This window comes from Trachemys scripta, chromosome 12, assembly GCF_013100865.1.
Source record: "Trachemys scripta elegans isolate TJP31775 chromosome 12, CAS_Tse_1.0, whole genome shotgun sequence".
Classification (NCBI taxonomy): Eukaryota; Metazoa; Chordata; order Testudines; family Emydidae; genus Trachemys; species Trachemys scripta.
This window is the reverse complement of record NC_048309.1, coordinates 14,911,039-15,055,217: the sequence shown is the minus strand read 5'-3', so window position 1 is coordinate 15,055,217 and position 144,179 is coordinate 14,911,039. Positions and strand designations below refer to the sequence as shown.

At 41.4% G+C, this 144,179-nt stretch overlaps 2 protein-coding genes and 1 long non-coding RNA gene across 4 annotated transcripts in view; 1 reads left to right on the top strand and 2 right to left on the bottom strand.

Annotated features, from left to right (window-relative positions):
• Window positions 1–7,714, bottom strand: part of NFATC2 (nuclear factor of activated T cells 2) — a 121,279-nt gene extending 113,565 nt beyond the window's left edge. Inside the window, exon 1 of the mRNA XM_034787608.1 lies at window positions 7,206–7,714. Within this exon, the coding sequence (XP_034643499.1) occupies window positions 7,206–7,344 (139 nt within the window). The 5' untranslated portion in view covers window positions 7,345–7,714. The remainder of the gene's footprint in view (window positions 1–7,205) is intronic.
• A 10,641-nt stretch (window positions 7,715–18,355) lies between these two features.
• Window positions 18,356–25,426, top strand: LOC117885940. 2 transcript variants are annotated; one of them, XR_004647873.1, is made up of 3 exons: window positions 18,356–18,543; window positions 20,543–20,705; window positions 24,968–25,426. It is a non-coding gene; the product is annotated as an uncharacterized LOC117885940 (long non-coding RNA). The 2 variants fall into 2 exon arrangements; XR_004647872.1 differs by lacking the exon at window positions 24,968–25,426 and adding an exon at window positions 21,361–21,470.
• Window positions 25,427–41,061: 15,635 nt separating this feature from the next.
• Window positions 41,062–131,550, bottom strand: ATP9A (ATPase phospholipid transporting 9A (putative)). Its single transcript, XM_034786648.1, has 28 exons — window positions 131,397–131,550; window positions 115,900–116,044; window positions 115,185–115,298; window positions 109,224–109,332; window positions 100,921–100,979; window positions 99,783–99,834; window positions 98,743–98,837; window positions 96,588–96,668; window positions 94,908–94,983; window positions 89,944–90,020; window positions 87,628–87,788; window positions 86,920–87,062; window positions 84,781–84,893; window positions 80,371–80,583; window positions 71,518–71,679; window positions 64,736–64,828; window positions 63,724–63,807; window positions 62,730–62,900; window positions 59,616–59,714; window positions 58,080–58,169; window positions 57,815–57,959; window positions 55,953–56,017; window positions 54,456–54,611; window positions 52,935–52,999; window positions 51,843–51,951; window positions 50,047–50,104; window positions 47,867–48,070; window positions 41,062–46,576 (listed from the first exon to the last, which is right to left on the bottom strand). The coding sequence occupies exons 1-28, from the start codon at window positions 131,462–131,464 to the stop codon at window positions 46,440–46,442; spliced, it is 3,144 nt and encodes a 1,047-aa protein (XP_034642539.1). The 5' UTR covers window positions 131,465–131,550; the 3' UTR covers window positions 41,062–46,439.
• Window positions 131,551–144,179: the final 12,629 nt, after the last annotated feature.

Sequence of the window (144,179 nt, the reverse complement as noted above, 5' to 3'; positions counted from 1 at the left end):
GGAATTTTCAAAGATGCTTCTGCTAACAGACCTCACCCCTTCACATGTTTTTAAACTGAGCTGCAGAGATCTAATAAAGACTAATTTTAATTCACACATGAATAAATGTTGAAGAAATATTAATACAATAAAATTATTGTGGTGAGCATCATTCTAAGATCACTTTGCTTATTATTAAAATACTTCAACAGTCACTTTCACCCTTATCAGCCACTTTTACTACAGGGTCAAGCAGGGGAATTCACATTCCTGCTATTATTTACAGCAACAAGCAACAACATGAACCTAGATTCATATAGCACTTTTCATCCTCAGACATTCCAAAGATCTTTACAGACTGTATATACTGAGATCGCGCACCCACCGCGAAAACATACTACACAAAATGAAAATTAAAACCATCTGTAATTTAACCTGCATAAGTTATCGATATAGCAGGCAGCATCACTGGAATCTGATCAAGGCACTAAGCAGAACATCTCTGAACGTCACCTTGAAAAAAAAATGCCCGAAGATCTTCACTGACCAAAAAAAAAAATGGTTAAGGCCTCAGTATTACCTCTCATGCAAAAGAGATCACCTCCAGCAGCACAGTGAACTCCCTAGAACCACCCTGGTTTATTGGCTCAATTCTGCCTCAGAGGGAAGGCTGCCACTCACTGAATCAACATAACTTCCTGCAGTACCTAGGTTTTTCTTGGAGTTCTCCCATCCAAATCCCAACTCTGCTGAGCTTAGGAGATGCAATGAAATCACTGTCTGAGGTGGTATGGCTATAACCCATGTGTTTGTGACATCACAGTCTGTCGCCATAGAAATGATTGTGATGTTACAAATACAGCATTGTGACTTTGCTGCAGGAAGAAAGAGGAGAAGGTTGGTGTGAAGCAGCAATTCCTGCTTTAAATCTAAACCACTCTTTCATTTAGGAGTTTTGCCTTTAACTTCAGTGGAAGCAGGATGGGGCCCTTAATTAGCAGACACATAGTTGTCAATAGTCCCTGTCTGGCTAGCGCTGTTGCTGGGTTTTGGACTCTGTTCCAGGAAGGAATAAGCCCAGCCAACATCCCAGCTCCCCTGCTTGAGCACCACAGGAGTTTGTTTTTGTAAACAATGTCAGCCTCCTGCCTTTGAGAGGGGAAGTAAGGAAGTTTCTCCACATGCAGGGCAGGCCACTTGAGTGCTCTGCCTGGCTGCTTTCCCTTTGCATTCACAGGCCCCAGCAAAAGCACTGAGAGTGCCTGGGGGAGGATTCAGCCAGATGGCCCCAGACAGTGGCTGCACTACCCTGGCCCCCTCTCCTCCAGGGGATGACAGAACCATGGCAAATGCATAGCTGGGTCAGCAAGTCCAGGGGGCGGAGGGCAGAAATTCTCCCTGGGGCTGACCATCCACTTGTTTACAGCTTCACTATAGGGGCTTGTGCAGTGGAGAGAGGGGTGTAATTAGTTGTACTGTGGGGACAAAGATGCATCAATAGTGCTGGGTGGACAAGAAAAATAAACTGAAATGGAGCAGGGGGGACAAATGGCAGGAGCTCAGGTTGGAGAAAAACGGGAGCACCTTGAAATGAGAGAAAGAGGCAGGGAGAAGCCTCATAGTCCTGCTCCCCCATTGAAGATGTTAGGGGGAATGGCCCTACTGCTTTCCTCCTGAAAGCAGCAAAGGGGGTCAGAGTCTCCTTCCTTGCAAGCAGATAATGACAGGTCCAATGAGCCTGTTGGGAAAGGTTTGGGGGGATTTTTTGGGTGGTAGAGTTTTGAGTCTCCTTGTGGGGCCCTCCCTAGGTTCAGATAGGCATCCACATTTCTGTCTGTCTAGCCAAACCCCACAGCTTTAAGGCTTTGTCTGTTTCACCCACGTATGGCATCCTAAAACCTCGACTGTAAGCTGTCTGCGTAAGGGCTGTCTTCTCTGGTGCTTGGCTCTACAGTGCCTGTCACAATGGAGTCCTGATTGGAGTTCCTAAGTGCTACCATAATACAAATAATAAGATATAGATATATTCAACATACTTCCAAATGCATCAGAAAGCTCATACAACCCCCTGGTGGTTGGAGACTTCTTGCCCCCTACACACACACCCTAGCTTACATGAAGAAGAATTGTCAGTCGAGTTTATTTTTAAGAACACAAAAAGTTAAGCCACACAGAAGTAAGGTAAGTAGATTTAAGTTTAAGGACCAAACTCTGTATTCCAAAATTCTCCTGACTTTGACGGGCAGTTGAAGTGCATAAGGAAGGAAAGCTGCCTCAGGCGCCTATATATTCAAGATTTCCCCAGCATGAAAGTTTCTCCTATTTTGTATTACTTGTAACTTCAAAGCTGCTTAGACTGCCAAATGTGATCTGGCCAATTAGTATGAATGTAGAGAGAGTAATAGATCATCAACACAACAGCATAACCATGCTGGATTTGTGTAAAATCATCTAAGAAAAGCTAAAGATAGCACCATCCAGGATGCAAGAATCAAGAGAATTCAAAGTAATGGGCCTGATTTGGATCTCACACCAGTTTTTCAACAGTGCAACTCCCTTGATTTTAATGGAGTTATTTCTTATTTGAACCAGGGTGAAAGGAGAATCCAGCCCATAGAACGTTAAATTACATAAACTACCTAATTGAAAGGGCACAGTAAAGATATTTTTCACGTATTTGAAAAAGCCCTTTCTTCTGTTATTTCACTAACTACTTGGAAGTATAGAGTGAAAGTTGGTTTCATAAGTGAAATATGCTTCTCTCTAATGTGCACGTTGGATTCTTTATTGCAGGGCTGCTGATAAACACTGGGCTGTGCATATTGGTTTGTTTATTGTAGGGCTATTTACCAGGACTGGGGTGCTGATATTTTTTCTTTTAATAAAAGCAATATAAAAGACTTTATTTTGTGGCAGGGGAAGTGCGGGGGGCGGGGGGATGAGGGGGAGAGGGAGATGAGGAAATTACATGGAGATTGAAAACAAAAGAAGCCAGGTCCCAAATCTGACTTATCAACATTGGCAGTGTCCTTTTAAATCTGTGTAAAAGATTACAACTACATTGGGTTAAAGATGCTAGCAAAAGGTTGTGCCCAGAGACAACTGCTGCCTTCAGATACGCACACCACCTTTCATTGTTGTTAGTGGCACTTGCTTGTATCTTAGGGCAAAATTAGTCCTCTATCATTTTATAGAGACATTTTTATGGGTCTCAAATGACTCTACAAAGAATGGTGCCCCATTCTGAATCCTCAGTATTAATGGATCTTAACTAGTCACCAACAGATTGTGTGATAGCAATCAGAGAACACATCTCATTCCAGAACACAGAAACATAGGAATTGCCATCCTGGATCAGATCAGTGGTCTATCTATTCCAGCATTTTATATCCCACAGTGGCCAGTACTCTGAAACATCTATTAAGATGTATGAAACCGTACAGAATGGTTGGTGTAACCTGCTCATACAAAAAGTTCTTTTCTGACTCCCAACCATCAGAGGCTTATGAGAATTTGTAGCCTCTCAGCCAAAAATGGAGAATGGTGATCTTCAACTGGAAGAAATTCAGCAGATGGGTTTCCAAGAAGACATTCTCTGAGCAACAGGAAAGGATGTCTCTCTCAGGTTTTAAAATTAGATAAAATCGGGACAGCAGCACTAAGAAGTTTTCAAAGCACTGGTCAGGTGCATCTTCAAGAGAATAAAAAAATATTGCACACACCTTTGGTTACCATGGGAAAACTTAATGTTCATCCCTACAGTACAACACACCCTCTTTTCAGAATTCCAGAAGTCTGTTTATCTAAGCAAACCTCTCAGTTCAGTCAGTTACTAGCTGGCATTTCTAGTTTTAATACCCTCAGAAGAAGATAACTAATGAAAACCTTGAGATCAAAGTTAAAAGTGAAAGGCAAAGTGGAAAGTGGCACCTTTTTACTACACTCCTGCCTATGTAAATGCTTGGCTTAGAGATGAAAATCCAATATTAATAATATTGACTGTTGGATTTTTATTTACCCTTTTTTTCTCGCTGTTGTTTTTATAGCAGCCCATGTTCCTGTTGTCTCAGGCACACATAAGCACTGGAGACGGCCAGCTGCTTTCAGTAAGGATATTGCTGTCTTTTCCATGGCAACAGATTGTAATATAGATACTAGTTTTAAGACATAAGCTTAAAAGGACACTGTCAAGTTACAGTATTTTTTTTCCATTTGTCTAAAACAAATTTCCCCCAGGCTCCAATCCTGGAGCCTGAAATTGATATGTGTTTCCTTGCCAAAAAATTGTTATAGGGTTGGCCAGGAGAGGTGGGCTGAGCAACCTAGTCCATAAGGCAAAACCAGAGTCTCATAGCAAAATGTCTCTGAATGTATGAACTGGATTCAAAACCTAGAATCCAAAGACACTCCTATGGCTTTGGTTGTGTTTTGAATCTAAAACTGAAAAGGACCTGTTTACCTTGTTCCTGCTGAGATGTGGCCAAAATCTCTCAAAACCAACCATCAACTACAACCAGCTTGACATATGGATTAAAGTTTTTTCTTTAACTTTTAAATTTTCTGTTTTCTGTTGTAAACATTAGTACATTGAAGGTTACTGATGTACACAAATTGCTTACAGATTCTGAATAGTGTCTTTTCAAAGTCAGGGAATGTTGTCCAGATTACAATGCTTAGTATTTTGTTGTGCTCTTTCTTATGCTAATTATTTCCATCTTGGGATCAAACAAAATTAATAGTAATTATGGTTTCTAGCCATTCAAATATGGAGAAAGCAGGCTTTAGAAGGAAGTTACATCTCTCAACAAGTGTACACTGCTCACCATTCGTGTGGTTGAGAAGCTGAACCTTTCTGCACCCTCCTACACACTACGATATCCTGTGGAGTTTCCTACTATAGACTAGCACTAGCCTCTACACTAAAGAGATGAATGAAAAACGAATCTGAAGACTTCACTGAAATATGTTTTTCATTAAAATAATTGCCCTTAACAGTCACTGGTTTACTTTAGCAACTTTGAAATTGTATTAAACCTAAGAGATAATGTGGATTTACGATAAACTTTAGATTATATTAACCATCCTGCTTCTATTACATTGCTTGTGCCTAGGAATGTAGCAATAAAAAGAATCTACTGTGCTAATGGTGCCATACATGATACCTACTTTATCTCCTTCTGCCACACTGCCCCCTATGTACTGAACAATCTTCCAACTCCAGTGTGGCAAGCCATTACATTCTCTTCATTCAAATCCTTCCTAGAAAATTGACTTCTTTTGCAGTGTCCACAAAAAGTGATTCCGTCTCAAAAACTAAATCCTAGTTATTCCCTTCTCTGTGTCCTATCAACTGTTGCTATATAGTTTAGACTGGAAATTTTAGGGGACAGGAACGCTGTGTATTTTATATCACTTAGCTAACAAATAGTAAGAAATCAAGCATGGTTAATTTTGTTAGGCCTGGACAACTTAACACAGTGGCTCGCAACCTTTCCAAACTACTGTACCCCTTTCAGGAGTCTGATTTGTCCTGCATACCCCCAAGTTTCCCCTCACTTAAAAACTACTTGCTTACAAAATCAGACATAAAAAGACAAAAGTGTCACAGCACACTATGACTGAAAATTTGCTGACTTTCTCATTGCTACCATATCATTATAAAACAAATCAATGGAAATATAAATATTATACTATACACTGAAATGTAAGTACATAGAGCAGTATAAACAAGTCATTGTTTGTATGAAATTTTACTTTGTACTGACTTCGCTAGTGCTTTTTATGTAGCCTGTTGTAAAACTAGGCAAATATCTAGATGAATTGATGTACCCCCTGAAAGACCTTTGTGCACCCCTAGGGGTATGTGTTGAGAACCACTGGCTTAACATGTAACTTTGGGTGGTGGGGAATGGGAAGGCATATATTCACATATCAACCTTTACAGTAATTCAGTCTTATGTGAGCTTAGCAGGATAACCCCCCCCCCCCCTTTTTCTGGAAGGACTCAAATTGTAAAGTTTGGAACTAGAAAATTCCTCAAAATTCAGGAATAATCTTGGGTTTTGGTTCAGGCCCATCCAATTTTTTTCTCCTCAAAATTTTAAATCCATATAGTCCTTTAACCCAATCATTTATTATGTCAGGTAGCACACAGGACTCCCATTTTAAATTCAACTTTCAAAATATCCTCTGCCAAGATGATGCTAGTCCCAGGGAGTAAAGTAAGGCATCCTCAACTACTGTCAATTCCATTGCACAAATGTGCACTATTGACACTGATGTGCAAAGTATTTTAGAAAGGGCAGGAGAGTGCCTCCAGTCATTCAAGTCACTAGATGTAGCCAATGTACCTTGCCTTAGCGATTGGTTGCTACCGTTTTATAAAGAATCTGAACACTAGAATAATTTTAAAGCAACCGCACATTTCACCTAAAACTAAGTTGTAAAATAATCATTTCGCTCACTATTAGTCACTCCAATAAAGTATTAAATTAGGCCTCACTCCCGCAAAGATTTATGCACACGTTTAACATTACAACTGTGAACAACTCATGCAAGTGAAGTTCAGCAGGTGGGTAAGTCTTTGCAGGATGGGAGCCACAGTGAGGAAGTGTGACGGTTTAAAAACAACAAATTCAAATGATCTGACATAGTTTAAATCATGTTTCACTCTCTTCTGCATTACCCAGTTTTTTTAAACCAAAATGTAAACGTTATGCAACTTTGAGCAAGAGGCAAACACAAGGCAGTATATTACATGTGTTCACTGGTTGTGTTTTACCACTGTGATTAAATTCATCTGCCTGCTCTCTGGTCATTCATCCCATTACAACCAAAGCAAATAGTTCTAAGGGATATACTCTTGCTACTGCACGATGAATAGCAGGTGAAGTTTTCTTTCTCTTCCTTTCCTTTTGCTAATACAAAGAAGCTCAAAATAGATTGTCCACAAGGGATATTGTAACCTCACCAGACACTGTAGCATTTCCCTACCGCCCTCTTAGGGTTAACTGGAGAAAACAACTTGATCTCTCCCGAGAGCGCAGCCAACCCCTCCCCAGAAATACTGTTACTTCTGCCCAAGTTCTAGAAGGACCAGGCAGCAACTCATCCTGGCACAAAGCCCTACATATTCCAGACACTCTCGGTACTTTGAAGCCATTATTTCACATATCCAGGGGCACGGGGTTTTAAGCTGTTTTTTTTTATGGATAGTCGCCACAAACCTTCTGTACACTTCAAGTAATCATAATCATAATCGAATAATATCGAGAAGTCGAATTCCTCTTGAGGGCTGACGTTTTGATTTGGGTCATGGTCCCCGTGCTGTGAGTCAAACTCCGGATCCTTGTGGGTGGAACTCATCTGTGTCGCCTGGCCAAGTCCTGCTTTATTAAGAGGGAGAGGAGATGGGAGCAAAAACGGACACCTCCCTGGCTGAAAAGCTGTCAATTTCACGCCCACCAAAAGACAAGAACCTTCGAAGTATAAGAGGAACCGGGAGTTTAAAAAGAAAAAGAAAAAAATCTCCCGAGCTCCTGTTATCACCCCTCAGCTCAGTCAGCTGCACTTTTAAAGCAAGGTCCGCTCTGGTCTGTATAAATAATCCGGAATGGGATGGTGAGGTGAGGCGTCCCCAGCTGTCTGTGTGATGGGTGAGTGATCCCAGGCTGAGATTCCCCGCTCCTAGCCCCGTCACACAGCAGCTCAGTGACAAGAGTGTGAAATTAACTAGATGAACAGTGGCAACTTCCTGTTCTCAGCAGCCACCTGCAGCTAGGAGGCGGGTCCTGCCTGAGGGAGGAGCCCCCTCCTTGCAACGAGCAGAAGGGGGACGGGGGGAACTGCCCTGTAATTCGCAGGACGATCAATCCGGGGGATGGGGAGGATGAGGGGGCACAGAGAGGGAACTCGGTCAGGAGCAAGAGATGAGAGAACCCTGGGCACCGGGGAGCTGGAGAGAGGGGAGGCCGCATCTGAAAGCAGTGCGGGCTACATATTTTGGGGAGTGCAGAGAGGAGCTTATATGTATGTGCATGCGAGCTGGGGTGGGGGGGAGGATGCATGTGTTGCGGAGAGAGCCTTTAGCTGCGATGGTGGGTTTTTAGTTCAGAGTGGGAGCCTTTGATAAGGAATTTTGCATGTGACTGGATGGGGAGCGTGTAGGAGGGAGAGATGATGTGGCCGGGGGTGTGTGTGTGTGAAGCAAGCGGGCGTGTGCATGGGCAAAAGTGGTTTGGGGAAGGGCTGTAGGAGAGCATGTGAGAGAGGCTGGAAGGAGATGAATCCCTCCAGAGAGACTGGGGATGGGGACTCCACAGACGGAAGAAAGGAGGAACAGAGGAGGGAAATGGAGAAGGCCGGGGGGAGATACATCGGAAAAGAAGAGAAGGAAGGAAAGGGACCGAGTATTTGCACAGTACAGCAAACTAGACTTTACAAATATGGTGGAAGAGATAAGGAGAGACGTAGCAGAAGGGGGAAAATAGAGAGGAGGAAATGAAAAGTGAAAGTGAAAAGAACAAACACAAGGGATACAAAATAATGTTTTTAAAGGGCTTTATACTTAATACAGAGCTTAAATGGCAAACAGTAGGTGGTTATTTTTAAAGGGGTGGATAGTACAGACTGTAGGGGTATGGCCAGATATTTGCTGAAAGCAGCAAACTGCCTAGGGCAGCCTTGTTCAGCCAGCCACTTTCCCCTGGCTATCATTTTTTTCTATGCTGAATAAAATTCTTCCTCTTGGATCCTCCCTCCCCACTCCTGGGATTGTTCATGTGGTTGCACTTGTTTTATGTGCTCTGGAGGGTCTGTTGCATCCCAGCCATCCTTTGCTCTGCCCCCAGCCACTGCTTCATGCAGTTCTTACTCCTTCAATCATCTGTGGATTTTCACTAAACCCAGTGTACGACAGTGGACAGGTTTTGGATTGGACGTATCCAGCAAACAAGGACTGGCCTCTCTGGACTAGGATGCCTTTAGGAAAGAGAAATTTTGTGTCCATCTTCAGAAGGCCTCTATTCTGCTCATCCCTTGCTCATGGGGGAAAAAAATCTTACAACGCCAACCATCCAGCTCCCTTTATGCACTTCCCACTGACCACACTACCAGTGCAACCAGCCTCCAGACGCCCTTAATCAGCTTCTCCACCAATCAGCTCCATATTTGCCTCAATTCACAGGACATCCTTCCTGAGCTAGTCCACAAAGCTGCTACCCCCTCCTGCATCAAAACTCACCTCTGTCGTGATGCCTGGGACATGGCTGTCATTGGGGGTTCTGTATACCTGTACTATATGTTTTATTTCTTAAGCATATGTTGTATTACCTAGGTATCTACAGGACTCTCATTACTATAGTGTTTGAGCAACTCACAGTCCTTTACTGTGTCCAGTGAGGTAGGGGAAAGTGCTGTTATTCCCACTATACAGATGAAGAAGGAGGCACAAAGAGGCCTTTGTCCTCTTCAGCATGTCACTTAGGCACAGGTTTTTAAAGATATTTAGGAGTTGCTGCGCTCAGAGTTGCAGTCTCACTGATTTAGGCACCTAACCCTCATTTTTCAAAAGGGATTTAGGCACTTGGGAGCCTGTATCCCACTGTCCTTAAAGATCTGGGCCTAACTGACTTACAGACGGTTACACAAGAAATCCGTGTGAATTGGTCTCCCAAGTCCTAGATTAGTGCCTTAACCACTGGACCATCCTTCTGCTCACTATTATCATAATGTAGCCAACACTTGCTGGCACTTTACTTGTTTGTTGCTCTCCCTTCCTCTCATTTTCATGTCTCTTAGTTCTGAAAGACAAGATGGGTGACAATATCTTTGGCCAAGTTCTCTTGTTTTATCATTTTTGCTCTTTGGGGCAGATAATGTGCCTTCGTCTGTGTTTGGAAAGCATCTCATATATTGCTGCCTCCACCAGATACAAATAATAACAGTTTGAAAGCTGATATTGAATATATTACATTTATATATAGCATCTTCATCCACCATTGGAGTGAAGCTACTAATGGGATGGAACGTTGGAGGGGTGTAGCGCTCAATACTTCCTGACATGAAATGAAGACGATAATAAATGCAATAACACTCCTCTTGTAGTTTCAGGTAGGCAAAGAGAATTACCCTCACTGGAATACGACTTGAATAACATGCTAACACTTCCACTATCACAGAAAGTGTCATGAAATATTTAAAGCTAGATTTTCAAAAAGGCAGGTGCTATTGTGTACCTAGTTTGCATGTGCTATTACTGTAGTTCAGGGGTGGCCAACCTGTGCCTGAGAAGGAGCCAGAATTTTCAAATGTACATTGCCAAAGAGCCACAGTAATACATCAGGAGCCCCCCATCAGTTCCCCCTGCTCCTAGCGCCTCCCGCCCACTGGCAGCCCTGCCGATCATCGCAACCCTCTCCCTCCCCACACCTCCCGATCAGCTGTCTCGTGGCGTGCAGGAGGCTCTAGGGGGAAAGTGGGAGGAGTGAGGGCATGGCAGGCTGAGGGTAGGGGGCAGGAAGGGGTGGAGTGGGGGCAGGGCCTGTGGCAGAGCCAAGGGTTGAGCAGTGAGCACCCCCCAGCATATTAGAAAGTTGGTGGCTGTAGCTTCAGCCCCGGAGTCAGTGCCTATACAAGGAGCCGCATATTAACTTCTGAAGAGCCCCATGTGCCTCCGGAGCCACAGGTTGGCCACCCCTGCTGTAGTTGTACACACAACTGTGATATTTACAAAAGCAGATGGTTAGGAATGCCATGAAGTCTAGTGGTATTTTCTCCACAAGTACACACTGCATGATACAATTTAAACAGATGGAGAAGAATCATAGTCTAGTCCTTAATTGACTGAACATTATGCTGACATTGATACTATACGTTAACCCAACAGAGATTAAGCGGGCAATCCCACACTTAATTCATGCAAAATGTACATAGTAACACAATAGCTTCCTTGGAGTGAGCAACTTGAGCTTTCTTCTGCACTTATTGCCAAAACAGCCAGGAAAGACAATTGACTGGGTTTCCACTTTGTCAGCACGTATGTGCATGTATGTAAGGAAAACAGAGGGTACGTCTTGACTTACCGGAGGGTCCGGCGGCAGGCAATCGATGTTCTGGGATCAATTTATCGCGTCTGGTTAAGACGCAATAAATCGATCCCAGATCGATCCCGGAAGTGCTCGCCGTCGACGCCGGTACTCCAGCTCGCCGAGAGGAGTACGCCGCATCGACGGGGGAGCCTTCCTGCCGCGTCTGGACCGCAGTAAGTTCGGACTAAGGTACTTCGAATTCAGCTACATTATTAACGTAGCTGAATTTGCATACCTTAGTCCGAAGTGGGGGCTTTGTGGGGACCAGGCCTCTAGAGAGAGGCTCACAGGCCACTTATTTGCCTCCTTTCATGCAATATGATGTGTCCTCCTTGCCTGTCTCTTATGTTGCTGCTGGGGCCCCTGAGTCACCTTGAAAAAGATCCAGTGCTGCTTCTGTAGTCAAGCTTGAGACAATTCTTTAAATCTCTACAGACCCTCTCTCTCTCTCTTGGTCTCTGGGTGTGGTTTCATATAATCTATGTTACTACGGAAGTCAGGGCCCTGCTGCTGCTGCTGAGAATAGGTGCTACAGTTTGAGGGTCTATCCTGTTTCTGAGGTTAGTGGTCTTGGCTAGTGGGATTAGAAAAAGAGGCCACCTCAGAAAGCATTGCTGCCAATGGGTTTGGGTTCTGAAGGCATCCTGAAGCACTTATATCTGCTATCGCTGCCATCTCAAAAGATAACTGCTGCTGCTGCCTTGGAAAGCCTGAGCTAGTCTGAAAAGTTTCCATTTGAAGAAATTTAAAAAAAATGTATGCAATGGCTGTCAAGTGTGCGTTTGAGGAAGCACCAGCCTTCCATCATTGGGACCATTATTTAAATGTAGTTAGAACCTCAAACTGTAATACTTGTGGTCTTAGGTTAGTACTCCAGGGTACCCAAGAAACAGATGTCAATGGTGGTGGTTGACACCACCATCATTATTAGCCCTTCTGTCCCCCCAAAAGGAAAGAGCATGGATTGAACCACCACAAACAGTGAATTTTACTAATTCTAAATCCCCACCCCTTTCTAGCTGGCCTGTGAATACATTAAAGATTTAAGTGTCAAACTTAGCCTTAATGTTTGTGAGAACAAATCATTTGTTGAGAAATAGAAAACGAAGCTTTTTTTCTTCCAAGGAAACCATGTTGTTTTAAACCTTGGCCACGGACGTTCCATTTAAACATAAACGAAGACACCTGGGTGGGGTCTAGAGGGAGTAATGAGACAAAATCTAACCTGCTGGCCACCTTGGGCTGTAGACAGGGCTCCACACACCATCCAGGTCCCCCATCCATTGAGATGAAGAACTGGTATACTGTACTGGCAACAAGAGGTAAGAAGCAGAGCCCAATGGCTGTGGAGGAGAAGTCACCTGTCTCCAAGGCTGGAAGACTTATAGCTGCCACATCCAAGAGGCAGCGTAGGAAGCTGGTGGTCAGGGATTCCCTGCTGAGGGGGACGGAGGTACCTGACAGGATGTCCCAGGAGATGTATTGCCTGTCTGGCACCTGCATCTGATGGCATGCTGTTCCAGGAAGGGGGGCTAGTGGGAAGGGATGGGGTCTACTTGGCCAAGAAGGGGAAGAGCATCTTCATGCACCAATTTTCCAACCTAGTGAAGAGGGCTTTAAACTAGGTTCAAAGTGGGTAGGTGATGAAAGCCCACAGGTAAGCATTAAAAAATGTGACCATAACAGAGGGCTAGATATTGGGGGGTGGAGGAGGGGTGGGACATGGAAAATTACAGTAGGGTCTTAGAAGCAACAAGAGGAAAATCAGTGGGGGAATCTGCTCAATATTCTAGATGTCTATACACAAATGCGTGAGTATGGGGAAGAAAGAGGAAGAACTGGAGTTATTAATACATAAGCTAAATCATGGCTTAACTGGCACCACAATCTCTTGGTGGGATAAATCTCATAACTGGAGTATTGGAGTAGAGGGGTACATCTTATTCATGAAGGGCAGGCAGGGAAAAAAGGGAGGCAGTGTTGCATTATACATCAAGAATATATACATTTGTTCTGAGGCAGGGCCTGGTGAAATTCATTCTAGGCTACTTAAAGACCTAGCTGCAGCAATCTTAGAATGGTTAGCAATTATCTTAGAGGACTCATGGAGGAATGGTGAGTTCCCAGAGGACAGGAGAAGGGCAACCATAATACCTATCTTTAAAAAAGGGGAACAAAGAGGACCCAGCCTAACCTCAATACCTGGAAAGATACCCAACAAATTATTAAACAACCAATTTGTAAGCACCTAGAAGATAATAGGGTTATAAGGAATAGACAGCATGGATTTGTCAAGAACAAACCATACCAAGTCAAACTAATTTCCTTCTTTGACACGGTCATTGACCTAGTGGGTAGGAGGAAGCAGTATATGTGATATATCTTGATTTTAGTAAGGTCAGTTGGACTGTGTCAAAAATGTTGTCATAAGCAAACTAGGAAGATGTGGTCTAAATTAAATTACTATAAAGTGGGTGCACAACTGGTTGAAAGACCATACTAAAAAAGTAGTCAATGGTCAAACTGGGATGGTTTGTTATCTGTATCTAGTGGGCTCTGCAGGGGTCAGTCCTGGTTCCAGGACTATTCAATATTTTCATTAATGACCTGGATAAAGGATTGGAGAGTATGCTGATAAAATTTTCAGGGGACACCAAGATTAGAGGGGTTGCAAGCATTTTGGAAGACAGGATTAGAACTCAAGACAGCCTTGACAAATTAGAGAATTGGTTTGAAATCAATAAGAAGAAACCAATAAAGACAAAGTTGCAAATACTATCCTTAGGAAGGAAAAATCAAATGTACAACTACAAAACGGGGAATATCTGCCTAGATAGTTGCACTGCTGAAAAGGATCTGTGGGCTATAGTGGATTACAAATTGAATAAGAGTCAACAATGTGATGCAGTTGCAAAAAAAGCTAATATCATGTTGGGGTATATTAACAGGAGTATCACATGTAAGACATGGGAGGTAAGTGTCCCGCTCTACTTCGCACTGTTGAGGCCTCAGCTGGAGTATGGTGTCCAAGTCTGGGCATCACACTTTAGGAAAGATGTGGACAAATTGGAAAGAGTCCAGAGGAGAGAGACAAAAATGATAAAAGGTAATGGAATGCTGTCTCTGTATGCAAAGCATGAATTGCACGCCCCAGGACTGGCTGTGCCCAGTGGATGATTCCATCCGGCCCCTGAACGCACATGGAGGATGCCATTTTGTATCCTTCACACGGCATGACCTCACACACATCATACATGCGAGGTCACACCACATGGAGGATGCCATTTTGCATGCAAGAATAGAATTGCATGTCTGACTAAAAATACAACAGCACGCCATTGATAAAAGGTTTATAAAACCTGACCTGTGAGGAAAGATTAAAAAACTGGGTATGTTTAGTCTTGAGAAAAGAAGACTGAGTGGGGACCTTATAACAGTGTTCAAATATGTTAAGGGCTGTTATAAAGAGGACGGTGGTCAATTGTTCTCCACATCCACTGAAGGTAGAACATAAAGTAATGGGCTTAATCTGCAGCAAGGGAGATTTAAGTTAGATATTAGGAAAACTTTCTAACTATAAGAGTAAAGTTCAGGAACAGGATTCCAAGGGAGATTGTGGAATCCCCGTCATTGGAGGTTTTTAAGAACAGGTTGGACAAACACCTGTCAGGGATGGTCTAAGAGTTTTACTTGGTCCTGCCTTAGCACAGGGGGTTGGACCTGATGACCTCTCAAGGGCCCTTCCAGTCCTTCATTTCTAAGATGCTATGAGAAAGTGCTGGATAAATGCCTGGATTAGCTCTGATCAGAGGTGTCCAAACGTTGTCCACCTGGAGACTATACCTCTACCTCGATATAACGCTGTCCTCAGGAGCCAAAAAATCTTACCGCGTCATAGATGAAACCGCGTTATATCGAACTTGCTTTGATCCACCGGAGTGTGGACCCCCCACCCAGAGCACTGCTTTACCGCGTTATATCCGAATTCGTGTTATATTGGGGTAGAGGTATATATTGGCAACTTGCCAGGAACCTGACAGCTATGCCTAACATGTGTTAGATTCCAGCTGCTCACAGAGATGCAGCACACAGAGTGACTATAGATCTCACAGGACAAAGTTGGAGTATCACCTTCTGGGACTAGTAGTCTTCACAGGCTGCAATTCCATATTAAAGAAAACAGTGGACGCATTCTGTAACTATGCAGGCTGCATTCTACCCAGCAATGCATTGTTTTTTTGCTAGAAATGGTCCCAATCCACAAAATAGGGATCTGAGCTCTTGCCCAAATATCAGGAATGTTTGGATCCACCAGCCTACCTCAGATCATGATAGAAATAATTGCTAGCTGCGAAATTCAGATCAGATTATAGCTTTGGCTTCTGAGCACCTCCAAAGGCTGAGGGATTTTGATTCAGACCCATTTCTAACTTTCACCAACGGTAGTCTCAAGCCATCAGAGGAAATAAAATGTCAGAAATAGTTTGTTTCTGCTATTGTGGCTCCATATCTTACAAAATACTGCCTACAGTCTGTTGTTAATAATTATCAGTGTAGACATATGCAGGATAAAACTACCATATTTGAGTAGCCTGTGGAATCTTCAGCTGAATATACATACTCCAAGACAGCATCTAGCAGCCCCTGAATAACTTTAAACCAGCCTCTTCTTCTAATACAATGTGACAAATACTTCCCCATATTCATTTTCTACCTAGAGCGGCAGTGATTTATGAAGGCAAAGACCAAACTGTAGAACACAATGTCCAAAATGGATTAGTTTGCTGTGGTGGATCTCAACCTTTTCCATACCAAGACCACCTCATCAATATGAGGATCTTCCACTAACTTAGTTGGGACTCAATCTCATTTACCAACATTGGAAGAGCAGGTTGATCATGATCCCTGACACCTAGTCATGATCCCTCTGGGGTTCATAACTCTCAGACTGAGAACCCATGACTTAGAGTTGCCTCATATTTTTTGTGAAAGACATTTTCATGAGCCGGAGAGGTGCATCAAAATCTTAAAGCAGGATCTGTCCTTTCAGCATTAATAGAAATTGCAGCCATTTATGCCTATAGAAACCTCTACACGGAGGAAATACTGGAAATACACTGTGATGCATACTGCCATTTTGGGGAACTGGTGAATTTTCCACATAGCTCAATCAGTGCTTGACTTTGGAAGGGCTTTACTCTAATAAACTTGAAACAGTATTTGGTACTCAACTACCTGTGTACAACAGGACCAGGAGTCCAGAAATAAAGGGAAGAAACAGCAGTAAAAACAGATTTTCTAATGTCATACAAACTGATATTAAAATGATAATGAAAATATTTTTCAATTTGAAATCCTTATGCAGATATAAGTTTATTATTCACTGTGGCATCATGTTCAATTTTCACCTCCTATCTGGGCTTGGAAGGATTAGGGTTTTTTTAAACCAATAAACGTCAGCAAACATCAATTTCACCATACACACAAACTGACAAAAATATTCCCATTGATAATAATCAAAATGTTCCGGTACGCAAAATAAGAAAAATGCTACTTGAGAACTTATAAGAGTTTGATTTAAGAATGTTTACTTTGTATATTTTGACATGTGATGTTGACAAATTGTATTTTAACAGTTATAAAGCTTTAACTTTCTGAATCTCAGCATCTACTATCTGTGATGCTAGACCAGGTGCCAGCTTGTGCCAACATCCCCATGTCTCAACAGAACACTGACAAATACACACCTGGCATCAGTTTGGCTCATCTCTGTGTTAGTATTGTTAAAATAGGTATTACAATTATAAGAATGTGTTTAGGGTTTAGACATTAGACTTTATTGACTGCTTGTGAGTTGCTGCCTACATTAATCTCACTCATAACATCTGTATCTCATACTATAAGGTAATATTTGAGCAGTTGTACTGGGAGTCTCTCTGACTGTGTAAATCACCAGACACGAGAGAGATATTAACTAGTGTGAAGTGCTGATCTCCAATAGGAGGTGTTACTCCCTTCCCAAAAAGAAAGGTCCATTGATACCAGATGGACAATTGTGGAACGTTGCAACTGGAATTTTCCTATGTGCCATCGATAAATGGACACAATAATTTTGGTGTTATTCTGCTTCCGCCCCATGAAGATGAGTCATGCAAGGGACTTGTCCCATCAGATGAGCTTTGCAACTGAAAGCTTGTGGGATGAAGAGAATAAAACCCCCTAACAAGGAGGAATTGATTATCTCTATACTGCTTGGACTCTGGGGAGCAAGGTGTGCCTAGGCATAAGCAAGAGATCCCCAGCTGCTCAGCCTGGATTAGCTCTCGAGGACATATAGTGATTGCTGATTATAGAAGCTTCTATTATCTTTTGAAACTTAAGATTGTAACACGTTTGTGTATCTATGTTTACCTGTTTCAACCTTGTAAATAACTCTCATTTCCTTTTCTTAGTTAATAAATTATTTGAGAGCTTATTATAGGATCGGCTACAAGTGTTGTCTTTGGAATGAGATCTAAAGTGCAATTGATACGTGGTAAGTGACTGGTCCTTTGGGACTGGGAGTAACCTGAATATTGCTGTGATTCTTGGTGTAAGGGACGAGCTATCACAAAGGCATGCTTACCTGGATGGTGACATAACTCAGAGTACCCAAGGGGACTGTCTATGACCCCGTGTTCAGATTGTTATAGTGCTTGAGGAGTTTACACTTGACAATTGGTTGGTGAAATCTAAGTATAGACCTCACAACCAATTTTGGGTTTGTGCCCTTGTTCCTAACAGTCTGTCCTGAGGTTGGTTCTCATGCTCTTGAGTCACTGCAGGCAGCATTATGTGGTCATTAAATAATTATTGTCTGTGTGACACTATACCTCACGGGAGCACCCCATAACCTCCATGGTTATGGGGTGCTCCCCTTAATCATTTGTATATAATTGTGATATTTCATATAAAGCATGCCATGTGGGGTATCGTTGGAAAGGTTATGATCCACTGAAACCCACTATTGCATCTAAATATGTATTTCATTAATGCATATGAAGTTATGAGAATTTTGTTGTATGATTGTCACTAAAATATGCTGTGGGTTTGGGAAGTGCCCAGATACTAACTCCCCAAAGACAATAACCAGGGGGATAACCAATGCCTGGGCGGGTGTTAAACAACCATCAACAGCCATTGTCCAGCAAGGAAGTTACAATTCAATGACTCACTTCCACAAGGCTATACCAGGGGAATCACTCAACCTTGCCTGGTGACTCAGCAATGCCCACCAGACTTGCCTAGACTTGTATTCTCCAGCACATGGACTAAGAGTATAAAACAGAAAACAGTGGCCAGATGCTTGGCCTCTTCTCCTTTGCCCACCTAGGCTGCAAGCAACAAGGACACTGAGAAGACTGATGATTTCAACAGAGGAGACTGGCCTGGGTTTAAGAGACAAACCTGTAGATTAAGGACTGTAAGATCCAATGGGGTGAGAACATTGCTTAATCTAAATCTGGCTAGTGTGATAAGAGTTAAGGTTGAGATTGCGTGCTTATATTTTCTTTTCTTTTGGTAACCATTCTGACTTTTTGCTTATCACTTACTATCTATCTTTTGTAATCAATAAACTCATTTTACTATTTATCTTTACCAGTGAGTTTGCCTGAAGTGCTTAGTAAATCTCTCAGGTTCACAAAGACTGGTATCAGACATGCCAAACCCGTGGAAAAAATGCAGAAATTGGACTTGGTTTTGGCTTAATTGGCTTGTGAGTTGCTTGTTAGCTAGTTTTTTCTTGTAGCTTGTTGCTTCTTTTTTTTTTTTTTTTTTTTTGATCAGCTTCCGGCAAGCAGGGGCAAATGGGGGAGAGAATCAGGGGTGCACAGCAGGCCCCCACAGTCCCAGACTGCACACTGGAGGGATCTAGTCACATAGAGTGTTGGGGTTCTTAGGGACTGGACTGTTTGGCCTTATTTTGAAATAGGATTAGCTTGATTTTTGGCTTATTGTGAAAGTCGGGGTGCTTATTTACCGCATGAAAGTTGGCAATTGTGGCTAGTGTATGTCCACTTTCCATTGATGAAACTTGTATTGCTCAAGAAGGGGTCTTAAACAGTGCAAGATGGTATATTCCTGAGGTACAAGGCTGGGGGCTGGGGGGGATATGGCTGGTGCCTTTCTCTGTGTGATTCATGGGTGGCTCTGGGAGCATTCATGCAATCTAGCTGGGCATGGGGTTCCACATGCTGTTGCGCTGAGTGATAACAGCGCCTGGAGGGGTTTGCTGCTTGTCACTAGCAGCAAAGCATTGTGAGAGACAGCCCAGGCTGGAGAGTTAAGGGGGCACAGCGGTCCCAGAGTCCCAGGTTGCACCCCAGGGATCCCGTCCCACTCTGACCCCCCCCCAGTGTTTGACCTGCACCATAATTTCCCCAAACCATGAAAATTTAAATTGATAAAAATAAAAAGCTTAAAAGTAAACACTGATATTAACCATCAAAATTATTTAAAAAATAAAAATTGAATTCTGCCAGGCCTACTCAGTGTTATGCCAGAACTCTACACACTATCATGGGTTGTATGAAAGCATGTGTCTTCACAGAAAACCTTTTTCTTTAAAACAAACAAACAAACAAACAAAATTAAAGGTAGAGAAGGACCATATAAAAGATACGGCACTTACATATCAAAGTTAAAAATGGAGGAAATACTATTAATCTTAAAACAAAAACAAAAACAAAACAAAACTGGTAGTTCCAGTGGTGTCTGTGGCATGCATAAGGAGCCTAAAAGTTACAAGTGGATTTTATCCAAGCTCTTAAAAGTGAGCTCATTGGGTCCTGACTCCAAATGACTAGTTTGGGGTTTGTTTGTTTTTCAGTAAAGTAAAGAAAAGGGGGAAAGAATGTTATTCCTAGTATGTTCTTTTAAAACAAGCACAAGCATTCATTTTTGGGGTCAGCTTGAGTCAGATATTACCCCCCAATTTCAGGCTCAAAGTGGTTTGGCAAGAAAAGTCAATGGAAAAATTGCTCGTAACGTCTGTGTTCCCATTAAATTCTACAGTCTGCTCTGCAAACCAATGGAATGTACATATAGTAAAAACAAAAAACAAAAAAAAACCAATAGTGAAAAAGAAGCTCTAAGACATTATTATCCCTGGCCTATCCCAAGAGTGAAGCTTATAAAAAGAACCTTCTGGTTATGGCAGCTTCACGTCCACATCTGTGAATGGGATTTCTTTGCTATTGGAAAGACTTTGAAAATGAATGACTATTTGAGGACTTTCAGCTCCAGGTCAGTCTTCTGGCAGCCCTTCTCCTCAGGGCATAACCACAGAAAGAAGGGTGAATCCCATTTCAAACTACCAACCAGTGCTTTGTAAGGATGGTTTTTTGGGAAGTTTGGAATGATCACTGGCTTGAATTCAGCCCAGTGACTGAAAGTCCTTAACATTTTATGGTTGTTTGGCCCTGTCTGTGAAATAGGCTTGGTAATCTCTGACCAACCCCTACTGCATTGATGGCTGCTCATGAAAAACCACTACCATGATTGGCATCCTTGTTACCATTCACAACACCAGCCAAGCACGGATCAAAAGAGCAAGGATGCTGAAGTATCTTCTCACCATAGAGCTAGTTCAAGAATGAGGTAAAACTTTCATTGCCCATGCTGTACCTGCTCTGTGAACAAACAGGGGGCTGCACCCAGACCTAGCTTTTACAAACTCTTATTTTGTGGCATTATGGTAACATGATAGAAAGACTTATACACCACAAATTCCTTATACTTTGCACCATGTTATTACTAACAAATTTATTTGGGCATAAGTTTTCGTGGGCTAAAACCCACTTCATCAGATGCATCTGATAAAGTGGGTTTTAGCCCATGAACGCTTATGCCCAAATAAATGCATTAGTCTCTAAGGTGCCACAAGGACTGTTGTTTTTGCTGATACAGGCTAACACAGCTACCCCTCTGAAACATGTTAGTACTGTGACTTAGTGCTGCTCCTCTCCCTTTGGTCTACTACTCTATGGAGTTGATGGAGAGCAGAATTATGACATCAGGGATGAATCAACCAAACTGCAGCCTCCCCTCTTCTCTCCTCCCACCTACTCCTGCCCCAGTACTGGGAGTGGCTTCAGTGAGAGTTTTGTCTGCATGACGAGTGCAGGGGTTGGCCCCAAGATTTATCCCTCTTTGAGCAGCTGAGGGTAAGAAGTGTAAATACACTATATTGCTGCTTTGTTTACTGAGTTTCCCATGTTTAATCTGAAAACCCCAAGTTTTTATTTCCCCTCAGTGGGTTGCTGGTTTTCCATGGACAACATCCAGCTCAAAGCTGAGGGGAAGAGAGAAGAGAATTTCCTCTGGGATTTTTGACAGCCTTGAGAAATTACAAGAGATGCATACAAATACAAGGCAAGTTGCTAGCGGCCATCCAAGTGCTTCATATGGCTGTTAGATACGTGGACACAGGAGCTGATTTCCCAAAGCAGGTGGCAATGTGACTGGCCAACAGACAAAGGAGCAAGAAGAAACCTTCCATTTGCCCCTGTTATTTTATATTTACAGCATATTAGCATGTTGGGGGTGAAAAGGCTAGGAAAGCAAATGGAGAAAAGGAGAGGGGGAAGATACATTTGGGGGTGAAGTAAGGGTAATAGAACTGCATAGGAGAAGGGGAAGGGCCCTGTAGGTACTTATGGCTGGAGAAAGTGTGGGTTATGGGTACAGTCAGAAAGGGGGCGGTGAGGGCTTGCTCCAAAGCCCAGTGAAGTCAATAGGAGTCTTTGCACTGACTCCAATGAATTTTGGCTCAGAGCCCTAGGGTGTATGTGTTAACGAGTGTGTTTTAGCAGGTGTCTGCTGGGCCATCACATCTGCTGAAGGAAAACAAAACAAAAAGCAGGCACCACCAATAAGCCTCCAAAGAAAGCCCTTTGATGCCGTGCCCCCAGCTGGCACCGCTTCTGCTGGCGTTCCCATACCAGTCCTTCGAGTTGGCCGTGCTTCCTGCTCTCAGGCTGGGAACAGATGAAAGCATAATCGTGATCATGTAAAAAAAATACATTGGCATCAGAGCACCTAAGCGGCACCATGTTTGCCTTTGAGAAGGGGGACCAGAGCTGTTTGCTGGCCTCCATCCGGCATCCGAAGAAGTGGGATCTAGACCAGGAACGCTTATGCTCAAATAAATTTGTTAGTCTCTAAGGTGCCACAAGTGCTCCTGTTCTTTTTGCGGATACAGACTAACACGGCTGCTACTCTGAAACATGTCATCTAGCAGGTCTACTTCTCCCGCTTCAACCCCCCCAACTCCCTCCCCGCCTTTGAAAGGCAGCGGGGGAGGGGCTCGCCCTCTGCTGTGACTTCAGAGCCGCGCTCCCAGCTCAGGCTCCCCGGCCCTGCACCTCGCCGCCGCACGCGCTGAGCAAGCCTCGCTCCCCGGCCGCTGGGGCAGGTACCCCCCTCGCCCCGCCGGGGCAGGTACACCCCTCGCCCCGCCGCCAGCGCCTCTCCGGGAGGAGGAGCGAGGCGGCTCCGAAGGACTGATCCGCACCGTCCCAGAAGGGCGGGACTTGCGCGTGGATCTAGTCAATGGCAAAGAGACCCTCCCCCTTCCCCCTCCCAGCTCGTTTCGTCACCAGCACCCAGGGCCATCTAAACCGAGCCGCTAACTCCGCGCTCGAGCCCGATTCCTGCCCCCCCATGGGCGCAGGTTTCAGCGGTGGGCGCCCACGCTCGGCTTTCCTCCGGAGACTCGCCCCCGGCCCGTGTGCGCTGGCGGCTGCTTTGCAAAGCCGAGCGCAGAAAGGAGTCACCCCAATACAACCGTGTCCGCTGTTCGGCCTCTGCCCAGCGCCCGAGATTTTGCAGCAAGCGGGCCACGGCTTGAGAGGGGGTTGGAGGCACTGCCACAGCAGGGAACTGGGTGGATGTCGTGGCGTTCAGACTAGATAAACCACCTGGCGCTAGTTTCTATTGAGCAGCTAGTTCCTTGGCCCGCACGAATGCGGTTATCGCGACAAGTCACGATCGGGCCCAGAGTCTCTGGGAAACGAACATGCTTCATTTCCAGATCTGGGCCCTTCCTGGTGCGAGGCAGCAGATAACTTTCCTAGACCGAGCCCTTCACAGAGGGTCTGCGCCTCTCCGCTGGTTGTCTGCCAACACTTTGCAGCTTCAGCGGCTACCGCTCCGCATGCAAGGGTTGCTAGTCTAATCCGGATTACATTACTCACACCGATACCACACCCACCTTCGCTCTCCCATACACACGTACACAGGAGAATCACCATGGAGACTAGCCCTTGTAACAGCCTCTGCCCGAGCTTTGTATTGAATCAGGTGGCTAGTACTTGCAAAAAAGAAGGGATAATCTTTTCTAGAGAGCTCGGTGTCTTCTAAACAGCTGCTAAAGCCACGCCAGCGTCTGTGCCTATCGACCCGTCCCCGCCCCCTCTCCTATAGCCCGCACGGATAATGACAGCCTAGCCCTGCGGTTCCCCTTGGGACGCGGATTCAACCCTTCTGCCGTCTACACAGCCACGGCCAGGCGGTCACACGCCTCCGAGCCCCAGCGGAGCTTGGCACGTTCAAAACCTCCGGGCTATTTTGTGAAGCGAGGAAATAATCTCAGCTGGGGCGCAGTGAAATTGCAATTTTTTCTCCCACAGCCACCGGCCACGCCGAGCGCAAACCCCACCTTCAGCCCAGATTTACGACACCAAGCAGACTCCTCCCCCACGCGGCTCACTTAACCCTTCCTGCGCTCCCCCGGGGGACCCTCCACCGCGCCGCTTTCCCCTGCTCCGAGGTGGGCTTGTGGTTTTTAAAGCCTCCCTGCGGGAGCACGCGCCGCTCCTTAACAAAAAGGTCCCGGGGACCGGGCAGCTCAGAGGCGATCGCGACTCCCAATCGCCTAGAGTCTGCTCCTGCACCAACGGAGCCAAGTGCGTTCAGTCAGCTTTAAGGTACATTCTAGGTTGGGCATACACGATACTTAAACCAAATGATAACACGGTGCGCATCACCCTGGAAACCGAGAGGAGGAATATAGAAAAATGAAGGGTGGAGGAAATCCAAACGAAGGATAACCTGTCCGCTTGGTCATTGGCTATTAAAGCAACATCAAACATGAGCCAGCCCAAGTACTATTTTGTTTCTTTCCAAAATTGCACGTAACCCATGGAACCCCCAGCCTGTCAAAGGTAAAGTAAGGGTTAATCACGCAAGGGGTTAGTAAGCAAGACTCCTGATGATGAAAGTCCCTCTGGCTGAGTTTGAAAGGAGATTTGTTCAGACAAATTTTGATCGCCCGTCCGGAGCGCTTGAAACCAAGCCTGAAAGTTTCTGTACCTTCCCCAGGCGAGGTTCTAGCAGTGGAAAACTTCCTACCTAGAGATCCTTTAGTTGTGCTTCTTGAAGCAGAAACACACAAACACTGAACATTGCAGCTAGCCCTTAGGAAAGATCTACAAAGAAATATTTGAAGGAATATAGAGAGCGCGCGCGAGAAAGCATAGAATTGGGAGGACTCTACCTTGATCCATAGACCTCATGATGTGGTGGTAATGTACCAGCCTGCAGGCAGCTTCTCTCTGCATTAGGATTTTTTTTTTAATTACTCAGTGGCAGTGGGGAAAAAAATCTTCTTTAACCATATTCAACCCAGGCTGCCCGAAGAGAGGCACTCCCCGTTGCTCGCCTCCCCTTGGTGGCTTTGGGGGTGCAAAGAGGGATCCGAACCGGGCTGAGTGTGTTCCTGAAGTGAAGTCAGTTCTCTGCTCTGAGATGTGGGTTACTAGAGAGGGAAAGGCCACTTCCTTCCCTGCTCCGAGTGTTTATAGTCTTTGAATGCTGTAAAATAACGGGATTCCCTCACTGTTTCCTCCTGTTTATCCCAGTGCCATGGAAACCCCTGGATCGCCTCCATCTCCCAAACTGAGGGCTTTCCTGCAAACTTCACACTCAGGAATCCATGACGTCTCCCAGCTCCGGGCCAAGGCAGCTCTGTGGCTTTTCTCAGTCTGCAGCACAAGCACTTAATTGTTGAGCCGAAAGTTACCGAGCGCGAGAGAAATATGGATGATGTTACACATCCCAGTGTGTGTGTTTTTAACCCAAACTTGCAGGCACTGCAAAAGCTTTCAAAGCAACGGGGCTTCTGTGCAGCTTTCTCTCGTCCCAGCAGAGAAGCTCAAGCTGCTGTTTTTTTACCTTTGCATAAAAACATTCAGAAAACTCAAATCCCCGTCGCTGATTTAAAGTCTTTGAAATTTGCCAGCGCCCTAATAATATCCATCTTGTTATTGGCACCGGCTTTAGCTCCTCATTGGCACTGACTCGATCCTTCAGTCAATAAATATGGCTAGTGTCATTTCACAAATCTCTCTCTGTCTCTATTTTTAGATCTGTGTGTGTGTGTGTTTGTGTGTGTGTGGGTGGGTGGGCGGGGGAGGGGGGAGCAGGCCCATGGCTTTCCATTGATACACGTGGATCTTAGCAAGAATGAAATAGCCAAGGAAGCTTCTGAAACCAAGACAACCCCTGTGTGTTTACACGGACTATGTATAAACAGGAAAATAAAGTCAAAGAAAACAGGAAAATAAAGCCCAAGATGTCATGACCTTGGTGGTGGCTTACAATGTATAGTTTTCACTGTTTTGTTAACAGCCTTCCCTTGGTTCTTTAATGGGAATTAGAGCCTACACTCAGATGGCAATTTTTTTCCATAAGAGATCAAGAGTTCAGAAATCAAAAGTGCTTAATTTGCACGTTGCTCTCCCGGTGTTTGTCTCTAATCCAATCAAGCAGTGAAATTTACATTAAATACAAGTTGCTGCCGAGGTCAGATAGAATCGTGGGTAGCAATAGAGAGTGAGTCACTTTCTTTGCAGATGGACTTGGACTTCACTAGCCTGGAGGGCTGGCTGGCATCGGCGGGACATTTCCATTTTTCACTCTTTCAGTCCCACATGGACTCGAAGGAGGTGTCACAATCAAACTTTCTGCTGCTCTGGTTTGTTGTCTTGCAGGCTAGCAACTGCCGGCAGGCCAGGGAAACAAGCGCACCTCACTTTCCTAGCCTTTGTCATTTTTGGACCCGCTCAGGCGGAAATACATTGTACCTTCCTCAGCCCCATTAGTGTCTGTTATGTAACCGTGCGACTTCCACTGAACTCTCAAAGCACTTCGCAGTGAGCATGAGAGTCTGGTCCACCATCGGGGAATCCATCTTAACTTCATTCAATTAAGGTGCACCAACTTTTTAGATTCAGAAGGTTAGTACTGGATGTTCTACAGCTGCTTGAGAATTAAGGCTGTGCCCCCACACCGAAGACCTGGGGACTTCCCATTGATTCCTTTAATTCTCCACACATTCATTTCGCTTTTTCCGCTTGTCATTTGCTCAGTTTCAAGTCACTTACTCAGTGCCCTGAATGCAACTATGAACCGAGCCACTGACACGGTCACTGTTTTAATAAAGGACTGAAAGAGGAGAGGGGAAACACTGTTCTCAGGGAAGCCAGGAAGAAATAAAACGCCATCCCGGCAACAAACGGCATTTGTTGTGGGTCCCTTGTCCCACACCAACTCAATAATTCTAGACAGAATGAAGTAAAACTATTTTTTGAGCACAAATCCTTTTCAAAAATGGTAGTATCGACTTCATCATTTGGGCAGGGCCTATGCGACCATCGAAGTACCCCTAGTAACAAATACTTGACTCAGAATCACATATACTTCCCTATTGACCCCATTTGCCCTAAAATAATTTTCTGCTTCTTTTGATGGATTTGTTTTTAATTGTGTTTTTCTTAGACTGCTTAACACGAAGCTTCAAGACAATCTCTTGTTTTCCAAGTGAGGTCAGTGCTTGATCCACTTACCACATTCATTGCCCCTTGAATTAAATGCTGGTGTGTTGGCCCTTTTTGTTTGTGTGCGTTGATTTTTATTTCTTTGTATGCGAGCTGATAATAACTGTGCTCTGTCTTCCAAGAAGGGCAATGCGATTACCTTAAACCCAGACCCCAACTCTCTTCATAGCACTTTGGGCTGGATCCCACCATTACTAACAATGAGACATCTCAACAGAGAGGAGGTGAGTGTCTATCATTAGTATTGAGGTGAGGGTAAGAGGCTGATGAAAGTGACCAGCTGGAGGAGGGGGTGAAAAGGGGATCAGAGGGGAGCAGTGGAGTACATGTGACCAGAGAGAGAGGAACAGCTGGGGTGTATGAGGGCAGGCCTGCCAGAGGGTATCCCAGAGTGAATGGAGAATGGGCTGCTGCCCCGGTGGAAAGCTTCACCTCATCCTTGACCACACACTGCATAATAATCTGGGGAGCAGTCACAGCTCAGTGGTTATGGCACATAGGTTGGCTTCCCCAGGCTGGACAGTCTAAAAATACAAATGTCTTTCTTTTAATAGCTCAGTTTGATGGGCTCCAGCTTGTTCACAAGACGGAGTTTTCCTAAAATATCTCCTTGTACCAGTTTTTTCCAACTTAAAAATGCTGAATCCTGCTACCAAAATTAAACTCAGTGAAAAAAAAAAAAAAGGCAGAAGAGTGGGCCTGGCGGGCGGTCTCTGTAATGCTAGCATTCCCCACACCAGCATCTGACACAACTGTAAGATTTCCAAGGCTTTTGGAGAGTTCAGCGAGAGAATTGTGTCCTCCATTGGCTCCAACTCCACAGCTGAGTTAAACTTTCCTGATGGAACCTTTTCTCCATCTGGCTTCTGCTACTAGAGATTTGTGAGTGACTGTGGAGAAGGGGAGGATAGTTCAGATGTTATATAACTGTACAAACTCGAAGTGGGGGTAGAGACTTTCCCTAGAAACGAGAGATTTTTATATTTATAGTTACTTTCAACTTCCTTTTCAAAGGAAGGCCAAATACCTCCCTCTTTCCTTTGCTTTCTAATTTTGGGATCACTAAGGGATTCTATTTTTGTAGGAAAGGAGACAATAACTATTTATTCCTCTTCATTAGAATATTCCCTCTTCTTTTGAGCAGCACCTTCAAGACCAAATTCTTTCCCCTCCACTTCTCCCATCTTAACATGGTTCATCCCCAGAGATCTGCAAACCTAGGACAGAATTTTGAAAAGTGACTCGTGATTGTAGAGGACACCTTAGAGTGGCCTGATTTGCAGAGTGCTTTAAAGACAAGACCCTTGAAGCATCTGAATTTGGGCTTCCCTAAACTGAAGCACTCAATCACCAATGTTTGTGAAAACCTTGGCTGCAGCTGCTCAGTTGTGCCTGTGTTACTACATTATTTATCACTAATTATCCTGAGCAGAATTTGTTCCTTAATTTCAATTGGGATTAATATTTTCAGCCAATTAAATGTAACTAGAAGGCACTCTTGGGAGAGCAGGGCAACTCTCCTCTCATAACTGCATTGAAATCAATCTTAGCTATTAAGGGATAAACTGCTGTGTAAAATCACCCTGCCTTACAAGTAATAGCCCATATTATAATCAACACAACATCATACATCTTCCCTACAAGTTGTATCTTGAAACTCCTGTTGGAAAGTTAAGCAGAGAAGGAGAACAATGAAAAAGTTACAGCATAGGCAAGGGAGAAAGAAGCTTTCAGGTAAAGTCTGAAATAAGCCAGAAAAGAGGCAGAAGGGTCCAAGAAGGGTATTTTAGAGATCAGCAACTGCAGAGGAGATGGCTCTCACAGCAACAGTCTCATCTCATCTCTGCCACCACACCAGTTAGAGCAGAGCATGTTTCAGACACAGTGAAACAACATGTGAAGTAGAATGACAGGCACTCAGATATCAGGGAATAAGGACCTACATAAAACAGAAGAGACTAATAATTTCAATGTGCAGTGATATACAGCTTGCAACTGTGGTTACAGGGCAAAATTTAGCCCTCTGAGCAGCAACTAAGGAAGCTGTCAATGCAGTGGATGGATGATTGTGGAGCAGGTACCCAAGGGGACTCTGCGTCCTACAGAGCTTGGCTTAACACAAGTTCTGTACAGCTCAGCACATAGAAAGACTGTGGGAAGGATGGGTTTGACCATTAGGACTGTATTTAAGTAGATCCAGTGCCATAAATGTTGCACTTGTTGTCCAAGTGAGTCTTAGCCCGAGTGACTCCAGAGACTGGAATAACAGCTACAAAGAGGCTGTGGGGCTGCCTTGCTCCATGCCTGGGGAGTGGGTGAAGATTCCAGCCCACAAGCCTGACATTGGTTCCCCACACAAAGTCCATTCCCTTGAGCTATGTGCCAGGAGTACATGAGCATGTGTAGATGTACCCCTAGAGTGTGAAATGTATGTCCCTGTAAGAGGGTTCCACTGTACATGTTATTCTGCATGATCTATTTATGTTTTGGTCTTATTCTCTAGAGGCTTTGTGTGTATAGATCATTGTTGTTTGCAGTTATTTTCTGGGTAAGGAATTTTCTTTTCTGTTTTCTATAGGTTCTTATACCACACTCATCCACCTAGGGTCTGAGGGCCTTCCAGTAGTGCGTTCCGCAATGTGACAAATACCTGTCAGCTGCTGTTTGTTCTCTCGTCCTCCCCCTGGCAGAGAAGCCTGTAGCGGAGTGTCTGTTCTGGTAAGGTTGTAGAGGTTTTTTATTTGTTTTAAATATACATGTTACTGTGTGTTTGTGCTAGAGAAGGCAAAGTGAAAGGAACCTGCCTGGCTCTTGCAATGAGGACAGGGAGATTTGTGACTAAGGCTTGTTATACCCGGTCCTGTTCTTCCCCCTCTTTCCCCCCACCAATGAATGTGCTAAGTAAACAGGGTTGAATTTACAAAACTGCTCAATGGGAAAGCCTCCACAGTAGAAACCAGCGAGATCTGCATCATTACATTTGCAATACAAACAAAAGGCCATTTTTTTCTCATGCTCTCCAAGACATCATGGCTTCCTGAGGATGTGTTCTCAAGCCACTGCGGCAACTGCTCTGGGTTTATCATAATAGTCTTCATGGAGACATCTCTGTTTTCCATTTGTAAAAGTATTTCAGGCTCACAGTAACAATAGGTATTTCTGACAAAAGATCATAATCCTTCCAAAGTAAATAATCCTCACTGAACCTGCCATCACATGTAATGCAGCACAGATAGTAAATTGAAATTGGTTAAGGCATTTCTAAAGTACCTAGTAGTGTCTAAGCACTGATTTGTACATGAAGGCCAGGTTTACCCTAGGAGCACTTTACTGGTATAGGAATACTGATATACCATACTGGCAAGGCACTCTTCATATGAAAGCAGCTATACTGGCAAAGCTGATTTGTACCTGTATAGTAAAACCACCCGCCATGAGTGAAACAAGCTATTGTATATCAGTACAAGAGTAGTTTTGCCAGTATAGCTGCTTTCACACTAGGAACTTCTGCTGTCACAGCTATGTCAGAACAGCCTCATGACTGTGCATACAATCTGCACACACAGTTACCTTTATTGTTGAATGTCTTCTCATTTGTGCATGCAATTACCAGATTTGCACGTGCAGCTGCAGTAACAGCTCATGAAAATTAGGCATATAATTGTATCTCAATTTTTTTGAAAATCTGCCCCCATATTTAGAAGCAAAAGCCAAAATAAACAGGTTGCAAAAACTGCAACCCACAACAGTTAAGGCTACTGGATGTCAAAAAGTGCAAATGCACTTCATTAATTAGATCAATGGCTAACAGTGTTTGTGTGAGAGAATCAGATGTTTCAGCGGCACCCACAAGTACCTGAATCGTTTTAATATGAGGGACAGACACAGAGCACGTATTTTGGCAGCCATCCCTCCCACTGTACTGAATGCTTGTTACTGTTGATTACACCAGAATATCTATCACCAAAATCACAATCTAGAACTACATCAACATTTTACGGATCAGTTGTGAAAGATACCACATTGACCCTGAAATAGAGGCTTTTGAAACAAGGAAATTCTTCCTTTCAGTGTAATTTATACTAGATTATTCCACAATCTCCCATGGGAAGTCATGGGAGCCTCTATTTAACTGAGACATTCAAAACTAAACTGGACCAACCACTAGAAATAATGGTGTAGGGAACAATCCTTCACAAACAGAAGGACAAACCAGATTACTCAACAAAACCTGAGAAATTAGAGATGGAAAAGTCCAGCGAAAGTGCTACACAGGATAACAATTGAGAAAAAGGAATTGTCACTTTCACAAGACCTACAAGAGTATATGTGGCACAGCACTGGAGTGAATATAAGCATTTGGAGGAGACCTTTTGCTTGTAAGAGAATGAGCCTATCATACTGAGGGAAATCATTACGAGGAAAGCATAGTTTTTGAAAGGTACAAGTGGAAGATGAATTTAGTGAATACAATTAAAACACAATAGACTAAAAAGTATAATCTACTTGACTGATCATAACTGATTAGGAGGGAACTGATAGAGGGATATGGTATAATATGATCAACTGGGATGTGAACATAATAAAATGACAATAGGAGAAATTAATTTTATTCACTATCATTAGTCAGGAATTAATAAGTACTGTACTATAGCATCACAATGTATATACTTGAAGTTCATGGGAGTTTTGCCTGAGGAAGCACTGAGGATTTCAGTATTGAATCCATATAAAAGCTAGTTGAAATCTGACACTTGTTTTGTACAGTACGATTCAGTAAACTTGCTAAAAGGAGGATGTTTACACTGAATGATTTATGGTTTTTATCTAAACATCAAACATTGTTTTCAGGGGACACTTAAACCCTTCAGATTGGCCGTGTGTTACAAACTAATAGCAATGATTCTTTTTAGTGGCTCTTAGTTTGCAGACATGCATGCAGTATAAAATTGAACTCTAAACTTTTTAATAGCTAAACTAATTAAAAAATAAGAGCTAAGAACAAAGCCATGAATTAAGATGCTTGCTTCTTGCCAAAGGTATTTTATCTTGAAGATTATAAAACGTTGGTCTAAACTAGTGGTTTTTCAACCTTTTTTCATTTGTGGATTCCTACAAATTTTTGAATGCAGGTATGGACTCCTTTAGAAATCTTACACATAGTCTGTGGACCCCTCTGCGGACCACAGGTTGAAAACCACTGGTCTAAACTATGGTTCAGAGAACCAAGACAGCCAAATCAAGCAATTGCCCTGTTGGAATAATTTGGCTGGACATTAATCAGATTCACAGAGGCAGAGAAAACAAACAAAAACTATGTTTTACTACTAAACTAACTAAATGTATCTTAGTGCTTAAATCATTTTAACGGCAGTCACAGGGTCAGATTTTGAGATCGTAGGTGTACAACTGTGCAACGTACATACACAATTGCATTAAAGTCAGCTTCTTGGCCCCACTCTGCTCCCTCACATCCCCAGCTAGGCATTCCCTGGATTCCCTAGTAGAATAGAGCTGGCTCATACACCTCTTTCCCTGCAGTCCCTAGCATAGGGGACGGGGAGCAACTGGGAGTGGCTGGAGACCTATGTGCTTTGGCTATCTCCAGCTGATGTATAGCTCCTAGATAACCACAACCAGCTGGCTCAGTTTAGAGCAGCCCCTGACCTGCTCTAATCTGCACCGAGGGTGGGGGCTGAGCAGAGAATCAGGGAGCCATAACGGGTTTCTTGAGAACCGCTCTTGCCCTGCTGCATTCAGTGGACATTGGATGGAGAAGGAAATCTGTCCCATATTTGTGATTGCAATTACTGGGATAGTTAGTCACATTTGCACATGCAGTTACCCAATCTGCAGATTAAAACACAGTAGTTATACACACATTAGTTGTACATTGTGCATGCATGGTTATAAATCTAAAATAGTGGGTGATCTCCCCGATAAATCTTTATTTATTAATTCAGTGGAAATGTAAAGAGTTGTATAATGGAGTGATTTGAAGGGACCCAACTGATTGGAGGTGATCGTGAATTGTTTTACTAGCTTTTGTTTTATGAGATATGGGTTCAAATTCTACGTAGTGTACAAATGGAAATTAATGGGATGATTTTATCGTTGTGTTCGCACACCTTTCCCAAAACTACCACACAGTTAGACCTACTTGCTCGGCATCACCTCAAGAAAGGCTGAGAACTAGGTCTAGCAAGGTTGGGGCCAATCACAATTGATGGGTGTTGGCAGAATGGTTGTAAGGAGTGCTTGAAAAGGGCAAATGCTTCACAGAAAGCTAGTCTAGGCAAGACAGAAACATAACAATACATGGCATCCTTTTATTTAGAAAATAAGGTGACAAAAAGATGGCTTGAAGTGGTACTGTAAGACTATCGAGTTCTAAAGACATTGACATTCACTATAATGATAGCACTTCATTTTGCTGCAATTTCAACTGGAGGCTGTCCTTTACTTCCTGTCCTAAACTGTGCACTCCTAAAGGTTCTGTTCTACCCCAGCTCTGAAGTGATTCTTGCATGTAAGGTCAGATTCGATCCTATGACAGGAGTGATGTTTATAAATGGATGGCATGGCTACAACAACACTGCCTATAAGTGACTGATATCAGTTTCAATTACAGCAGGGTTGAATTTTGTTCATTATTAATAATTACAATGAATGAAGCAATTAAACACCTGTACTGTAGGTGTATGGGGATGGTGGGGGGGGGTGGAACAAGGATGCAATTATTAGATGCATCTTATGACAATTAAACTAAACCATGATGATGATGAAAGATATTTAGTTATTAATCAGTGTTTCAAAAGATGATGCTATCCCTTTAAAATCACAGCACTGGATGAGGGAACCTGATCTTAATGTCTAAACACAATTTACAGTTCATTACTGCAGTTCATTACTGGCCACACCCTGGAGCTAATATAGAATGTCACACATTTAATGAACTCCATACTTGAAATACATGGTCTGTAAAATCTGACTTACACTGTTGTTAAAATACTTGGTGTTTGAAAGAAAATGTTTAAAGGTATGTATTTACAGCGTTTTTAAAAAAAAAAACCCTCAAAACTAGTCATTAATTTACCCAAAAGCGTATAAAATGTTCCCTAAAGCATTATTTCTAGTGCAGTATTTCTTTCAGCACCTCAAATTTAGTTGCTATGTTTTTTTGAGAGCAAATGTGTTCAGTTACATAAGGATGGAGAAACCCTTCACAATGTAATTGTGGATACTTCAAACAGTAATTTAACTTGACAAGTCAGTTCATGATGAAGTCCAGGTTCTATAATTAGTACTTACCTGCCATCATAATAAAAACTCTGTATTAAGTTAGTTCTTGTCTGGGCCATACAAGAGGTACCTTGCACTTCTATTTTATTCAGGAGTGTCAGATTTTTATTGGATGTTAACACCTGATATTTCCTTCAGGCTCTGGTTTTATTGAACACTTTGTTGGATTATGTTCTTTGAAGCTGGAATAGCAACAGGAGCTGCCCCGAAAGAGAGAAGAGTGGGAATGGTTATAAATCACATCACTGCATGGTATCCTAATGGTGAAATAACAAAAAGAAACATAGCCTGCTAAAGGCAAGATCTGTCATTCAAACATGAAATACAAGATGTTTCTCTCGATTGAAGGCTATTTATGGTGAATGCTAGACCTGTAAAAATTAGTTTCTCACTTCAATGGCAAAGTCTTTTGGGACTCATGTTTGGCTTGAACAAATAAGGGCCAGATCCTCAGCTGGTATAAACCAGTGTGGTTCCTATGCCAATTTACACCAGCTGGGGATCTGGCCCTAGAAGTCTACATAATACATTTCTCACTATGATACTTATGGGAGGGTACTTTTCTAAAGATTAATGGCGTAAATGACAACTTCATGTGACAATAGTGTGTCCTGGAGGCTGGGCAAATATGTATCCCCTACAACTTACAGGGAAGTTAGACTTTAACACAATTAAAAAATGAAACCAAATTAGTACACGCACCAAACAGGAGGTTTGAGATTGCCTTGAAGAACTCAGCAGCTCTTTTGTCTATAGCTTGAGTAAGTTGCCTGGAATGTTTTGGCACTCGTTTTTGAAATGTAAACTCTCATTGATTGGGAGCTAGCTGAAAGGCAGCAATGTGGCTCAGTAAACAAAAAACCCACCAAAAAACCAGATGCTTAGGCTTGTATCTTGAGAAGGCAAGCAGATGAAGGGCTGGTAATGTGTATCTCAGTTTGAATAAGAACGGCCATACTGAGTAAGACCAAAGGTCCATCTAGCCCAGTATCCTGTCCTCTGACAGTGGCCAATGCCAGGTGCCCCAGAGGGAATGAACAGAACAGGTCATCATCAAGTGATCCATCCCCTGTCGCCCATTCCCAGCTTCTGGCAGATAGAGGCTAGGGATACCATCTCTGCCCATCCTGGCCAATAGCCATTGATGGACCTGTCCTCCATGAACTTATCTACTTCTTTTTTGAAGCCTCTTCAACTTATAGCTCAGCTGTAATGGTGGAGAAACGAAGCTACTGTGCATCAGCAAAAACTGCTTTGACACTGGTCAATGAGAGCTGAGGATGATTGCATAAGTATTTGATAACTGAACCCATCTTCTCATTCAGGCTTTACCTGACCTTGGAGACAACCACATTACAAATGAAGGGAGGGACCAATGTTTGCAGCTAACGTTTTTGGAAAAAGATCTACTGGTTTCCAAAGTATTAACTCTCAGGGAGCTATTCAGCTCAAATGTTCAGCTCCCTCCCCTTGCCATTTGGCTTCACCGTAATTTGCTCTGGCTGGAACTAAAGCAAAATGGCATTTAAAGTTGTATTAATAACTTCAAGATGTATCTGCTCCAGTCACATTTTTTAAATGCAATTAAAGAGCAGATCCTGGTGTAAATGCATGTATGTGTGCAGGCAATAGCTATGTAAGAACCAATGGAAATCAAACAGAGCCATTGAGAAAATGGACACCACAACCACTGCACAATGGGATTTAGGAGAGTTTATCCCTGCCAATGCTAGGCTTTTGCTCCAATTTTACCAGGGTTCTTACCACCAGCACAGCTCCTGCAGTCGGAGCTCTAGTGTAGACAGTCACTGGCATTTTAACTATAAGAACGGCCATAATGGATCAGACCAAAGGTCCATCTAGCCCAGTATCCTGTCTTCCAACAGTGGCCAATGCCAGGTGCCCCAGAGGGAATGAACAGAACAGGTAATCATCAAGTGATCCATCCTCTGTTGCCCATTCCCAGCTTCTGGCAAACAGAGGCTAGGGACACCATCTCTGCCCATCCTGGCCAATAGCCATTGATGGACCTGTCCTCCATGAACTTATCTACTTCTTTTATGAAGCCTCTTCAGTTTATAGCCCAGCTCTAATGGTGGAGAAACGAAGCCATTATGCATCAGTGAAAATTGCTGACACAAACTTATCTAGTTCTTTTTTGAACCCTATTATGTAAAACCAACATGTAAGCTAGACCAGCTCTGAGGAAGGTTAGGTAACACAGTGGTAAAGGATCATGGGCCAGTCTACGCTAGGGTTTCCAACCTTGCTCCTACCCAAGGAACTGTACCCATGGTAAATGCTGGGAAATCTTAAGGAAAAAAAAGTCTAGTATAGGTGCAGTTTTGATAAGCTTCTCGGGTTCAACTTTCAGGTAGAATTTAAGGAGGGAGAAATAATTTTCCAAGTTGGAATTTGACTGGGACATCAAAGTTATCTTTGTGACCCCCAAGTGGTAATGGCCAAGAGATTAATCTCTAGCAGCACAGTGCCCACTTGTACCATGCTGGGGCACTGGTTCAGAAAGCTCCCTATTAAATCAATCACTTTCTGTATCATCTTAGAAGTCTCTGACCCAAGAAAGTCTTCACTTTAGCAACCTAACAAGATCAAAGCCGAAGGCATACTCATAGTTCCCTGTTAGGGTTTCAGCTGCACTTCAGAGCCCTGATCTGCCCTAAATATAGCTGATCCCCATTCAAAGCCTTCTACACTGTCAAGAATTCCAAAGATGGCCCTGCTTGCAATGAGATACAAGAATGCAGTCATAGCAACAGAAGATGCAGAATACAGCAATTCATTAGAAACCAAATGTGTCAGAAAGAAGGTGTTGTTTGACAAAAAATAATGGCGACCCTTATAAATGTGCCTTTTATTCAGAAACTTAACTTCAGATTTACAAATGATGCAAAGGAATTCTGTGGCTGTGAACAATGTGCTTTGATTTCATGGTAGACTCAGCAATGGATGACATTTGTTTTCAGAAAGGTTACCTCACTAATTTTGAGATAGGTGATACACTTCACAAATGCCAACACAGGGCACCAACAACTTTCTGTTAAAAATCTTAAAAATGAATGACAGTTTGTATCAACATAATGTTGGTGTTACTTACCCAGGTCTCTTACTACCGTTCATAACATTTTTCCACACACAATTTTTGTAAAGTGACAGATGTTTGTCAATGTTACCAGATACAACAGGCCTTAAGTATTTCTTGTGCTAGAATTCAGGCTCTTACATAGTTACATTTTATATGCAGAGAAGTGTAGTGCCAACAGTGTAGTTAGAATATTTTTTTTGGAGTAGATGAATTGCATCATGAAATTGTGAGTATAGAACACACCTTGTGTGTGTAGGGTGTGTGTGTGCAATCTAATTATTTCAACATTTCTGAAATAATTGAACAGAATGTGGTAGTGTAATCAGCTCACCTTTGTTCATGCTCTAATTTATATTGTGGGCAATTATACTTTTCCCCTTGGTAAACAAGTTTCTGGATATAGTTAAGCAACTCAGAGTGCATTTAAAATAAAATCTGTTTCACATAAAGGGACAAATGAGAATGACTATTACCCCCATCTTTAATGCACTAAATTCTTTTGCACAGATTGTTCTTGTTACTACTTCTTTATTTGAAACGATCTGAGCAGCACACAATATTCCTTCCTACGTGCATGACTGCAACAAGCCAAGTTAAGGAAACGTAAAAAGTGGGAACACTGTTGTTTTAATGGTGCCATATTTTTAAATCACTTTTTCTGTAATGTGTTTGCCCAATATAGATCTACCAATGGATGGGTCTAAGTGGCAGGGTGGGAGAAAAAAGAAAAGCACAGCCTTATACAGGCCAGATCCTATCAACTGCTGAATGCCTCCATCTCCAGTCACAGTCAATCTCAGGACTCTGGAGGATTCACCATGTCATCTAGAGACAGCAACTGAACTCAAGAGATGTAAAAACAACGAGGAGTCCTTGTGGCACTTTAGAGACTAACACATTTATTTAGGCATAAGCTTTCGTGGGATATAACCCACTTCAGCAGATGCATGTATCCCATGAAAGCTTATGCCCAAAGAAATGTGTTAGTCTCTAAGGTGCCACAAGGACACCTCGTTGTTTTTACTGATACAGACTAACAGGGCTACCCCTCTGAAACCTGTCAAGAGACGTAGCATCAGAGCACACAAAAATCAAAGGGCCAATTATGTGCAAGGTTATATAGCCGATTGGCTCATGGACTACATGAGAAGCATCAAATGGTGTACCTTTGATTGAATTTTACCACTCAAGTCAGTGGGCACAGGACTGGGATTTAGTGTTACCGAGCAGCATCAGTGCTCTCAGTAGTTTTTACTCATATTCTGTTGCCATAGGTAAGTGTATTTGTGATAAAGCTAGTGCTGTTATCTGCTTCTCACTTTGTTCTGACACTCACGGCTTCAGCATTGAGTTGCAAAATATTTAGTGAAAAGTTACTTTTGAGCTGCAATGGTTCTCTAAATCTGAAATGGGAAAAGAGCCAAGATTTTTGGTTTGGGGCTTATGGAAACGCTGCGGGGACAACGAAGACAATTTTGGAGGCCTGAGATCACACCTAGAATCTAAGGGTAGATGTGAGTATTCTATGATCTCAACACCTTTCCCACTGTATTGACTTTGTTGATGGGGGCGGGGGGGAGAAGGATGCTCCAGTGGTTAAAGCACTGGCCTGGGACTCGGGTGACCCTGGGGTTCCATTCCCTGCTCTGGCACAGACTTCTCTGCAAATCAGTTTCTCTGGGACTCAGTTCTCTAGCTGTAAAATGGGAATAAGAGCACTTCCCTACCTCTCAGGGCTGCAGTTAGGATGAATACTTTAAGAGCACATTGTGAGATAGATATTCTAGTAAGGGGGCCACACAAGTACTTAATTTAGAAAGAAAGTAAAAGCCAGAATCCATAATCACAGTTAGCTCCTTCCCCAATTTTTTTTTTTAAGGAAAGAGAAACCAGTACATATTTTTAGGCAACACGAAGTGGCAGGAGCCTCATAAGACCCAGAATTACCAGCCAACAGCAAACCCATTTTTTATTTTTCTACAGAAGAGACTATAGTGTAGAATACAACCACAGCTGGGGGGGATGGGGCTGGCATTCTTTGGTGAAGCTTAGTCTGAAAACTTATCCCAGGATGCGTGATCTTCCAAAAATCTGCCAACCCCTGCAGTGTTCAAACTTCTTGTATGACCACAGCCTCATAAAGAATGAAATTAAACCCCCATGGAAATCTTTGACATTTGTAGTATTATGCAATGTTTGGGTGAAAAAAAAATTGCAGAAATTCTCATTCCCTTCCCAGAGTGAGTTTAGCAAAACTATTTCTAGCTTTTTTTAATTACAGACTTCTCCACTAATTTATGGCCAGCTTTAAAATGAGAAATTGGTAACAGTTGGGAGTGAAATCTGTTACTGTAACTTCTAGAGCCTATAGCTTTCATTTGATGTGTGCAAACATCACAAAATTCGTTTATTCAACATTTGCTTTAACTTTATGTATCACTGAAAATTTTTAATTATGAAACAGGTTATGACTTTGGACCCTGAGTCTCACTGAACCTAATAGAAAACCATAGTTTTTTTCTGCATACTTTTTTAAAGCTGTCCTTTAGAGAATTTTATCCCCACTACAGAATTATTTTAGAATGGCTCAAAAATTAGATTTTTATTGTGTTCTTCAGTGTATTTTTAATAAGTCTATATAACATTTCCAAAGAAGCCTATTGATTTCATTCTTATTTCATTCTATCAGAGTCTTCCACAGGAAGAATCTAAATGTAGCTTCAATTTTGTTTTTGTTCCCAAAAATTTTCCATATAAAAAACAGGCAATTTTTTTTTCAATTTGAAAGATACTGTGATGCTTTTGGAGTTGCCGTTTAGCAGCTAAATAATCAAACATTCAAGATAGGAGAACTTCCGAAGAAGAGTCATCCTTAAGTAACATTATTCAATCATCTATTTTCCAAAACAAGGGCCTCATTCTCTTCATTTACACTGGTGAATATCAGGATTAACACCACGGACTTCCATGGAATTACATTAGTTTAAAATGAGAGCAGAATTAGACCGAGCATTTTTCTAAATGAGTTAGGGTTTATGACATTGAATTTCCAATTAGACTGAATGTAGAAAGACTTGGGACAGTTGGGTACTCTGGGACTAACTGGTTCTAGAAAACACAGAACTGAGGTAGGCTATTTCAATACTTAAGTTCCACCTAGTGGACAAAATTGCAAGGGTCTTTGTTTGTGACAATCTATAGCAGTTTGCTTGCAGTTACACCAATACAAAGAGTGGGAGAAAAATACCACAAAGAAGATACATTTATAATGAGTAACTATCCTGATGAATAGCTTTCTTAACACCAATCCATGCTCTTCATACAGCTATTTAGCATTATTCTTCTGGAAGATTTAAATTAGGATAAGATCACAAGTGGCTAAATTCTTTACATTGCTGTTTCCAGCAAATCATAACCTTAAAGGAGTGGAGGGTGGCAAAAACCACATGCTTCCAATGAGAATATTTTTCTAGTTTATGAGTTGAAATAACCAACTAGAAAACTTATTGTATATAATAAAGATATGATGAAACAATTGCACACAAATTAGTAAAAATATATTTTACCTCAGTTTCATATTTCCCCTGCATCCAAATTACAAAGGCTGTAATACATCTAAACCTATATACTGTACCCCCAGTATAAACACCATGGACTGATCAGGACTAGATCAACTCAAGCCCACCATGCAAACTGTATATACATAAAAGCATGAAGTTGCATAAAATTTATTTTTTCACCTGTTTTTACATCATTCCCTTTAAATTCTTACATGTCGGCAACATATAATTCCACAGAACAATAAATAATTTGCATTCATTTTTCTCTTGAATCAAAGGTATTTACATCTTTTTTAACTAAATGACAGGTACAAAACATCGGCATCTCAATAAATATCATTTTGACACCAGAATCCATTTCCCCATATAATTGAAAAGGTTTTTAAAGGCATAGAAGCACATGAGTTTTATTAGGCAACAATAATGGGCCATCTTGGCAAAGGTGAAGAACCCAGGATTTCATGCAGGTTAAAGGCTTGAATTCTTAATAAGAGTTAAGGATCTGCTCCATCAACACTGAAGTCAACGGAAAGACTTCAGTGAGCACTGGTTGGGCCCTAGATGTACAGCTGGGTGGGCAAGTAGAACTCCCTCTGAAATTCTGAGTGGGCAAATAGCTCATGATGGTGATTTGTGCAGTTAGCTTGTTTGCACACATGGCTGAGACAAGTGCATGTGAGAATTAGGTGTGTATTTTGCACCCAACTCTGCAGCAGCCATTACAAAAACAAAGACACCACCAAACGTTAGGTCTTGAATTTTAAAGAAGCCAAAGGGGTTCAGGCACCTTACTCTTTTAGGTGCCTTTGAAAACCCCAGCCTAACCTCCTAAAACAGCAATAATTTCCCACTGGAGACACAAACAGGTTTAAATGAGTTTGCAATGAGATTTTGTGGTTATATTAGTTCAGCAGACTATAGAAAAGTAGAGGGTTTAGTGCTGCTCCTTCTGGCTCTGCAGCAGCTGTAGCACTTAAACATAGTGTTCCCACAGCTGTGATGACACTAATGATGTCGCTGCTTACAGCTAATACAATTTTGGTGAGATAAGATACTATATAGGTTCAAGCTGTTGTTGTTGAACAAACAGCATGTTAAATTTCAGCTCCATTCTAAACAAAGGAAAATAGATCGCTGTTAAGAGAAATAGGACAAGATTTTGGGGGGGGGGGAGGGAGGGGAAGAAGTATGGGATATATGTGTATGTGCATATATAAGTAATGAAATGCAAGAAACAAAATCTACCTCCTATTTTAAAAAAAAGCATGACAGCACACCTTTAGTTAGTTACATCAGTGATTCAAAAATGAACTGCTTATGAAATATAGGCTTTTGTGGTACAACTGGAAAGGGAAATAGAGCACTGATCAGAGATCTTTCTAAAGTAAGCATGGGAAGCAAGAGCAAATGATGAAGCACATACTGCTGTCTCCTATAATATTACTCGTAGAATAGCTCCATAACATGGAAGTTACATAAACTGCTACAATTCACAAATATGAAGAAGTTGCTAAACAAAACATACATATTTGCTTAAAAAAAAAAAAAAAAAAGGTCAGTTATTCCAAATAAGCACAAAATTCAAGTATAATAGAGGAAAAGATGTACTGTAACCTAAACTTCCAGTATGGCATCAATTTACTATGTGCTGTAAATACAAACATCTGAATGAAAATTTGCTTTTAAAAACTTTTTTTTTAAACATATGGGGAAATAGTTTACAGACAAAGTGCTAAACTTAAAAAAATAGAACAATCATACCTCCCCCGTCCCTAGTGTTTGTAAGTGGCAGTTTTACTTTTTTTGTTATTGCTTTTTAAAAAAAATAAAATTTATACCCAGAGAGAAATACTTCCTAGATTTACAACCTTGTGCAAGAAACTAGCTGTAAAGGAACAAGGCTACACCCCTCTCACATAATGCTAAAGATGATAATCCCACCATTGGTAATATGAGTTCCTTATTAAGGTTATGAAGCCATTAAATATTACTGAAATTGCAATTCACTCCCATTCTTGGTATAAGTTATGATTTTGCCAATATGGTCAATTTAGTGTAAACTGCATTGACTCCAGGAGACAGTGAATTCTAACTTATACTTTCCAACTATTTACATACAGTAGCATGGCACTGTTATTCTTACTGGACATTTAACTACTAATACACAGCTATTAGGGGCAGGAGTCGTTACAAAGATATCTACTGTCATGTATTTTCAAAAGGACAAGGGACTTAACTTGTCAGTCACAACAAGTTGCCAGAACCATTCTTGATTATTACATTTAAATCACTAAATCAAAATTTTGATCTGGGAAGCCAGCAACAAATGCATGACTCACCCTATCCTGTAACTGTAGCAAATCGCTAGGAGGACATGAAGGATCTTTTTGGCGAACAGATGTAATTTACAAAAAGCTGACAACCCAATTCTTCTACAACAAAGGTTTTCAGACACGGCTTTTCTTCTCTGAAGCAAATCATAGAAAAATACGGAATTGAGCCTCCCCTGATAAAAACCTGTATTTAAAAAAGAAGAGTGGAAATATTTTGCTGGAAAAAGTTTGTGAGGGGATGTGGGAAAGTGAATTTTTAAAAAATACCATAAACATGAATACAACAGCTAGCTAATTTTTCTTTCTTGTTGGGTTGTTTATAGAGGATGCCATTGAGTATTCTGCTTTTATGGGGTACCAGAGAAAAGACAAATCAAAGCCATGTAGCACAAAAGAAAAGCCACTGTTTTATCTTAACAAGCGCTTGCTCTTCTTATTCCTCTAAAAGAGCTAATAGACCTTGAAACATAAGACTCTAAATCAAGTATGCAGAAAGGAGACCATTGTATCCAGCAGTGCTGGAGGCTACATTTCCCATCTTGCACTGCAGTCTAAAACATTTATTCATCCACTATCAAAATGGTCATACATAGAACTACTGAATGGTAAGGACCTGGTATTTCCCGCGATGGCACGAGAAGGAACCAAGGAGCAAGGAGGAGGGCTCTAGAACACACAGTAGGGGTGAAAAGAGCCAACAGTGCAGGCTCCCTTTTCCCCCAGGCTCATGGCAGCCCCTTCAGGTCAATTCAGTGTGGTGACAGCACTGTCAATTCAGAGAATGTGAAGGTAGAGAGCATGGCATGCTCTCTTCTGAGCCCAGTAGGTTTCCCATCAGGAAATCCAGTATGAACTTCATGCTCTTTGAGCCCTATTGGAGGAATAGGGCCATTGGCAACATGGCTCCAAAGAGGAATAAGCTGTCAGGAAGAGGGGGAGATCCAGGAAGGTTTCCACTTATGTAGATAACCCAGAATCTACAGGGTGGAAATTAATATACTTCAACTGATCCTTTGTTCTGCAGAAAGGAAAAGCAGCAGGTTTTAACTCACCCACTCTGGGAACATCCTAGATACTGCTTCAATTCATGCTCCTGGTTTCTCCAGGGGGTTGTTCTTTGAGAAACAATGATAGGTCATAAGGGCTTTTGCAGAGCATGTGCACGCATCTCCTCCTGCTTCTCAGCCATTTATGTGATGAAATGAACAACAGACACCCACGCCTTTCAAGATTGCTAAAGTGTTTGGAACTTGCATTACTTGTTGGACCCACATGTATCCAGGATAGCCATGTCATGCAGCATGTTCTTCAAAGAGATTAGATTTCCTAGTGCAAGTGAGACAACTAAGTAATGCTAGGGTTTTCTGGAGCTCATAATCCAAAACACAGAAGTGCAAATCACTGCCCACTACAGATCTCATTTTAAACACTGCTCCAATTCTGCATTTAAGTTTGTAAGCCAGAAAATGTTATTTATCATTTGAATGCTTGCGAAAGTCCCAGATGTGCAGCAATGGAAACAAAAGTTGGCAACCCATCGAAGAGATACACTATGGCAGAGAGGGCTTGCCCTGCTGCTCCCCACCTAAGCACAATTTAAAAACTCCGCAAGGGGAGTTCAGGGTATTTGGATCAGTCATTGCTTGCCTCCCTGCTGACCCTGCCAATAAGGGTGCTTAGTTCCAGTTATGATGGTGGTTTTTATTATGTGGATTCTGCTTCACTAGAGCTGGATGGACAGAGACCACACAACTCATTTATCACAGACTAAACAGTTATTAGATAGATGTGACTGTCACTAAAACTATGCCACATGTGACCCAGTGATGGAAGCCTCTATTAGCTCATTGCCATACTCCTAAGCTTTCCAGTCATATATTTCTGTCCCCATCCGCAAGGAATGCTTTATAAATTATGTGGGTCAATGCTTTTTTTAATTAACAAAAACATACAAACAAACAGAAAACCAAACACACCCCCTCTGGGAATTTTGCTGTTTAAAATAAATGGAAATCTTATCTGTGCTTCACATTAAATAAACTACCATCTTGTGCATGGGCTCAGTTTCTGACTGCTCTCAAACGTACATCTATTGAGGCAAGTTCCAGTTTTAAACAATGCAAATTCCATAGTTATCTCAAACTGCCTCTCTTTGTAGACTGTGTCATGAATGGCGCGTGTAGATGACTGCCTAGGCTTATTTGCAGCTCATCTTCATTAATTCATCCTAACAGGAAACAGATTTTATGTAACTGTGAAGAGTAGCGGCCCTGTGACCTTTCCTTTCAGTCTCCAAGGATTCAAGACACGGCTGCCACATTGTCTGCAGAATAGGATGAGTCTCTTATGCTGTCAACACGTTCAAAAGCTGATCAGCTGCAAGTTTCCTTCCAAAAGGCTTTGCTTGAATTTAGGTAATTTGCTCCTATAACATAACTATATAGTGTAGTTATTTGTATATCATCAGCTCCTTTTAACAAGAAGCACAAAAGTGAAACAAAATGCAATTTTCCCTTTTTTGGATGATATTTCTCAATGTGCACTAAGTGCTGGAAATCATCAAAACACACTAGATTTTCTACGTTCAGATCTTTCATTTTGACTGAAAGAAAAACTCAGCCAGTCAGGTTTTCCTTATGTATAGATCTGTTTTAACACTGGAATCCTACAATCAAAACAGCATGACACCACCCAGTAGTCAGCTGTTGGTAGTAATACAGTACATTACCTATTTTAAGGGACTCCCCAACACACACAAAAACTCTCTCTACCCGAATTGAAAAGATAAATAATAATATAAAAATATAACACAATGCAAGGAACATCACAGACACTTAAACTAAAAAACAAAACAAAACATCTGTCACGTATAAACTTCAAGGTCATTTAGCAGCTTTCAGGTACTCTGATCTCACATGAGAAACCAATTATCATTGCAGTTACATGCATTTGACCCCAATTAAGTAAAACCAAGTGACAAAGACTGAACAAACTATCAAGTGCCCTACACCTCCCCAAAAGACTCTATTTACTGTTAGGTTTCAGTTTACTGCAGTTCTTAGTCTTTTTCATTAAAGCAGCACATAATATTGATTACTGCATAATCCTATCGGACATAGTTCTTACAATGACAAATACATGATTTCTGTCTCTCCGTGGTGTGCAAAATTAGTCTCTGCTCTGTAGACCGAGCAGCTCTATGACGTGAGCTTCGAGTAGCTTGGGGGAGAGAATCTTCGCCTCAGGTACTTCAGGACGTAGAGAGGAAGGCAGCTCACCAGAGTGATGACGGTGACCTTCCACAAGAACGACAAGGTTGCAATGAAGTAAACATCTGCAAGGAAAGAGCACAGAAGCAATGGAGATGGGCTGTAGACTGAAGTTAGAATTGCACTGCATGGGGAGGATCAAAGGTCAAAGTGAAAGCTTCAGGGGGAAAAAAATGCAGCCCAGTAAAGCTTCGGAACAGCCTCCTCCTCTCACACACACAAAACAGCATTTTTGCTCCCTATTTTTTTTTTTTAAACCAATGCAATTTCTGTTCCCCAACCACCTCTTGCTCTCTTCCTTTCTCATTCATGAAGGATATAGCTTTCTCCCTAACACACTGCTCATCTCATTTCAATAAGGCGTTTTGTCTAGACAGACAATTATGGACATAAACCCGATATGAAATATTGAAATCCTTCACCCCCCTGGCAAAATGAACTACATTAGCTTCCTTTAAAGGGTCTCTAGATGGATTTTAGCTCTGGGAGGTTTTTTTTCTTTAACTCGCTAGTAGTGCTGAATATGAATTATCTCTGTTCATTCAGATACCATGCAGCACCTCTTTTTACATTGTATAATCACAGAAGCACTATGGATATATTTGAAGTGCATTCAAAGATGAGCCACAATACTCTTGTGTAAGAGACAGCCTTATTGCACATGGAGGCTTTGAACCGAGGAAATGAGAGGGCTGTTTTATTCTGCAGCAGGATATCATCCTAGGAGTCTGCAAGGCTTTCTGGGGGAAGTAGTGACATCTTGTGGTCCTTGATAGTACACTGAAACACGTTGCAGGGATCTGATATTTAACGGCCTGACTGCCCAGGGAAATGTGGAATTCATTATCTGTTTTCTTCTAGCATGTGAGATGCGTCTTCCATTTAGACAAATGAAAATATAAAACAAAAGTCCAGATGAAATAAAGAAATTGAGACAAGTTTTAGTGAGTCCACTACTACATCCAGCTAACGGACACGGTCTTTCACTCCAGCAACAGAGGGTGATGCTTTTACATTCCGAGGTCTCAGGTTCAATCCCCATAGATGACCCAATCAAGTGGTGTCTTGTGTGGGGATCTGAACTGCTGGGAAACCCTGAAGGCCAGGATGAGACTCCTGGGCCAATGTGTAACATATTGGCCAAGTGTGTCTTTGTCCCTCTCTAGTGGCTGGACTGTGTAATGGGATCTGAGAGTCTGCTACTGCCTTCAAGCTAATGGATCTGGTCCCTGGGATAACTTACAATAGGTTAGTTCATCGGCAGTTGTGAGCCTAATTTATGCCCTTACCCTCTTGTTAAGCATGTAAACATGTGACTGGAAAGACCTGAAGAAATAGAAGATATTTAACCTTACCAATAAACTCATGTAAGAAGACCAGAGAGGCTATGTAGCAGGAGAGGCTGAGCAACTCTGCCACTATCATGAGCCAGTGCCATGTCTGGATTGTTAATGCCACCATCAGTAACTCAGTAAGAATCAGGGATGTGAAGGAAATGGCCACAATGTGGACAAATTCCGACTCAAACAGCAGAAGAGCTCCATACATGATGATACTACCTGTGAGGGAAAAAGAAGGAGAGAGGCTGGATATGTTACTGCTAAACATCAATCTAAGTTCTAAACATCAGTCTCAGTCCTGAAAGTGCAGAAACATAAGGTCACCTCTTAAGACAGTTTGCAATGGCTTTTGATAATGCATGTTGGACAGTAAATCAGTGATTTATGACCTGGCATTAAGAAGATAAAAGAACTTCTGTGCAATGAGTAAGAGACACTACACAGGTGGTCAATGTTTCATAGGGGCATGTCAGATTTACAGATGTGGAAATATGAAGTATATTATTTTAGCTACTGTCATAGATCACTTGAAGATTATGGCGATCTACTTGTCCTTCCAGAAAAAGAAGCACAGTCACTACTCAAAAGAGAAGACAAATATCAAACACTTGTAACGTCTCCTGTGCTGCCCTGAAGTCCGGATGGAAGCACAAGGTGTAGGGATGCTGAGTGCATATAATTAGGTTTTCTGTGCCCTCCTTGGGCCAAGTCCTCCACCCTAAACAAGCACAAATTAAAGTGGCATTAAGGAAGCATTATTTTGGGCCCCTATTCCAGCTGGGCTGGAAAGCTCACACAACTCCCTGCCCAGCCACCTGCACAAATAATGCATGTCAGCAGCATGAGTAATTGGCACCAACATCCATCACATGCTAGTTTCTGAGGGGAAACCCTATAAGGGACTAGAGCCTGAGCCACAAAGTTCAGATCCAGCTCTGAACTCTCCACCGTTGGGCCTGTTCAGTTTGGGTCAGGCCCACCACTGCTAGCAACTAGTTTAATTGTTTAGCCTGCTGCTTTCTAGTCATTTAGCACAGTAGATATGAAGTCACTTTAACCAAATACTGTAACAGGATAGTGGCCTCATCTGAGAAAGAACTTTTCCCCAATGCATCATCCTCTGGCTTTGACTTTCCACCACTTGTGAACTTTCTATAAATGTCTTGGCTTTGCCATAGTATTTATATAGCAACTGGAGTCCATTAGTCCTGCCATAGCATTCTACTGCATTAGACTCATCCCCTGAAATCTAACAGAGGTTTTCTATTGCTGGCCCCACTCCCCATTTAAGGATGGCAATGTCATTTAAAACTGCTGATTTGGGCACATTTCTTTCCGCTTCTGTCGATAAAGGAGTTTGGGAAAATATCATTTTGTCACAGGATCGTATGGCCATTTTAACTATACAACCTCAACACTAGATGTACATGTGTTGCATGCTTCCTTAGCTAATAGCAACAGAAATCACTTGTGCTTGAGGTTCTCTCTTTCTTTTTTAAACCAACAGGCTGACTTTCTAGGAGCTAAACCAATGGGTGCATCCACACTTGAAACAAACACAGGGTAACCAAAGTAGTTTTGTTAATAGCTTCTAGCAACTTGAAGATAAAAGCCCATATAAAGTGCAAGTTATTTGATCTCAAGAACTAGAAGTTCCTTCAGGTCCTTCACCAGAAAGGGTCATTTCCTTGGCTGGGAATAAGCCAATCATCTCAGCTAGGTAGTAACCAGAACTGGAACTATTATGACTAATAGATAAGAATGTGTTTATATGGTGGTTTCCCTTCATAGATTTAAAAACAAAGGCAAGTGTCATTAACTTAATTTTACAGGTGGGATACCTGAAGTGGGGTAAGGTGAAGAGACTTGCCAATGTCAAAAAGCAGATCAGTGGCCACAGTGGAAATAGACCCCAAATCTCCTGACTCACATGCTGTCTCCTATCATGACCCAGTACTTCAAAATGTTGGTAAGCCACTTGCTACAAATGTTTAGTTTTAAGTGATTTTTTTAAAAAAAATTTGCATTAGTAAGATGGTTGCGGTCATTGTTTTGATGCAAGGAATGGCTATATTCACCCTATCCTAAAGGATCGTTATTCCAGCAATACTCTACTTTTGATAATACAGCAGGACAGCTATATAATTCCTGACAGGTACGGGAACACTATGAGAAAAAAAGGTGCAGTTTCTTACCTTGATAGATACTTATCAAAACCCATATTAAAAATGTTTTATATGACAACGGTCGCCCCTATAAAGAAAAAGAAAGACAGCAAATATGACTTTTGAAAACTAATTTATAGATTATCAAGCAACTCTGACATAAATCTAAAATAGGTGGTTTAGAGGTGACCTGCAAAGGGAAGAAAATTGATGTCCTTTTTGTGCTTCCTCATGGTGCATAATAGGCATTTGACTATACTGTCACAATTATTTTGGTATAAACAGTGCTTCATATCAGTATAGCTATTCCTGTACGGGAATGAGAATAAACTATGTTTTGGTATAGGGTTACCAGTATAACTGCATCCACACTAGGGGAATTCTGGGTATAAGTAAAAATGTAAAAAAAATAAAAATCACTCTTCTAACTGACAAAGCAGTACAAAACACTGTGTGAAGACCAGGCCTAAGGATGGTTGGAGAATTGGTGGTTTATGACCTCAGAGACCACATGAGAGTGAAACCAGATGGAGATGGGAGGCGACTTATTCAGACTGTTGGAAAACACTCACTTTGCTTCTGTTGGACTCTGTTTAATGGAAATTCTTGGGGGAAAGGATGTCTTTGTTGAAGAATCAGCTCACCCTTCCCTTCAATTAAGGATGTTCCTAGTTCACATACACAAATCATTCAAAGAGTTCTCCAGAAAAATAGAAGAGTGGCAAGACTTGGCATTCCTCACATTTCTAAGGTAAAAATCAAATCAAGTGGACTTTTCTTTGTTTAAAAAAAAAAAAAAAAAAAAAAAAGAGAACTCTTTCAGGCCTCCTGTACATATCATAAAGCAGCAAAAACAGCACAAAACCAATCCTTTGTTCTCTTTTCAGGTCACCTGTAAGGCAAGTCTCCATGCAAGAAACCATCTGAACTACTGTTTTTGAATAGCAGTAGAGCGAGTCCAGAATTTTCCAGCAGAACAGATTTCAATTGGAAAATTTGACAAAAATCAACCCATTTAACGGGAACACATCAATTTCAATAACATTTTCAACAGAAGGGGGGGGAGGGATAGCTCAGTGGTTTGAGCATTGGCCTGCTAAACCCAGGGTTCTGAGTTCAATTCTTGAGGGGGCCATTTAGGGATCTGGGGCAAAAATCTATCTGGGGATTGGTCCTGCTTTGAGCAGGGGGTTGGACTAGATGACCTCCTGAGGTCCCTTCCAACCCTGATATTCTATGATTCTATGAAAGGAGGGGATGGTGGGTTTTCCTCCTAAAGTTCCTGTCGTTCTGTACCCACAGCACGATGCTGGGTCCCTGTCACTTTCCCCCCTTCCCACAGCTTCAGCACGGTTGTGGGTCAATGCCTGCTCCATCCCATCTTCATGTCATCAGGGACCAACACCAGTGGATGTGAGAAGCCACGATGAGAACTGGGGGGACACAGAGACTGAGGACAAGTGGAGGTGTCATGTTCCAAAATCAGAATATTCCTTTTTTGTGGGAAATTCTGAGGTCTGAGATTTTATTCCGATTTGAAAGGAAACAAAATTTCAAACATTCAGAATTTCCCACTGGATGGAAATTCTATTTTCTGGCCTGTTCTAATAAGCAGCTAACTATTAACACACACAACGAGCTGTGAGAAAATAAAAATAAGTTAAAATTGTAAATAGAATTTTGCCTCGACAACTGTACTTTTAGAGTCATACAATAAAGTACCATGTCTATTGTGTTTGGTTTGTCTCTCTGAAAGCCAGTTCCAAATCAAGCCAAAGATTATATATGGAGCAGATGGAAGAGAAACAGAATAAGATCTACTGGACCTTAAGAAGATCTTTGTAGAGCTCTGGATACAACATAGCAACCTCAGATTTGACATCCTTGTCTAAGACCAGAGAGAAGACTGGAAACATTGTATAGATTGTGGAATACCTGAGCAGAACAAGACAGGAGACATCAATAGAGCACACATTGTTTAAGCCATAAAAACGAATACACAAGTCTTCAAAAAGGAAATACATGCTGCTCCCTGCATCTCAATAATAGTCACATAATAAACTCACAAATGGAACACAATACTGTATGTACAGCAAAAAAATTGCAACATTTACTACTTTAAATTTATGAATAGAACCATTCCTAAACGGAAGCTGCAGGTATTGTAACCAATGTTACACATTTTCCTTTTAGAGATGGAACAATTTCAGTGCTGGATTTGACTAAGTAATTCAGTTCAGAGGGTTGGGGTGGTTTTTTGTTGTTGTTTTTGTTGGTTTTTTTTTTTAAACACGTATCTGAGAGCATGAGCAAATGAATATTATGCAAGCACAATGACATGGGCATAGCAACGTAGGTAGTACGGGTGAGATTTGGGGCTGTGCCTCTCAAAGCCCAGAGGGAGGAGGAGGATTAAGGTGACTTTAAGCCACCTTTATGCTCAGAGGGGGATAAAAGGGTCCCCCAGCAGGCTATGTCTGTGACAGAGCCTGTGCCTAGCTTCCTATGGGCAGTACTGCGGCCCAGAATCTCCACAGCACTATGTGCTGCAGCCTCACCCTTGCCACACCCCTGTGTCACAGCTCACAAAGACATCACTAGAAGACAGCCTGCTCCTCAGTTCCTGAACCAGGGGAATTCTTCTTTGGCCAGATCCAGGGCTTTTAGAGCCCCTTTACACTACCCGGACTTTTACCACAGCATACAGGGGCTGGAACAGGGAGGAGATTCTCTCTCCAATTTCTGAAGTGGCATTTGCAGTAGGCATCAATACAGAGCATTACTGAGTACTTACCAGTACACATACTAAGGAGACTTGCATACCTCTGATAAACTTTCACATGTATCACTTTTCAGACAGGAATCTATTCACTTTGCACAGGGTTTTGACATTTTTTTCTGAACAGTTTTGCTCTTACCCAATAATGAGGAAACCCTGGTAGAGAGGAACTGATGCAAAGTAAAACACCGATGAGAAGACAGCCTAGCAAAGAAAAGAAAAGGACTGTCAGGCTTCAAAAGCTGCAGTGTAAGTTATATTTGATAAATCCTACTTTATCCAAACTGAAAAGTATTTGCAGTAGACTCAAAATTCTTGAGACGAAGACAGGAGACTGTAATATCCGTTCCTTTGACTCCTGCACAAAACTGGGATGAAGGAGAATGTTTAACAGCAAACTGTGGAGAACTCAACCCCTTTGGTAAACTTCTCTTTACATAATCCCACAAAAAGAGAGGTTGGAGTGTTTCATCGAAAGCCTGCTGTTTTCATCCAGATGTTCTAAAGGATGGGTGTTTAGATATGTGGAGTTAACCCTCTGGAGTTAGAAGGAACATTTTCACAATGTAAAACGTATTAGCACTTAGTGATGGAGACAAAGAATAGAGGCAAACTCCAGCATGGACTTTTGATCTCAGAATGGAGATGGTACCTGCATTCTCAAAACCAGGAATGATCCCATATTTTACTGAAAAAGGTTTGTTTAAAAGAGATGTATTTGTCAGCAATATTATGGCTTGAAAGAAAAACTTCCAAACAGTAACTTCTGCCAATATATGTCCAAGCACTCATAGCTGAAGACAGAATTCTGCTCATGAACTCATACATTTCTTTAAATTCTCTCAGTCTAACACAACCTATTGTTTTTAATCAACTGACAAATACGCATCAACCTTGCTTGCTTAATACTGAAGTTGTGCAAACATGACGAAAAATACCTGAAATTCTGTGAACAGAAAACACATTTTGTCATTGAGGACTCAATTCTTTTTCCCACTAAAGTCAATGGAAGTCAAGCCCTTTTGGCTCAGTCTAGCAAGATGCTGAGCACTTAATGTGGGTAATACATGCCTTAACTCCTAATGAAGTCAGCACCTCCCTAAACTGCTCAGCACCCTACAGGACTGAACTTTTAGTAGGCCCTGATTCAGCAAGGTACCTAACTTTAGGCACATGTGATGTTCCATCAAGTTCAATGGGGCTCCTCATGTGCTTGAAGTTATACACTCTTAAGTAACTTGCTGAAGAGAGGCTTTAGGAGCCATTTCATACTGAAGAAATACAATATTTTATAACATTTCCATGGAATGGCTGTTGTCACATTCACATATATGTGAAATCTCAAAGCTCACATGTTTTTGATGCAAACTGTTTTGTGCCCAAAAGAAATTTAAAATAATATTTTTTGTGGGGAAAATTGCTGACTGTTCAAAAATGGAAACATCTTTACATGGAGGCGAGCCTCTTCTCATGCAAAAAAGTTACCTTCTTTTCAAGATCAAACCCACTAAAGTTCCAAAGAAAGCCAGGGGCTGTGCCAGATGTGAAATGAAAAGCTTGAGGTTTGAACTTTTCACATTCCTCCCCCCCAGTTTCACTCACACTCACAAACACACACACACTAAAAGAAAAGATGGAACATTCCATTCACTCCATTTACCTGCATCGTGCTGATACACAAGCTTCTGTGGATCACAAACTGGCTGAGAGCTGCAGATCTTTTGTAGCTGTTCCTTCCATGCACCATCAGTAACCGGCCCAGATGTTTAAACTGAGTGATAGAGAAATCTGCTGCAAGGGATGCTTGTTTTCCTTCCTATGTAGGTCAATAAATCAAAGGCCATGAGGTCACAAGATTACATAAGATTAAGAAACATCATTCATGTTAATACATGCCTAAACAGTATTGACAGTAAAAATACCAACTTTGTCCCCCTTCCATATATATATATTTATTTTAACAGCACTGGATGAGGAAAAAACATTATCTTAGCATCTCTATTTCCTGCCTCAGCCCACAGCTGCCTCCCCCATTCCCTCTACCTCCTGCCCCCAACACTCAAGCAACAATGAAAAGACTATTCAAGGACAATACCTATTTGGTTTCATGGTTCAAACCTAGAAGGAAGGTGTGTGAATTAGGGTTCACAGCATGCATGTTAGCATGGCACTAACATCACATACGTTACCAGGTGCTATATTGGGAACATACCCACTGTCAGTACCACAAGTACTCGAATGAAAATGTCTGGATGAGAAGTGTACTGCAGCGGCTATGAGAGATAATAGGATACCGCCGTTTACTGGGTCAGCAAATGAGTTATAACACAACCTTTTAGTCTCACAAGGTTGCTTTCAAACCGCTTTGATTTTATTTTTTGGCCCATTTCATGCACAGTCTTTATGCTGTTTGCAAATGCATTCCTCTCCTTCCAAGATATGTAGGAGTTCTGTACAATAAGTGGTGGGACTCCTGATCCAATGTCACCATTTTCCAAATTAACACAAAACAGTTCTAATGAATATATTATAGGACCAGCTACAACTCAGGTGTTTTGAGCATCTATGTATAGCGATGAAGCAAGCATGAAGTAGCCTGGTCTGACTATGTAGAATCTTCTAGTACGGGGTAGGCAACCTATGGCACGCATGCCAAAGGCGGCACGCAAGCTGATTTTCAGTGGCACTCACACTGCCTGGGTCCTGGCCACCGGTCCGGGGGGCTCTGCATTTTAAGTTAACTTTAAATGAAGCTTCTTTAAGGTTTTTAAAATGTTTTTTACTTTACATACAACAATAGTTTAGTTATATATCACAGACTTATAGAAAGAGACCTTCTAAAAATGTCTGGCATGCAAAAACCTTAAATTAGAGTGAATAAATGAAGACTCGGCACACCACTTCTGAAAGGTTGCCAACCCCTGCTCTAGTAAATATCAGCATGAGTTTTGCTAAATGATTGCCCAGTTTACCAAACTATTTTTCATCCTAGCCTAAAAAGGGCCAGCATTTTTGGCCCGATATCTTTTCTTCTCAAGACAACTGCTCTTTCTATGACATGAATCAATAAGGATTCAATAAAAGGGGCACTTGGAAACCAGCCTTTGCATTTATATGACAAGTTATATCAAATATGACGTGTGCTTCATAATCTCACCTTTCCTTCAACCCCAACACCGCAGTCAGCCTCCTGAATCATGCTGACATCATTCCCTCCATCACCTGCATGTTAGAGCACAGAGAAAGGGAAGGGAATACAGTAAGAGAGTCACTTATTATAGCTACTGAATGTAGCTGAATTAATAAATTCATAAACTTTAAAGTCAGAAAGGACGTTAGCCCATGGGGAATTAGAATAAAATCATTAGGGCTGACACGTTCAAAGCAAGCTAGGAGGAGTGGATGCCCTAAATTTTAAATAGGAATTGGTGTTCAAATGTCTTGCACAATTTTTCATTGATTTTGTAGGATCTTGAGGCTAGAATGGACCCACTAGATCATTTAATCTGACCTCCTGTATAACACAGGCCATGAAATTTCATCCAGAATATTGAAGAAAAGTTAGCAGCTTGGCTCAGAATTAGAGCTTCAGAATGAGTGTTGTTCCAGCCGTGTTCGTCCCAGGATATGAGAGAGAGAAAGGTCACTGAAGTAATATCTACCAGAAAAAGATATTACCTCACATACCTTGTCTCTCTAGCTTCAAAATGAACAATTTTTTCAGATGAAATGTGAACTCTTCTTTTTGCAAAACCCAACCTCAATATTTGTGAAGTTTTTCTGCCCTGCCCCGCACCAAATGAATATGCCCAGTTTCAGTTTATAGGTTATTCCACAAAACACTTCCATTTTATTTGTTATTTCTTGTTACCACTGATGTCACGAGGTGTCACAAAATATTTCCACTTCCACCATGAAATGAAAGAAGACTGCTTAGTTTGAAAACGGAAGAGTTGCCATACCAGGTCACACTAGTCTTACATAATAATAAAGGAAATTTCTTCCTAACTTCAGCAGTTAGTGGCTCGTTTATGCCCTAAAGCATATGGGTTTATATTCTCTATATGACTGTACTTCAGCACAGCACTTTAAGTATATGCTTAGTTTTAAGCACACGAGCAGACCAACTGACTTCATAATACTTATGTACTTAAAGTGCTCGGTTTAATGGGAGGGCCTAAGTTTTTTTAATTCATATCTAATGTAACTGGACAGTCTCATCCATATTAACCTCTGATCCTTTCCTGATCCTGTTTAGTTCTTGGCCCCAATAATATATTGTGTTAATGAGCTCCACAAGTTAAATTATGCATTGTGTAAACAAATTATTTCAGATTTGGATAATATTTATATTTCTGAACATTTGCACATACAGACTTACATTTGCACGAATGTTCACAAACAAAACGGAAAATGGGTTTGTGAATACAGTGATTTAAAATCTGTTATTTATTTTGCTGAATAGGTCACAAAAAACTTTCACTATTTGCTTTGTTCTGTTTATACGACCAGCAGTCTATGTAGTGCCTAAGAGAAATCCCAACGAGTAACAATTTTGTATTATTTTAAAAGCAAAAAAAAACAAAAAAATCCTACTTTAACTCATTTGAATATCTGCGTATCTGTTCCACTCATTATTTTTCAGCCATGTTTCTTAAGTGAAAAATTTTATATGTTTGACTTTAATTTCTAGTACATATAAAAAAAAGCAGAATTAAATAACAATAAAAATAATCTTTCAGGCTTCTTTATGCAATAAAGAGCAAGAGGACAAAGGCCCTTGTGTTTTCTTTGCTGAGCACTTAAATCGGGAAAAGAAAATAGTGTACCGTATATTCCGAAAAAAAATGAATACTAAAAATGATCCATTAACTTTTAACTAAAGGAAAGAAGACTTGTATGTTTTTCCCTCCTGTTTGAGAAGAGTTGAATCCGTTTCTCTTCAATGTGCCAAAAATTAATTAAAAGAAAAATGAATATAAAAATGACACTGAGATGGATAGCTGATGCGTTCCTTACCTACAGCGCAGGTCAGTTTGCCAGTTCTTTCCTGGAGCAAGCGCACAATCTGGGCCTTCTGTGTGGGGGCACATCGGCAGCATATCACGGCTGGACACTGGCAAGCTAACTCCATAAACTCGTACTCATAATATTTCAGACACACCTGTTTTACAGGAGAGGGAAGTTTCAAAGATGATTATACTGCATATATTTCCCTAAACCAAATCACACACATAATACCCTTGGGACTCCTATACAGCGGTCATAAGAATTCGAAGTTTACCTCTAGCGAGTCACCAGAAATCACAAGCGCACAGTCATGTTTCCGACGGAACGCATTCAGCTCCAAATGAGCTTCTCCACGGTTAGTCACCTGGAAATGAGCACAGCAGCCGAGAAAGTATGTGATTGGCGAGAACAAAATAAATTAATACAATCCTGAACACATACTCCCGGACACTGGCAAATCAATCAGGTTATCAGAAATACTTCTGACTAAAAACAGAACCAAAAAACAGGGTGAAATTAAGGTCCACATTCAGGGCCGGCTTTAGCAAGTGCGGGGCCCCATTCGTACTCACCCAGCGGCACTCCGGGTCTTCAGCAGCACTTCAGCAGCGGGTGCTTCACTCGCTCCAGGTCTTCGGTGGCACTCAAGGACCCGTCGCCGAAATGCCACTGAAGACCCGGAGCGCCGCCGGGTGAGTAAAAATTAAAAAGGCGCCCAGCGCAGGGCCCTCTTAGGTGCCAGCATGGGACCCGATTCGGGGGAATCGGGCGAATTGGCCTAAAGCCAGCCATGTCCACATTTTCAAGTTTCATTTGTGTGTGTAAATTGGGGTTTACATCCCCATCCCATTGCCCTCTTTGTGTGTGCAAACCTCAACTCTCATGCCCTTGTCAGGGAGTGGGGTTTGAATATGCACAAGAATTTTGAAGACTTGGGCCCAAAACTGTATTTGAAAGAACAGAAATTCACCAATCATCTTATGAAATATGCATCATATCATTTTTGCTGAGCCTTTGGAAAACAAACCCTAGGTTTCTTATTAGTGTCTGCAGAAATTAGCAGCATAGTTACACAAGGGCCTTTGCTCACAGGGGCTGAAATAAATGGTCCAAGATGTGTGCTGGTTTTAGGGTTACATGATTGCTGCAGTGGTCATGTGGTGAGGCAACAGTCTGGGGACTGACTAAGGGATGCCATTAACTCTAGGTATTTTTGGAACCATGAGGAGAAATTACATAGTTATTACACTGTCCTCCTGGAACCTCAAAAAGTGTACATCTCAAGTATCATCAGTGACCTGCCCAATTTCACTATTATCTCTGCTCACGGGATTGAAGTTATCTATTGACATAGTGCCCACTCAAGACCCTCCATGATGCCAAACCACCATAGCAGTGTGGCAGAACAGCCTTGTGGGGAAGGGAGGAAGACACTTTACTTTTGTATGCTGCAGGGGTGGGCTCCATGCTAGCTCCAAACAGATCAGCAGAGGGTCAATCCAGCACTACTGAAGTCAATGGGAGCTTTGCCACTGACTTCAGTAGGTGCAGGATCAGACTCAAGGGGAGAACTGGGGTAGGTCTGTATTCTGCTTACGGTAAATCACTGGCCAGGAACCACCCTCGTAGGGGGTGCACAGCAGTAGCCATTATTTCAGGCCCCAGGCTGGAGGAAGCACCATGGAAGTAATGCACTATAGCCTGCTTGCAGATTGGGGTATGCTATCCCTTCTGATCCCCAACTTAGTTTCTTGAACAAGTCCAGAGAAGGGTGAATTTCACCCACAAGGAATAAGTGTACTTTACTCACCAATCTGAATATATGAATGTCCTGGGTTCTGGTTACCAAATGAGCATTCTTCGCTGTACAAGTAGCTGTTTCTAGCTTATCCCCTGTCAGCATCCACACCTGAAATTAAAAATATTTTTATATCCCCAAATTAACACAAAACCTAACAAACACTATGTTTGCAGGGAACTTCTAGGAACTCTGGGCCTTTATGCATGCATGTAAATAGACTATATTTACAATAGAAAACGTGTGGTGTTCAACAAATTCCTTTATAACAGAATCCCATTTAAAAAGGGCAGGGAATTTCCCTACTCACAGAGGAATTAAGGGGTTTGAAAAATGCTGCAGCATCCAGTGGGTTATGAAATCTGCACATTTTTCCACCTGCCATTTCAAGACTTCACTGATAAAACACAAAACATAAATGGAAGAGGCAGACCCTTTGAATGTATCCCCATCCTCCGCAATTTTATCTTTAGCCCCAGCTGCAAATAGATCCTGCATGGCCCTGCCTGAAATATAGATGATGCAACTGCAGTTAGCTCACCACCCGCATGTATGGAACAAACTAAACATAAGAATGGCCATACAGGGTCATTCCTATGGCCCATCTACCCCACTATCCTGTCTTCCAACAGTGGCCAGTGCCAGCTGCTTCAGAGGGAATGAACAGAATAGGGCAATTTATTCAGTGATTCATCCTCTGCTGTCCAGTCCCAGATTCTGGCAGGCAGAGGTTTAGGGACACCACCCCCACCCCTCAGCAGGAGGTTGCGTCCCTGACTCTCTTGACTAATAGCCATTGATAGACCTATCCTCCATGAACTTATCCAGTTCTTTTTTGAACCCATCACAACATCCACTGGCAATGGGTTTCATAGGCTGACCATGAGTTGTGTGAAGAAGTGCTTCCTTACATTTGTTTGCAACTTGCTGCCTATTAATTTCATTGTGTGACCCATGGTTCTTGTGTAGTGTGAAGGAGTAAATAACACTTCCCTGTCTCTACACCATGACTTTATATGCCTCTATCATTTCCCCCCCCTTAGTTATCTCTTTTCTAGGTTTAACAGAACCAGTCTTTTTAATCTCTCCTTGTATGGAAGCTGTTCCATTGCCCTAATTAAATGAAAATGAAGACAGCGTATATGAAAACAATTCAGTCATTAAACAAGGACACTAGAAAGCAGTGTGACCAGCAGTTCTGACAATATAACAATATTTGTTATAATCTGGAAGCGAATTTCTTCAACTGTATAAATATTTGGGGTTTTGGCTATTCTTTACCTGGTGCTTTTAATTCCCTCCAGGCCTTCCCCTGTTGGAGCAGATCAAATAAGGATCCACTTGTTTGTTTCACTCACTAAAAGGAGTTTAATAAGCTAAAACCCAGGTAGGACACTTATTGTAATTAACAAGATAGTATAATAAAGAAATAAAGAAAACAGATAGCAGTCTTGATTCTCTACTGACATGCAGAATCCCATAGAACATGAGCCGCAGAACATCTACTGTAAATTGCAACACTATGTATGCGTTACTAACAGGGCTATCCATTCAGCATCAAGGCAGTGACTTTAGCCAAGTTAAAAACAAAAACAAACATTTTTGGACCAAACCATCAAGATTTAACTAATAAAAATCAAAATATTGCTATGGAAACTACGGGAACTATATTCTGTTTGTTTGACCTACTCACTGACGTGCAAAGTTACGTTAATATTAGTTTTAGCTTTGATGCAATCTCTGTTTATTGAGAACCTCTTCAACCCCCTCCCCCCACTCCCCCCCAAAATAAAAACACTTTGAGAGTTCAGGTAAACTGGGTACTGTACCTGAAACAGCCTGGTTTGATTCTGCAATACAACGCGAGGTTTTGTCTATTTTCTGTTTGAAATAGGCAACCAGAATGGTAACCTTTTATCCAACTCTTCACCCCCAACTCTGAGTGCTAGTTCCAGACCCTCCCTTATTTTGTAAACCTAGAACCTGACTGACAAGATTTTGGGGAAAGGCAGAGTCAAACCGTAATCATTCCTGGCTTTGACCATCTATGTATGGCTAATTCTGTAGGTGCAGAACTTATGGAAATATATAAAGCCAGAAGGCATAAAAAAAAAAAAATCCTTGTGCACTATTGTTTTTGGTTCAGACTCCCTCTGGTGGCTATATATCACGGCATAAACATTCATATGCGTGTGCTTCAACCTCAGTGCTCAAAAACTTGCACATTATAATATGGGGGCCAGAAGAGAAAGGAAATCAAGCCGAGCTAACTTTAACTGTGTGTTTCATGCAGCCACTTACAAGACTAGCTTGGCTGACTCTTTATACTTATCTTACATAGATACCATTCTGTCTGCATATTTGGTTTCTTCGTATATTAAAAAGTTTTGGGCGAGGGTGACACATTTTAAGGTGCTCAGCTAGTACTCAACACTTACAGTGCTTTATATAGTCAAAGCGTGTACAAAAATATTAGCTATTAGATGATAACATGATATAATCATTGAATCAGAGCACATGGGGTCATCATTTGCATGTCCTGTTGCACTTCCATTAACCAACAGAGCAGAGCAACATTAGATAATAAGGTTGTTTCTGGACTGAACAATATATATATATATATTGGGGGGAGGGATAGCTCAGTGGTTGAGAGTTCAATCCTTGAGGGGGCCATTTAAGGATCTGGGGCAAAATCAGTACTTGGTCCTGCTAGTGAAGGCAGGGGGCTGGACTCGATGACCTTTCAAGGTCCCTTCCAGTTCTAAGAGATGGGATATCTCCATTAATTATTATTATTTATTTATTATTATAATAATAAAATAATAATAATAATAATAATAATTATATACAAAGAGAGAGAGAATAGAGTTTCTTTGTTGCTAGTGTCTTATTCTACAGCCAGTGGAAAAAGAATTTTACACCAACAAGATTTCGCTTATCGCTGCTGCTCACCTATTGCAATAGTCACACTCAATGGAGATCAGAATTTTATGGGGGTTTATTATCAGACAGACTCATTCACTCCAAATGTTACATTCCAGAGACTCTCCCGCCAACTCTCTGGCCATTATCATCAATTGCACTGTCAGACTGAGGTTCTGCATTCCATTTCTAGGTTAGCCAAACCTTAATGCCAGCATTTCTCAGGGTCTCCAGAGTGGGTCTGACATCCATCTGCAGCTGATCCTCCACTCCAGTCAGACACAGCAGCTCCATCTCCATTTCCAGGCTCTCAATCACAGTGGCTACCTTCAGTGAGCGATCATGCACACTTAGCTTCGCCTGAACATAGCGTGCCTGAGAATAGCACAAGACAAAAACCCAGTCACTATAATTCAAACTAAGAGTGTTTGTGTGTCTGTGGAATACAGGATTAAACATGACACAACTCAGGCCTCTCAAGGCCATAGGCTAAGTCCACCTCAAGGGTGTCCTCTGTAATGACTGGTTAACGTTAACCCTACAGTGCAAAGACAAATGAGACTAAACAAGTCTTTCCTAGGAGATCCTATAATTCTGTACACTTATTATGCAAATCTGCCAGTTAGATGCACAGTTACCTGATCTGTGCTCACATATAATTCTTCTGTATACACAAAATTTGCAAGTGCTATTTCAGAGACGGATCTTGAAATTTGGCTCATCTAGACCAGATTGCGGTAAATAGACAAATCAATCTGCCAGAGTTCCATACACAAGCAACTGAAGCCCCCATTTCCCTGAAAGTACACAGGATTCCTTTGACTCTCTCTTGTTTTGCAAATATCAGGATACAAAATTGAAGATTCAAAATGTCAACGCAAGCTTTTTCAGTAAATTTAAACATGGCTAAGCAGCACTGACTGTTGGCAGAAGTAAAATGGTAACAACAGAAGTCTACGGGGCAGGATTCCTGGGCTGCAACTCCTGTGGAATCAATCTCTAGAATGGGAACTTGTGGAAATGGCAGAAGCAATGGCTAGGGAGTAGCACTGCTTACACACCACTCCGTAGACACCTCCAGCTGATTGAAAGAGCAGCATGATGGTGATTATGACATAAAGAGTGGAGAGATGAAAGCAGATGCTATAATCAGAACTCTGTGGGCATCACTTACATGATTATAAAAATACAAACTTACTTCAAAGTCTTGATACTGCTCCTCAGTCAGGGACTTCTTCGCTACAACAAGAACCCTCAGGCCTTCCCTAGCCATGTTACCACACTGGAAAGAAGTGTCATATTGTAAACGATCACCTACATCGCAACTTAACTGATTCAGAGATTGTAACAGTAGATATGATGCTAACAAAATAATTGTTCCAGTCAAACAACCCAGCTGAATACATAGCATCAGATAAACAGCATGATAAATTAACCAGGGAAGAGGAGAGCTCAAAATCTATTTGTAGGCTGTACCACTGATCGGGAACGATGCTCCTCTCACAGCAGTGTCAAACTGGCATAAGTAACTCCACTGGCTTCAGTTCCTCCACTGATCTCAGTTCCTTTGAATATATACCAAAGTAAGAAGGGATGCAAGCCCATGGTTTCAATAAGCACTGTATCTTTTGTTCACAAACTATTTAAAGAAATACTACAATATTCCTATGTAGTCAGATAGAAAAGGAACCACTTATATCTGCTATTGTGGAGACTGTTCACCATTGCCAGCAATACGATGGAATGCGTTTAAGCAGGGAGGTTCAGAAAGACTTAAAATCAAAATGCAATTCTTGGTTTTCCAGTAGTTTAAAATAAAGCCAAGTGCAGAATCAGGCTCAGTTACCCAAGATAAATCTTGTGAGAAAGAGGAATTACCAGACAAAGAACAAGAAACCTGGACCAGTGACTACCCTAAGCTTGGACAACGTCCATTTTGTTTACCAGAGTTATCCTGGACTAAATGGACTGAATTCGCCACCTGGCTTCCTTTTAAAATTGACTAATACTGTGTCTGTATCTCTGGCTACAAGTTAAACCAACCAAAATGCCAAACCAAACAATCTTTTTCCTGCATACATTTTAACAGCTACCTCAGCCTGCTCCACCAAAGTAATGTCGGAGGCTTAGTCATGTGTTGCCATGGAACAAGCAGCACCTGCCTGAAGAAGTAAATATTCTACATCTAAGAAAGTGAGACTACTTTGTACCTCTTCCTCTAGCCAGTCATTGTACTGCACGATGCCAGCCATGACAACGTCGGCTCCCTTCATGTAGAAAGTGATTTCTCCCGTTGACTCATCCTGAGAGAGAAAGAAAATGGTGAAAGATTATGGGTTCAATTATCTACTGCAGGCAGCAAGATACTTCATGCAAGGATTATCAACTTCTTGGTCAATAACAGGTGATACTGGCTGGGTTGTATTCACACTATTCTATATGGAAAATAGTCATCCCTTTCCTAACTCTAATCATTAATGGTCTAGCGTAACCATGACACTGGTGCATTTTGTTTTCATCCTTGAAATCAACTTTGATGTTTACACTTAACAGGGGGAAATTAAGTAACAAATAAATTATTTTACTCTATTAAATTCCAATCTTAACGGCTCCCTGTATTATAATTATGCTGCATATATAAGTACAATTAAAACTCAGGCCTGCCACAGAGGGATTAGGCTACAGGCTTCCTCACCTGATGTGACTAATTTGTAGATTGTAAACAATGCATATTTACACTGTTACAAATTCATAATCCTTTCTGAGCAGGCAAATGTCCAAGGAGGTCACAGTTATTAGTATGGTGGGCTAATGGAAACACTGGCAAACTCTGCAAAGGAGGTCAAACAATGTGCAAGGAGAACTTGCATCGTAAACCAAGATAGCATCTGCGGATGGAGGGGGGAAAAAATATGTACAGAACAAAAAGATGAAGCTTTGGAGAGAAACACCAGTGAATGAAGAAAACCAAAATACTTTCCAAAGAAGACAGGGAATAGGAAAAAAATGCAATGTTTGCAATGTACTCACTCCAATTTACATTAGATGATGCAAAATTACCTTGTCTTCTAACAACTACAGAAGCCAGTTAAATGGTGATATGGCTGACACTATATAAAAATAAAAAACCCTGCCTCAAGGATGCACTAGGAGACCCAGAGGAAATGGGGAACTAGGGGTTTTGTTTTGTTTTTTAATCTTTCCCCCTCCCCATTTCTCATCTGACAATTCACTAGGGCAGAAAAGACATTTTACTGATGGGGTTAGTGAGGATGGGCCTCGCGGAATAGGGACTGGACTGAGAAATGGGCGAGGGCCTGGCATGCTGGTGTTGGGGAGGGTGCTTTCCACACACAGGGCGCAGCATGGAAGAAAAAGAATTAAAATGGGAGTGGAAGGAGGAAATAGATTCCTTTGCTGAGGAAACTTCCTGGGAGCTGTGGACACTCAGTATCTCTTATTACCAAGACACTTTTTTATTCAGGTCCCTACACTGGGAGTAAGGTGCTTAGCTTTAGCTGCTTGTGTTTGAACACTGTTGCTCAAGTATTTTTGAGACCTTTACCAGGAACACGTGGTGGTTCTTACAGGTGCATTACAAACTATTTCTGATTGATGGTGTTGACTGCCTGTGTGTCAATATGCACAGTTCGTACAACTCAGAGTTCAAGTTTTACAGGTCACAAGAAAACCCAGAACATGCTTAGTTTTAAAAAATTAAGCTTTCTGGCATTAGCAAAAGATTTATGTATTAAATTATTTGATTAAAGAAAAAGTGTTTAACGACATCTCTGTAGGAAACTGAATAAAGACTCCACTTCCTGTGCTATAGAATTGGCTTAAGATAGTTTATAAATTTTGTCCAATATAAATATTGTATCAACTATCTCCTTGCATTAGTCATTTCCTCTTGCAGAGTTCAACAGGAGGTTAGCACGTTCTCATATTATGGTAAGATCACACTATAAATCTACAGAGAGATTTGCCAGTTGTATTGTTTTAGAGCTACATCTTTTTCCATCGTGGTCTGATTCTGGCCATGGTTCAAAGGCCTCTTTCAGTTCCAGATATGACAATAGTGCTATCTTTGTTGCAAAACAAACATCATCATTCCACATGTGTGTGGGGGGGAAAAAAAACGCAGAGTGGAAAATTTTGTGATCAACAAACAAATATCTTTTTAATGCAATCCTTTTCTTAACGAAGATAAGCAAGTAAACAATGCTGTAAAGAGGGTGGCTGCTTTGTTATAACAAGACTTCTTAGAACTGGAATAATAAACCACCAGACAATGACAGTTGATCATGTGTAACAAGCAAATATTGCCAAACTGTCTTAAATGAGGCAACATCTGCTACTTGTGAACATACGTTGCCACCTTAGTCCTCATCTGCTAAAGAAGTTTAAAAGTTATCATAGTAATAATACAAAGAGACCCTTTACAAGAGACAGCAGGCAGGACCACAAGGGGAAGCAGGCATCTCTGAGAAGAAGTTCAACCACACATTTTTTTGGCTCTGTGTAAGAATCCTCGGATGAAATTCTATGGCCTGTATTATACAGGAGGTCAGACTAGATGGTCATACTGGTCCCTTCTGGTGCTAAAATCTGTGTGCGTCTATAAGAACAAGTAGGAAAGGACGAAATTAGCTGTATATCTTATTCAGATATTTTTCTGAAGTCTTACAGAAGTTTACAGCTTCAAGGAAGAGATTTTAGAATTGTTTTTCCAACTGTGAATTTATTTTATATACTTAGCTTCTCAATAAGCTATTCCCCCACCCAAGACTCTTACCAACAGTTAAGACACTATTTTTAGAATTAATATTGATGAAATAACTGGTTCAACTGCACCCAATATATTTGGTGGCTTGTAGGTAAAAAATAATATTTGGTGCCTGCCCTGGTATAAATATATAAAATTTTACTTGACAACTAGTAATTGTTGAGCAAAAAAAGTTTTCATAAAAAGGAACGAAAACTTTGTTTGAAGACAGGAGTTCAGAGCATGCAGAAACACAATATGTGATGATGCCCATCTAGTTAGCACCCACTAATTAAAATCTGCTTCAGTTCAAAACAGAAGACAGAGCTCATTTGGTTGTTCAGTCACACAACATTGAAGGAACAGGGTTCACAAGCCCATCGAACAGGGGCCAAGGCTTCCATCCTGACACCACAACAGCATAATATACGTAGACACTCAAGATTTGAGGCCTGACGATGTTCCCAAATGCAGTGAACGAGAATTTGGCCATGGTCTTCAGAGGGATCATACCTAATATGCACTGTATATTAGAAATATTTTTAATTAGAGAGGGAGAGTTGTGGCTTATAGTTACCTTAAAAACTAGGATGGAATTCAGAATCCTGGCCTGGGAGGTCCAATGCCACTCTAAGTGATAGTCAGATTGTCAGAGAGGAAGGAAAAAAAGGAAGCTCACTAAAGCTCTCCTTTTCAGTGAAGATTAAAAAAAAGTTCAGAATGTTTCAGGGATACCCATCTCTTTGCGGGGATGGTAAGTGAAAACCTTGATGAAATTCAGGTCGGTGACTGTTAACCACTTGCTGTTACTGCAATGGAACAAAACTAGTAAAAAATTGGGGAGAGGGAGGAGATTTTGTTGAACATTTTCCACAAGTTTTGTCAAATTTCTTTGTTTCTATCTAGGTCTCATATAGACCATTTGGATGGTGCCAACCCACCTGTTTAGAAATAATCCAGCTGATGAAAAGGAACACAGCACTCGCTATGTTTCTATGAGCATTTGGTGACTGCATTGTCCCAACTAGGTCTAATATCAGACACTTGTTGGAACAAAGTTATGAACTGTATCCTCGAGGATATCCAGTTGTTTTCTAGATTCCTGTATTTATCATGTACTTCTGATTACCTCACTTGCACTCTGACCAGTAGTCCATTCCCCTTAGGACTTATTCTATTGTTCCAAAACATGGAGCAATTCCAAATACAGGGTTTTGTTTTTTTAAAGCTAGCCTGCCAATAAAATTCTCTTGTTTCCCCTCACTCCTAGCCCCCAAAAGGTGCCAGGGCCCAGGCCCCAGAATGGGAAGCACTGAGTCCTGAACCAATGGCAGATTCAAGGTCTGAAATGCCACCAATGAGATGGGACGTGATATTAATATATTGATGGTGCTGTATAAATCTTTTATCAACACTGCCTAGCTCCTTACTCACAGTTTAGCTTATTGACACTGTCATATGTTCACATTATATCTTAATCTGTATGTCAACAAAAATTAGGGAATCAGATGCATGCTAAGCTTCTCCAATGAATTACTTAGCTTTTTGTTGTATACCATCCCCACCATTGTTCAACTTCACATTATCTGTTTAGACTGTAATTTCTTCTTGCCCCTGCATGTCTGCAAAAGCATCTCACTCTTGTGGTGCTATAAAAAACTATAAAGCATGAGACAATGGAATAAACTTAATTAATGTGACTGTATAGCAGAATCTCATATGCAAGACGCTAACCTAAAATACTCACCTACAAATACAAGTAAGATTTGTCTTACCATTCTAACCTGTAATACTAGAGAGGTACAAGGCCCTTCCTAGGCCATGCCTTTGCTGCTAAAAAGATACACTTTTAATTACAGCATAACTAAGTTCACACAAACTATCTTAGGGTAAAAACACAGTGAAGACAATGCATGTTAGTTTTACCACAATGTAAACTAGATGAGGTCAGCACTATACTACCGCTTGGGGCATGGGTTTGGGTTTTTTTTTTTTTAAACCTCCAGACAGCTCAGATGTACCCAGCGGTAAAAAAAACAAAAAACAAATACACCTAACATGCATGAGCTATCTGGAGGTAAAACTGAAGAGCATTGTCCTCAGTGTGTTTTTAACCTCAAGATAGTTCATGTGCGTTAGTAAAAAATACATCTTTTTAGCAGGGCAGACACCTCAGTCACTATTCATTTAAAGAGTGGGGAGGTCCACTAGGCTGAACATAGTCGTGAGAACCAAAATTATTTGAATTCTAGCCCCAGCTGTAAAACTACTCTTGCTGAAACCTTGGGGAAGTCCCTTCAACTCTGCATCAGCTTTCTCATCTGTGGAATGGGGAGGGATAGTTTTCCTTTCAAGGCTATTGAGGATTAACTGTGGGGCCCATCTTGGTTGGTCTTCAGGCACTACCAAACCAAAAATAAATAAATAAATAATGCTGCACTTTGATAAGAGAGCTAAGAATGTTTTGAAAAGGTTTAAATATGGGTTCACCAGTTTGTGAGTAGGTAACAAGCATCAAGAAAAATATTAACAGTTAACAGACTAAGAGGGGAAAGAAACAGAAAAAAACTGCATAATCACACTAACCCAGGAACCTATCCTTGCAACAAAGCCCGTTGCCAACTCTGTCCACGTATCTATTCAGGGGACACCATCATAGGACCTAATCACATCAGCCACACTATCAGAGGCTCGTTCACCTGCACATCTACCAGTGTGATATATGCCAACATGTGCCAGCAATGCCCCTCTGCCATGTACATTGGCCAAACCGGACAGTCTCTACGCAAAAGAATAAATGGACACAAATCAGATGTCAAGAATTATAACACTCAAAAAACCAGTCGGAGAACACTTCAACCTCCCTGGTCACTCAATTACAGACCTAAAAGTCGCAATTATTCAACAACAAAAACTTTAAAAACAGACTCCAACCAGAAACTGCAGAACTGGAATTAATTTGCAAACTGGACACCATTAAATTAGGGTGGAATAAAGACTGGGAGTGGATGAGTCATTACACAAAGTAAAAACTATTTCCCCATGCTAATTTCCCCCCTACTGTTACTCACACCTTCTTGTCAACTGTTTGAAATGGGCCATCCTGATTATCACTATAAAAGGTTTTTTTCTCCTGCTGATAATAGCCCACCTTAATCAATTAGTCTCATTAGAGTTGGTATGGCAACCCCCATTTTTTCATGTTCTGTGTGTATATCTATCTATATCTATATTTTCCTACTGTATTTTCCATTGCATGCATCTGATGAAGTGGGCTTTAGCCCATGAAAGCTTATGCTCAAATAAATGTTAGTCTCTAAGGTGCCACAAGTACTCCTCGTTCTTTTTGCATATTTTCCACTGTTTCTAACACTAGCTCCTTTTTAGTTGAATCAGGTTTTTGAAAATCTGGGTCTCCACTGTATTAGTGCATAGGACCAAAATAAAGAATTAGTGTGCAAATGCATATGTAACTGCACATCTAATTAGCATATGCAGTTACGGTCATTGAAGACATAAGAGAATTGCATGCACAAATGCACCTGGTTACCCTAATTCCTCTGGGAAACCCCATGCACCAAGTACTTCAAGGAAACCTCTGTTCCAGAAAAAATGCTTATCATAATAGCCAGCAGGGCACAGAACAAAGAAAGGAAATCACACAGTAATTTGTTAATTATTGCCCCATTTCTTGGTTTATTTTACAGTTTAATATACATTGTATAAACAATATAATCCCAGCATGATTATTTGACAGTTTACTTCTTAGTGAGGAGCAAACTAGAAAGTACCTTCTTAAAGTATATATTTGACTTTCAGTAGCACCTCTACTATATTGTAGTTGATCTGTTATGAGTCATTAGATTTAGCTGTAGTTGAGGGGTAAATCTGCATCTATTTACTGGTGATTCCTGAATTGGGGTTTGTGCTTTTTTGCTGTTACTCTGAACAGTGGCTACAATTATTTTCCTACTGTCTATGGGCTAAGGACTGTCACAGGCCTTTGGAGTTTGTGTTGAAAGAAAATACACTTTACTTATCAGTTCTGGGGGATGGAAGGACAGTACTTCAACGTATAAAAATATTTCAGTTTCTAGTATCTGAGATAATGTAACATTCTCCCACGAAGAACAATGTTGCTGATATCAAACAGACTGTACTTGCTTATTCAGTCAGTGTTTTGCAAGAGTTACATGAAGATGAAAAGAAACATGAAAAGCAACTTACCCTAACGATGATTCCCATACGTTTACTTTCATAAGTAAATGGAAAGATCTGGAGGATGGTGAAGTTTAGTATCTGACCACCAGGTGTCCTCAGCTGCATGGAGGATTGATCTCTGCCAACCAGTGTTAAGCCTACACTTTCAGTCCACTGTACCAGGGCCACCTAAATACAAGAAAGGTCACAGGTCAGATAGACTGCTGAGCTTTGTGGTTCAGAGGTCATGTAAATGAACACCAGAGGGGAAGGGACAGTGGGTTAACTGAAGAAAAAGTTACTCAGTCATTAACGTCACTGTAAAATGGATCAGTTTTTCTACCTTGGCCATGTAATGTGAACAAATGGCCCTTTAGTGTTATTTCCTGCGGCCATTCCTGCCCATTGACAATATTAATTACTCAGTCCCTGGAAGGACTTACTAATGTCCAATAACACATGATATGCACTACACTCTGTTCTGAGCCAGCCAGATGATGTTTAAAAAAAAAAAAAAAGTTGGCGGTGGAAACACACAGTACATGACTGCCCCCATTCAAATGTGGGTTTAAAGACAAGCAGAGGATATTAAAGCAATGAAGGTCTAAGTTGTCAATATGCCAATAACCCAAAGTGATGAAACAGGACGTGATCCTGCACCACTGGGGTTAGCGGGAGCAGAATTGAGCCCATAATGAAGGCCACTGAAATCTGGAAAGTAAAAGGAAGTCAATGAAACAGATCCAGTCAGTGAGTTTATGTGGCTTTATTGTGCACTGGGCATTCGGCTACAACGTCAAGGGACGTGACTACTGTTGTAAACAAAGCTGAGCAGAGGAGAGTTCTAAAGATCTGAGGACAAAAGAGAGTTTCTGCCTCTTGCAGCGTGATATTCTCTTGAGACAACTGCACTGAGTCAGCACAGCTTAGGTTATTTAAATCTGATCAGGATAAGTTTCAAATGGAAACATTGCACACACTAGGAACTGCCCTTCCCTCCCCATCCCCAGTGAAAACACCTCCAGCTCCCCAAGACAAATTTTGGGCTAAATCTGCATCCAACTCTAAAACTCAGTCCCACCTCTGACTAAAGTTGCCAACCCTCCAGGATGGGCCTGGAGTCCCCTGGAATTGGCATTGATCTCCTGGGGACTATTGAAAGCAATCCGGGAGATTTTAACAGGATATTTTAACAAAATCACATTACATCATGTTGGGGGTGGGGGGAAATCTCAGTCATAGAAATAGCTTCAGTCAGAGTTGGCAACCCTACCTCTGATGCAAATATCAGGCCAAGTTCTCTGCTTGTGTAACTCCGTTTACTACAAGATAGTTACATCAACAGAGAATTTGACTAATTCATTTTAATGCTTGCAATCTGGGCACTTATATTCACTGCACATCCCAGGTTCTTTCAGCAAGGAAAGATTTAGACTCAACAGTGCAAATAAATCTCTGAGAAGAAAGCTTGCTGTATCCAGTCACTCTAAACTAGCTTCTAAGTAAATAAAAACAAAACCCAAGTGTCAGTGGATTCTCATCTATTTTTATAGACATCCATTAAGAGTGGCATGTCTAAAGAAATGCACATAAAAAGCCTTTACCTGTCTTGTCTTATAGCCATTATCTTGTTGAGAAGCTGAGTGGAATTAAGATCACTTTTGTGGAGACTTATTTACTAATAATCTTTTCCCTTCATTAGAGAAATCACTTCGATAACCATAATTATTCCTGACATTTCATCTCTTTCGGCACAAGTCTATTTAGTGAATGCAAGCGCTAGGACAAAGTATTCCATTCACTACTAAAGGAGTTATGTCTTCCAAAGAAGTTCATGAAAAAATACCTACCACACATCAAATACTTAAGCCATGGAGCTAGCCTCTCAACTGGAAGTAACTTATTTAACACGCACTGGAAGCTGTGTGCACACATTAAGAGGAAGAGACACCACCCTCATTTAAACCTAGTGTTCCTAACATGCTAAAGCACATAGGGCCTCATCCAAAGATTCAACTGACTCCAATAGGCCATTAGGACCTCAATCTAATGAGGTATTTCAAGTCCAGAACTATTGGTGTGACTCTCCGTGGCAGGTTCTCCCTCAATCTAAAGCTTTTTGACTATTTTTAGGATTTGGACAGCCTGGCTCTAGGTCTCTCATACAGACTCCATGTTGCTAAAAGCCTCTTTAGAATCTGTGTAGTAGCTTACTCATTTTCATCATGTGATTACAATGTACTGAAGAAAGAAAAAACAACAACAAAAACTTACTGCAAACCTTCATTTATCCTAAAACCCAGGCCTGCAGACTTGAGGGAAATAACATGCTTAAAATACTGCTTCTTGTGTTCGACATTTCATATACTACTGTTTACGGGATTCAAATTAAAGGAACTGCTCCCCCTCAGGACTGAAATAATTGAAACCTTGGAGGGCTAATTCAGAGTTTATTCATACAGAATATTTGCATTAAGACACCTTCCAGTTTTTGCTCTAACTCACTTCTTTACTCTGTGTCACCATCATTTTCTATTTTTCAGACAAAAAGCATGGTCCAACTAAATGCACAGAACCCAATACTGGTTCAGATTTAAATCACGGACACTGCAGCTGAAATGAGAGCTTATTCAAAGGGTCACCTTAATTCCGGCTGAGCAGTACCCTGCATAGATATTTCAGTAGGGACTGCTCACAGACTACGGTTCTACACACAGCATGAGGATGTATGGCAGAATTAGGCCATACATCATTAGTTAGATTGGGGTTTTTTACTGAATGGAATTCTTTCAGTGGATTTGGAACCACAATGTGGTATTTGGAGAGGAAAATTATTTAACTGTTAAAAAAAAAATCTCAGCATCCCCCCAGCTTTTTAATTAATGAAATTAATCCTGCTAGGTTTGCTTCTACTAAATTATATGGTTTTCTTTTGGTGGGGGAAAAGGGAAGCAGGAAAGTCTCCCAAGACTAAGAACTGGTTTGCCCGAAAACTTCTGTACAACAATGAAAATATTTTATGGGGAGATTTTCAAAAGATAGGTATCCAATTGCCATTGAATGGAAACTGAGGCCCAGATTCTCAAAAGGAATTTAGGTGCCTAACTCTTAGTGAAGTCAATGGGAGTTAGGAGCCTAAATACTTTTGAAGATCTAGGCCTGGGTTTCATGCTTCTCTGTTCCCCATCTAGTCTTGAAAACATCCTTAAAGTATTAAGGAAGCTAGTTAGAGGCTCTTCTATTGTCCTCATTCTTAACAGTTCTCTGGATCAGAACTTGATCTCAGGCTTCTATTGCTCTGGTTAATACAGAAATATATAAATGTTCAATTTATGTTATTTATTAAAAGTTTCTAACCTCCATTCCCTGACCTGATGTCTCTCTATTCGACCTCCACAGGGCGATGTTACACTAGTATCACACTCTGAAATCTCACAGACCAAAAAGAACACTTCATGCTTATTTGTCCACATGTTTGAAATCCGCAGTTGTCTGAAGGCACAAACCTTCTTGTTCCCTTCACAGCCCAGTAAGAGTCTTATGGAAAAATAATTATTAAAATACCTGGATTTTCTCATGCAGGAGACTGGGACTAGATGAAAAATGTTACAGTACAGTACAGTAGTTGGACTGTGAAAAAAGGAAAGAGGTGGTCTGTCTCCGCCACTCACTCTAGACTGTCAACATCATGCAGTGAGGTAAAAAAATGCTTTCTAAAAAAATTTTCATAGGGGACAAAAGCTTCGTCGGGGCTGCTAAGGAAACAACAAGCAGATGGGTTAAGAATAAGAGGACCAGAATTACAGGGAATCAGCTAGTCAGAAGTATTGAAACCCATTAATTTGCTTGTGTCTTATTGATCAGAAGAGAATAATAGATTTTGTACCTTAGAGGCCTTGGTTTGTTTTTTAAACCCTTCACTTCCGCCCACGCCCTAATATAATATCACTGAAGATTTCATATGTTACATAAAATGAAAAGTAATTACCATGAGTAATAAATAAAGAGAGTTACAAACCCCACAACATACAAAATCCATATGTGATTTACCAGGACATTTACAATAACTGATTCCATAAAAAGAACTGATATAATAAACAAGGTTATCTTGGACTCCACCATTAAAATTAAATAAATCAATGGCTGGGTTGCCAATAAAACAAGATACAATATTCTGAAGGTGTAAGTCTCTTATGGAAGGAATGGAGAAATATCTATTTGGCTCCCTCAATATAGGCTAAAATAAATATCCCCAGTGATAAATCAACTTAAGAGTACTTCATTGCCAGAAATTTCCTGATTGCTAGGATTCCCCATACATTACAAACTATTCCTCTAGGGATGGGGCAGAACATTTTCTCCAGTAGTAATTTTCACTATCAGGAAAAGGAACTAAATGCTTCCACTGTTCTATCTGCTCAAAAGCCAAGTTGTACCCATTTAACAAATACATATCTCTAGCAGAAAAAAGGCATAAAGCAACCCAATGGTTAGAAACTGAAGCTAGACAAATTCAGTCTAGAAAAAATGCAATTAAAACAAACCACTTGAAACAGAGCAAGCAGTTAACCACTAGGTCATACCTAAGGACATGATGAATTCTCCATCAAATGAAGTCTTTAAATCAAAACTGATATCTTTATGAAAGATATGCTATAGCTCAAAACAAAGTTATGGACTTAATGCAGAAATTACTGGGTGGGTTTCTATAATCTGTGTTATAAGGAGGTCAGATTAGATCTATAGATATATAAGACCATGATGGTCTTCTGACCTTAAAAATCTAATAATATCTGCAACTGCAAGGAAAAAATCCTTAGTCAATTTATGAATCATTTCCCTATGAGCTTTGCAGATGGTTTAATTCTGCAGCACCTCCAGTAGAGATGGAGGAATCCTTTTACTCCTGCACTTAACACACTAATTCAGTTACACATATTTAATATCAGCATCTCCTGGAAACTAGAAAACTACAGAGAAGTAGGTATCGATTTTCCATATGTTGTACCACTATTGAGGTATGCTAACTTTTTTTTTCTGCCTCCAAATAGCCCCTTTCTTTCTTGGTCTGCCATTTAAGGTAGATCTCAGGACAACAAGTATTTAAATTTCCAAAAAAGTTAACACTTAGGGTAATATGTAAAACTGAATATAAGGCAAATGAAAAATTAGCTGAGTGCAGACCTTACAAGCCTCACGAGGTGGTGCAGAGTGCAAGACAATTCTGGGGACACTAAGACCCAGAAGAAGCCTGCACAAGAAAGAAGCAGATCCTCCCTCCTGCTGCTGTCTCCGCCCACCTTCAGGTCCCAGATCAACTCCTCTGTCCCTCCTTAACTCTACCCTGGGCCTTCAGTACTCAACTCTAGGGGAAGGGAAATGGCACTGGCTTTTAAACCAACACTTTCCAACCTCCAAAAGCTGGAGAATTCCTGCCTCTGCGCAAAAACCGTTTTTCACTTAAACTTTTGAAGTTTGCTGACTAGCTGTAATTGAAAATGTTAAAATTAATAGGCTTACACAGCAACTAGCAAATAAATAATAGTGTCAACATCAACATGGCCTTCATTGATGCAGATTTTGGGCCCCCAGTTTTACTGGATATAGGGGTGCATTTTTAGAGTAATCAAAGATGGGAAGCTGTCATACACTGTGCTATTTAAACTGACAGTTATGTGTGTTCCAAGTCACAGTCATTCTGTCTGAGAGAAGCACCTGAGTTGGAAAATAAGTGTGGGTGGGAAATTAAGTGTGTGTGTCGGGGGGGGGGGATTTATATATAAAGCAAGCAAAAGTAAAACTGATTTCAGAGAACCCTCAGACCTGTGAGATAAACATAGCAAGAGAGTCCTCCACGCTCAGTGCTGAACAGCAACCAAAATAGCTAATAAACCTTCATTACTACATTCTAGGAATCTCTGGATATTGGCTCTGTGTGCCTATACTAGGTTAGATATATTTCTCTGCACTGAGAGTCAAAATTGCTAATGCAACTCTATATACCATCTCCCTAAACTTCCCCCTCTGGCTAGTCATTAAATTACTCAAGCCATCTCTGAAATGGATATTGATTAACAAATTTCATTTTAAAGAGAGACAAATTGATCCTTGCTATTAGTTGCTCTTCAAATGTCCCCAACTAGATTGCCTAGGAACACAGACAATGGCAGTAATCAATTGGAGCACACTCTTTCATGTCCTGGAAGCTGTGGAGTGCTGTCAGGGTTAAAGATTGTTTGCCCAAGAATCCCAAGCAGGCTTATCTCTGATCAGATTATATCTATTTCATTTCCCCTGTTAGTTACTGTATGGCTACAACTGACACAATCAAAGAGCCCCAAGGCTGTAACTGATATCTGAATAAAGATACTTCAAGACTTCTAAATGGGAATATGCACAGGAAACAAATTTAGGAAATCCTGCTTTCTGTTACAGGAAATTAATCCTATTCCAACTGGTAGAAATTACCCTCACTGTTCAACAGTAAGAAGAATACAAGTTTTTGTACTCATTTCATAAACTGACCTCTCCTGACATGCTAATATTTTATTGATATAGAATTTCAAAGGTAGGCTTTAGATGCCTGTTAAAGACTTCCCCTCTAGGAATCCATGAATGCTATTTAACAGTATCACACTTTCCTGAAGGGTTTAACTAGCACTGGTTTCACATTTAGTACCACCTATTGTGAGACACACAGTAGATGTTTGACTGATATTTGTACTCTTGAGACCTACAGACAAGACGTCTTCAGTGTGGTAAAGCATATTTAATTTCTGAAACCACTTGCAATTCACTGTTCAAAACATTGCAAGGAAAACAATGTAGACAAAGTATAATTTCAGAGAGATTAGTTATAAAGTTACAATATAAAAATACTATGTATTACAGCTATATTAGTTGCAAAAAAAATTTAAAGCAGGAGTTACAATTACAATTGGAAATATGTCAAACTTCACTGAGACTTTACGGGCATGTAGGTAAAGAAAGAGGCTATGAATGTAAATAGCCAATAAATTCACTATGAAACAGCCTCAAATACTGACCACAAAAATTAACATCTGGAAATTGTTCAGATCCCATTTCAATGCAAAGGCACCTACTTCTGTAAAACTGATTTATTGGCGGGAGCAACAGTTTAAGGAGAAACCCAGGTAAGCAAAATACAGAACAAAAGTATGGTTTGGAAGCAGCATTTGCACAGTGCCTGTTCACTCCAAGCACCATGAAGACAGAAATACCCTTTTGTCACCATGAGCACAAGAATTTTGTTTATAAAAGAATGTGCTTAAAATGATCCTATACTGGGGGCTAGGAAACCTTTTGTCCTCTTGAAAGGAGATCATGGTCTATTTGAGTGAGTAATCATAGGAAATATTTTAAAAGTATGTGCAATGTAGGGCAACTCATCACCACAAGCTTTTGAGGTTGTACCTTACTAGAATAATCTTAGAACTCTGGCTATTTGAAGGATTTAAAACAATTTCTTATATGAACAGCTCCTCACCTTTAACACCACCTTTAGGAAACCTAGCTAGTCTTATAATGTTAAAAATGAAAAACTGTTTATATAAAACAATAAGAAAAAATCCCCTTCAAATACTGCCAAAGATCTACACATCATCAATGGAATTTCTAAACAAAATTTCAAATTTTCAGTCTTTTAGCAGATATGGGCAAGTGTAATTATTCAAACAAACTGTTAAGAAACCATAATTAGCCCTGAATAATTTAGAATTTGTACAATACTGTTTTAGTTTAGTTGCAGTAAAATATATATCCAATAAGTATTACTCATACACAAAACATAAATATTTAAGGGTAGTAGGAGGGCTCAGGTGCCCCCGACTTGCCACTAAGGAAGTGACTAAACTGTAGACTGTGGTCACCACTGAGAGAAGTGGCTGGACAGGGACTACAGAGACGTCCCCGGGAAGTGGGAAGCATCAAGTGTGTCCTTGGAGGGACATGGGTCCAAAAGCAAAAGAGATGATGGGCTGAGCACCTCTAGAGCAAGGCACACTGGCTACCAGAGCTAATTCCCATATTGGCCATGAGGAGATGCTGGAGGAGTGAGTGGATCCCGTCACAGGCCCTTACTGGACCATACGCCAGTGGAGGATTAGCACGGCAGAGCTCTGTTCTGACACAGTCCCCTCCCTGCTTCTATCACATAAGATACACTGCGATAAAAGACCCGCAGCACCAAGTCTCAGAATCCACGTCAGCTGATTTGGGCTCGGTGGGGATTGGGCTGTGGGGCTGAAAATAGCAGTGTCAAGTTCAGGCTCAGACTGGAGCAGGCCTCTGAGACCTTCCCCCACTTTCTGGGTCTCAGAGCCTGGGCTCCAGTCCATGCCCAAATGTCTACACTCTACTTTTATATCCCCATAACTCGAGCTTGAGTCAGTTGACCTGGGCCAGCTTTGGGTCTTTTACTGCAGTTTAGACATACCCATAGAGGTGGGGGACTGCAGGCATCCTTGCCAGATCCGGCCCTTTGCACCAGCAGCGAATTCCCCTGTGATAAAAGAATTCTCTGTTGGGCATTTGTGGTCAGTTTATGCTCCCTTTGTCCCATAACTGCATAGACAATCTGACCCCTTGACTTGACTAGAATAGGCTTGCCTTAAATTAAAGATGAGCTGTGGTTCTCCTTGCTAAATATACATAAAATTGGTTTAACATATATGCAAAGAGGGAGGGTTTGTTCCATTTGTAAAATATTTATTGTTTGACATGTAGCACTTTCATTATTTCCCTATTCATTCCTACAGAAAAGAGTTTTTGATTATGCTTTTTCTTCAGAAATTGTCTATTTCAAGCCTTTAAAAACATGGAGGTGAGGGAGAAGAGGGTGGGGAAAAAAGGAAATCTCACCTCGTCAGGACTGGAAGCCTGGTACACCCTACAGGAGTCTTCATAATGTCTCTCAGCTTCAGCCTGATCTGTCACGCCATTAGATTCATACACTGGTGTCACGTTGTGACAGAGGGCTATCGCTTTCACAGCCTCGTGAACACGGCTACTCATGGTTTTACGTACTTTGGTGGCCAGGGTGGGGCCTTTTAAAGCAGGTGGGTCTTGTGACTGCTAACGAGAAAGGAGAAAAGAAAGTGTAGACAGTTTTGAAAAGCAGGAATAATCAAATATCATTAAGGATCTTACTTCTGTTATAACCATACACATACTATTTGCATGGACTCACACCTCCAGTAACTTGGGATATGTTTTTGACTGGGGCACCTTCTTTGTATGTGTTATCATGGGAATAACTGAGACCACTTCCCAGTTATGTGCAGTTAAATGAAGTTAGATTTACTTAACTATAGATTAAATGAAAAAATAACTCCCTAAGATATTTGTCCAAGAATTTTCAGTACAGCTTGGATGAAAAGGGTAATTTGTTGCAGACCCACCAAATCACTACACAAGCTTAGTGGATGAAAATGTTCCCCAAAAATCACCAGATTGTGTGTTCCATTGAAACCACATTTTTCTCAACAAAAGGCTAGTGGCTTTTATGCTTGAGAATGAATTGGCTTTCATACGCATGAACACATGATTGCTGAAAACAGAAAACAGATGGGCTCACATGGAATGAGAAACTTAAATTAAGTTCATTTAATTTTTAATACTATTTTTAGTATCAGAATCAGACTCCTCAGGTAATTATACAATTACTAAATTATGCTGGTCACAGAGGGGAGACATAGTGATCCAGTTTCCTGTTCTGTTAACCTTTAATGTCAAGAGGACAAAAGTTTCACTTCCAGGTCAAAGGGCATAGCATGGTAAAAATAAGAGCAATAAAGAACTACAATTTAAATGAATCATTACTAGCAAATGCTTCTAATTATAAAGTATCTCAATTTTTAAACTATAAGAACATATATATTATAAGATTTATGGGAAGTTCAGCACACAAGTTTAGCACACAAATTTTGTACAATTAAATGCTCTCTTCAAAATTTGAGTCTTTAATAAATCTAAAATCTATCTGTGGGTTTTAAACTGCTATCCATCACCCTGATATTAGTGTGCCTTCCACATAAAATCAATAGGAATAGTGAAGTCCTTGGTTCAACCACATTTAGAGTCACATACTGTACCCAACCATTCATCCATTAAGTCTAGTATCCTGTCTTGACTAATACTGGATACTTTAGGAAGTAATTTACCCCTAGTCGAGTTTCTTCACCTCTCAGACTGAGATGGTGCCTGAGCAGGTGTAGCCTGATCACAGAGAAATGTTTATAGACAGGAAGTATCTGGCAGTTCAGACTGACTAGCAGCTCTCAATGTCTGACAGAGATCAGATGCCAAAATGGCTCTGAAAGCCAAAGAACAAAAGACAGGTAGGTAGCTAAAGCAGCCAGGAGCTGAAAGCCACATCTACTAATATGCACACGAAGTTTCTGAGGTGTCTGAGAATGCCAGGTGTGCAAGACATCATTGTACAATGACCCACCTATCTGTTGCCAAATTCTATTGACTGAATCTGCAGGGTCACATTTTACAAATGAGGAAAAGAGCAGTCATTAAAGACAGAGACTTCTGATAATTAATAAGCCACTGCAAAACAATTTCTAGCTGTAGGAGAGTCTAATGGTTGGAGACTGCTTGTAAAGAGCAAATTTTAAAAATCAGAAAAATGGTTTACTGATAACTAAATTATTATTAATTTAAACAGTGTTAAAAGGCTGTTTATGTTAATGTTAAAACATTAACTACTGATGACTTCTTAAGGGTTAACCATTTTTTCAAGTGTAATAACCTGCCGGGCTAGTGCAGCAGAAATTCATCTTGTTTTCAGGAAAGAGGTAAGATACGTTTCATATGAGAAATTCTCTTGACTTCCAGATGGGTTTTTTAAAATTATCAAGCCCCTCTTTATCATAAAGAGTGAAGTTAGTTATTTTAATGAGTCCTTGTGGTACCTTAGAGACTAACTAATTTATTTGGGCATAAGCTTTTGTGGGCCAAAACCTACTTCATCAGATGGGTTTTAGCCCACGAAAGCTTATGCCCAAATAAATTTGATAGTCTCTAAGGTGCCACAGGGATGCCTCCTTGTTTTTGCTGATACAGACTAACATGGCTACCACTCTGAAACCTGTTAATTATTTTAATTCTTAATGAACTGTGTGTTCATTTAATTTAAACACTCTACTGCAATATGTGCAATGCAGTCACAGGAGCATAACACTATTACATGTACCAAAAAGTTAAAGCGACCGACCTTTTGCATTTCACTAAGTTTGGATTTAAAAAAAAAATTTGTTCTTAATTAAAAAAAAAAAAGTTTTCACTTGTCTTAGGTAAGGAAGCTCTTTTTAAGTCTGATTTTTACTGGACCATTTCCCTTTAAAGGAGACAAAAAAAAACTAAAATGCAAACAAATTTCAAATAATAATTGAAGGCTCAAAGCATTCTATTGCAAAGAGGATTTGTTTTTATTTGTAAAGGATTGTAATGAATTATGAATCCCAAATCTAGGACAACAGGATACGAGTTCATACTTCATGGATTGGTGCTGATATTTTTGGATGTGCCCTTCATGATATATGTAGGCACAACTGTGGTCATTACTTTTACTTCACAGGAAGTTGCAGAGTGACTGCTAGAGTTCTTTGATAGGTTTACCCAATGACAAAGGAAATTACAAACCATAGCACGAGTCAGGAAATGTAGTTTTCTCACCCTGATAGTTCATAAGATGTCTATTTGTTATACAAAATTGAACCAAAAGAGTGCAAGCATATAAACAAAGATCCAGATTGTTCACTACCATAGAAAAGGAATGCTAAGGGAAAATCTCCCATTATCATGGAATCATAGGACTGAAGGGACCTCGAGAGGTCATCTAGTCCAGTCCCCTGCACTCATGGCAGGACAAAGTATTATCAGACCATCCCTGACAGGTGTTTATGTAGAATGGCCTTGCTTTGTAAGTTAAATACTGTACTTACTCATGTGATTTACATAGAGATTTTTGGTATTTGAAGTTGAGACAAACTGGCCAAGTTTCAAAAGTACAAATTAATATTATATCAGCCTGAACTATGATTTTAGACAATTTTGAAAAGATACAGAATGCTGTGGAAGAACTTTCCAAGTTGTAGCCAGTTTTGAAAAGTGGGTATTTGGTTTGGACCATAAACATTCCCAGGAAACATCTAATACTGTACTGTATGCAGTATTACCAACGTCAAGAGATCAAAAATCATGAGTCAAGCCCCCCAAAATCATGAGTTTGGCCCCAAATTCATGAGCTCTTTTAAAGAGATTGTATTGTTCTTTTTAGGTCATTCTCTTGATTTTTGAACTTGCCCTGCCCATCCCCAGGGTGTGTGTACATGACAATTAGTGTTGCCCACTCCCACATGTACTGGACAAGGTGATTTTTGGCCCCTGCTGCAGGAGCTCTCATCCCCATATCTGCCCCTCTCCTGCTCACCAATTAATCCTATCCTCCAGTCCCTCATCAGTAATGTCCCAACCCAACCCCCTCAATTCAACTCCCCCTCAGTTCAGTTCCACAGCCCCCATCAACTCCCACTGTCCTCAGTTCACCTCCCAGCACTCACCCCATCTGCTCAGAACCAACCATCAATACAGCCATCCCATCCCACCAGCCCCCTCCCTCCTCACTTCAGCCCCACTGCAGGCCCCAGACCATAGTTCAGCCCTTCCAGCCTCACCTATGCTCCTCTTAAGGTTCTTCCCCTTCACCAGGCTGCGTTGGGTGGGGTGGGGGGAGCTGCAGAGGGGTCCCCTCTCCCACTTCCCAGGTTGGCAGGGGAACCCTGGCTGCGGGGCTGACAGCGGGGATCCCTGGCCACCAGGGACTGACAGCAATTTCTAAGTAAAATTAAGCCTCACTTGTGATCTCTGAATAGAACTCTCAGGAAATATCAGGCTTATTTTTTTTCAGGCACGGCTGGTAATTATACATATATACACCTCTATCCCGATATAACACGAATTCTGATATAACGCGGTAAAGCAGTGATCGAGGGGGAGAGGGGGGAGGGGAGGGCTGCGCACTCCGGTGGATCAAAGCAAGTTTGATACAACGCTGTTTCACCTATAACGTGGTAAGATTTTTTGGTTCCCGAGGACAGCATTATATTGAGGTAGAGGTGTACATATTAATCATGCAGCTGCCTATATGTTTTACTGAAAGTTTGAGTTATGTAGTCAGAATCCCTTTATGAACAGCCCAATGACCTGTCAAACTGTTCACTGCTTTGAGAACAAAGAGTTAAATTAATCAGACTACTTTACCTGCGTATATATACTAAATATATGGCTCTGCACTTCATCCATGGAGTCCAGTCCATAGGCTACTGTCCCAAGGTGAAGCCTTTTAAAAACCATCTCATTCTGTGTCAGAGTTCCTGTAACAGAAGCAGCATTATAGGCCACGTCCAAGCCCTGGCAGACACTTATTTTCCATTCAAGCCCTGTTCTCTGCTCTTCCCAACAAAGAGAGAAAGGATGAGATGGGAGCGCAGATGTTTACCTAGTTACTATAATGAGCTACTAGTGCAGCTTCAAGCGAGTGAAAAACAATTTTAGTAACTTGTGGGTAGATTCTTGCAGGGAGTGGTAGAGTACTTGGCTAGGAGCTCCATTAAAATGAGACTACTCACCAAGTAACTTGCTGCTTAATGAGATAAGGGTATTGGTGTGAAATCCTGACCCCACTGAAGTCAATTTCAGTTTACCCATTGACTTAAATGGATCTGGGATGTCATCCCAGAACCTGGCCCTTGACTATTAACTTAGTTCTTTTGTTGTCCTAGACCAGAGTCATGAAGGTTCTGTGACATTAAAAGCTGGAATGATGGCAGGTGACTGGTTTCTGTTCCTAAAGAAGGGTTGTCTGTGGAGCTGGGTAAAATGTATTTGGCAAATTTATTGCTCGCCACACAATGTATTTTCCAGGCACCAAAACTCTTCACCAAAATAAATAAATAAATACAGGCCACAAAACCTGGAAATGTTGATTTAAAGTTTCATCTTGAAAAGGTCAATTTGATTTCACAAATAAAACATTGCGTTTCAAGCCAAAAAAAAGTTTTTCATTTTTTCATTCTGGGGAGAAAAACTGGAAAAAGAAAACGAACAGAGTTTTATTTTGTATATTTCTGTTCAACCTCCGAACTGAAAACAAGTGTATTTAAAAAAAAGAAAAAGAAGCAAGTTATTCCATTCCCTCTCGCTCACAGAACAGGGGCTGAAGACTGACAGAAGTGAGTGATGGTGAGGAACACACACAATAAACCATAAGGGGTGAAAAATCATCCCTGTCTCTTGCCCACTTATGTGCACACCCCCTCAGTAAGAAAGGGCTCTATTATATGAGAGAACAACATGGAGATTCAAAACATGGTTTATAATCAAGGTACTGAACCACATTTTCTAAAAGAAAATCCCTGTTAGAAAAGAAGATACGTTATATCAGTGGTCACCAACCGGTCAATTAAGATCAGCTGGTCGATCCTGGAGACTCTCCCAGTCGATTGCGATCTCTGGCTGCGCAGCCGCTAAGGCGGCTCCCTGCCTGCTCCAGCCCCACGCTGCTCCCGGAAGTGGCCAGCATGCCCCTGCGGCCTGGGGCGGTGGCAGGGGTCTCCGCACGATGCCCCTCTCTGCAGGCACCGCCCCCGCAGCTCCCATTGTCCAGGAATGGGGAGCTGTGGTCAATAGGAGCTGCGGGAGCGGTGCCTGTCAAGAGGGGCAGTGCCTGTGGTGCCACATGCCCCCCCCCAGCCCAGGGGCTTCAGGAGCGCATTGGCCCCTTCTGGGAACAGCGCTGGCCTTAGCCCTGCTGCACCGCTGACCGGGAGCTGCCCAAGGTAAGTGCCCCCCGGTGGGAGCCTGCACCCCAACCCTCAACCCTGAGCCTCCTCCTGGAGCCAGCACTCCATACCCCCTCCTGCATCGTAAACCCCTGCCCCCCTCCCAGAGCCCCCTTCCAGAGCCAACATCCCGTACCCGCTCCTGCACCCCAACACTCTGCCCCAGCCCAGAGTTCCCTCCCACACTCCAAACCCCTCAGCCCCAGCCCAGAACCCACACCCCCATCCCGAATCCCAACCCCATTCCCCAGCCCAGTGAAAATGAGTGAGAGTGTGGGAGAGCGAGTGAGCAACAGAGAGAGGCGGGGATGGAGTGGGTGGGGCTTTGCAGAAGGGGCGGGGCCTCAGGGAAGGGGTGGGATAGATCCTGGGTTGCACTTACATTCAAAAAGTGATCTTGTCGTAAAAAGGTTGGAGACCACCGCATTATATTTTCCTACCCCATCAAAGGAGAATGTATATTAACTTATTTGACCATTCAAAGAAAATATGTTACCCAAAAACATTCTTCACGCTTTTGCCTATACCAAAACTCCTGATAACTCATTTACCTGCATACCTGTTTTGTCTGTAAGTAAATAGGATATCCTTCCGAGCTGCTCTGGAATAGTGCTGGATCGAACCACTGTCCCAGGAATTTTGGAATCCCTACGGATCATCCAGCTGTAGACTATTTTTCCCATATCCAGGTTCACACGTAAGCTATGTTGGGGAAAAAAAGAACAAAAGGGCTTAAAAAAAAAAACATCTGAGAATATCCCCAAAGAAATGGGATAATAAATTTGCTATAAAACTTTTGGACAACATCATGAGCTACCACAGGAAAGTGCTGTAATAAAAGGATGGTACTTCCATATTAGAATTGAGCAGCACAAAAGGTGTTGAGGGAGAACCACGTATTAGCTCCTGTGACAGCAATGAGAAGTTCAAAGTTGCTAAGGAAAGAAGATATACCGTGAATCGAAACTGGACACACCATCTAAGTAGGGATAAAATGATCAACAACCAAAAAACCAGAGGTTTAAAAGAAAATGGTGGTGGCTTGCTTTCTTCCTCTCACCCCCTTCATTTTTGCTCACCTCTCTTCAGGGAAACAAGGAAGCCTGTAGAGCAAGAGAGGCTGTCCCTGCAATAGGCATTTCTAATTCCTCATTTCTGGAGAGCTCACAAGAAAGTCCAATATTGTAAAATTCTAGATGTGTATGTTAAAGTGTGGCAGAGTAGAAAGCTATACATTTTGCTGGGAAGTGTTAATTGATTGGCTTACCTAATAGGAATGATGTTTGAAAACAGGAGGAGGAATCGTATGATCTGAAGATACCAGCGGCCTGCGAAATGCTGGAGGGCCACCATGACAAGCGAGACCACCACAAGGGCTCCGAACAAGATTTTGGTGAGGCAGTTCACTTCCAAGTCAAATAGGCCAATCTAAGCAAATAAAATAAAATATTTTCTACAGTGTAAATTGAGAGATTAATCCATGTAGTGTTCTCATATTTGGCATGAGCTGCCATCATGCCTTGAAGTGTGCATGCACCCAAAGAGGTAATGGGATTCATGCATACATTTCCAGTGCAGAAATGAATGCAATAAATGAAACAGAGCTCTCGAGATTATGGGGGTGAGGACCCGCAGAAAACTAAAAACAGCAACAGCAAGATTAAGCATTAGTTTTAAATCAACTGACAGTTCCAAGATGTTGTTCATCACCAGACACATTTTCTTCTCTTCATTTAAATCTCTGTACTGTTTTGCATTTCAAAGCAACACTTTCCCCAACTCAACCTTCATGCTTCCAAGCCTTTGGAGGTACAATATCACAAGCACTGGAGTGCTACACACCTGCTGCTGCCACTTTCTAATGCAGGGGTAGGCAACCTATGGCATGCGTGCCAAAGGCCGCACGCAAGCTGATTTTCAGTGGCACTCACACTGTCCGGGTCCTGGCCACCGGTCCGGGGAGCTCTGCATTTTAATTTAATTTTAAATGAAGCATCTTAAACATTTTAAAAACCTTATTTATTTTACATACAACAATAGTTTAGTTCTATATTATAGACTTATGGAAAGAGACCATCTAAAAACATTAAAATGTATTACTGGCATGCGAAACCTTAAATTAGAGTGAATAAATGAAGACTTAGCACACCACTTCTGAAAGGTTGCCGACCCCTGTTCGAATGTAAACTGCCTTTTCAAAAAAGGGTATTTAGAATGATCAACTCTGTTAGCACTTCGGTGAAGAGATTTGAGACGCCTCATATTGTCAGCAACTGGTCACTAACATCCACAGAACTAAACTTAGCTAAGGGACACGATACAACATTGTGCGTGGACAATTTCAATTGTATCTTTATAGTTAAAGCTACTGTGGGTGCAGTCACACTGGTATAAATGTATTTATACCGGTAGAGCTTAAGGCTGCACAATAAGCCAAGCCAGTATAACTGAGTGAACCCTAGGGTTGTACCAATATAATTATTGATAAACAAAGAGTCATTCCCCTAACATACATCGCTATTCTGGTACAAAAAACACTCGTAGACCAGGCTGAGAAAGTAAAGCAGGAAGAGACCACCTATGAGGAGTATCCTAAATTGCACACCGGAAGTCAATCACAATTCAGCTGATGCTGCCCAGTTTACATCGTGGTTAGATGTTTTCTAAGGGTATGTCTTCACTACCCGCTGTATCGGCGGGTAGCAATCGATTTATCTGGGATCGATATATCGCGTCTCGTTAAGACGTGATATATCGATCCCCGAACGCACTCACCGTCGTCTCCGGAACTCCACCAGAGCGAGCGGCGGTAGTGCAGTCGACGGGGGAGCCGCAGCCGTTGATCCCGCGCCGTGTGGACCCCAGGTATTTCGATCCAAGATACTTCAACTTCAGCTACGCTATTCGCGTAGCTCAAGTTGCATATCTTGGATCGATATCCCCCTCCTCCCCCGAGTGTAGACCAGCCCTAAGAGACAGACACTCAACATAATCTCCATGATGAACCTTTACATGGCTGCCCCCATTGATGTTTCATTTTTCTCTGAAACAGCAGGTGTACGCATAGGCATAGTTTGCAGGGGCAGCTCCAGTCAGGCCAATGGGGCTGAGTGTGGTGGGGAGGGGCAATTGCCCCCCTGCCCAAGGCTTGCAGTTTGAGGGGGAGCAATGACCCCTCTGCCCCCACCCCCTCACAAACTACACCCATGGGTGTATGTATCTGCAAGAGATAGAATACTGGGCTAGATCAGGGAGTCTCAGTCTCTTTAATGCTGTGATTGTATGCTAACTCTCTCTCTCTCAACTAGTTATCATCAGATGCACTCCATAAATAATCTTGGTTCACATGGTGCTTTAGAAGAAATAAGGAGTCCATGGGTGCTGCAGAGGAGGTGCCACAGGAACTGGGGTAATGATTTTACAATATTTCTCGTGTCTGAGGAGGACTGATTACTAAGAAGCAAGAAAATCAGTTTACTCAAACATCAGGAGAGGGAATGAATTCACAACCCACAGGTTGAGATCCATTGTACTATGGTGGCCCAATGGTCTCCTATTGTACACCAACGACGAAACGCCGTACCTTACTTCGTGGATTTGAAGTGTTCATGACACTGCGCAGTTCCCTCCCCGTGTAAAGAACAACTCCCACAACTGTGCCTAAATGAAATAAAAAACATGATGTATATTATTCTGGGATGAACAGGTTAAAATATCGGTGCTTTTTTTTTTAATGGTTGGGATGATGCTTGTTCTTAAAAGGTTTATTTTATCCGCAGACTCAATGTGCAGGCACATTTTTAGTAGATTAATTTTAGAAAGCATGGAGAGCACCCACAAAAAAAAAAAAAAAAATCAACTGATTCAAGTACCTGAGATATAAATTGGAGGGGTGGAGAAAACTGATTCTGAATATAAAAATCAGCCCATCTCCCTCCTACAAATGCCAATGCCTGAACCTGGACACGGCACTCCTAATTATCATCATCTGTGCAATTAACTTTTAGGTAACGCAACATAAATTAATCTACTACAGTGCCTAAAAGGATAAGATGCCCCATCCCTATTTTCCTCCCTTAAATTCTTGGTGTGAATTCCCACCCTGTTGCGATCAAAGGAATTGAAAAGCAGGGGTTTCAGTTCACCGCCACCACATAGTTGTACTGTTGCTTAGGTTGCTGGCTCTGGAGGCCACAAACTGTTTATGCCTTTCTGTTGTCCTCAAAAAGCATAAAACAGCCACTTCATTCTAGTGGCCATCCCTGCTAGCTAATGGAAATATAATACAACATTTAAACAGCAATGTGGTTATCTAGTTGTAGAATGTCAGTGTTGCAAGTACATTTTGCAACATGTCAACATTGCTCATTCCTGCCCCAGCACGAACCTCCTGTGGGTGATGGAATACTTAGTAGGACAGACACCCCAAGGACTCATATCCAGTTAGTGTTTCCATAATTTTGGGAGACTGTTGATCAAGTGCATCCAGTTACGTTTTAATTCTGGCCCTGGAAGCCCTCGAGCATCTTTAGCTGGTGCACTTCACAAGTCTGAAGTCACTGTAGCCCTGATGGCAATTTCAGTGAAACAGGACTGTGCAATCCAATGTGTTCGACACACGACCATGAGCCCTGGTGGCTTCCTCTTCCTGTCTCATAAAGATTGCGGAATTATGCCTCTCTCACAGGCCAAGTAATAAGGTAACAGATTTAATGATAAAGTTTATGCACCTATTGACATATATTCACCTTAATAATCTTCTCACACGTTCATATACCTGCACATACAAGTTGTGCAGGGCATATAAACAGCTGCTAGGGCCTATATTTTTAAAGATATTTTGTACAGGTTAGATGCATAGATGACATTCATGCAAATCCATGACTCCAATGTGGCTGTCTCCCTCAATGTGCTGCTTGTCCAAGACTTACTTTGTGGTGCTAAGGCAGAGGTCTCCAAACACAGAAAAACATTTGGGGGGACGCAACTGGGGCCCGGGCCACCCCCCCTGGGTGGGGGGGAGGGAGCGTCACCCAACTCCGCTCCTGACCTTGGCTCTGGCTGCTGGGCTGGGACCCCAGCTGCCAGCCCTTGCTGCCGGCCTCGCACCCAGGACCCCAGCTGCCGGCCTCGATCCCTAGCCCCGCCCGGAGCTATAGCTCCAGCCTCAGCCCCCTTACCTCTGTCAGTGTCTGCCCCTCCCAGAGCTCTGGCCCCCCTCCCAGTGCCAGTTCCGGGGGGAGTGCAAGGTAAAAAGTTTGGGGAGCATTGTGCTAAGGGCTGTGTGGAAGGTAACAGACTAAGGATGACAGAATGATTATCACAACACCATGTTCCATATAGGGCATGCAATAAGACATTCACCACACACAACTTTGCAACTTCAATAACAGGAGCATCCTAATAAAGAAGGCTAAGCTGATCTGCAATTGTTAGCCCAATATTCTTTCGATGGCCTTCCGACTACACTGTCATGGATGAATTACCCATGTCATGAATCAGTATATTTGCAGTGATAAATATTCCTGATTAACTCTACAGCTAAGTTTGATCTTTCTTCTGTGCAACTGTGGAAAAGATGCCAGGTACATTTCTTTTCTACTACCCCAGCTCATCTTTTAAGAATTAGCTTTCCATTTGCACACAGACAGATCCAGAATGCGTGTGAATCAGAGGGGTTTTTTTTCTTCTTCATAAAATAACTGACATCTGGAAGACAATTAAGGGTAGCAGCAGAGTCAGGAAGACTAATAACTTTCTTAAATTAAGAGCTCAATAAATTGAATTCATTGGGTTTGATTTAAAAAAAAACAACCCATTTGAAAAGTCTTTACTAGATTTGGATCGGCAGAAAAACCAAATTTTATCAAACCCTTGGAAAATTAAATTTGTAGTCAGTACTGTCGTTTGTAAGTTCTTTTATCAGAATTGTATTTCTGAGAAACAAAACTGCATGAAGTTGCTATAAGCAGAGCAGTGAAGTTTCATCCAAACAGGAGAATCCACTTCTAGACATAGGACTTGATCCTGCTCCATTCAAGTCAATGCAAAAATTCCAGTAATACTGTATTATGGCAGCATTCTAGAGGCCTCAGAGTGCTAGGCATTGTGCAGACACATGTTAAGAAACAATCACTGGCCTGAACAGTTTACAATATTAACGGAGAGGCACAGGGTGTGAGAAAGGCTGTTACAGTCATTGGGACCAGTCAGAGCTAGGCATAATCACATGAACTAAATAAATGTATTACGTAACTTTAAAACTATATTGTGAATGTTAAACCAGACATATGCCTGCCTATTCCCAGGAAGAGACAGAATCATACTAATTCCTACTATGCAGGAACAGATGGAGCTGCTGGGAGGTGGCAAATATATTTTAATGCAGAAATAAGTAATACACTGAACCATTTCAAAAGGGCTAACAGTGAGTGTATGCCCTACCTCTTAGAAACCAGATTATTCTAGTTGCTCTAAACCCATTGCAGTTTTAATACCTTGCTTTAATTCCTCCCATGCCCATTACTAACCAAGGTTTCAGAGGGCTGCAAACATATTATTTTGAAATAACTTAAGATGTAAAACTAATTCAAACTAAAAATATCCTGGGAAGCATTCTTTAAAAATAAGTCTCTGGAACCAGATGGCAGAAGGTGGCAAGCGCACTAATTCAAATCAGCAGATGGCTGGCTACTCCAAATCTGACAGCCAGCAGCAAGTGGAGTCAGACTCACTCCTACTGCAGCAGCAGACGGACATGCTGCAAAGCTCTGCTTTAACTCAGAAGTGTGTGCTGCACCCATTCTACTAACGAGACAAGGAAATTTTGTTCAGTGTAGAGTCACAAAAGTTAAAATGGGGGAAAGCCTATTAATTTTTCTGAGCAGAACAAAGTTTGAAGGGCAATTTTCACTGGGTACTTGCTCCTAATTGTTGTATGGATATTTGAAATAGACCACATTGTATAAACTATTTAAAAAGCGATTACAATATTTTAAAATGCCATTCTTCTGGGTTGATCCCACAAACATGTATGTACACGTAACTTTGCTCACAGGCATAAGTGACAGACTGGGCTCTCATCTTTGTAGCTTTTTGTACAGCAGGTAGAACAATGGAGCTCCAATCCGGATAGGGGCTTCTGGGAGCTACTGTAAATAATAAGCTCATCAGGTAGATCTGCATGCAGTGTCTCCCACCGTAGTACAAGTGCCTAAACATGACAGCCCATGTGCATATGAGCACATCTGATGGCTCAGAATGGGAAGAGCATAATATTCTCTTGACACACTGAGGGGGGAAATCTGGCCCCACTGAAGTCAAAAGGACTTCTGCCATTGATTTCCATGGGGACATAACTTCACTCCGAGTCTGGTCATGTCATACCAATATTAACAGCTCAGGAAAGACCTCAGAAGACTACATGAATTGGTTAAGAGTTACAGTTTAAATTATCTAGCACACAAGATAAGTAAGCTAGAAATAGAAAAACATATCTGAAGAGGCAAGAGTTACTAGAACAATGGCTTTCCTGCCTCTTGTCTTCTTATTTGGTTTAGGAGATGGACTGAATTGAAAACTTGCTCTGAACGGCCTATTTGGTATTTGAAGCTGCCTGTACTAGTACTTGTGTGTTTGCATTCGGGGGGGGAGGTTAGCTGCCAATCAGTTGACAATTACTGAACTATAAATAAGATTTACTCTACTATATTTGGACAGCTATATTTAATTACCTTTTGACATATCACTGTGACAACATTTATTATATTTTAGCATATTTTAAAGAGAAGGAGCAGGAGAACTGGATGGAAACATTGCAGAAATGAAACACACTTACCTTTCTCTGTTTAAAATCAGGGGGGTGTCAACTGTTCCATTACAAAGAGGAACTTTCTGAAGCTCATATTCCTTCCCATCAGTCACTTTGTGAAGTGTCTCAATACATGGCTAAACACCATACACTGAAACCTCTAAAAACTCAAAAATGTCAATCCTCAAACTGCACTGCAGAATTTCACTCTTCTTCTGACACTCTCTTGTAACCTAAAGGCACCTTAGCTAGTGAAAGAATGAGCCTTTTCTCCTGACAAGCATTTAGAAGAGAACATTGATTCCTCTCATTCCTTGCAACTTTAGTGTGTGTATGTAACAACCCAAAATTTATCACAGAATGCTTTTTATTTATAGAACCACAACCTAGTGGAAGCATTTACCTGGAGATCTTTTATGTTAGCTTCTATTACTAGACTCTATTTGACACCATTTCTGTTACAGATTAGAATGTCAATGTAGCAATTAAGTGCTATTCTGGTAGCAGACACTCAAGAAGCGCCCAAAGGCCCCTGGAATTCCAGTTCCTTCTCATCTATAAATGTCCAAGAGGTAATTAGATGTCAGCTCAGCTCCCTGGAGATGTTAGGACAAGTGGTAAACTTCATTCCAACCGCTAAATTCTCCAACTGACAGAGATGATTATTCCAAATTACAAAAGGATTTTAAAAAATTGCTAACATACTCCTCAAAAAATTACACGTGCTTCCATCTTACCTGATGCAATCACTGTGCTGGCCCAGAGGGTGTTTTCTATGCTTAGGCTTTCATTCACTGGAGGGTCACTGTCTTCCTAAAACGGATACACAAACAGCATTCAAACAGCTTACTAGGTGCGTTCGTGACAGAGAGAGAGGCAAAGGAGGGAAAACTTCCTAAGCTTATGAAAATCCTAAAATCTTAACCTTGCCATCAGATCCTCCTGGTTGGGCTAGAAACACAGTCATTTCACTCTGGGATGAAAGGGTAGGGGCAGGGGAAGTCTACTATTGTGCCTTTTCCTGCACAGGCAGCCCCTCTCCACGTTAGAAGAAGGGCGGCTTGTTTCGCATGACTATTTGAAAGTGATTTGAAATCTTCAACTGGACTATGATGATAGGCACATTCACGGACCATGACATTGGGTATGTTTTTCACCAACGCGATCCACTCACTAATACAAATAACTGACCTTTTTCGGTCTTTTATTGCAAGGTATCAGTGAAATTTCTCCTTTCGCAGTTTAAGCCTCTCAGAAATGCCTGGAAAGCTAAATAAATAATCTGAACCATGCCAGTAAACGACACAGAGCGATCACTATGCTAGATTCAGTGTCCTTTTTTCAGGGATCAGGATATTAACTCTAGCATGCTTTATCTTTGCATTACAGTGTGTTGCGTGAATTAAGGCCTTTTTAGGGCTCACATAAAATTGCTTCTCTATTTGGATAGTCCAAGGGGATCTACAAACCTCCCAAGCTCTGTAGCTGCCCAAGCTGCTCCCTATTCCATGAAAATACTACCTCCTGTAAAGCCAATCAAGGGATCTCCTCAGCAGCTATGGGATGACGAGATCACAGTCTATCACTTTAAAATAAACAAATGTTGGCAAGCAATTCAGAAAATGACCTAAAAAATCTCAGGTCTTGTACCAAGCTGCCTATGCTCCTTCAAGCAGGAAGGGAAGAGGATCTTAAAAGTAAGGAACCCACATATAACATGCATTCATCAAAATCCCCTTTCTCCAGGGAGCAGGGGAAGAAGCCTTTGGGCCCAAACACTCATTGCATCTCTTCTCATTTCCCCCACACCCCATAGTAATAGACAGTTTAATTTTTTTTTAATGTTACATTCTCAGGGACCTTGGGCCAGAACAGAGTATTGGAGGTGCACATCTATTAGGTCACATTAACTCCCACCGACCGTCTGTCCCTGAGAAGGGAGAACCAACCAACCCAGAATAGGAGTTGATGGCCATTGGCTTATTTACCTAAAGTCTTCTGTCCCCATACAGCTCCGAATGGCAGAGATTTTTTCATTCTTTGACCTCTTGTGCGGTGGGCCAGCCTCCCCAGGTGAGCTTATTTTACAGCACCATGTTGAACCCAAATGGCCACAACTAATTCCATCTGGATAAGACCCTTAATGCTGAGTGGCCTGTTATCTTTTGTTTCTAAGGCAAACTCTTCATGAACTATAAAGCTTTAGATTTTATTTAAAACATGGGTGCATATTATTTAGAAGAGGGAAGGATCCCTATTAACCTATTTGACTTTAGTATTTTTGTATAGGGCCGAGCAACATTTCAGCATTTCTCCTGAAGCAATTTGAAAGTCACTTCCAAGATCCAAAATGCTTTTCAAAAGGTCTGTGTGGCAAACACTTATATACAAGGCTTAAAACATATCAGTAGACTTACTCTGGTGAAGGTCCCCACAAAATTATGTATGTCAATATTGGGCTCTTCTGCATACACATAGGATCGGATTTGAAGAAGGTCCTAAAGAATAGACATGTTATGGCAGCAGTTAAAACATGATTATCCCACAATATACAAAGCCTTTAAGCCTCCAATTATTTTATGAATAACATTTCTTTAAGCAAATCAAAAAAGACACTCAGTGTACTCATACGGAAAATCTCTCAGCTGATGAAGACAGAGTAGAATCATTACAATAACTTCAGCAGAATGGTGTTGCCACAGTTAAGAGTTCCTCAAATGGAAATGTGCAGAGACTGCTTGGAGTTCTTTGACAGTTGGTGGATTATAAAGGACATTTCAGGCTGAATAATCAGGTTAACTTATGATACGTCTACCAGGTTGTGGAATAGCCGGCCAAGGGAAACAGTGAAAATCCTTCAGAGCTTTGGACATTTAGATTATGTCTACACAGCAGATAAGAGGGCTCTTCTCAGGGCGGGTAGACAGACATGCTCTTGCTTGGCTCAAGCTAGCATGCTAAAAGTAACAGCCTGGATGCGGCAACGTGGGCAGCAGCTGGGGCTAGCTATCCAAATAAAGGGAGTTGGGCAAGTTTGTACTCAAGTGGCTAGCCCAAACCACCGGCCATGCCATCACAGCCACACTGCAATTATTAGGGTGCTAGCTGGAGTGGAACTAGCGTATGTTTGTCCACCAGTACTGGGAAGCACCCTCCCATCTGCTGTGTAGACATATCCTGAGTTCAAGACACTAACATGTATAATAGGAAACAGTTCCCACAGTGGCAGGGAGATAGATGTGCCAATACTGCAAGTCATTTTGACTACTAACTTATATAAGTATATGGAGTCTTAGATCTTTGCTGAAGAATTTTCCTGATTCTAGGGTTTTGGGAACAAAAAAATATTTATTACAGCTGGCACATTGGCAAAACAGAGGCACACTCAGCTGACTTGTTTTGTTTCTTATAACATATGCACACACACAGACATAAACACACACAGTTCTGCAGTGAGAGAATTTGGGAAGACACATAGCATTCAATGGTTATATACTTAGTTCAGATGGCAAAGAGGAATAACCATGATCTAAACTCTCCTTTTATGAAGGTAAGCAATGGCTTAAGTGGCAGGAAAAGTGCCATTCTAAGGTCACATGATTTGTTCTCTTGTAGTACAGTAGAGTTCAATGAACAGAAAGGGGAGTATTTGAGAAAGCAGGAAGTGCACTGTCATCAAGGAAATGAACCTTTCTATAATAAATTACTGGTAGGTGACTTTCATATACACCATGCCCCATTTGATTGGCTCCTATTTCAAGGCAGTTCTTTGGATGCTAGCTCAGTAATTCTATTTAAGTTTTCCATAGGGATCCATCAATATAGTATCTAAACAATATTAACCTGTCTGTTGAAGTACCCAGTTGAATTCATGAAGTCTTCTGCTATTCTCTCTTCCCTGGCAAAAGGAAGTTCTAATTGTCATTCCTCCTCAGCTGCCAAACTTGCCTCAAAACTGCATAAGGCATGTTGAGAGCAATACTTCATGCTGCACAAGTGGTTACTGTACACCTTATGGGGTATATTTTAACCATAGATCAATGGATTACTAGGAGTACATTTCAAACAGAAGTTAGGTGAATGCCATTTGTACCCAAATCTATCTCTTCCAATACCACTTTATGGTCTCTTGAACATAACACAGTCTATATACCACTACTTGTGCTTTAATTTGTCAGTTTCCTCTATTTTTCAAAATCCCAGAGCCCTAACCAGCTGGGAAGTGAGAATTGGAATAATAAAAATTACATTAAATCCTTCCCCCTCCATCTCCCCCCATCAAAAAAACAGAAAAAAACAACCAAACAAAAAATCAAGCAACCATGATCTTGTGGAAGAATGGATTTTACCCTCCCCCCCATCATAGCGCAAATATTGGCAGGAGGATCAAGTGTGCAAATAATTTTCTACGTCTTCAATTCTGATTCCAAAATGACAATTATTTTGCCTTCTGTGAAAGCCAGACAGAACACACATTTTTCCCTTTTTGGCAGATTACATACACTTTCAATTGTTCATGACACACTGAGAAACAGTTAATTCAAAAAAATCTTTTACTAGGAAACTACCTACAGAAGCGGTGGGTAATCTCTGAGTGCAGGCAACTGGCAGTCGCAGCTTCCAGTCTGTTTCACCATCTAGCTGATCAGTCCGGAGGAAGCAAGATCCTGCGGATGTTCAACATTTTTCTTTTTAATTTCTTTTTAATTCTATCATAAGTACATATACAGTTCATGGAATTAGTTCCTGAGATAGGACACATTTTTTTCTATGAAAACACCAGCTGATTAAGAGTAACCTTTCTGAGGAATTTAGATGAAAAGTTTCTTGAGACCCCAGCTATTTAAGTAAGCCAAGACTAAGGAAACAAACAAACAAATCAAACTTTCAATTAAGTTATATGAAGGGAACAAATCAAAGTAAAAAAAATAAATATAATTTTAGTCAGAGACATTTGGATACAGTGCTGGATGACAGGTAAGGCGTATACAACCGTACGTATGTTAAGGCTGTTTTGAGTTACAAATGCTACGGGTCTGGCAACAATTTCAATGGACACAAAAAGAAATGAGTATGACTGTTTTAAAAGAATAGTGCTCCTGGCAACTGTTCATTTAATAAACCATATTACAGACGCACAATGGGGGTCCCTAAGGCATGGAAGCCATGTTATCGTGAAGAGTCAAGCACTCCTTTCCTTTTATACTACAGAATACAGTAAATCAATGTACTCGATCGGTAAGACATATTCAACCTATTTTCTAAGCCCTCTGATTAAACATTTACCCAAACTATCCTGCATCTCAGCAGGACAAAGCTGAATGGCAATTCTACCCACATAGCTAATTCTCCATGTAATGAAAGCAAGTGTGTGATTTCACTAACTATGACTCAACCTAAAGGTCAACTGTCTATATCCTTTAATTTTCAAAAACTATCAGAATATAACAAACAAAAACAACACAAAATAGCCAGTCCATCAAGTGTTTGCGGTCGTCTGCTTCCCTAACTCTAAAACTGTATCATTTCTGTTACATTTTCAAATGATGATCTTTTCCAAATAACCAGTGAAAGGTTAATGGTTATTTTCACAATTAGTTCCAGATGTTTACCATTCTTTTCTGACGTCCTCAGGAAGATCATGTCAGCAGGGACCCGCTGGTTCTGTTACAAAAAGAAAGGCTGTTATTGTGCATAGGTGGATTCACATTTGTGTACCCCTACCCCCATAGCATAAAACAAAGGTTTTTTTAAAAAGAATATTTAATTCTTTGTCCAGTTGGGGTTCAGGATTTATTTTATTTTGAATCCTAAAACAGGATCTCTTCCCTCCACATGTGCTAGTTCACTGCAGAAATCCAAAGACAAAGGTATTAGGAGCCAGCTCCCATCGATTTCACTGGGAGCTGGCTCAGGCTCTAGGTTTTCAAAGAACTCATCCATTCGCTCTGGAGCTTCTCAAACAATCCAGCATTAGAAGCTTAAAGCCTGTACTGGTTTCCTTCCAAGAAGCCCTATGTTAGTAAAAAGACACATGCATGTGCTTTCTTCTCTACAGGCTCTGTTTAGCCCTCATCTGTACAAGATGTTTGTTATATTACTGCTGATAGACATCTGCAGAAACAGAAAGTGGAAGTCCGTGAAAATCATCCTCTGAACAAAGGGGTAAGTTGATACAGGGTCATCTGAGGTCATATAAAGTACATAGTTTTCTAGGTTTTCAATTTCCAGTCAACTACAGATACTTACAATATTGTGCAAGGGACATCCATCAAGCTTCATACGGGGATAATGTATTTGCACATGCAATGTAGGTACCTGTTCAGGGCAAGTGGGTCCTGGTGTATCCAAACACTCGGTTACAAGCATTTGTGTGTGCATGTGCACATTTTGTTGATGCACTTGGATCAAGAATTTGGTCTACTACAGATGGAGGACCATGTGGGGTTTTTATCTTGTCATGCAGAGGTAAGTGGGAACCTCAGATCATAGGGTTTCAAAGAGAAATTTGTTCCAGAAACTTTATTGAGAATTATTTAATACAGTATAAAATTACGGAAAAGGGAATATTACTAGGAGAGATGATTAAAGATCATCACTAAAATCAAGAATTCGATTTTAGCCATTGTAAAAAAAACAGTGACATGACAGATTTTAGTGAAATGTTCATATTGATTGTGTGAGAAAAGTATTTTACAAACTAATCCACCCACCCCCACATAGACACAATTAATACAAATCCACACAAACCTTTTCAACGATGATAAGGTCCCCTACTTGGATATTAGAACTCTTCACCTTCACAGTTCCTGCAGAAGTGAAACAAACTTCAGTAAATTACAACCTTTTCAGCAAAAGATACAGTATAAATACACAGCTGAGCAGAATCTTTAGCAAAAGGTCCATCAAAGCTATACTGGAAACTGTTTGGGAATACTTTAAATTTGTTATTTTGGAGGTGGCCAGTAACAATTCTATAACACACAGAGCTGGTCTATACTACTTCTACCTGATGCTTTAGTTAAAGTGGTAGAGGCCTATGCTTTGGTGCTGGAGATCTGAGGTTCAACCCCCAGTAATGACCCAGCAGGGTGAAGTCATTCCATTATTTTTTATAGTGCTTAGCATCCATGAATTTAAAAATGCTTTCAAAACTTGTTAGGCAGACTGTGGTGCAATGAGAATGTAACAGGGAGCAATGAATTTCTGGTGTTTCTTTTCAGCGAAGCAAGTGGAAAATTGAGGCTTACATCTTCAATATAATACCTGACCACAATAATTAAAACAGACACGTCAACCTTAACTCACGGTTAATTTCCTTTTTGTACTGCAACCTTATAGCAGGCCAAATTCTGCAGTCATTCCTTTGTGACAACGAGAGCTTTGTCTGAATAAACACTATAAGATATGCCCCCTCACAAGAGCTTCTATTGCCTTGCAGTTGTCAAGCATTTTTACCTGTTGTTTTAAACCAGAGAATTAATTTAACAATTGGCTAGTAATTTTAAATCATTAGCCAGTTCTAGATTTGGCTTCTCATGGTGACTAGTGATTTATTATCAGTTAATTTGAACTCTGCTTTATGTGGCTGCCTGCTATACTCAACAAAAGCCTCTTTAATCTGTTGTGGTTTGGGTAGAAGGGGGGGAGACTCCGTGGGAGTTCATGCCAGGCAGAACTGCAGCATGGACAACACTCCTACTGTAATTTGCAATTCATTGGCTAACTGGCCAGCTACCAGCTCAGAAAGGGGGTGAAAAAAAAAAAAGGGGGGGGGGGGGGAAAAAAAAAAAAGGAAATTAGCACAAAGCACAAAGGTCACTGGGATTTTACTGCTGGCACTCCCTTCATTAGCATCCCTCTCAGGATATGCTTCAGTGTTTCTGCTCCAAATTAACAATGAAAGCCATTCTAAGCTGCAGGGCAGCCTGCTGCTTTGGTGACACACTGTGTCCCGAACAACATGCCTCATCACTGCTGCTAATAAACGCAGACTTCCTTACCTGCTTTAATTATTGCTACAAATTATAAGCAGTCAAGGTCCATTTACAAATATTTTGTAGGTCTTCACAGAACTTGAGCTTTGGCTCATGAGAATTTAATTAGCTAAGGTAAACAAAATGAATATTGGGCTACTGAATCGATAGCTAGTAGGGCAGGCAGCATACCCAGGGATTAGAGTCCATTGCCTTCCATGGAGAGGCTTAAAGGAAATGCAGCACTTCAAAAACATCACTTCTAGCCCCCTTCTGTATGTCCTATACAACACGATACATTAGGACACTAAAATGGTCTGGCAGGTAACATCTCTTTCCTCCTCATATGGTCATTCATGGAATAATAGAACACACTGGTGAAGACTCTACTGTACGGGGAAGGAAATCCTAGGCACTTCTTCCTCGTAGCCACAGAGGTTCCCAAACCATGGTGCACAGAGCACTGAGTGGGGGGTATGTGAAGAACTGGGTGGTCAGAGTGTGCTGGCCCCTCATTTCCAGCTTCTAAATTTAACTGCAAGTAATTTAAAATACTTGACATACTCTCCTAGCATCACTTTTCCATGTGAGCCACAGGGATGTTAGGCAATCATGAGTAGGAGGGGAAATGGTCTGTGGCATTGCAAATGGAGAGGAAGTGTTAATGAGACAAGCTGAATTAAAACACGGTTCACACTAGGAAAAAGTTTGAAAACCCCTGGACATCACCACCTTGTAACTTCCATCACATTCATAAAAAGCTTTATGGACCCTCATACATCAGCGTCTGGGAAATGGCAATACAATCTACTACAAGTAAATACACCTTGGTCATTATTCATGGTCTCGTCCCATAAGCATCTCAATGTTGACACTTTTAAGGAAAAAGGGACAGATGACAGAAATATCTTTCTAACTAATCTGCACTCTCTAAAGGAGCCTGTTGCATGAAATACACCCTCTCCCTTTTAACTAGCAAAGCTAATTTTCTTTACCAACCAAATTCATGGCCCCTCATGGATGACATCTTATGGCAAACACCATATGTCACACTAAGAAGACAGGACCAGATGTTTCCTTTGACTCAGGACTCCCATAAAGCAATTTACTAAAATTAGTTTTATTTTAATCTTGGGAATTCTGTTTGTTTTTAAATCAGCTACTGAATACGGGAATTTGCTTATGCACATTTGAGATACCCAATAACACAAATGCTTCAATATCATTCTTAGTATTTTTCTACTATTGTAAAAAATAAGATACTTTTATATAAAATATGGATGCTTTTATAAATGCATGAAACAGTATTGTTCTTTGACAAGCAGCAATGTACATGGGTTTTTAAAACAATCCAGATTTAACAAGGATTAAATTAAAAATACTTTAAATGTTATGTTTTAAGGCCTCCATTTTCTGAAGTTCATTAGAATGCTTAACACAAAATTCAGATCACAAAATCCTGCTCCATTAAGTTACATGAGGGTTTGGTTTTTTTAAATGGTATTTGTTTCATTCTTAAAATGTGAGACAGGTGTTGTTCCGTTTTCCTGAAACAAAGGAATGTGTATGTCCCTTCTTGTATACAAAAACAAATATCATTCCCTCAAGTTTCTTGGTATTAGCTTTTGATGTGCCCTGAAACATGCTATTTGTGTCCGACAAAAGACAGAAAACGTGCATGCTAGTGTGGAAATATTTCACTCCACCATGCAGCTATGGGCTTTTGAATTTCCACCAGATCTGCAGTGTGATAAACGCACCATTATACAGATTATTTAAAGTGTCAAACATACCAGCAAGAGGAAATGTCTCTTACTACCATATAAGGGCCTCTATGGAGATTTCATGTGGGATTTCCACAGCCTTTATCACAGCAGAGATCAAAACGCTCTTCATTCGGAATTAAAAGTTGAAGCCAAATGTTCATGAAAACAAGTCAAATGCACCCTAGAATCAGAAATAGCTTTTTTCTTTTATCCATTCCATTAAGCTTTTGGCTTCTACAGCCTAACACTATATCAACTGTGGAGCATGGCAGAGAGGGGTTGGGAAAAGATTGTTTTTATATGGCTGGTAAATGCCAGTGATCTGTATCTTAAGGAGCACCCCCTCGGTAGGAGTTCCTTTCACATTTCTTACTATTTGTGTAGTTCCTCTATTATGCTCTGTTGCCCAGGGAAGGGAAGGGAAAAAAGTGAGAGGAAACCAGAACAATCCTGGAATTGTAAGCAAAGACCTAGCTCTCTATCAAGCAAAAACCCTGCCTGCAGATTTTATAACAAAAGTGGTCCTGTAGGTTTGTAATAAGGGATTGAAATGGGATTGTTGTCCATTACAACCCAAACAACTGTCCTGTAAAACATTACTGACACTTAAACTTTCGAGAAGTTTGCTGATTTTTAACTAAAATATTGAAGGGATCAAAGAGGTAACAGCAGCAACCCATTAAAAAAAGGCAAAATAGGCTCAGTAATAATTGCTCTCTTATGCAGAATAAAGGATACAGCCCTCTAGAGTAAGGAAATTATTCATTTATTCTTAGCCCAGTACTGGAGTTTGGCTACTATATTCCAAATAAGAAGTGATCCAAAGAGGATTCTCCCTTTTTCACTATCAAGAAAGCAGCTTATTGAATCTTAAAGAGGTTATCCAAAAGGACGCATTAGAAAAATCGGTGAACAGGAGCAAAACTGCAAATAATTGCAAACTGCCAAAGGTGTTGCAGTAGGACTTGCTGGTGAGCTCTTTGTGTTTGATTGGTGAAATAAGTTGTGTTTGGAAGCGCATGAAAAAGAGACTGTTCAAGTGAACAGAAAACCCAGATCTCTGCAGAGAAGGAACTGGCAGGATTCAAAGCAGGAGAAAGATGCACAGAAGACGACAAGATGATGCTAATTCAGGGAAGCACCTAAGCCTCTTTTCAAATCCATCCCTATTCAGGAAAGCACATAAGCATGTGCTTAAGTCTCACTGACGAAGGACATGTCTCCACTACCATTTATGTCGCTCAGGGGGTCTGAAGGGAAAAAAACAAAAAAAACCACACCCCTGAGCAACACAAGTTTCGCCTGCATAAGTGATATTGTGCACAGCACTAAGTCAGGGAGAAGAGATTCTGTCGCTGACATAGCTACCATTGCTCGTTGGTTCAATTACGTCGACAGGAGAGCTCTCTCCCATCAGCAAAGAGCAGCTACACGAGAGATCTTACAACAGTGCAGCGGCATCGGTACAGCTCTGCCGCTTTAATATCTCACGTGTTAATGTTCATGCTTAACTCTGACTAAGCTGTCTAGATTTGTGCCCACGGGGCAGTGGGGAGAAGAGAGAAAAACTACACGAGTTCTAGATTTTGTAGCAATTTAGAGACATTCATTCAACAGCAGAGATAAGAATATTCATCAGGAAATTATAATGAGAAATTAGTTCTGCCACACTTATTCCTCAAGTATAGCTGTGTTGAGTTTCACTCCTTATTCTCCCTCTCTCATGCTGATGGCCATCTATAGGGGTGAAATTGTCCTGAATTAAAAAACACATGTCAACCTTTTAAAAGCCTTTAAGTCACTGGTACTGTCTCCTCGACTGCCCTTGTCAATGTGATACCCTCTTGTTATTTGTATGGTGATAGTACCTTGAAGTCCCAGTCATTGGCCACGCCCTATCGTGCTAGCTGCTGTAGAAACATATCCAAAAAACAATCCTTGCACCAAACAGCTTACAATTTAAGTATCTGGAGTTTTGGTAAATTAACCCAAATTAATTAATTAAAATTAATGGTAATAAGACTATTACTATGCTATTGGTGACTTTCATACACCTGGGGCCTGATCGTCTGAGGTCACTGGTGGCTGACAATTAAGCCCCTGAAAGTTGCTCGCTTCCATTCCTACTGTGTGAAATGTTTTAACTCTTTCCCAAAAATTGTTATACAAATACTTATTTTAAAAGTTGAGATAATCACTACTAATGTGCCCACTGAACATTTGAGCCTTACAATAAATAGAACAGAATATAGAAAGAGAGCATCATGAAACTGACTGGGCTACTGTATTATTGTTACCTTACCAAATATATTTTAAAAAATTAATGAAATGGCTTGTATTATATGCTAGTGTCCAGCTGCCCATCCCACTCAGTTTCTTTCAAGAATTAGTGAAGTTAAGGAGGAAGGGAGGGAAAAATCATTCATGGGAAACGTAATTGCAATATGAAAAGAACTAAGAAAAGGTCAGGCCCCTTATAGATCAATGAATAGAACACAGAAGGCAACTCTTTTATACCTTTAAATAGATGTAGTAAACCGCTCTTTGATGGGACTTTTGCTGGTTGCCAAGCATTTTAAATGTTGTAGTGAGAACATGTTATTAAGAGGGGATTTAATATTCAGCAACTGCAATGGCTTATTCCACAGCAGCCTCACAGTTCCTGGCCTGTGAAGTATACATAATCTTAAGCAATTACATGCAAAAGAAGGCTTGTTCTCAAAACTGCAAAATGTTCATAGCATGAATCACACATGCAGCTTGTTTTACATACATGCTCAGATCACTGCACCTTAAAATTGAGAGGCTACATATTTTATATCAAAGAGGACTGAACCCCAAAAAAGAAGCTACTTAATTTCAGCTCACTCCCATTAAAAAAAAAAAATGCTCCTGTCATCATTGGGCAGCACTGCTAGCTATGCCATGGTTAAAACTATTATTCTTCAGTTAAAGTGGGATTTACACTTCTTTGTTAGGCATAATATATATAAAGATCTGAATCAAAAAAATCACACCACTAATACTTAGGGTACAGAATAAATTTTTGAGAAAGTCTGAAGTGAATCTATCCTATAGTTTAACTGTCTGGAAATGACCCTATTAACATTTTTGATCTAGTGTCTATTTTATTTTTGGCTTATAAATGACTTTATAAGTCATTTCTGAACTACTTTTCTGAACTACTCAGAGTTCAAGGGAGGGGCAGCTAAACAAAATATATTAAAAAAGTTATTAGCAATATCCCTTCTTAATATTTCTGTTGCTGTCGTGAAAACCACAATCAAAAATATGAGTTGAATGTCAACATGTAATATTTTGCACAACAAAGCACTGGCGTGTAACACACTAAGATGTGAGCTTTTTGGCAAAGAGGGTCAGGTGGTGGCAGCAGGATTATGGAAGTGCGTGCCCAGGAGAGCCAGGTAGAAACTGGAATTTGGCACATACCCAGATGACATATCCTAAGATAGGCAAGAGCAGAGTTCTTCTACTCCTCCTACACACTTCAGAGAGGAGAGCATGACATCATACTTTTCTCTACACAATCTCCAAGGAGCTTGGTGCAAAGTATTTTCTACCCCACTCTGAGTTATGCTTTCAGGGCTCCATTTCTTTCATACGATCACAAACACGTACACAAAAATTAGAGTTCAGGCTGTTTAACTCTTCCGCAAAATAAGTAATGACATTATTACCATTAAAAAAATGTAAGCATAAAAAAAACAACCCAACTGGAAATAATGAAATAGCTTACATACATTTTATTACCCCTTCTCACACATCTGGTTTAAAGATAATATTAACATCTGAAAAGTCACCTTATGTGTTACAGTCACCTTAACGCTGACATATACACTTATGAACTCCTTCAGCACTTAGGTCACTAATTATATACGCGACATAGTTATAAGAAGAATATAATTAGTGATGCATATGTTGAAAGAGTTCCTAAGTATGTATAGAAGAGTCACAGCTAAGGTAACATGTAAGGTGAATTTTCATGTCATAGTCAAGTGCATGTATAAAGCGTTGGGGTAATAGTGGATGTGTATGTAAATTATCTTAACTAGTTACACTGTGTCCTTGCCCCTGGATCATGCTGAACCAACCCCCTCCCACCCTCATCTGTTGCATCTACCTTTGACTAGCTGGTGTCTGGAAAGTTTTTTAAGCCAAGACAAGGTTATTAGAACGTTTAAGTAAATAACTGCCACCAATAATCTGCAGTTTTCTTTCTTTCTTTAGTTATTAATGGTTATGCGCTTGTTGTGTATTTTGTATCTGGGTTATATTTACTTCAGCAACCTTATTAGATATTGATTTGTGAAAATCTTTCACTGCACACAGCAGAGCACATTATTTCCTTCCACACAAGTGACAAGCAAGGAAGTGTACCTGGAAAGCAAAAGTATTATTGAAAGACTCATGCATGACTACTCATGTGAATAAAATACAATTTTGAACCCCCACGATAGCTACCAAAGGCCTAGTTTTGCCTTCATTCCATCTACAATCTACTTCCTGCACTTGGATCTCCCTCCCTCTCCTTGGCCACTGAGGGACTTCCCTTCCTTTAAAAGAACACTGCTCCCATGAGGCCATTCACTGATAATCAGGCAATTAAAGGATCTATAGTAGAGGAGGGACAAGGATACTTTGCTTTATTTTGCAAAAGCAAACTCCAAGGTGATTCAGTTCCAGGTTCCATTTTCTCCAACATGCCATGGTACCACAAAGACAAGGCCAGGGCACAGGTTTTACAATGGGCTGGGATTTAGGCCTATCAGTTTTCAAGAGCCTGATCTGCGAAAGTTCAACCTACATCCAACGTTTGCCTGGACTGGTGTGTCTGTGTGTAATTTAAATTTTAAATTGATGGAAAGAAACTACATCTTTCCATTCAGCCTGCACAGCACCAAACACAGCCTCACCCACCCTATAAATAGAATACTGAGATTCTGACCACTCTACATACAACGTGTCCTGGAGTTACTTGAAATAACTTGCCCATTCACATTTGCTCTCGATTTATTTCCTAGGGGAACATTCAATAACTGGCAGCTTCAATTGTAGTTATGCAAGAAGGTATCTGCAAGTCTACCGAGACCTGCAGATGACTCTCTAGTGCTAAAAGTAACAAAGTGGACATTAAGCCACGTGCCTGCATGCCTGTAACCCTCCCGCCCTGCTTGAACTCTGCTTCTCTGACTGTCAGCAACGTTTGATTGAGTTGCAACTCCTGCTATTCCAGCAGTCTGCTACAGGATACAGTGGGGCAGAGGCAGAGAGCTGGAGCCAAAGAGCTGACCTCTTGCTGTGAGCTTGCTGTAGATCTGGGAGTTTACTTCCTTGTCGCGTGTGTAACATCTGATCTCCTCCACTGCCTCGCGAATGATGGTAACTGCAAGCACAAAACCCTAAAGAGGGGAGAAAAAAACTAAATGGGTAAGAGGCCAGAAAACATCATCTGTCTCAGATCTGTGTAATGCACGATACTGACCAATGTCCATGCCTATATTCAATGTTTTCATTTTGTTTTCCTGACTTCTTATTGCTTAATTATTACGATGAGTGTTATACAGAACCCTGATAGCAAGATAACAATAGACTCATATTTTTTAAATATTGTTTTATTTACAGGCTTTCTGTGCTGCTTGCCAGGCACATCACAAACAATTTACCCTTGCAATGCCCTTGTAAGGTGAGGAAGTTTTATTTCCATTTGACAGATGGGAACTGAGGCAGAGAGAGATTAAGCCCGGCTCCCAGCAGGTATTCAGGTGCATAACCTGGTCTACATCTAACTTAGGTCAACCTAGTTACGTCACTCAGGGCTTTGAAAAATTTCTCACCCTGCAGGACGTAGTTAGGTTGACCTAACCCCCACTGCAGACACAGCCAGATTGATGGAAGAATCCTTCCATTGATCTAGTTACTGCCTTTTGGAGAGATGGATTACCTACATTGATGGAAAAACCCTTTCTGTTGATGTAGGAAGCATCTATATTACTGCTCTACAGAGGAACAGCTGCAGTGCTGTAGTCGTGCCACTGTAGCGTAAATATGGGCTAACCCCCAATGAAATCAAAGGGAGTTAGATGCCTAAATACGTTGAAGGGTCTGGGCCACTGTGGCTTGCCCCAGATCACACAGGAAACCCACTGCATTGCCAGATCTCCCGAGACCTGGTCTTGTGTCTTAAGCACAAGACCATCCAAGATAGTTCATCTAATTTGATCCTACAAACATACACGTGCCTAACTTTATTACCCTGAGTAGTGTCTCAAAATTAATGTGACTATTCACAGTATTAAAGCATTGGCAGGATTGGGGCCTAGATCATTCTCTTCTGTAGACGTGAGGAACAATTTCAGTTTCTTACAGCATGGAGAACATGCACATCATACTTTTAGCATTACCAAACTCCAAAAATAAGCAGTGCTCAGACAAAGCAACTCCCTCTATGGGCTAGTATCACAAACTAATTTTATACTAGACATTATTCAGCTCTGATTCACTACACTGCTAAAACTGGCATGTCAATGAACAGAGCTGCGAACGCTTTACACTCCATGTGAAAATTCATATTACAGAATCTTGTAATCAGGCAGCAGGGATCTTGTCAACCAGTGCATCTGTTAGGTATCCAATCAAATTCCATTTTTTTTTAATCGTTTAAAAGCATGACAGTTGAAACATGCAATAAAAGACAAAACCACAAACAGATTTATAAATAATGCAGGAAAGGGTCTGATGAGTAAATAAACAAATGGGATAAGAATTTCCAATGTGGTTAATGAATTTTTGGGTGCCCAACTTAAGATACCTTTCAAGGGACTTGATTTTCAGAAAGTGCTGAGCACCCATCCTTTGAAAATCAGGCCTCTTTAAGACACCTCAAGTCAGGCACCCAAAAATTACTGATCACTTTGGAAAACCTTGGGCATACAGTGCTGACAATATTACTACCTGACACTGACAATAATTAACCTTTTCACATGTACTCCTCTCCTCCCCCCTCCCCCACCCCCCCGCAAACAAGAAACTGTCTTTGGTTTACTGAAACTGAAGGAAAGCATTTTCTGCAATTAAACTCAGATATTCTTATAGGTTTGGTGTTTGTGCACACAGTCTCACCTAAAACATACAACACTGTAATAAAATTATGCAGTGTCTTAACTACAGTTCATATGTATCAGTGCACAACCACAGGATACATTAGGAGGAAAAATTTGACATTAGCTTTGAAATGCAGAAGGTATTGCATGTATTTGCATTATTTAAAGGGGGCATTTTCAAAAGGACCTAACTCAAGTTCCTTTGAAAGTTTCAGCCTGAAAACGTTCCTGTTTATTAGACTGCAGGAGGCTTAATTAAGATAAACATGATTTAAAATATCAAGTCCGCCGCCCTCTTTTCAAGGACACTTGAGTATTTAGCAAAGAATACACTTTGGTACCTATTCTAATAATAGATAATAATAATCCTAATAATTCCACAAAAATTGTACGCAGTGCCAATTAATGTTAATGGCAACTTTCTGCCTGTACAACAGAGAAGAACTGGTCAAAAAATGCTAATTTTTATAAGAATTTTTTTTAAGTTTTCAAAATTTCCTGCATAAACTTCTACTTTTCTTTGACAAAACCCCAATATACTGAAAAATTTGAGTCTCCATTGTGTGACCACCATTAAAATGTTCCCAATATATTTTTGGCCAAAATGAAAATAAAAGCCATTTTTCACCAAAAAAAAAAAAAAAAAAAAAAACGTTTTGACAAAAAAATAATCCTACCCGCTTTGCTGTGGAGAGAAGAGAGTTAGTCAAATATACAAATTACTGAGATAGAGTCTCGTTACCTTCCATACATAATGCCCATTAACATTAACAGAAATTATATTCTTACATCAAGAGAGAATGTGTCCTTAAGGCTTGGAATTGCTTTAATAATGTAAACATGGCATAGAACAGATTCATATTACAGAAGCCAGGAAGTCAATAATATACAAGATGATCTTTTGATAGAAGCAATTCATTCCAAAAGGGCTAGGGTCAGTACATTTCACTTTGGGCCACTCAAAGATTTGTCAGTTGGGTAACTGACAAGCAAAAAAAGACTGAAGGCTTCTCTGTCACTTAATGATTTCAGAAACTCCTAGGTGCTTTCAGATAAAAAGGGAAGAAACAATCTGTGTTGATTATTTTTAGCTTGCTTTGCGGATCAGTAATCTAAAGAGTTTGGGTATCTGAATTTCAAATAATCATCCAAAAATATTCCCACATGTGCTGCCTCACTATGCCATCATGTATGTCATTCTATACCGAACACTTGTATCAGCAGTCAGTAATGAACAAAGACCTTTCTTATACTACTCTCTGGCAGCTCATATGCTGAATCCTAATTGCTCATCTGGCCTAGACAAATCACAATTGCTTATAGGATTCTACAAAAAACAAAACAAAACAAACAAACAAAAACAAAAAACTGATGGGGGGGGAGGGAATGGCGGGCTTGTTCAAACTAGTTTGTGACACACACACTTTTTCTAAACAGGACAAATACAATAACTTTGTCATAAGCATATGCCAAAACACGAATTCAACCAGACAAAGGGCTGACTACCAGCAGAGTTATAGTAGCAACTTCATGATATTCTTTACTTCTGGGGTATCAGTTTGCTTTTGCAAACAGGATTATCAGATTGAGGTAAATTTAATGGAAATCATTTTTCCCAATTCAATTGAAAATGGGGAGAATGTTTTACCATTAATACTGCAGAAATTTTACCAACACTGATTTCCAAAGAGCAGCCGAAAAGTGTCATCTTTAAAATCATTGTGGATCTGTGATTATTTTAAATATCTTTTTGCTTCCTATATTGAAAGCAACAAGTTATACCCAAGGATTTCTAAAACCTGTTGGAAGATCCAGATAACTACAGTTCATTTGCAGCCCTGCTGAGTGAAGACAGATGGCAGCACAGGTTTGATGCAAGTGTTTTCTGCCATTTGTTTATCAAAGCTGAACTGTTAATGTACTTAAATTCTGTGCAGAAAACATATGATATTTCTTGGTGATTAACTTCCAGCTGACCTCATGTGCAAGAGAGGGATGTAAACCCCTAGGAGACTGCTTACTGGAAGTGGAAGGGAACAAAGTATAGAGGTGCATAGATTTTTAAGTGGTTGTTGTAGCTTTAATTGGCTTGTGCAGTGCATTCCTAAGTGCATTGGCCACATAGTTTAAACTATCTTATCATCCCATTCAATCACTCCTTATTGTGCCTTTTTAACTCTTCCCCCACACCCCCCCACCCTCCCCAAAAAAATCAGTGTTATGTCCTTATTTTTTTTAAATCACCATCCCCTTTTATCTGGTCTGCTCCTAAACACTTATTTCTATTGCCCCAGATGTCAAGAATTATAACATTTAAAAACCAGTCGGAGAACACTTCAACCTCCCTGGTCACTCAATTACAGACCTCAAAGTCACAATACTCCAACAAAAAAACTTCAAAAACAGACTCCAATGAGAAACTACAGAATTGGAATTAATTTGCAAACTGGACACCATTAAATTAGGCTTGAATAAAGACTGGGAGTTGATGACTCATTACACAAAGTAAAAACTATTTCCCCATGCTAATTTTTTCCCCCTACCGTTACTCACACCTTCTTGTCAACTGTTGGAAATGAGCCATCCTGATTATCACTACAAAAGTTTTTTTTTCTCCTGCTGATAATAGCCCACCTTAATTGATTACTCTCGTTATAGTTGGTATGGCAACACCCATTTTTTCATGTTCTCTGTGTATATATATCTTCCTACTATATTTTCCACTGCATGCATCTGATGATGTGGGTTTTAGCCCACAAAAGCTTATGCTTAAATAAATTTGTTAGTCTCTAAGGTGCCACAAGTACTCCTCGTTCTTTCTACAATGGCGTCAAGGAAGTCAGCTATAAAACCCAACGTCCAAAGTTTTAGAATTACATGCACATCTTACTGGAGATCTGATATGCATATCTGTGATGACTACCCAGGCATGCATATGTACATATACAAGCAAATGCACACGTTTCTGAAAACAGGGACCTAAATGTTAAAAAAGTCATCTCCTGACACCTTCCAACCCTGACTTCCACTGGAAAAAGAAGCAGGGCAAGGTTCCTTTGAGCAGCTGCCACAGAAAGGGAGCTTGGTTCATATGCACAGCAAGAGGTAAGGGGCAGGCAGAAAAGAGCTAGATAGAAAACATTTGAGAACTCTGTAATAAGGAAGCTATTCAACTCTTCCTGCAGATTGGAGATTGAAATAAAGCCACATGGCGCCCTTGTGGATGCACCAATTTACTCTAGAGATCTGCCTAAGAACTTTAACGAGAGACGGGAGAACCCATCTCAAATAGGTAGCTAGCATCTCTTCCCAAAGACTGTAGTGCACTTGGCTTTCTGACTTCTTCCAATCTCAGGGGAAATATATGGTTGGAAAACAACAAATCAGTATGTGTGTGTCGGGGGTGCAGAGGTTTCAGGAGAAGTATCTATTCTCTGAGCAAATATGAATAAATAAAATGTAAAAATATATATTTTAAGAAACTAAAACATGTTATTTTAAAATCAGCCTGTTGACCCATCCAAAGGCTCTAAGTCAAACTGTTTGGCGGGACTGCATGATTTGCCTTCATTGCACATATGGTCATTCATTAAGGTCACTTTTGAAAACTGCCCTTTGGTCCTTTGCTTCACCAGACAAGCTTTTCTGAAATCCTGCTGGTTTGCAGCCCTCTTCTGGAATGCTTTGCCAAAGCAAAATGCTCTGACGCAGACCCTCCATCTTCACCTTTAACTTTCTAATAACTTAGCAACTGTGATCAATACTCACAGGAGCCAGGAAAATGTTTACTTTGCTCGCCATTTATTCTCTCACTTTTTCTGAGTGTAGAAGTGGGCCAGTTGCCCCAGTGGTGGGTACGCCTAGTGGCAGTTGTGTAAGAGGCAAAGAATTATGCCCCTATTAACTCAGATGAAGAGGGTATAGGTAGCGGCGTCCTATCATGCCTTAATGTCCAACCTTTATGAAATTAATTTAAAAGTGAGAACAAGCATCTACACTCAGAACATGTAGAGAGCAGACTTCCTAAAAATAAGCTGCCAAAAAATCATGTGAGACACAGAATTACTTAGATCAGAGAGATAAGACAACAAAGGACATTTTGTATTCAAACACTGAAACTTTCTTGAATAAACAAACCGTAGATTACCTACCAAGGGAACCCAATACGTGTAAAGTGCACCAAGCCTCATTTCAGGGACAAATTGAGAGCAGGCCAGAAGTAAGAAGTAAAGATTAAAAAAGTATTTGAACTGGTTAAACAGCACCTACAAAACAAGGGAGAAGGGGAGAGGTTAATGGCGATCTCAGAGTTATGCATATTGAACTACTGATAAGAGACATTCATTTCTGCTAGCTCCTGTAATGTCTAAATCCTAAATAATGATAGCAAAGTAGTGCTGGAAATAATTTCCAAGAGGTCATCTTAGCGAATATAACAACATGCACACAAATGTAGCTGTGCTATAGAACAGATTCTGCAATAGTTAGTCTTTAATACATACATATGATTTTACCTTTAAACTTTCGACAAATACCACTCAGAAAAGTGACAGCAATTGTAAATAGGGGATGTCTAACCAACATTATGTTTTGCCATAAAAAATATTTTAAATATATATTTAAAACAAATGCAGTTTCAACTTGAACTGGTTGTGAGAATAGCTCCACTGTCCCTTACATACTGAACCACCACCAATCAGAACTCTCTTTCATTAAGGAGTGGTTTTGCTTTTAAACTGATGACAGACTATGACAATGTGAGCTGAAAGCAAAGGGCATACGTGGTCCGGCCATGCATCATGATGGCTCTGTGGCCAGAGGGCAACCTGTGAAAACAAAGACGTGAAGTTTCATGGGCATACATACCCCCGGAAGAAATGTAAAAAAGTTGTATTTCTGATTGTTGATCACATTGCGAGGGTATCTCTGGTCTCTTTTTTCTGGATGGCCAAGCCAAACCGTACGAGGCCTTGGGTCTCTTCTTCCGCAGCATCTCATACACTCACACCACCTGTTGGAAGGACATATTTAAGTTAAGAAGAAGTCTCCATTTTATCCCCCTCCGTGATCCAGCCTACGTCCCCTGCCCTCACTTAACAAAACAACTCACATTTCTTCCACAAAGCTTATTAAACACAGACTCTCCCCCATATCATCCCCCAGCAAAATGCTAAGTAAACCCATATAAAAACTACAGATGCATACTGAGCATCGCTGCTTGTTCAAATCACTTGCCATCTTCTATCTGTTCACTGTCAATTTAGATTGTAAGCTCCTTGGGGCTGAGCCCTGGACTCTTTATTGGTCTGCAAAGTACTTAGCACACTTGAGTATCAGAGGGGTAGCCGTGTTAGTCTGGGTCTGTAAAAAGCAACAAAGAGTCCTGTGGCACCTTACAGACTAACAGACTTGAGGCACGATAGGCCAGAGCCAAAGCCCATTAATGAAAACATTTCCTTGGGCTATGGATAAGGCCCTATATAAATCGTATTACTATTAATGATATGCAGCATTTGTATGGTGTTTTATATGTTTAAAGCACTGCATAGACATTAACTAGTTAATCCTCATTGACATTCCTGAAGGGTAGGTGGGTAATGCGTTATTATTCCCTTTTTAGACGTGAGGAAACAAACATGGAGAGATAACTTGACTCGCCCAAGTCCACACATTGAGTTAGCTCATCTTTTCCAAGATTAGATTGGAAACATCTGAGAAATTCTAATTTGAGATTCATTTTCTCCTATCATTCCCTGACTGGAGTCTCATATTACCATGAAAAGATCACAGGCTGGTGCAGCCTTAGATATAAGGAACTCACATAGCAAAGAAGGATTCTGGTTTGGTTTTGTCCTTTTCTGTCAAAACAGGTTTCTGGAACTAAGGAAACATGCGGTAGCAGGGACTCTCTCTGCATTGCTCCAATTGCAGGATCTAGGCCTGAGTGGCACAAAACTGCCCTGACTATATTTTGCTAAAAGAGTTGTTGCTTTTCATTGTTTTACTTCATGGGTGCTGAGTGAAGATCCACATGAACAAAAGGGGAAGTGAACTGACTATGGCTGGGAAGCAGTAGAAAGGTAAATACCCAAGATGTTGTTAAATGCCCAAAGCAAACTGAAAAAAGATGCAGACTTTTTCACTTCCCTGCAACCCCTTTAAGTGATAGGAACCTTAGCTGATACTTTTAACAATAGAAGGTACAAAATATTCAAACAAATATGAATTTTATTTGTCCCTTTAATGTCTGTCACAACACAGTATTTGGCAAAAAACAAATGCATGGCGTATTCATATTTTTATTTCCTCCAAAACATTCACAAAAAAAACATCAAAACTGGAAGCCCGTCATGTTTTTATTTTCTACCCAGACGGCATTCTTTGTGTCATGGAAGACACTCTCCTCCCCAGTGGCACCGACTTTCTAATCTGCCCTGGGGGAGGGGGGGTGTGTGCTCAACCCACAGCTCTGTCCCAGACCTGGTCCCCACTCCACCCCTTCCCCCCAAGCCTCCACCTGTTTCTTCCCACATCTGCCCTGCCTCTTCCTACCCCCTCCCCCAAGTGCACCCGGCCTCGCTCTTCTCCCCCTCCCCCCCCAGTGCCTCCTGCACACCACGGAACAGCTTATCACAGTGGGCGGAACAGCTGATCACAGTGGGCGGAACAGCTGATCACAGTGGGTGTGAGGCGCTGGGAGGGGAGGGGAGCTGAGCTGAGATGGCTGACGGTGGGTGCTCGGCACCCATTATTTTTTCCCTGTGGGTGTTCCAGCCCTGGAACACTCAGAGAGTCCGCATCTATGCTCCTCCCATCACCAACTTTAAATTTTAGCTAAAATAAACAAGAAATAAACATTTTCAGCTGTAGTCCATTAATCTACTCTTCTCCCTTTTCTGGGGCTAACATTAAGGTTATGTGACATCTCCCCTGTCCTTCAGTAGAAGCCACAGAGGGAAATCCTGAAAGCCACAAATTTCAGCATAACGTGGGTAAAACTGATACTGTGACTATAGGGTACCCCTTACTGTAATGTAGATGTATTTGAAGTATGGACTATAAAATACTATCCATGCTACAGTATATGGGGATGTTTCTATATCACCTACTTGCAAAACATGAGTATCTGCAATTTTGGCCCTATCATGAATAATAAAAAGTCCAAGGCCTGATCTTGCTGTAGCTGAAATCAACGAATTCTAAAGAGATACATTTGCCAGAATCACAAAAGGGAATGCATGTCATCTTTCAGATTTATATTGTACACAAGTTAAATTTCCTCCAAAGTATGTTAGGACATCAACTCCCAGAAATCTATATTCTTGGCTTTTGAAAGTAATCAGTGTCACCAACTCTCCTGTTATTTGATGTTTTTCTTAAAGCCACAAAGATTCCCAAGAGGTCAGATTACATGAGAATCTCAGCTTTCTTTTTTTCTTTCTTTTAGCCCTGCTGGTGGCAGACTAAAGACAGAAAATGTGACCTGAGTGTTCCCTGAAGACTCAGAAACCTGAAGGCAAATAAAAAGAACCCCCAAATCATTCCTTCTAAAACCCTCCTGATTTTCAGGCACTCATGATTCTGGGAGCCTAACATGATTTTTAAATCTTTAGAGTTGGCAGAATTGAGTGAGTTTTCTTCCACATGGATAGCTGAAACTGCTCAGGACCTCCCTCTTTCATGGCTATTTGTAGACTGGGCTTGTTATTCTGAACAACTGGAAGCTGCCACACCCTACAGTTTACACATGGGGTGGAATTCGGCCTCTCTGTCCTGTTTACAATCCTCACAAAAAGCTCCTGTACAGGCACTGGGCTGGCAGCACAGGTCAATGTCTGCTATTGCAGCTGTCATTTCAGAAAACAAATTTCACTATCTATTGCCCAAAAATGGTTTCAGGCAGTTGACATCCACGTTTGTATAAAACTCCACCTCACTCCCAAAGAATGTGAACAATATCAGTTTGTACTTTGTCACTGTGTCACAATCAATAGGTGTGACATCATTGAGCAGCATGCACCAATCTTTCTATTGCCACACCCTAGGACTCATATTTGCTGAATTACTAAAGTGAATCCCATCCATAATGGGAGGGTTACCCACATTCTGCTAAGAAAAAGCAATGGCTTAAACACCGGAGCCTGCAGTGTTTATGTTCAATTAAATCTATGCACCTTTTGCATATGGTTCCTGACCAGGCTCTAAACTTGTACAGTTCCCTCTGTCTCCAGCTCCATAACAAACACAGAACAATTCTGTCACTCTCCTGCTGATTTGGTGGTCATTTGGAATTCCATACTCAACCTGAAGAATTTGCTCTCCCAATCTCCTCCCCTGCAAATAATTATTACATCTTTTTAAACCTAGAATGGGAATGATCCATTGCATGTCCCATCAGTACAAGGCAGGCTGCACCCTATCACAAGGCCAGCTCTGTTTGGATCAGCAGTGTCATTAAAACATCCAATGCAACACAGCAATCCTCATTCTATTATCCACAAGTCAGTTACAACCATTTGGCACTTCTCCTGACACAACTTGATGTGCATTATACTGCTTTGATCCCAGTTATTATAGCTAGCAAAAAATCTGGTCCCAAATGGATCAGGAAGAAATACAAAAGCCCCTAATACACAGGAGAAATGGAGGAACAGGAGAACAAACAGATGAACATAAAAACGGCCTTACTGGGTCAGACCAACGGTCCATCGATCCCAGTATCCTGTCTTTCAACTGTGGCCAGCACCAGATGCTTCAGAGAGAATTAACAAAAGAGAGCAATTATTGAGTGGTCCATCCCCTGTCGTTCAGTCCCAGCTTCTAGCAGTTGGAAGTTTAGAGACACCCAAAGCATGGGGTTGCGTCCCTGACCATATTGGCTAATAGTCATTGAAGGACCTATCCACTATGAACTTATCAAATTCTTTTTTGAAGCCCAGTTATACTTTTGGCCTTCATGACATCCCAAGGCAATGAGTTCCACAGGTTGACTGTGCGCTGTGTGAAGAAATACTTTCTTATGTTTGTTTTAAAGCTGCTGCATATTCATTTCATTGGGTGACCCCTGGTTCATGTGTTATGTGAAGGGGTAAACAACACTTCCCTATTCACCTTCACCACAACATTCATAATTTTACAGACTTCTATCATACCCACCTTACTCGTCTCTTTTCTAAACTGAGCGGTCCCAGTCTTTTTAATCTCTCCTCACGCGTGTATTTCTGTATCTGCTAGAAGATACAGAAATTTCCCACTCTCCTTTGTCCTTACAAAAGGACATACTCAGAAACAGTCTGTCTTTTTCAAAATGGCAATGTTGTAGCCTTCCAAGTCAGCAAAGGTTGTTTTTCCTCAAGTTTCCTCCTGTCACTGCTTGAAATAAGAGCTAATCTTTTTTCCCCTTTTTATAGCAAAAGGATTTGTATTAGATTTCATTGACATTTGAAATACAGCCCCATATCAGATGCAAGCTTACAACAGAAAGCCTTGGAGATCAGATAGAAATGCATATCCGACTCACTACATTAGATAACAATGTCAAGATGTCTGCTTAAATTATAACAGTCATCTGCTCAAACAAACAATTTGGGTAACCTATCTCTGATCAGAAATAAAGCAAGTAAATTTCCATTTAAGGAAGTATTCAACGCTTTCCGCAGGTAAACTCTCTCTATACGTATTGCAGAACAGGAAACAGCATGGTGAATAGAGCACACCATTCATTGCTACAAAGGTGGTTTTATACAAAAGTATCACCTTTCATGCATTCCACCCCCATCTGCAAATAAACACAGAAAAAAAAAATCTTATCTGTTAAGAAAACTCCTTCAGAATCCAAAAAGCTTGAAAATCCAGTTGGTTTACAGAAGTTAGCAATGAAAAGGTAATCTAACTCAAAGTATTTCATGGACATCTAAATGGATTAAACTTTTATAAGAGGCATTTTCTCACTCATTTTAGACCAGTGCAAAACTATTTCCTACATAATCAGATCACTATTCTGATGTGATTACATTTCACTAAGAAGCAGTAAGTGAAGCATCAGAAAGATAATTTGTGTGTGTGTTGTGGTATAGCCTACGGTCATCAATTAGATCAGAGCCCCATTGTGCTAGGTGCTGTACAAATGTACAGTGACAGTCCCTACCCCAAAGAGCTTACAATCTCAAAAGAAAAAAATAATAAAAATGATCTCTCCAACTATTAAGTTTTGCAAAAACCTCCATACTGAGAAAGCATGGAATCAAACAAAAATCTTGTCTCATACTACACAGTACTGCAGAGTACACTATTACTGCTCCTAAAGGTGAAAGGCCTATGGCTTCTCTCTACAGAATTACTGGTGGTTATGATTACAGAATAGTAGTTTTGGTAGAGAAGAAGGGTGAAATGCCATCAGCTAAAACACTGGATTCCCAGCACCGATTCCCGACTGCAGGGGTCAGCAACGTTTGGCACGCGGCTCGCCAGGGTAAGCACCCTGGCGGGCCGGGCCAGGTTATTTACCTGCTGATGGGGCAGGTTCGGCCGATCGCGGCCCCCACTGGCCGCGGTTCGCCGTCCCGGGCCAATGGGGGTGGCGGGAAGCGGCGCGGGCGAGGTGCTGGCCACAGCTTCTCGCCGCCCCCATTGGCCCGGGATGGCAAACCGCGGCCAGTGGGGGCCACAATCGGCCGAACCTGCCGCGTCAGCAGGTAAATAAACTGGCCTGGCCCGCCAGGGTGCTTACCCTGGCGAGCCGCGTGCCAAACGTTGCCGACCCCTGCCCTACAGCTTTGTCACATTTCTGTAAAAAACACACTGCGTCTAAATTATGGGTGGTTCACCTTTTTCAGCCTATAACAATATACAGGTCAGCTATATCACAGCCTCACCAGTTAGCATCTGCTGCTCACTGCAAACTATTTGTTCATTTACTAGAGGAAAATGTATGAGAATTCTGGAAAATTTAATAGAAATAAATACAGCTGGAAATGTTAGTAACTTGAATGATTAAAGCAATGAACAGATATCTCAACTTATTGGAATAAAATAATCTAGAACATCTTTTACCCTTCAAGTATCTATGACAGTCTCTGATTTTTAGTATGGGCTTTCACCCAGGTTATTTACATTTGATTACTTTTAGAAAGTGACATTGTGTGTTACTCTGTGTTTGTACAATGCCTAGCACATTTTTGACTGGTCTTTAGGTATCACCATAATAAACGTGATTCATAATAATTCAAAATCTATCCAATTTCTAAAGAGAGTTAAAAGTAGTTTCTGGTACAACTCTTGCATCTGAATCTCCCTGCCAATTTTTGCAGTTTTACAATCACAGTTTCTTGGTTTTTTTGAAGATTACTCTGTCTTCCACTCCTTTTTTTTCTCTCCCCACTGACTGAAAGACAGAGACACAAAAAACTATGGGAAATTGACTTTACGAGGCAAACAATTAAACTGACCTCACAAAAAGTGTAGTCAAATTTACAAATTAAATTTAAAAAATAGATGTTTTTAAATCTAATTCCTTTCAATCATGATTATAGGTGTTGCTTGTAGACTTAGAAAAAAATTCAGACAGTGCTGTGATTTAAGTCAATGTTTTTCCTTTAAACTATACTAGTGCTAATTAAGAAGAGGTGTCAAAAGGGAAATATATTTGTTCATTCTTAGGAATGGGAGGATTGTTTTCTCAAATCTCAATGAGAGAGAAAAGAGACACAAAGTTAGCCAGATTTACTTATTTTAATTGCTGTATTTCAAATGACCTTCAGTGTGAAGTTCTAAAATAGAGGCTTTACCAAAAGGAACATGCATTTACAATGCTCAGTTTATCTCCACAACCTGCTTCACAATTACAGACAGATTCCCGCTTATCATATATTTGAAACCACAGTTACTTTTGCTTATCTTTCCAGTTGAGCCTCTTTTGGTGATTCTACTGAAAGAAATAAAGAGCTACATATCTTTATAGTTACATGAGGAGATAGGGTTAAAAGGGGGACCAAGTATTTTAACACGGATCTTCTAATGTTCTTGGGTTATTATAATTCACCAATATGTTCCAAAGATTATTTTAAATGATCCAAAACTAACTTCTAAAACTTTCAAAGTATAAACAGAATCACGGATACATTTCTTCAGAAATAGAACAGAAAATAACACATCAATGACGCTAATATAAAACAGTGGGTTGAATGTTCTTATAAAAGGAAGTGCTCTGTGTTGAGATAAATATACACATTTTAAACAGCGCTTAGGTTCTTCACATTTCTGTGAACTTATACATTACTGAGTATATAGAACACCTAACAAGATTTTAGTAACAAGACAGATTTGACCATAGTTAAAGCTCAAGACCTTGATCCAGCCAATCATTTACGCATGTGAATTCTCTCATATATTTCAATATGGCAACTCAAGTGCTTAAAGTTAAGCTCGGGCTTGAGTGCTTTGCTGGATCAGGCCCAGACTAAAACTTAAACCAAAAGAAAAGAGGGTAATGGACCATGATTGCACTATAGGTGCTAAACTGAAAGTGAGGGCACCTTTTGTAAACAAGTCTATCATCTCACATAATATCCCCACCACAAACAGGAGTGTTGCTATTAGAACAGTACTTCACTACAAATACAAGTATTGAATAACAGTTAATTATGTTAACTTTTAATAATTCATTTGCAATTTCTGCAACTCCTAGCCAACCAAAGATCCCACAACTTCGTTAGATATGGGGGAAAGAAAGTTCAACATGTATTTAAACTCTAGAAGAAAGACTTCTTGCTTATCTGGATTCTGAAAGTGATACATATAATATTGTCCAAGTAAAGAAGAATTATCACTACTTACAACACATTTGATTTCCAACAGATTTGCAGGGAATTTACAAGAGATTCCCTATTATGTTTTCTTTTCAATTTGAGGGCATTTTTGAGTGATCACACATAGTCCTGGATATCTATTTATATGTTGTTTGTACTTTCATACTATCTATAGAACCTTATAATAAAAAAGACAGAATCTGACCTATGCAGTTCTGTAACAAAGACTTTTTATCCAATTTAAAGAATGCAGTAAAAAAAACAAAACAAAAAACAGACGTGTTACCTCCAGTTGGCAATAATACAAATCCACAGGTTGCAGTTGACGGTTTAATGGACTAACCGGAAAAGTCAGTCAGAAAGTTTCAGAATCACATTACATCCAGCCTTCTCCAGAAAATGTAAAGCTAAACAAAGAAAGCATGTGCCAGTGTATTTCCACAGATAGGTTTTAAAATATAGCCAACGATGCCAGGAATACAAACTTTGACCTTTATCACTTGTATGTTCAAGACGATCCCTTAAAGAGCTTTTTGTTATGAAAGCTTGTAGTCAAACCACCACAGCTGGAATTTAACACCTATCCACTTCCCTGACTTTGTTTTTTCCTGTTGTCCCACAAAACAACAAAGCAATCTGGACAATTTTGTTGACTGGGCAGAGAACAGAAACCTACAAACCAAACTAAATGTCTCCAGGAATGCTGAATGGCAACAGTTCATCTCCACACATCACTTATGCAGGTGCAGTATGTCCACCCATTTGATAAATTGGTAATGGAACTTATAGTAGGAAAGCAGATATTTCGGTGGTGTAGACTTGTGTGCCCATTCCTAGAGGCAAATATTTAACTTCTTAGGAAGATATCCAACTACATTTACCATTCTTTCAAGTCCTCACTGAAATCTTATATTTTGTTCACTGACGATAGAATTCTAAAGCTCATTATTTCTGCTTTAACATCCTGCACTCACATATACGGGCTAGTCTTTTGCTAGGCACAATAATTATTAATGAATTGTTGTAACAGCCGTTGGTGTTTTAGCAGATCAAGGCTAGGTCCGCATCTTCAAGAGTTAACAATAAAATTTAGACAAATCACAGGATAACTGCTTAAGTGAAAGAAAGTGTGGAAAGATGTTAGCGAGGAGATCAACATAGAAAAACTACAGGGAGCCTCTTCAGTGTTTTCTTTCTTCCCCTTTGGAAACTGAATTATCTTAACCTCTCAAAAATGCATTTGATGACACTGATCAATTGGAACCAGGAACAATCTGTCATATTATTGAAAGTTTGCTCTTGACTTTTCCTTGTAGGTTATTGAGAAGTCAATCAATAAGTCATCCCTTAAAGGTGAAGTTTTCAACTTTTTCCAGCATAAGACATTTGTTTTCCTTAAAGAACTGTACACAGACCCTAAATGCCAAACCTCAAATTGCTTGCTTAATCAACCAACGCATGTTTAGTTTTTTTTTTAAAAAACAGGATTCGTGTTAGGGAAATAAAGCTTTAAGAACTTGATTGTGTAGGAGGGAGATGCAAGTTTACCTGGAAGACCAACGGATTTATTTTCCTTGGGACAAGTTTTTGTTTGGTTTAGATGTTTTGTTGTTGTTGTTGTTTTCTGGGGGAGGGAAGGGGATGGCAATAGCGGACGAGGATGTTGGAAAATATTTTACTATTCCTATGAAACCATTCATACATTCAAATTGCTTTTTTAAAACCAAGAAAAGACTGAACACTTTTTGAATGGGTACACTACCCATTCACTACCCCTATCATGTGGAGATGTAGCTAGGATTAGTTAACACATTTCAAAACTCAATAATCTAAGTATTATTCTATGTAAGAGTAACACAATCAACATTTGAAGAGTCTTTCTACATAAATGAATCATCAACGGCTAAATTTAGAAACACTCAAGATATTTCTACTTTTTTCAAATGGAACTAAAAATATTGCCATTAGCTACTACTGTTATTTAAATTATATTATATTTTCTACTTTATACTCTATTCTACTAATATTGATAAACACCTGCAGTATCAGAGTAGCAGTTACTGATGTATATAGTCCTTTAACTAAAAGCACTTCACTCTAAAATAAAATTTTTACTGAATTTTTCAATTACTTCCTTTTTTAAATAAGATACAAAACCATTAAAACGAAAACTTTCATAGAGTATGAAAACAAGTTGTTCTATATTCAGATCAAGCACTTACTGTTTGGGTCAAAAAATTACTAACAGCATTAACCCAAGTTATAGGTTTCTACAACATCCATACTTTATCACAACAGTTATGATTTCAAAAGGTCAGAAAAGTTATGTAAAAATCTCATTCAACTTGTTGATATCATTTGCAACTTGGAGTTGTATCTACTGTCTTTGTTGACTGAGGCCCTTTTATCCTGCAAAAGGATCCAGGTGGATCCAATTTCAGATAACCTCTGTCAGTACAGGCATCCATTCATGCATACCCAATAGCAGAACTGGGCCCTGGACTAAATATTTTTTAGGATTGCAGAGTCAATACAGCTATAGAACAGTGAGCTGGGTTCTACCCTGCCACATGCAGAATCAGCAGAACTGTTATCTATGGTTCGGATCCTGCCAGGACCGGCTCCAGTGTTTTTGCCGCCCTGAGCGGCGGAAAAAAAATAAAAATAAAAAAAGACGCGATCGGCGGCACTTCGGCAGCAGCTCTACCTTCTCTACCAGCTCTTCATTCTTCAGTGGCAAGTCCTTCCCTCCGAGAGGGACCGATGGATTCACCGCCGAAGACCCATACGTGCCGCCCCTTTGCGTGGCCACCCCAAGCACCTGCTTGCTGTGCTGGTGCCTGGAGCCGGCCCTGTATCCTGCAGTTAGAAATATGCAGTTCAGACCCACAAAGCACTGGTGAAGTAAGAGAGGCTCCACACAAGTGGACCTCTGTGCTTGGGAGGGTCTGTCAGGGGCCTAAATTCTGGTTACCAAATCTTTATTACTGGTGATGAGGCAAGAGGCAGAAAGACAACATCTTGATTTGCAGATATCAGGCTAAGTTTGCAGTAATAGCCATAAAAAAAAAAAATCCATTGTCAACTGATTAAAATTTATACAGAGGTCACTGAGAGATACCCATGGAAACATTTTGGGGAGCACTTTTCAGAGGATACCACCACTTTGCCATTAGATTCTCCTGACTTTTTAAACTGATCCACATTATTTAAAATGTTTTTATTGTTTCAAAGTCTATTGCATTGTAATTGGCTGTGCGGCAGGGCCAAGTGCCTCAGTGAAGGCAGGCACTTGTTAAATAAAGGCCCTGATCCTACACTTGACTTTGCATGAGAGAAACACCATACAGGTTTGTAGCCCCTTTGAAATCAACGCAGCTCTACACAGATGCAGAGGTTTGCCCACACCGTCAGATACAGGATAGGGGCCAAAAATCATTTGTTCATCTATTCACTCCAATCCCTCCCTGTTGATTACAAGTGAGCTAATTTACCATTTTAATGGAACCATTAAGATGTAGCTCAATATGATAAGAGAGAAACCATGTGACTTATTACTGGAATCCTTGTCCTTCCTCATCCCAGTTCCAATTATTCTTTGGTTTTCCTCACTTGCTGCATCACATCGATTATTATTTATTACTTTCATTACCACATCACGTAGGAGTCAGAGTCATGGAGCAGGATCCCACTGTGCTAGGTGCTGTACAAGTGCAGAACAAAAAACCAGTCTCTGCCTCTACATAGTCTCTACGTAGGCACAGCAGTCTTCCTGCATGATCTACATAGTAGGAACAGGACGTTAAATTAGAAGGTGCTCAGGGTACAGATCAGGTCTTTGCATATGTTCTTTGATATACTTGGCACATTTGGGTACTGTCCATAACAAAAAAGCAAACCACAGCTTTTTGTCTCAGGATACATAACCCACAGAAGTCCCTACAGAGGTATGGGCTGTGACACCATCAGCATTTTGAGATTACTCAATACCATGTCTCTTTTAGAACTGACGGATTATGGACTACAGAGAGTGGTTATCAGGATGTCATGGCTAAACTGGCATTTTTATTTGGGTGAGATAACTGTATAACTCAGTCAAGACCAGACCACAGTGACAAGAAAATTGTGAAAAACATATCCATTATTCAAGCAATACAACTGCAGAATTCAGAAGTCGCCCTTGACTGCACACTTGGGGGTCAATGTTGTGGCTATGGCCAAGAATGGCTACTACCATTACCAACTTATTAAAACACCTGTTTCTTCTTGACATGGACCACAACCATCCTTTCCTTTGTTCCATCTCAGTAACGGTACTGTAATGAGTTCCTCACTTTCCCCCTTGAAATGAATCTGGAGGCTGAAACTGAAATGGAACATGGCTGTTGCCTTGTTAGGAGGAGGAAGATCAGTAACATGGACTTGCCCTACACTGGCTACAAGTATTTCAAACAGTTCTAGCTCTTTGTATTAATATATGAAGTCATTCATTTAGGTCTCTGAGTATATGAACAATTTCCTCCGGCCTTATGTGCCTTCCCAGCAGTTACATTCAGTTTGAGAGGTCTACTGTTAAGTTAGGGTCAGAAACTTTAAGGTCAGAAGGGACCTTTGGTCAATTATTATTATTTATTTATATTACAGTAGCACATAGAGACTCCAATCAGAGATGTGGACCTCATTGTGCTAGGCACTGTACACACAGATAATGAATGCTGCAAAGAGTCTCTTACAATCTAAGCAGCAATCAAAACCCTGGATATCACTTTTTGGGGGGCTGTATATTATTATTAATTATTATTTGTACTGCAGTACTACATAGAACACCCAGTCATGGGCCAGGACTCCATTCTGCACCTGCTACCATTTTCTCCCTGTTCCCCTCTAACTAGTTGGAAATTGATCCTTTTGTGCCAGGGGCTTGAGATGGATGACTGATACTGTCTGACTGGTTAGTCTCTCTTTAGACTTATAATATTTTGGGGGGAAGGAGGCCGCTTTGCTTTGCTTAGGTACTTTGACAATGCACCCAGTATATTGATTAAATAACTGATTTATGTCACAGGCTGTTTGACAAAAGACAAGACTGAAAATCATTGTAAATAAGTCACTTCTCTGGAGTGTGACTGTCTTTAAAAAAAGAGAGATCAGGACTTGTATAAAGAAAAACAAAAGTCACAGAATCTCAAACCACTACAATCAATGCAGATTGCAAGCTGTCAACAGTTCTTGCTAGCACAGACAATATTGCCTCCAAGTTAGAGCTCCCTAGCCAGTGACAGAGGGTTAGTGCTTAGGTTACATCAGGGTAATTGCTGTCAGCGTCTGCTAACAAGGCACACCACAACAGAATGCCCAAAAGAGACCTATGGAGCTCTAAGAAAGCAAATCAGCTAAGGAGCATTGAGGAATATCTTAAGCCCCTCGTACAGCTGATCCTTTATCTCATAACTGAACTTTAAGCAGTGGCCAACCCAGGAACTGTCATAACAGATTACTACATGTTCCACAGTCTAGTCCTCAGTGTCCAGGCCAACTTCACATTATTAAATCAACATACTATCAGCTACACAACAGAAACCTTATCCATCAACAGAACATTTTAACTGAAGTTGTTGAGCAACCTACAAAGAATCCAAATCACAATTACTAACCAAAAATATAACAAGATGGTAATTGACATGTACTCTTCCTTATTTGTTCCGACACAAACATGATTTCTTTTGAGATTTTGGTCTATTTGCTACAATTGTATACCATATTTTTTTTAAAAAGATTAATTTGTCATCATAATACAACATTACTTTCCAGTCAGCAAGCTTGGATTCCTAATCTATACACACATTTTGTACTGGTATATTGTTGTCAGTTAGGGCTGTGATTTTTTTTTTTTTTAACTGAAATAGTTACACCAGTACAACCCCTAGTGTGGGCACAGTTACATTGGTATAAAGCACTGGCACAGCTTATTCCCTTACCTGCATGGGAATAACTATACCAGTATAAACCAACTTTATATCAATATAATCAATACATCATTAGGGGTTGTACTGCTTTAGCTATACCAATATAATTAAAATTTGTAAGGAGATATAATCTTTTGTTATAGTTATAAATATATTTCTGTTCCTGAAAACAAGTGTATTGTCATTATAAAAACCCCACTCAGCGAAGCAACAGCCTGCAATCTGCCAACGTATTCTATGATTCTATAACACTGAGCTAAGCAACACAACGATCCTGATCAAATGTTAATGTTAAATGATAAATACATTAAATGAAAATCTGTATTCAAATGGCTTGTCACACGCATGCCCCCGCCACAAGATAATCTACTGACAAGCCATCCAGCCAAGGTTTTCATAGCCATCCCAATCACCATGGTGCCTGAGTGCCATTGAAACATATGGGCTGATTTTCAGAGGAACCGAACACCCATTGAGGGAGTCAATACGTCTGAAAATCTGGCCATTGCCAGTTTGTTCCTGATCACTAAGGCTTAGAGCTGTCAGGCTATTTCTTTGTTTAAATTTGTTTAAGAAAGAAAAACTGGGTGTGTTGATCTCTTCATAACAGCAATAATAGGAGTGCCAAGTGACTTCATCTGAGGCTCATTCCTCAAGCTTGTCAATATAGGAGCCTCCAAGAGGTCTCTATTGTTTTATTTGGCCACTGGTCCTGCTGTCACAGGGAGAGATGGCAGGGGGGTTTGAAGCCAGCGGGGCTCTCGGCCTGCACGAGGGCCTATTATTTTAGCGTAACAATGTTGCCGTGGCAGGATCCTGCCTTTTCTTGCAGTTGTGCTGGGCTGGGATCGCAGCGCTGGGTGTGCCACCGACAATGGCGTCAGGAACAACCTGCCGGAACGCTGCTGCGGCCGCCGCCGTACAGGACCGTGGCCAGGCAGCCCCGGGCGAGAGAGGAGACCTAGATTTGTCCCTTAGTAAGGCCACCCTTCCAACACCAGCTCTCAGCCTCCCAGGGGGCTCCTGCAAGACCAGCGACCCTCCTAGGTCCCCTCCCGAAGAAGGGCGCTTTCCTCAGTACGATCTCCCCTTCCCAAAGGAGAGGGGATCCCCTAATGCCAGACCCGCTGTGTGTCCTTTCCTAGGCGGGTTGTGCTGCTGAGCGGGGGCAGGGCCCTGCTGGAACAAACAAAGGCGAACCGGGCCCCCTGCGCCCCAGCCAGCCACATGGCGAGACAGCCGGGGTCCCCTGCGCTGCCGGGACTCCTCAGCCGGGCTCCTCTCCCCAGCCCAGGGAGGAGGAGGAGAAGAGCAATCCCCACCGATCGCTCCCTCCCTTCCCCCGAGAGCGGGCCACGGAACCGGTTCCAGGGCGGGGCTGGATGCCCACCATCAGCCGGAGCCCAGCCGGACACATCAGCCCCCGGGCACAGGGCAGGGCCCAAGAGGGGCGCAGTCCCCTGCAGCCGCGGGGCACCAGCCCAGCCAGCCGGGCACCGGGGAAAGCGAAGCCGGGTATGGGGAGGGGGTTTGGGGACGGGCGGCAGCCGCGGGACCGGAGGGGAGCGCCCGCTGCGGACCCCGCGCTCACCCGCTCCGGTGCTTGCTGTCCATCCGCTTCTTCTGCCTGACTGGCTGCAGGGGGATGTTATCGGTCATGGCCGCGGCGGCTGGGCGCAGCCGGGGAGGAGCGGAGTGGGATCGGCTTCCCAGCAGCGCCTCGGCTCGGCCTCTCCGCGGTCTGACAGCGTCGGGTGGGGGGCTGGGCCGGGCTTCCAGCACGCAGGTAACGTGCCCGCTCGCCGCCTGCCACTCACACCAGCCGGGCTCAGGCCCCCTCCGCTGGGCGCTGCACCCCGTCTGCACCTCCTCCAGCTGAGCTACTAGCACTGCACCCCTGCACGCCAGCCACTCAACACTGCACCCCATCCCATCTACTGGCACTGCACCCCTGCACGCCAGCCACTCAACACTGCACCCCATCCCATCTACTGGCACTGCACCCCTGCACGCCAGCTGCTCAACACTGCACCCCATCCCATCTACTGGCACTGCACCCCTGCATGCCAGCCGCTCAACACTGCATCCCTATCCCATCTACTGGCACTGCACCCCTGCACGCCAGTCGCTCAACACTGCACCCCAACCCATCTACTGGCACTGCACCCCTGCACGCCAGCCGCTCGACACTGCACCCCTATCCCATCTACTGGCACTGCACCCCTACACGCCAGCCGCTCGACACTGAACCCCATCCCATCTACTGGCACTGCACCCCTGCACGCCACTCCATCGACACTGCACCCCCAAGCCATCTACTGGCACTGCACCCCTGCACGCCAGCCGCTCGACACTGCACCCCATCCCATCTACTGGCACTGCACCCCTACACGCCAGCCGCTCGACACTGCACCCCATCCCATCTACTGGCACTGCACCCCTGCACGCCAGCCGCTCAACACTGCACCCCATCCCATCTACTAGCACTGCACCCCTGCACGCCAGCTGCTCAACACTGCACCCCATCCCATCTACTGGCACTGCACCCCTGCACCCCAGCCTCTTGACACTGCACCCTTACACCCCAGCCGCTCAATGCTGCACCCCCAACCCATCTACTGGCACTGCACGCCATCTGCTCGACACTGCACCCCAACCCCCATCCTCACCCACTGGACACTGCATCCCACAGCCCACCCCTAGCCCCATCCTCACCCACTCGACACTGCACCTCTACACCCCACCCCTAACCCCCATCCTCACCCCCTGGACACTGCACCCCTCACCTCACCCCTACCCCCCAGCCTCACCCACCCGACACTGCACCCCACACCCCATCTACTGGTCACTGCGCCCCTAAACCCCACCCACCCGACACTGCACCCCACACCCCATCTATTGGTCACTGCACCCCTAAACCCCAACTGCTCAACATTGTACTCCACACCCCATCTATTGGTCACTGCATCCCTAAACCCCAACCACTCAACATTGCACCCCGCACCTCATCTACTGTCCTCTGCACCCATAAACTCCACCTGCTCAACACTGCACCCCTAAACCACACCCACTCAACACTACACCTCCAATCCCCATCCTCACTGGGCACTGCACTCCCACCCCCCATCTACTAGACACTGCATCTCTAAACCCCACCTGCTCAATACTGCACCCCCAACCCATCTACGGTCCACTGCACCCAAACCCCCCATCCGCTTAACACTGCACCCCAAAACCACACCTGCTCGACAATGCACCCCCCATACTCCATCTACTGATCATTGAACTCCTAAACCACATCCACTAGACACTGCACTCCATGTGCTGCACCTGCCTATACACCTCTGGTCATAGAATATCAGGGTTGGAAGGGACCTCAGGAGGTCATCTAGTCCAACCCCCTGCTCAAAGCAGGACCAATTCCCAACTAAAACATCCCAGCCAGGGCTTTATCAAGCCTGACCTTAAAAACCTCTAAGGAAGGAGATTCCACCACCGCCCTAGGTAACCCATTCCAGTGCTTCACCACCCTTCACTGCACCCCTTCCCACTGCACCTGCCCACAACCCCTCTGGGGAACTGCCCCCAAATCCTACACCTCCCCCCTGCACTTCCACACCCCAGGCACTGGTTACTGTACCCCCTCTCACTGCACCACCTCATGCTATCTACTTGTCACTGCTCCCTCTCTCAGATACCCTCCCAACTACTACCCAACACCCACCCCCGCAGGTACTGGTCCCCTTTACCTCACTGACTCCCTGCACTCCGGCCCCTGGGCACTGATCCCTGACACCATCCTTACAACCCCACCATCACCAATCTAGGTCAGTATAGTTCCCTCCTACTGCTACTCAACCAGCTGGACTAAACACTATCCCCTTTACATTCCCATGTTTTGTGCTCCTACAGCTTCTCCAGCCATCCCTTCCCACAACACAGCTGCCGCCTCCTCCTACTCAAACTAATAAGTTTCAGACCCACTGTTCCCCCTGCTACAGCCCTGCTCCCTTTTCTGTCCCTACAACTCTTACAGTCAGTGTGTTAAGAATACAGGTGGAGGCAAGTACTTCCTCCTACTGCCTTCTCATCACCCTTGAGCTTCTTCATAGTTCCTCCTCTCCCGCAGTTGCTGTAACTTTCTGCCTGCTCCTGGCAACATGCCAAGCAATGGATCCCTCACTGGGAACAGACTGGTGGGGGAAAAGAGGTCTGGAGTTTGGCATGGTGACCTAAGGGGGAGCAGACATATTGCTAGTGGTAGGGAGGCTACCAGGAACCAAGGGTTTCAGGTGGGGATGCGGGTGGAGATCAGGGTGCAGGAGGAGATGCTGAGGGAAGGACTAGCACTTGCCTTGCCTGGCTAACTAAGGCAATGTGGGGAGGTGGAGGCGAGCCACACTATGATACAAGGCTACCATGAGCTCCTCCACTTGGAGTGTCAGTAAGGAGTGTCTCCTCTCCCCAGGAGATGCAGCTGGGTGGGTGTTCCCTTGTCCCCCACTAAGAATGGCAGCAGAGCGTCCTCTCTTTAGTGGAGCAGTCAGGGATGACCAGATACCAGCACCCAGGATGTATGCAACGCGGCTATGACAACACTGCAAAAGAAAGAAAGAAAGAAAGCTCAGATTCTGACATAAATACCTGACTACAGAAGCTGGGGCCGCATGCCTTAATGTGGGCTTGCTTCCTTCTCCACCTGAAAATCTTCCTGTGGTGGAGCAGGAGGACTGGGCCTGGTCCCAAGGTCTATCACCTCCCAGGTAGGTGCCCTAACCACTGTACTACAGTCATTCCTACTCATGCTCTCTCTGTGTGGCCCACTGACTGCTAAAATTGTCACTGGACCAGCAAAAAAGTATAAGTAGGAATGGTTGTAATCCAGTGGTCAGGGCATCCAGCTTGGAGGTGGAACCAGAGGTGCCAACTTTCTGATTTTCCTGGGGTGCTTGACCCCTGCCCCAGGCCCTGCCCTCACTCTGCTCTGTCCCCTCCCCCAAGCACGCCCAGCCCTCACTCTGCCTCTACCTGCCCCTGCTCCTCCCCTTCCCCCAAACAGCTGATCAGTGGCGGGCAAGAGGCGCTCTGGGGGGGGGGGAGGGAGAAGACCCAATTGGCGGGCCCCCAACACCCACTATTTTTTTCTGTAGATACTCCATCCCCGGAGCACCCACGGAGTCAACGCCTATGGGTGGGACCAGTCCCCCTTTCCACCCATTCTTTCATGAGGTATCTACAGTGGAAGAGCTTCATCAGGAGAGAATGAGGGATACCCAACGTCAGACTATCCCATTGCTCAATGATTAGAAAGCACACCTCAGAGATGGGAGACCCCTGTTCAAGTTCTTTCTCCCCCTTGTTCAGGGAGGGGGGAATTGAAGCTGGGTCTTCCATGTCTCAGGTGAGTAATCTAACAATCTTCTCCCTGGTCAGATTTTGAATGGGACTCAATCTGATCAATATTGCATCTGAAGAAGTGAGGTTCTTATCCACGAAAGCTTATGCTCCCGATACTTCTGTTAGTCTTAAAGGTGCCACAGGATCTCTGTTGCTTTTAATCTGATCAGTGTGCTCAGAGGCCACATACTGGCTTGGGCCTTACACATGACTTTGGTAAATGTGGAGATTACCATCAGCAAAACTTTTGCTAGGAAAACTTATCCTAGAAGGAAGTTGTTGTTTTAGGAAAGAAGCACTGTGCATATTAGCATACAGTCTCTTCTTGATTAGCATATATTTTAATGAGTGTTGCTAAAAGAACCTTACTTCTCTGTATGGTTTTTATATCATCCATTTTTACATAAATATAAATTTGAAATCATTGTTCTCTTGTAAGTTAAAACCTACTCTCTTTGCCTGTCTTTCACTCATCTTGAAAGCTGTCCAGGTTTGGTACCAGGAAAATGCATAATAGAAAGTTATTAACTTTATCATTATTTTATTTATTATTTGTTAAGCAACAGTGCAAGTGTGTCCATGCTAGGATTAAAGGTGCTACATTTCAGCTCACATGTTTTAAAACCCTAGTGCCAGTAGGGTAAGAGTGTGCTATGTTGTACAGGACACAGTTCCTGTCCCAAAGAATTTACAACCGAAGGCTCTGATCCCACAGAGACTTATGCATGTGTTTAACTTTACACACCCTGAGTAGTCCATTGATTTTTAAAGTTAAGTGCTGGAACAATTTTTAAGTGGGGGTTCTGATGATGGAAACCATATATTTGGTGTTTGTTGTTACTACTTCAAGCTGGGTGGGTGGGTGCAGTAGCACCCCCAGCACCTTTATTTCCAGCACGACTGCTGAATCTAATTGGCTATCCTCACACTCAAGAGGGCAATTGAAGTGGGATTCCCTTATTCCCCCTAACCAGTCCACCTCATAAAATGTCACATATGGTTATACAGGAAGCATCTTTTTACTACATTTTTCCTTAGTATTAAAATGCCATCTCTTTTAGCTGCAGGAATAAATTGAGTGGGATGTTTTATTGTGAGACAGAAACAGGATGGTAACATTCCCTCAAAGTGATAATTTAATAAGAGTAGCAATCAAGGCACTTAAACAGGATATTATATTATAGCCAAGAAATGCTTTGAGAGGTAATGTAATCGGTAGTAGCCACAAAACCACTCCTAACTGTAGCCTTATACTGAAAACTTAAGTCTGTTTGTAACTGATATAAAAACCCAAAGAAGTGTTATTCACTTTGACTCTGATTGGCACAAATAAGAGCTTTAAAAGATTATTTTGTGCATCACAATTTGGCCCCAGTTCTCCATCCTTCGGGATGGAAATAAGTTGCACTGATCCATTCCCTAGTGCAGCTGATATCCTCTTCTGTGCCAGTTCCTCACACCTGCCTAACTATTCCCCTTCCACATGCAAGGGACAGAAATAACTCAGCCCCATGCTGTGACACACAATGCTAGTAACTCTAGCAGAGAAGTAAGGTGGTTCATAGCATGGTTCACAAGTTGGCCCTTTGCTCTTACAGGAATCTTTGCATAATCACCCGAGAGATAATGAACATTAACAGAGATACAGCAACAGCAATAGAAGCAATGGTACTGTTATTCTACAGTCCACTGACTCACTAACAGAGCATCTTGCGGTACAAAGAAGCAATCTTTGAGAGTCAAACTCATGTGGACTTTCATTTCCCCCCTCATTTTATGTTCTGCTGTTTTTCATTTTGTATTTAGAGAATCACAGTAAAGAACAGTAGCCTTCAGCCGTGATCTAGGCTGCTCTGTAGCCAAATGGGCAAAGCACTTTTTGGGTAGGATTAGCCTTGTTAAAGACACTGCATACACTCTCTTGGGTCAGCAGCCACACAGTCCCCTCCACAAACCCTTGATTTAGAGGGGGAAAAAACATGACGCATATTTCCTCTGTATTTTCTGGATGAATATGAGACAGTCCCCATAAAAAAAGTCTATGACCATGGGCTGAGGAATTCGATCTGTTAAGTCAAGTGCCATAAAACCCACTTTAGTTTCTCTGATGCCACTAGCTTCTCTCTCTGACATTTAGTTTTTGCATGCACAGAGCTTGAGGCAAACAAGCAAACCCTGGAAAGACCTGTGTGTCACCCAGTTTCTACCTCACAACTGCTCATTAGAAAGGGGCTAATTATTTTTCACAGCTTTAATTCATTACCTTTGTTTTCTTCTCTCAGGCCCAATCTATGCCCCCCAGGTTGTTCTAAATCAGTGGTCCTCAAACTTTTGTACTGGGTGACCCCTTTCACATAGCAAGCCTCTGAGTGCGACCCTCCCCCCCCATAAATTAAAAACACTTTTGAATGTATTTAACACCATTATAAATGCTGGAGGCAAAGCAGGGTTTGGGGTGGAGGCTGACAGCTCGTGACCCCCCCATATAATAACCTCACGACCCCCTGAGGGGCCCTGACCCCCAGTTTGAGAACCCCTGTTCTAAATGTTGATTAAGTTAATACAATAGTGTTCCATTAAACTTAAAGGTTGGCAGATCTTTTCCTAATTTTTTTTTCCCTGAGTGATTTAGGACAGCACCAGTTCTGATCCAACTGGCAACCTACTATCATATCTATATTGTAGGAAGAGTTTATTGTTATTTATTGAGCACCAGTGTGCTTTTCATTGTTAAAGTGTGGAAGAAATTGTTAAAGAACAGCATTTTTTAAAAGTCAAAGGGCAAGCCCACATTTTTATCCAATCAGCAGTACAAAGCCACCAGTATGTTGAACCAGGTGATTTCAATACCTTTTTCTATTACAGCAAAGAGAAGCTTCTGTTTTGTTATATGCTAAATACACTCGTGAGTCTTTTGAGAGCCACAAAACAAATGCACATAGACAAACACTGGTCTGATATTTTACTGATGGAGTTCCAGCAAATGGCTTCAGACTCTTTATCTGTTCTTCCACTACAGACACTCCACCAGCAATGCTGGCTAGATTTCTCAGGTTACCAATGGTATTTGTGAACGGGCATGGAGAATCAAGGGGACTTTAAAGGAACTCACTACTGCTCTGTATGCATCTTTTCTTGTCTACACCACTGATCTCATTTCTTCCTCCCTCCTTCCACTCAACAGCTCTTTTTGTTTCCTTCTCCCACTTTTTCATCATGTCTCTTTCCGTGCTGCTCCCAACGCCTGGATCTCCCTGACATATCTGTTGCATTAGCCAGCTACTCTTTCTTTGTTCAAATCTTTCATTCACATTACATTTGATGTTACTGGAACTACCGGTGGTACATCGCTCTTACACAACACGTGGAGGAGAGTGAGAAAAACCACTTTTACTTTACATCCCTTCAATAGCAACCATCTCTGTATTTTGTCAAATTCAGGGCGATATCCTGCAAATTTTGGGCCATTCCTGCCCAAGCCTTATTAACATAGGGGCCTTTCTCTATACTAGGGAAATTCATCAAGCTACAACCCTGCTCAGAACAAAGTTTAGATGACACAGTGCTAAAGAGAGAGACGAGTGAGTGAGCCAATATCTTTTATTAGACCAAATGTTGTTGGTGGAAGAGACAAGTTTTCAAGTTTCACAGAGCTCTTCCTCAGGTCTGGAAAAGGTAACCAGGTAAAGATATTACCTCACTCACCTTGTCTCTCTCATATCCTGGAACCAAAACAGGTATATCAACACTGCAAACATCACTGGTAAAGACACAGCCTGTAATCCTGTCTATAATTTTGCTTCTACCGCTAATAGTTCTATTGGTGCTGCCCTCATGCAGAAATGCACCCAAATAGCCCAACAGTAGTCTTACGTTAAGACTACTCACGTGAGTAAGATTTGCAGAATTGAATTCTTTGAGCTGATTCAAAGTCTACCAAAGCACTGAAAAGACTTCTATTCATAAAGATGCAAATAGGTGCCTAGTGGGATATTAGCAGTGCCTAGGACCCAGATCCTCAAAGGTATTTAAGTGCCTAACTCCCACTGAAAGCAAATAGAGTTAGGTGTCTAGGTGCTTTTGAAAATCCCACTAGTCACCCATCTGCATCTTTAGGTGCCTTTTAAAATCTGGCCCAAAAGTGACTTGGGGCAGAGACCTTGTCTGTAGAGCTGGTCAACATTATTGTAAAAGTATTTGTGTTATTTTAAAAACCAGCTTATGGACCTGGTTGAAATTTTGTCATTAAAATGTTTTGAAACTGTCCCCACTTTTTTTTTTTTTAACCAGCTCTTCTTATGTGTCAAGTGCCACGCACATCCCTGGTGCTGTAAAAATAAGCAGTCTCACCAGCCCCAAGCACTCAAAAATTATGAGCCAGGACCCCCCAAAAAACACCTGGGTCCCATTTTCAAGCTTTTCTCCACCACCACCCAGGATTAGAAACGTCCTTTAAAAAAAATAAAAGTGAAAGCACAACAGTCTCTTGACTTTAGGAGCTGGAGCTTTAATAAAAACTCCAAATACTGTGAGACTCATGATTAAACCGCGAGAATCAGCAACACTGAATAAATGTTGTTCTGCACCTTAAAAGGTTGTGATATTTTAGCTTTGAATTATCTTCAGGCTTTTGTGGCTACACTTCTACCACTCCAATAGCGTGTGGCTCACTTGACATATTAACTGTTCTTTAGGGTTTCCATTTAATACCAAGTCAAACTTAGCAGCACATAACTCTTGTTCAGATGTAACTAATGTAACACATGCAAATAAGTGTCTATGACCTGTTCTTTGCTGTGGGAAAATCATGCTCTGCATTTCTTTCCCACTGCCCTCCTCCTACCCCACTTTCCTACCCTTTATTCAACATTGTCTGTTGCGGTAAGACCTAAGTGTGGGGGCATATTACCCCACATCTGCCTACTGCGGGGTTCTTAGACCTTCATCTAAACTAAAGCATCTGGTACTGGTTACTGCAAGAGACAGGATGCTAGACTATATGAACCTTGGGTCTGATCCACAATGGAAATTCCTATATGCCATTTCTGTTGTGTTTTTGACTTGATGATTGCATTTGCTAGACACAGTCAGGGACTGTGCCTTTTATTTGCTTCTTGAGCTCTGCAGAAATACTGAATACTAATATATTGTGTTGGCTTTTTTATTCTGGAAGTTTCAGAGTAACAGCCGTGTTAAATTTGTTAGTCTCTAAGGTGCCACAAGTACTCCTGTTCTTCTTTATTCTGGAAGGTTAATATGAATGTCTTACAAGATATGTTGGACTTAATCTGTGTTTGTGATTAGTTCTGTTTGCCTCCGTGCATATGGCATGTCATTTTCAAAATTTAATGATCAAACTATTCAAAATACGGAGATAACAGTAACGGCCCTGCTTTTCAATCCATGTACTACTGCATGGACAAGACATGCATGAAGTTACCATGATTTCACATGAGAAACAGATAACTGCACATTGAAATTGGTAATTCTGATTATTTGTGCATGCTGTTACTTGACCTCTGTACACACACAAATTAAATGTGCAATTTGTGCATGCTTTTGCGTACCTTATTTATATGAGAATTTAGCTCTAAGGTGTATCATACTTTCCACATGGCAGCAGAATTGTGCTTGCAATTCCATCATTTGAAAGGTAGAGACATCTGAAACTGCGAAAGTGGAGATTTGGTTGCTAAGGGATTGAAAAGTTGCAGTCATGCATTAACTCTGCAACAAACCATTTCATGTGCTGCATTACTTCCACTGGCTACTGATTCATTTCAGGGAGTGACAAGGGAGAAGGCAGACTCATCCTATTTCTTCAGGCAATACTGAAACACACTCAGCCTATTAAATTCACTCTTCTGAAAAAAGAACAACTACCGGGACAAACACAGGCAAGAGCAGCCTGTTCCCAGTGGTTTAATGCACACACACACACAGTCACTATCTCTGTGCATAATGCCAAGGAGGAGGAAGCATTTTTTACAACAGAAATGCAAATGTGAGATCTGTGATGCCAAGGCAGGAATGATTAGCAATATGGTAGCAATGTACATGTGCCCTAAGTCTACACTTGATGCATTCATCTTTTAAATTTATCTTTTAAATGTCTGAACTCAGACAAGGTTACTGCAATTAATTGGCAAGTTAATCACTACCAGACTATAATGTGCTGTTAGCACCTGTATCTCTGATCTGCACGGATGGCTTTGATATTATTTTTTCTTTTGACAAGTGGGTGATAGCGGATATCCTTTAAGCCTATATGTAATGAAGCCCTTCATAAATCCATCAACACTTGTGAAGGGAAACTACAATAAAGCTCACACTGCCACAGGCTCTGTTATTGAAACACCATTTGGCATTCTTATAATGAAGTTTCAGCATGCATGTGTTTTGGTTTGGGGAAACATAGGATTTCTACAAGGTTTTGTTTTGTTCCTCGTACAAAGATATATTGAAACACAAGGGAAAAAAATCTCTTGTATGCCTAATTTACAGAATAACAGGACTGACACCCTCTCACTCATCCAAAATGAGATTAAATTCAAAAGTATGACTAATAAAATAAAGTAAACAAATACAAAGAGTGCATTTTTGGGAAAAATGGGCCCATTTTGTGATTTTTCATAAAAGCTATTTTTATGAGATTTAGCATGTGAGATTTTTGGATATGGAAAAAACTAGGGGCACAAGTAGGGAGGCAGAAAGTGGAGCTTAACAATTAGAATAAATTAATATTTATTACATTATTTGCAAATTTGCAAGGCTAACAATTTTTTCTGCGTAAAACGGTGAAAGTGTCACATAAAAAGAACTGAAAACAGGTATATAGAGATGTGGAAAGGGGAAAATTAGACTCCCATATTTGGACATCAGCCAGGGGAGGATAGCCTGCTTCCCATGAATTTAGGCTGGTCCTGATTCAGCAAAGCATTTACACATGTGGTTGACTTTAAGGCCATGAGCAGTTACATTGGCCTCAGTGAGCCTACTCACAAGTTTAAAGTTTAGTACATGCACATGTGTTTTTCAGGATCTATGGACCATAGAGGTTAATTTTTTCTGAATTTGAGATGCTCAGGGCTGCAGGCCTAATCTGGGCTTGTAATGAATGTGACTAGTCAAGCAAAACTGGCTTTTGTAAATGGAAATAGCTAGTTAAAATATTAGCCAGGCGTTTTATGTATATGTAAATGCCCAATCTGTACATTCAGTCATGTTAACTACACATGCAAATTAGGTGCACAAGCAGTAGCAGGAAAAGTGCACAACTTTTGTTTTAACTTCAAGAGACTGAAATGCGGCTACCAAAAATTAATAATCATCTTCACTCTTAAATATTCATCTCTGAATGACTCACACCTCCATAAGGATAAATTGAACAGAAGATAATGGAAGACAACAGGATTTGTGGCAACCTTCTAGGAAAGAAAAGGCATGAGTGAAGCATACAGCATAAGTCTAGATATCTTAAAAGCTGCTACAACATGACCAGCTAATACAATTGTAAAGGTGTTAAACTGTCTCTATACACCTGTTATGGGGGAGTTAAGCTAACTCAATGAATTAACTTGATTGAAAAGAGCACTTTTTTTCATCATGTAGGCAGGGTCACATGCACTACTTAAGGTGTGTGGAGACAATGCACTAGGAGATGGCTATGTGACTGTTTCAGTCTTATTGTAATATATTGCTCTGTTCAGTTTCCCCAGTGAGCCTTTCTGTACCCCTACATGCCTTCTGCAGTGACCTTCCATTCACAGTGCATGACATGCGTCTCTATGGACGTGATCCTCAGTGCTCAAGGTTTCAGAAATTAAGTCCTTAAGGCTTTTAGTAGGTTCTGTATAACTTCTCCAAAGCTTGACCATGCCAAACAAAGAAGGGTTGAATGGCTGAACCATGTCTCTCATTAGATAGGATTTTTATTCTTCTTCTGATCACACCTGCCTTTTAACACATGTGAGGAAACCAAAGAAAACTACTCTACAAGACAGCTCTCAAAATAGTTTTTAAAATGGCTTTGCCAGCTCTGCATTCACCACATATACTATTTATCCAGTTTTAACAACATTAGAATGACCATACTGTGTCAAAACAATGGGTACTATACTGGGTCCATCTAGCTCAGTATCCTGCCTTTGATAGTGGCCAATGCCAGATGCTTCAAAGGGCATGAACAGGACAGGGCAATCATCAGGTGATCCATCCCCTGTTGTCCAGTCCCAACATCTGGCAGTCAAAGACATAGGGACACCCAGAGCATGGAGTTGCATCCCTGGACATCTTGACTAATAGCCATTGATGGACCTATCCTCCATTAACCTAATTCTTTTTTGAATCCAGTTATAGTTATGGCTAGGGTGACCAGATTACAAGTGTGAAAAATTGGGACGGGGGTGGGGAGTAATAGGTGCCTATATAAGAAAAAGCCCCCAAAATCAGGACTGTCCCTATAAAATTGGGACATCTGGTCACCCTAGTTATGGCCTTTACAACATTTCCTGGCAAGGAGTTCCATAGGTTCACTGTGTGTTGTGTGAAGAAATACTTCCTTTTGTTTGTTTTAAATCTGCTGCCTATTAATTTCACTGGGTGACCCCTCATTTTTGTGTTCATGTGAAGGAGTAAATAACACTTCCTTATTTACTTTCTCCACACCATTCATGATTTTATAGACCTCTATCATATCCCCCCTTACGCATCTCCTTTCCAAGCTGAATGTCCCATTCTTTTTAACCTCTCTTCATATGGAAGCTGTTTCATACCCTTAATCATTTTTGTTGCCCTTCCCTGCACCTTTTCCATTTCTAATATATCTTTTCTGAGATGGGGTGACCAGAACTGCATGCAGTAGTCCCAGTGTGGGTGTACCATGGATTTATATAGAGGCAATATGATATTTTCTGTCTTATTATCTATCATTTTCCTAATGGTTCCTAACATTCTGTTAGTTTTTTTGACTGCTGCT

What these genes read in the sequence shown, in the direction of transcription:
- ATP9A (XM_034786648.1), bottom strand. Translation starts at nt 131,464, where the DNA reads ATGACCGATAACATCCCCCTGCAGCCAGTCAGGCAGAAGAAGCGGATG. An exon ending in TTTCTGGTGACTCGCTAGAG is followed by an intron (nt 57,960 to 58,079) that starts GTAAACTTCGAA and finishes CCTGTAAAACAG; the next exon opens with GTGTGTCTGAAATATTATGA. An exon ending in TGTGTATCAGCACGATGCAG is followed by an intron (nt 53,000 to 54,455) that starts GTAAATGGAGTG and finishes TTTCTTTGCTAG; the next exon opens with GCTGTCTTCTCATCGGTGTT.